The 135,130-nt window shown below is 46.4% G+C and overlaps 1 protein-coding gene across 1 annotated transcript; it reads right to left on the bottom strand.

Moving 5' to 3' along the window:
- Window positions 1-20,443: 20,443 nt before the first annotated feature.
- On the bottom strand, window positions 20,444-110,881 carry LOC146806117 (ecto-ADP-ribosyltransferase 5-like). Its single transcript, XM_085623448.1, has 5 exons — window positions 110,722-110,881; window positions 64,792-64,883; window positions 44,351-45,089; window positions 33,132-33,164; window positions 20,444-22,235 (listed from the first exon to the last, which is right to left on the bottom strand). Exons 2-5 carry the CDS (start codon window positions 64,852-64,854, stop codon window positions 22,138-22,140), a joined length of 933 nt encoding a protein of 310 aa, XP_085479574.1. The 5' UTR covers window positions 64,855-64,883; window positions 110,722-110,881; the 3' UTR covers window positions 20,444-22,137.
- Between the last annotated feature and the right edge of the window lie 24,249 nt (window positions 110,882-135,130).

The following is a 135,130-nucleotide window of genomic DNA, read 5'->3' as shown; positions in this document are numbered from 1 at the left end:
GGCAATGCGCGGGAGAGGGGGCACAGAAGGCAAAAGGGGGAACCAGGGGGCACAAAGGGCAGGCAGTAGACACAGGAAACTACAAAAATACAAAAAGTTAAAACAGCACGAATACAATTACATAGGCAGTATTAGAACGGGGACAAGACCTGAGGGCACCGGGGACTCACACAGGCCAGACGGCGGCGGAGCGGGGCGGCAGCAAGAGCGGGGGAGCACACAACACAGGGAGGACCGTGTGGTGGCTAGGGGGGGGCGACCTACCTGGTGACAGGGTCAAGGGTCGCTCCCTTTACCACTGCGCGTCCTCCTTATGATGGGCTGAGGGAGGGAGGAGCAGCTGGGAGGCAAGAGTGGGGTGGCGAATAGGAACGGCGGGGGGGCGGGGCCGCAGGGAGCAGCGGCGGGAAAAGGAAGCAGAGGGCGTAAACGGTAAAGGACACCACGGCAATGCGCAGGAGAGGGGGCACAGAAGGCAAAAGGGGGAACCAGGGGGCACAAAGGGCAGGCAGTAGACACAGGAAACTACAAAAATACAAAAAGTAAAAACAGCACGAATACAATTACATCGGCAGTATTAGAACGGGGACAAGACCTGAGGGCACCGGGGACTCACACAGCCCAGACGGCGGCGGAGCAGCAGCAAGTGCGGGGGAGCACACAACACACTGAGGACCGTGTGGTGGCTAGGGGGGTGACCTACCTGGTGACAGGGTCAAGGGTCGCTCCCTTTACCACTGCGCGGCCTCCATATGAGGGGCTGAGGGAGGGAGGAGCAGCTGGGAGGCGGGAGCGGGGTGGCGAATGGGAACGGCGGGGCTGCAGGGAGCAGTGGCGGGAAAAGGAAGCAGAGGGCGAAAACGGTAAAGGACACCAAGGCAATGCGCAGGAGAGGGGGCACAGAAGGCAAAAGGGGGAACCAGGGGGCACAAAGGGCAGGCAGTAGACACAGGAAACTACAAAAATACAAAAAGTAAAAACAGCACGAATACAATTACATAGGCAGTATTAGAACGGGGACAAGACCTGAGGGCACCGGGGACTCACACAGCCCAGATGGCGGCGGAGCGGGGCGGCAGCAAGAGCGGGGGAGCACACAACACAGGGAGGACCGTGTGGTGGCTAGGGGTAGCTAGGGGGGGCGACCTACCTGGTGACCAACCCCATTCCATCAACTCTAAAATGAAATTAACCCACATCCTATCTTGTTTTCCTCTTGTCACATCTAACAAACCCTTCACACCAAACACAGTACATTTCTCCCATGACTGTAACTAAGCCTTGTAAATGGGGCAAAAAAAATCCTAAATCAACTGCAACACTTTTACCCTCCTACTTCCTAAATATCTTTCAGAGTCTCCAACTTCACATTAAATGCTGCCAGTGCCATGCATAAAATCTCTATCACTGCAAACAAGACAATTCATCTATTTTTATACATTTCCAGTATGTGTTTTGCCTTGAATATGATGTTTTGTTTTAAATACAACAGGACAAAAATATTGATGGAACAGGTAAAGCAAAATTTTGTATACCTCCTCTATTTTGCATGAAAATACTAATTACTTAATTGACTTAGATTATAATTTGAATCAACTGTTTGCTGTGTTATATTAATCAACCTTTTGTAAACACAAATTACACGCGGGACTCATTGCTATTTGCATGGCAGAATAACTCTGATAACTAATTGTGGTACGCCTATTAATAGTAGTACATGTTGTAATAGAATATTGCATGATTTATGTTGCTTTTGTGACGTTTGCGTTCCCATTTGGACCGAATGGTGAGTTTTATTGCTTTAAATGTCGCTATAAGCTAGGAAAATACTAATACATAAAGGGATTAGCGAGGGTTTAACATTAGAATCTTCATTTCCGTGTATTAATTACTTTTTTGTGTTTGTTTTGCTTAAGTTGGCATTTGGGCCTACCAAACCATGACATCCAAAATGGAGTTCAGATGTGGCCACCGTCTTGTGAGTGCAATGTCTACTGCGCAGACTCGGATGGCTCCGTAGACCTCCAGGCAACCTCAAGTCAGAGCACAGTGTTCCTGTTCAAGGATAGGAACATGGAGGACTGCCAAACTTCAGTTAGTAAAAAAACCAATACAAGAACAATGAATATCCACAACAAGGAAGTTAACATTGTTGCTCGAAGATGTCCTGGACCGAGGAAGTGACTTAACACTTCTTTAGGAACCAAAAGTATGGGAAAGAAGGACGATGTTAACATTTTCTTCAAATGGACCAATCGGATTATAGCATGGTCAAAGAAATGTTTCATGTTATCCCAAATTTTATTATAAAAAGGGTAGTAGAATAGGGAGGAGACAGACCTGCCTACGATTCCCATTTCCGCACACCCCTATCGACCCCATAGGCGATGACAGATGAGCTAGATGCTTGCACGATTCCTGGTCCTTTGGAGATCTTTGGGACTGTGACGTTCTGAGCAAAGAACTTTTTCCGGACTTTGAGCCTTGACCTGCTTTATTGGGACAATTGAGCAGAAAAATGTGGTTTATGCAGAGCCTTTTGAATTAGAAAAGCCCCGATAGCTAGAATAGGTAAATATAAAATGTCATGCGATTGTGTTTGACTAAATTTCAACTTTGATTGACTAAAATGCTAATTTTATAATTGCAAACAAAATTTAGATAAACAAAATTGGATTAACAGAATTAAGAGTTCGTGATTTTTCCAATAAGAGATTTGAGGATTCTGAAGCTTAAATGTGTTTTAGCTGGGTCTAGATCACCATCAACCAGTCCAACTAATTGGTCCGTCGACCAAGTGGTGGAGTGCCTTGATGTTAAGGTTAGGATCCTATAGGTGGTGATGCAAATGTATATTCTGTAATATAACTTTTTCTTCACTATAGGTAATAAGGTACCACCCCCCCCCCCCCACCATGTCCAGCGCATCATCATTCCTCCTGTGTGCAGACTCGTGAGAGAAATGTATGAGTGTTGGTGTTATGGGCCCCACCAATGAATGAGTGTGTGAATGAGTTAGCGTGACGACGGGTCTGCGACGCAGAGAGGATCTGTAAAATTGCCCCTTTTTCCGCGCTGGATCAATATGCAAGAGCTGAAAGACAATTTTCTTGCCTTCTACCGAGCACCAACCGTCTTTTTGCTCACTGTTCTCCATAACCTTTGCCCTTCCCAAAGAGATCAAGACTTGCACCAGCATCAGAATAAAATTCCATTCACCACTCCATCTCCTCAAACAATGAGCATTTAACAGGTCATCCTTGTAAACCTCCTCTAATATGCTGCCCACACTAACAAATTGGCCCTCATGCCCACCTTATGCCTAATGCAATGGTGTGGCGAAACAGCTCCATACATTGCAAAGCCAATGCTTCTTTAAGATCTCTTCCTGACTGTAATTAATACCTCCTAATACCTAAGAGACTCAGAGTGTGTCTGGTAGAGGCCACACAGCTGGGTCCAGTCTAGGTCCAATGGAAAATGCATCAAGGTCCAACACTCCTATCCTGTAGACGAATATCCAATTGTGGGGGGCAGTCCACCCTTGAGGTTTGGACCTACTATAATAATTTCCAGTCAAATAAGAGAACGAAGATTGAATGTATCTACCCATTGAGTTAAAGAGAAACACAAATTAGTTGTTTTGTTTTTATTCGTTCACCTTTCCATAGTGTGATTATATACTTCATTGTGTGCTTTGCATCATATAGCTTTTCAGAAAAGTCCCATTCCATTATGCATTTTACACACACGTCACATCGACTGGCGGGAGGTATTAAAACCGTGCCGGAGAACTTTGTCAGGATTTTGATAGGACTTGTATACTTTCTTTCCTTGAATTTTACAGAACAAACTATTGTAGGAACTAACCAGTGTTTTATGAGCCTGAAAAATCCCCAGGCAATACTGACATGCAGGGGGTGGAACACGTCATCTGATTTCACTATACCAACAATGTCAAAATGCATAGTGGAATGTGACTTTTCTGCAAAGCTATATGATGCAAAGCACATAATGAAGTATATAATTACTAAGGAAAATTGAAAGAATACAAACAAGACAATGACTAATCTGTTTTTCTCTTCCATTCAATGGGTAAACACTCAATCCTTCAGTCTAGGTCAAGTTGCCACTGAACAGCTGGGCAGTTGCAGGAAAGGCCTCTTGTTGTATCCCTGTAGCTTGAACAGGAGGTCAGCCTTATGATCCTTGGAGTCCACGTCTTTGTCCTGGGTACAAAAGACAGCAGGTCCAGTCCCTCAGGGCTCTTCTATGGATGCAGACAGCAGGTTGAGCCCTCTTCTGATCCTCATCAGGCCCAGGAGTGTTCTGAAGTGGGTGTCTGGAGCTGCCACATTTATGCCTGGCATGAGCTAGTGGGTGGAATGATTCCTGGGCTTACCCTAACCAATGAGGTAAAATTTTCCATGGCCAATGCTCTCCCTTTTGGCATTTTTAAGACAGTGGAATCCTTTGGCCATAATAAAAACAGGGCTCTCAGGATGTGTGTTTGGGGAGTGTTGTTCGGTAATCCTATTGTCCTCCCAGACCTAACACTAAAATCCACTTTGGGGTAGTCTCTGTACCCACAATAAACCCATAGAGAGATGTCTGGTAGAACAAAAGTAAGGGTTTCCAGCAACCAGACAGTGGATTCACAAGAATTGCTTTGGCATCCTGTTTTATTGCCTTTTTGAGTGCACCCCAGTGTTGTATGTAAAACCCAGCAGACCCGTGAAGCAGGGTGTTTGACATTCAAGCAGAAATTGACACTGTAATGTCAAAAAAGGCCCACTGTGATTGGAGCCTGCCTGGCTGAGGGGGAAAAAGGAAGGGCCCTGTCCAGGTGCTAGCTAACATTTGCCTGTGACATAGAAGGCCACTTTGAAATTAATCCACCACACTGATCACCTTGTCAAGGAAACAAGAACACCTCCCCATAATGAAGCATTTGTTCTGTTCTCTGGGAGCAGTTTCACACCTCTTCAAATGCAAACTTTGGTCTCCAAAAAATGGGATAAGGCAAATTTAGCCTCCAGGAACTTCGGGTAATAAGAGGGAAACTTTCTAAAAATTACTCTCCCTTAATATTTAATAAATATTCAACTTCACAATTGAATTAGATTTGTAATAACTATTACAAATAGTTGTTTAAATATTTTTCCAGCTCATCCCATTCCTGAGGTACAGTATTAGGATTGTTATTCTGTACTCTGCCACTGTGAAATAGCTTTTGTGGCTGCCTATCACTGTATTACACGTTTACATATTCTACTTTTAAATACCTTGCACTCTGTTTAATGCACTACAAGGCCTACATAGGGGTGACATTAATATTTAAAAGGGAGGTATTGACCTGTCAAAAGGATTTATTTTGACAGGTCGAAGTGCAGTTATTAAACTGACCCAGTCAGGCTACAATGATATACCTGAATCAATGTTTTACACTGTTAATGTAGTGGATGGCACAAGAGGTACTGTACTTCATTAGTGACATTTAACTTACCGGCCTTGGATACATTTTCCACCATATCCTAGGGGCTTATGGGTAGGTTATATATGCCAATTAACAGTATTCCAATTTCATCCTGTTGAAAGGAGAAGCTCAGGCACTTTACCACTGGTTAGCAGAGGTGAAGTGCATAGAGTTATGAAGCCAGCAAAAATATGAGGCACAGCAAAAGGCAAAAAATATGGGGTAATCACACACAAAAGGCATTCTTCTTACACTGCCCAAACATCTCAGAAGCTAACTTAAAGGGACGCAATAAAACCTGAATTGTGCTCAACTCCAAAATGCTCGCTGTCACTGCTATCTCCATCATGCTATAGTAACCTCCAGCCTGGTCTTCATTCTGTTTGCGTTTCAAGTCAACCCCTAGAAATATCAACATTAAACCTTGGCCCTTGTTGTGGTTTATTAACTTGGCCCTTAAAGTGTATGCAAGGGCAGCTCATGCCAGGAACGTTGTGATCTCCAAGTCAGAGGGGTCCATGGTGGTCATTTGTAGACTGTAGACTGAGAGGCTGGCATCATTGTCTGTGGTGTTTCATCATATGCTAATAAAGACATCCTGAAATGACATCGGCTCAATGTCTTAACACTGGTGACACGTATTGCTGGATTGGGAACCAGCAGCACCACTAATTCCCCTGATAGGTTGGATGAGATTGAGGTGGGTGCCAGGGTCAGGTCTTATCTGCAAAATACAAGCAAAGGTGTGATGAACAATATTCAGTAAAGAGCAGGAAGTGGAATGTTGGGGCTCAGGTCTTGGTAAAGAAACCAAAGTTGGATAAAAAGGGGGTGACAGAGTATATGGGCCCTTTCACCATTGTTGCCATCAAGAAAAATGTTAAAACAGTGCACACAGGAAGAAAATGGAGGATGCCCAGGCTTGCAAGGTTCCCAAGCGGTGAACCACCTCTCAGTGGTCTGGTTGACAACTTTAGGGGGAGGGGTCATGCCATAAGGGATAGGAGAATTAATATTCCGTTTAGGGATTTTGTAATTGTAATTGTAACTGGGTTTTGTATCGCGCAAACTCACCGACAGGTCTCAAAGCGCTACTGATCAAGTACAACACCACAGATGAAATAAGAATATAGAGGTGTCTAATCTGATGACCGACTATTGGATGGGAAATGCGTCTTTAAAGAGTAAAGTTTTCAAGGACTTCCTAAAATGGAGAAGATTGGGTTCTCTGCGAAGTGCCTCCGGTAGCTTATTCCAGATGGTAGGAGCCCGAACTGAAAAAGATCTGTCTCCTTTAGTTATTAACTTGAAGCGTGGACAGGATAGCAAGAAAGATCCGGACGATCGCAGGGCGCGCTTAGGTTCATATATTTCGAGCCTTTCTCTTATATAGGCTGGCGCCTGTCCGTGAATTGCTTTGTGGCAGATACACATACTCTTAAATTCGACTCTCTGCACCACAGGCAGCCAATGTAGCTCGTGGAGCAGAGGGGAGGCATGAGTCCTCCTCGGCATTCCAAAAATCAGACGTGCTGCGTCATTCAAGATGGTCTGAAGACGATTGATGGAGTTCTTTGGAAGGCCGAGGTACAACGCATTGCCATAGTCTATTCTAGACACTATTGTGGCTGAGACAATGGTTCGCAGCATATTCCTCGAGAGCAAGGGGGCGAGTTTACGTAGTTGCCTAATCAGATTGGTGCAGGAACCAAGTACAGCGGATACTTGGTTGGCCATCGAGAGTTCCTGATCGATTTTCATCCCAAGACTCTTGACACTAGGGCATGGTTTTGGAGTAGGTCCTAGTTCTTGTGGCCAAAACAAATCGTTCCAGGGGGAAGTAGAGGTTGTAATTACAAGGACTTCCGTTTTGTCTGGATTGATTTTCAGCAGATTGGACGACATCCAGTTCACTGTAAATCGTAGTATGTCTTGGGCCATTGGCTGAGCCGATGGTGTATTTTCGATACTCAGCAACAGCTGAGTATCGTCGGCGTAGTTAAAAACTTTACAATTCATGTTTGCCAGGGACTCTATCAAAGGTTGTAAATAAAGATTAAATAGGAGCGGAGAAAGCGCTGATCCCTGCGGGACTCCACAGGCTAACATGCCCACATCTGAGACCTGGTCTGCCAACTGGATCTTCTGCGTCCTTCCTGTTAACCCCTTCGCTGCTGCGGACATTCCGCTGCAGCGCTGGGGGGGGGCAGGGGGGCAGCGCGGCGGGCCTGTGCTCATGACGGAGCCGCTCCGTCATGAGCCACAGTTGAGCTGTGCTCATGACGGAACGGTTCCGTCATGACTCCGCCCATTTGCGTTGTCGCCCCGCACAGGCGGGGAAACAGCGCCGCGCAGGCGGAGCGGCCGCCGACAGGATTGTCATGACGGAACCGTTCCGTCATGAGCACACGGCAACCGTGGCTCATGACGGAACGGTTCCGTCATGAGCAGGGAAGGGGTTAAGAAGGCTGTTAACCATTTGAGGGCTTGCTCTCCTATCCCAAACCTAGCCAGTCTGTCCAGGAGCAGTGCATGGCTGACAGTATCAAACGCCGCTGAGAGGTCTAATAATATCAGGGCGCTTGGCTTTTTACTGTCAGCCATGCATCTTAGCTCGTCCAGTACCGACAGCATTACTAGTTCTGTGCTATGGTGGGCACGAAAACCAGCTTGCCGCTCCTGGAGAAGATGGTGAGATTCCAGGAGGGATGACAGATTTTAGTACGTGCTGTTCTAGTACCTTTGACAGAAATGGCAGCTGGGAGATTGGCCTGTAGTTCTTCAGGCTAGTTGGATCAGCTCCAGGCTTTTTATCAAAGGTCTGACGCGTGCCTCTTTGAAGGTAGATGGTAGTGATCCAGTGGCTAGTGAGGTGTTTAAAAGGTCTAAGATCTGGTCTTCTAGAATCGGTATTGCTAGCCGAAGGATGTCGGGCGGGCATGGATCAGCGGGGGAACCTGATTTGGTGGATACTACAAGTTGTCTCAGAATGATGGAATCAATTTCGGGGAAGCTGGTAAAGACAGGGATTAAAGAGTTTGAGAGAGGCAGTTGTTCGATGTAGGGGACTGGATTATCCTTCTTGATATCAGACAAGATGGCCACTACTTTTTCAAGGAAATATCCTTGAAAGGTATCACAGTCAATCAGGATATCTGCCTTTTCCTCCTTCTTACTCAGCTCTTTCAGAACTTGGAAGGTCTCTCTCTGAATGTTAGTGGCGTTGTTAATGCGTGTCTCATAATAATCCTTCTTAGCTGATATAAGCTTTTTGTATAATTGAAACGATGTTCTATAAGATTCCCTGTCGGTATCCTTTTTGGATTTCCTCCAGCATCGTTCGAAATAGCGAAGCTTTCTTTTTTGTTCACGTAGACCTTCGGTGAACCAGGGGGCTCCTTTCTCTACACCTTTTATTTTTTGTATCTTTTCAGGAGCTAGCTCATCGATTGATTGCCTGAGGGTGGTTATTATCATATTATACTTTAAGTCTAGATCAGTACTGTTAGAAGAAGTTGTAAAGTTCTGTTTGTATTTGGGCAGGGTTTTTGCTAGGGTCTCAGAGTTCACTTTTTTCCATTGGCGCACTTTTTTTGTTATGAACGGTAGTTTGGCCTGGTAGATATTTTGCGGTAAGTCATACGAGATAAGATGGTGGTCCGACCAAAGACAAGGTGAGATACTTGTGATGACCGCTTTTGGTGTCGAAGACCAAATGAGATCTAAAATATGGCCTTTTATGTGGGTTGGAGCTTCCACAAGTTGTGTCAAACCAAGGGCGGTCATGGTGGTCTGTAATTTCTGGACTGACGGATCTTGATCACTTTTATCCCAGTGGACGTTGAAATCGCCAGTTACCAGGATATTTTTATAACGTGTGCATAGGTCTGATATAATTGGAAAAAAGAGATCATTGAACATGGGGGTACTTTGGGGTGGGCAATATACTGTTAAGATGGTAAGACAGGAATTGTTCATAGTAATTTTTATCCCCAGTAGGTCAACGGTATTTGTGGTCTCTGATAAGATTTTGGTTACCATATATTGCCTTTTGAAGATCGTTGCTACACCCCCACCTCGGGCCCCCTCTGGTCGATTATGCCAGATCATATCATACCCACTGGGAAGGGCGGCGATGATATCCGGGGAAGAGGCATCACTCAGCCAGGTGTCGGTGAGTGTCAGGATATAGATAGTCTCGTCCTGTAGAAGGGTGAAGATTTCCAAGTGATGTTTCTGCAGTGAGCTGGTATTGAGGGTAGCTAGCTTTAAAGGGGTTGAGCGGCTTAAGTTCTTACAGCTAGAGATGTGCAAGATGTGATTTTCCTTAAGAGTGGCACATACAATAGGGGATAGGGTATACCTGTCAGAGTTCAGTGCTAAGAGATCCGCTGAGGTATAGCAGGTGCGTGTGCCAGAGTCCCTGAGCCCTGAGCCCGGTCGTGCGCAGACGGGCGCACGACTCTGGCACGACTCTGGCACGACTCCGGCGCGTCCGCTGGTCGCGTCCGCTGCGCGGAGCCATCACCGTCTGTTTTTATAGCGCTGTCGATGGCCTCACTAACCCAGCCCGACCCAAGATGGCCGCCAAAACCGGCGCCCAGCGCTCTCGGCGTCAATACTCTGCCGAGAGCGGGACCGGAGCTGCAGGGGAGGGGTGAGAGTAAGTTCTAGGTGCTGCAGAGCGCTGGGGGGTCTCAAACACACCTAGTTAGATCAGGTGCGAAATTTACAGGTAACGAATACCAAAACTGTTAAAACCACGATTAGAATGCAAGGAAAGACAGGAGACCTCCCGGCTTCCGCCTCAGGAGGGAAAAGGTGCGTGCAATGTCAGGATTACCAATTACCTGGTCCTGGCGCCTTTTATAGCGCTGTCGATGGCCTCACTAACCCAGCCCGACCCAAGATGGCCGCCAAAACCGGCGCCCAGCGCTCTCGGCGTCAATACTCTGCCGAGAGCGGGACCGGAGCTGCAGGGGAGGGGTGAGAGTAAGTTCTAGGTGCTGCAGAGCGCTGGGGGGTCTCAAACACACCTAGTTAGATCAGGTGCGAAATTTACAGGTAACGAATACCAAAACTGTTAAAACCACGATTAGAATGCAAGGAAAGACAGGAGACCTCCCGGCTTCCGCCTCAGGAGGGAAAAGGTGCGTGCAATGTCAGGATTAATTAACGGTAACTATTTTTATAGTGCATTACTGTTCCCGGTTTAATGTTTTTTCTTCTTCTTTCTTTCCCCATCCTATATTTCATAGCATTAGTATATGCATTTTTATGGTTTATTTTATAGGTGACATTTCATTGTGCTCTTAATTGCTTTTGCATTCTTATGTAAGGAGGATGCGTTGCGGTGTTTTATTAACATAGCCCTTTAAGTGCATGCAAGGGCAGCTCATGCCTGGAATGTTGTGGTCTCCATGTCAGAAGGTTCCATGTTGGTCAGTTGTAGACTGGAGACCGATTGGCTGGCAGCTTCGTTGGTGATGTGTCATCTTAACCTAAAAAAGACATCCTGCAATGCCATCAGTCTCTTAACAGCCCTCCAATTCAGCAGGCACCGAAGGCACCGACAAGCCACTAATCAAAATCTGAAACCGTGCAAAGCTCTTTTGCAAGGATTCTCCTCCTGTTCAGACACAAAGATGCAAAACTTTATCCATCAGTGCTGCTGCTGAGAAAACCTCCTGCAAGCATCTGTTAAACACCTCAGACAAAGAACATTACATGGAGAAGAGCAATGCTAAATCCACAAAAAATCTGGAAAATGATCAGGGTGCAGAGGCAGTAACCTAAATGGAAACTATGGGGCAGATTTATAATAACTGGCGCATCCCTGCATATCAGCAGGGATGCGCCAGTTATTTTGTGTCACGGCAGACACCTCTTACGCCACCATGGATGCGCCGCATTTACAATGCGGCAAGAATAGACAGATGCATGACGCATCTGCTGCCTTAAAGGTGACGCATTGCTGGAGTCGCATCGCAAGCGCGATGCAGCTCCAGCAAGGCTCGGGTTGCCCCTATGTCCAACATGCTGCATCAATCCTTACGCCTGCTTCAAGCAGGCGCAGGGTTTTGACACAGCATGGCTGTAAAAGTGATGCGTGACGTTGTAAATACCCCGCAGCATGGCGTTGGCTTTGCACCGCCGCTGGGTAACAAAAGTAACGCAACGGCGGCACATATGTGGCGTACGGGGCTTGTAAATCTGCCCCTTGATATTTATTACATTTGACCCTTCCTGCCCCTTTCACACACTGCCTTTTCACCATCTCATAATAGCATCATGTACGTACCATATTGAGCTAAACTATTTTCTTCTGGAATTAAATCAGAAATGATTGTCCCCCGGACAACTATACATGATAGCTCAACTGAGCCCCACCCGCCTTTTTATGTACTACTTCTAAAGGAGAGAAATTCTTCGCTTTTATCTTGTTTGCTCTCAGTTTCTTCCATTAACTTGGGACTTTGCTACCTTGGATTTCAAACACTTCACCCATCACCCTAGAACTCCTGCATCCAAAAGTGACACCTATTGAAATCTCTAGCCCAAAACCTCAGCTCCTTTCCCATCCGGACAAAATGCTATTTAACATTTCATTCTTCCACAGTAACAGGCATATCAACCTTTTCCCAAGCCCATTGGAACCATCTGTTGTTTTATTATTGCTATTCTTGGCTGTTTTCTTCCCATTATCACCTACACCACGTGCCGCTTCCTCGGTCCCTACTCCCTTATTTACTGACCCCTGATTTCTCCTGAGCCTCTTTCTCCGTAAGCCTGCTCCTTCATCTACACCCACAGACAACACCCTCATTCCTACTTTACCTTACCCCAAATACATTCCAAGTTTTAAAACCTATTATTTTACCTGATGTAGAAATGTCGCCCTTTCCTCTTATAGTTCTTCTTTCTACCTGCTACACCAGTTCTCCTTCTGCACCTTATTCTTGCTCCACTTTTCTTGGGCTCTTACTTCTTTCCCAACTTTGTTAAACACCAAGCTCCTTTATGACACTATAGGGCTGATTATGATGTCAGATGTCTCAAGGACCCGTCGGTGCGTCGGAATACACCATAATCTTCTAATGAGGTCGGTGCCAGGACTTGCTCCACCGTCGAGATTATGATGGCAGTTTCTGACAGCCATTTCATGTTAACCTTTCCGACATGAAAAAGTTGTCGGAAAGTGTTTTGGGGGCCCCTAGCAGGGCCCCCTTTGCAATGGGGTCTGAGGGGAACCTATGGTGCCTCCCGCAACATCCCTGTACCATGTGGAAGGCATCACATGGTGCCTGTCATACGGTGCAGGGATGTTTGCAAACCTCCATTCTACAATGGAAGCTTTGCAGAGGGCCCATTCTGCTCACCGCACAAGCTTCTATTGTAGAATGGATGTTTTCGACACATCCAAATAAGGTGGACAAAACCACCGACCAAGGGTCAGGCAGTTCCAGACCGATACACATCCCCCGGCATCGTAATTAGGCCCTCAGTTGTGTTTTGCCACATTCCAATTTTGCATCACACGCCCACAAATAACAATTTCCTTCTTTGCTGGTTTCGGTCTCCTCCACATAACCTCCTGTGTTTCGCTCACCTCCCCCTTCCTCCACATCCTTCTCTTCCTCCTCAGATATTCCAGCTCTTCCAGGCATCAATCACCAGTAATGTGTCCTTATACCCTCTGCTAGTTCCCAGCTACTCCCCATCTCCTACACTGAAATCAGATACAACCATATGTCTAGTTATGATTGTAGTTGTCAGTAGGGTCTCAGAGCTTCTCTTCAGGCTAGAGGTACACCCACCTTGAACTCTACCCAGTAGTGGCTGGCAGGCAATGAGGGGGTAGGGTGGGGGTGACGGGGGGAGCACGGGACAATATAAAGTAGGAAGAAAAAAACACTTGCTTCTTTCCCAGTCTGTGTTTTTCCTCTGCGTCTGTGGGAGTCCTGGAACCAGGAAGCACCCAGGCTTCCCACAGCCAATCACAGCACTGCATTGCATGCCTTTGCATGTTCTCCACCAGGCTGTGTAATGCAGCCTGGTGCACGGGCGTAACACAGGCCCCCACAGTGCAGGGGGCCCCCCCAAGCTCCAAGGGACCCCCTCAGGACAGCACTCTGGCTGCAGAGCTCCTGTTCAAGCCCGGAGGGGACCCCTCCACCTGCATTGCAGAGAGGCCCCCTCCAGTTTCGTTATGCCAGTGGCCTGGTGGGGAGCATACAAAGTGCGCCTGACTGTTTTGCCAGGCCAAGACGGACGGCTAAACAGTCATGCACACCTGGAGTGTGCAAACCACTTCTCCCTCTGTGCCTCCAACCCTGTACCGCCCCAACCCAGCCCCGAACCTGAAGAAAAATAAAACGATAATAACTATGTTATTATCGTTTTATTTTTCCTGCTCAAAGAGCAGTGGGGCGACGCTCCTCTGCCTTAGTGTAGGAGCCTCCCCTGACTCTACCAGAGGCTGGAATGTCTCAGTGGCCCCTCGTGCCAGCATTGTAGGCATCCTCACATTCTTGCCACCTGAACATGTAGGTAGGTGCAATTGCAATCTTTACTGGCTTGGTCATGATCTTCCTTCTGTACCCAAACCGCTTTTGCGCATAGCTGACTCAGCACGTGCACCTTCTTGCTTACCCGTAACCCTATATTTTTACTTGCCAAAGCCATCCATCAGTTTGCACTGCTATGCTGTCCTGGGGGAAAAAAATCATTTCTTTCCCTATTTATCAACCCTCTGTGACATACCTCATACCTCATCATGTGCTCTCCACATTTCCAGTACATTCAGCACCATCTCCATTTTCCCTTTGACAACTGGTTCTCCTTCCTCCGCCCTCTGGAGCTGCCCTTCTGCGATCTTTCCTTAGATCGCTCTCTGGTGCCACCTACTGGGCTTGATGAGTCACTGTGTCAGGAGCTGCTCTAACTCCCCGGGACCACGCCATGTCTCATCCTGTGCTAGCCATGGCCCGCTCCTCATTGCCCGTGCAGATCCTGTTCATGATCCTCAACTCTACCCTCCACCGGTCTGTGTGTTCACCATGCAATCCTGCTTAATTTCCACTGCAGCGGTTTTCACCACCCAGCCCTCTCCTGGTTGTCAGATGTGGGGCACCTTCTCCACTGCGGTGCCATCTTGTCACTACCACTGCTCCTTGTTCATTTGGACCGGTCACTGGTACTGAACCTGCCCCTGGTCCCATCTGGCTTAATCCCTCTGATATTTTCTGCACAATAGCAGCAGCTATTACCGCCATCTGCATCCCCTCCACTATGCACCCGTTAGGCTTAGCCCTAAACTCCACCAAAAGTGCAAAAAGGTTCTCCCTCCTCACATCAAAGCCACTAGTCACCTCTAACCATCTGACTAAACCTCCTGTCACTACCCCCTGCCACCAATCACTGACCCTCCTTCAGCAACACCACTGTAACTTTGTCACTTTACCTGTCCCTGCAAGGCCTAAAAAAGAGCTACTGTACAGCCTCAGAGGGCCCAGGAAGAAAACCCTAAGGTTACTCCTGGAACCTAAACCTAACCTATCCTTATCTCCTACATCAGGCAGGCGGTGCCAAGTTTTTCAAACCTCCACAAGGTGCCACCTCTGAGACCTTGTCTCCCCCAACCTCGCACCCTTTTCAAAAAAGGCATCATCGCTGTCAGCCTGTGACGTGCACACTTTTCCCCCTACATTGGCGCCCAATGGCTGCCATGTGCCAACGCAGGCACCCTTGCGCCATGGTGCAAGGGTGCATGCGTTGCATAGCTGATTGATGTTGTGCAGGAATGGACACCTTCCTGCACAAAAATCAATCAATCCAGGCAATTTCCTCTTTCTATGTGTGCTGCAGAATGCTGCACACATAAGAAAAGGAAAAAAAGAGAACTGGCGATTTTTATCCTCGTTGCACCTCCCAAACGCCACCCTTGGGGTGGTGTTGTATTCTGATGCATTTCCAGGTTCTCGTAAATCTGGGAATGCTTCAGATTCCATGGGTTTTGTGTGGGAATGACCACAGCAACACCCATTGAATGCGCCTTTCATGCAGTTTTAACCGTGAAATGGGCACATATTTACAAGGCCATGAAAATCCACATAGAGTGGCTTTACGTGGTCTTGTAAATATGCTGCTGCACATGACGCCATGAACCTTCTGCCATTGCAGCTAGGAGCACCAAGGAGAACATCACCACTACCCCTGTCATGCGTCACTCACCTGAACAACTGCTCCATTCCCTTTGGGTGACAACTGGACCTGATCCCCTCTAAGTGCTGACCTCGGTAGATCCGAACATTAGCAACAGGAAGCTGGAGACTGGGAACTGCAGAAAGCCAGACATTCTCCGGAGCCATAGGGAACCGTGGAAGGAGAGACGCACAACCAGTCAACCTCAAATTAGGTCATCTACAGTCTTAGGAGTCACATCCGGGGACCACCCGAACTCTGCACCGGATGGCCACATCGCAGTGGAGACATCGTCGCTGGGGGGAGGTTAAGGGGAAGTATAGGGATCCTGGCTCTGAGTGCAATTGCGCATCATCACCGCCGTATGCTGCACCTTCTGCCCCTCTTGTATAACCTGCTTCGGATTGGCAGTGGCTTGTAGTTGTGGCAGGGGATGCCTGCTTCTCCTATGCCTCCCACTACAACTGGCGCTGTGAATGACAGCTTGTTGTGCAGACCCTTCACTCCCTGTCCACAGCACCTGGTGACCAGTAGATTACAGCCAGGTCACAGAATCGTGTTTTACCATCTGAGACCACCAGCAGCCTTGCCGGGAAAAGGAGGGATTATTTGATGCCGAACTCTCGCAGGTGTTTCTGAACCACAAGAAACACCTTCCTCTGCCTCTGCACACCCGTGGCGTAGTCAGGGAAGAAAAGTACTGTGGTGTTATCCACTTTCACATCCCCCAGCTTGTGCACCTCCCTCAAGAAAAGCATCACGATCCCTGTAGGAGGGGGAAGAGAAAGAGTCTAGGACCTGTCCCCAGTGGCGGATGGCTCACTCACACTCAATGGGCCGCTCCACAACAAAGAATGGGGAGGGTGTACCTGCTGGCAGTAGGTCACGCAACCATGCCTCAGTATATGCCACTGCTTAAGCTCCTTCTGCTCCCTTGGGCAGACCCACCACCTGCATGTTGTTCCACCGGAAGCAGCGCTCCACATCCTCCGCTCTTCTTTCTAGTGACTTCACACTTGCCATTAGCTGCTGTACCTCCAATGCTGTGGTCCAGGTAATACGGTGGACTTTGGCCAGTTCTTGGTCAATGTCGTGTACCTTGTCAGTCAGCTTGTGATGATCCACATGCTCCAGAGTGAAGTCGGCTGTGATTTTGTTGATGTGGCCCTCAAGGGAAGTGTGCGTTTGTTTGCGGGTGCTAGGCCTGGGCTGTACACAACCCCTGGGCCTCCTCCACTCCCGGTCCCAACTTCCCCTCACCTGGACATCAACATCGGGGCTCAATCCTCCGCGCTCTCTCTGAATCTGTGACTCAGACAGCAGGAGCCTCAGCCAGGCTGGATTTCACAAGCCTGGATACAACTGTCACCGCCGAATCCGCTGGAGAACCTCCCGATGCAGGTGATGCAACAGAGCCCTCTTAAGCACGAAGTCACGGCACTACTATCACATAAGTTCGGCGCAGCTCAGGGGCCTCACCCTCCACAGCGTCTGGGCAGAACCACCTCCTCCGGCCTATGATGCAGAGGAGGCACAGCCTTCTATCGGCAATCTCCTCCTTGCACCCCGGTGTAATGGTGGCGTGTGTTATACAATGCTGACCCCTCCAAGTCTGTGTTCAGGAGCGCCTCTACTGATCACAGCCCCTAGGGGCACCCGGCGGTCTTCTCACACAGGTCAGCAATGTGTCTCTATGCCACCTGCCAGATTTTGCCACCAGGAAAGGGGGATTACTGACGCCTCAATGTATAACGCCACAGCACATACTCGGGCCGGACATGGCCCGTCTACACCGTCAGGCCGCAGTAACTCCACAGCACCAGCGCCTCCCACTCAGAGTCTCAGACACAGGCCCTGCGAGGCATCCAGGCACCGGGGACTGTCCACGCTTCCTGGTACCGGCCATCATTGTGTTGCAAGGATGGTGCACTGAAAAGTGCTACATCACTGTTTTCATAAATGAGGTCCCGATTCTGCATTTCCTCTTCCCCTTGGACTCTGGCTTGTCATCCTGGCTGTTGGGGTGCTTGGGGGGTTGTTGACCTGAACTGACCTTGGTCCTGGCTGTTCCATTCCGGTGTTTTTTTCTTCCTCAGAGGTGTATTTGTAAGCTATTTTTGCCTCTCGATGCTGAAAAGTGACTGTGGTCTGATTAACGTGAATGTTTTTGCTGCTAATTGGCCGGTCATCACTTTTTTAATGCTAACGTGTATTTTTCTATCACCTTGACGCTAGCGTTTGCGAAAATTTTCTGAGCCGCTAGTTAATCCTAACACCATGTAGTGACGTCTTGTAAATACATCGCAAACATAGTATTAAGATTTGGTGATTGGCAGCGTTAAAAACATTGCCGCTAAGCAACATCAAAACTGTTTAGCAGCAACACTTGTAAATATCCCTCTTAATGTTGTATCTGGAAGCAAATGCAACACTGAAAACTGATTGAAAATCACTTGCAGCTCATTATTGGGATGTCAATAAATACATCTCAGTCTTTTTACCTGCCGAGAGGGCGTGATTCAATTCTTATAATACACAGTGCCAGTAGTCCCCCACCCTATTCAATGTTTGCTGTCATGGCCCTTCCGATGCAAAAGCAGATATCAAATTGCAGTGTTATATCTGGTCTGTTCAAATAAAAAGAATTTCAATATCGCATGGAATTTTTTACAGTAAATGTGTATAGCCCTGTAGGTCGCTTTTATACCGTGCTTTAGTCTGTGTTTTAAAGTGCATGAAGTTTCCTACTGAAGAACATATTCTTATTGGCTAATGACTATGACCTGTCAGAGCAATAAAGCTCACATGAAGGAACATGTTGAAGTGGACTTTGATATTGTGCTCAGAGTTGCTTTTGATATTCTCCGTGCTAAAGGAGTGGCACTAAGAACAGAGCTGAAATAAATTATTATAGACACTGGTGGTGTAATTTTCTTAGGGCAGATGAGTAGTGATGTAACACCTACATTGTAATAAGAAAATTAGACATTGGTTTTAATTGGGTATTTCACGTTTCCCCTCTTGCACTGTAACATTGCTCCTTCCTAGATTCCATCTCCATCAAATCTGAAAATCAGCAACACGGAAGACTGGTGCAACACTATGTAAAATTTGTAAACATTGCTCATCGGCCAGCTGTGTGCAGAGTTCACGCTGTGCACCAAAGAGTCTTTCTTCAGTGTCACTAGGATAGAAATAGAAGTTAAATGGAGGACTGGGATACCCGCTTTGGCATCTCTTTCACTGTTGCATGGAATCTGTTATCATTTCAGAATCCTTAGCTCACAATGCGTGAAGACACTCCATGCCGAATAGATTGAGGGGCGTATTTTTTAATTTACAAAAGAAGAGAAAGATCTGGGAGTAGAAGACATGACAATGCTCAATGGCAAATAGTTAACACGTAGAACTAAAGCTGGTCTTTTCAATTGCAGTATATTGCTTCTGTCTAAAGCGAGAGAGCCGTGGCAAGTGGTCTTAGCCCAAACCTCCCCGAAAGTCAGCGGGCAGGGTTGAAGGCAGAATTACAATCAGAGAGTAACTATGGGTGATGGGAGCTGGGTTCTCAGAGGGGATTTGGACTATGTGCTGTGTCTCAATGTAGTGATCTTTAAAGAGGTGGGTGCAGTATTTTACAGCTCTAGACTCAGGAAGGCACATAGAGAAATTGTTACTTTATTTACTTTACTTTATTTACAGGTTGCACCTTACATATCTTACGCTATAAGAATACTCCATATACCCCCACCTCTGCTAGCTCACACAATCCCCCAGATAAGAGTGGGTACCACACGGTGGGAGACAACATGAGCTAGAAGCTCCTGCACAGAATGTGTTTGCAGCTCCTGTGTGGAGGGTGCACACAGCCGATGTCCATCAGAGGGTTTATAGCCTCACCAAGATATTAGAAGCAGCCTCAGAAGCTTATGTTTGTTTTTTTGGGGTGGAGCTGTAGAAGATTGGCTGAGATCTCCACCTACTCACAATCGATTCGCGCTTGAGAAGCTCTCTCTTTGCTGGTGAGAGTCATGCATTCAAGACCCTGCTGCCTCCTCAGACCTCACTCCCTCATCTCATGCAATGAGATTTTTTTCAAAGTTGGCAGGTTTGAGCCCCATGAGAAACATATATTTAACAGTTTTCCAAATCACGTCTGCACCAATTGGATATTAGCATGTTTTACATAAAATAAAAGTACAAAAGGCAATACAAAACCAAATTCAAGTCATAATGAGAGATTCAGAAACATCAGCATTTGGAATCAATTGAAGTGGACGTGCAAAAGATGGATCTTCCAGAGCGAGAGATCAAGTTGAGTTTGCCATCAGACAATCAATGATTTATAACTTTTTTTTGCAGCACCTGCAAATTTGTGACTTACCATTATTGACTTTTTAAGTCTTAGCGTTTCCAGGTGTGGTGAATTTTTATTACTGATTTCTTGTTGTCTGACCAAGGTGGTTAACAATTTGGCTAAATATAATGCTTTGTCTTTGATACTTGGCTGAATGGGAAGCCAATGTAGGGCTCTCCGTTTTGTTTGTGGAAAACAAATGTTTTGCAATGAAGTGTATTACTGCTTTGAGTTATCACAGCTTTGAGGGTACCATTGCCAGTATAGCTTCCAATTGACATCAACTTCCAGAGGCTGGACCTTAGAGCAACCAAATAACACACAGTAAATCTTTACCATAACATCAATCATCACATACTGAGAGGCCTCTCACTAGCCATAACCTTCACAAACTACATATCACACAAAGGGACCCTTCAATGTGTTTTATTGCATTACTTAATTAGAAGTTTAAATCACATTTTTTAGCAAACACACACCTTATATATGTTTCACAATCCTCAATATGTACATTGAACAGTAACAAAATGTAAAAAATTGAACATTGATTTAGATTTTATAAACATCTTATCAGCCCTTTTCCTAAAAGCTAGGCAATCCTAGGTACAGCTCATGTGGTCCCTTTGTTGAGGGCAGCAGTCATTGCAAAGTTCCCAAAGCATATGAGTCCATAAGGGCTTTTTTTTTTTTTTTTAAAAGAGGGAATTCTAAACAATTGGATCACCTTCCTCAAAGTAACAGTATGTGGCAACATGTTTCGACCTTTGTAGTATGGGATATGACTTGAAATTGAGATCTTTCTCAGGTTGATACCCAGCTTTCACACGTGGACACTAAATGAAAACAATGCAGTAAATCAATATTGATAATCCATACCTTGGGTGCGATAAATAGGAATCAGGAGCCAGGACATCACCAGATTAAAGAGGAAAAAATTTAAGAAGGAAATAGTCTAAATATGTGGAACAATATTCCTTTAACATCACAATGACTAACCATCAATCAATGGAAAAAGGAATTGAAGACCCATCTCTTGGGAGGGTACTACCTCCTCACGCAGTAGGAACTCATATGTAACCTACTTCATATAAGAAATCAGGAAATGTATGCTTGGACTGCAACCCGATGTTCATTGCTCCATTGCTCTCCAGCTAGTTTCATGCTATACTAGGACCAATACATACATACATTGATACATATATAAACAAGAACCATTCAGTGCATTTGCAGGCATCTGGGCAGTAGCTGATCACCCCTGCCTGTTCTCATGTATTCCTGTACATGGATCTGTCCTGTATTCGGAAGGGAATATGTGCTTAGGTGCACCATGAAGCACTTCACCTCCATACTAACTTTGGAGTTTCAGAATGCTTTTGGCTTATTCTGGGTTATGTCAGTACTTGAGATCTCCAAGTCTGTAAAGTTCTACACCGCCTTGAAAGGTGAGGTCCCTGAGTACTAAGACCCAAAGCCAACCAACAATGCTTGGCTCGGACCATAGGTAGGCACGGTACCTGGCTTGCCACTGCTGTGTGGCAAAAACAAGACCTTGACCTTTTCTCAGACCAACTTAGTGAAGTCTCAAAGTACCACAGTCCCCTACATCAGTTTCTGGCTACAAACAGCACCTAGACAACAGTTATGTGAGATGGGTTTACACCATGTGCTCACCCATTTCAGATCATCATCACATGCCGGAAAATGACATCCAAAAATATTGCAATTGTACATCCGGGAGATGAGCAGCACAAGCTGCACCTCATTAGTGGCACCTCCAAGCAACTCCCTTCTATTTATGCCTCGGTTTTGGTGCACATTTGAAGTATTGTCGCTTAACTAAAGGAAGTATCCCAAGGGATTCAGCTGATTCTCTACTGCTGGGATCAGGTGCATTAGAGACAAAGTACATGCTGTCCGAATATAAAAGAGCGCCGTAAATCCACTAGCTTTCTGAACCTATGCACTAGAGTGAATGCCTCCCTACCAGGCACAATCCTGTGATGCTCTGACTACAACATATGCAGGATTTGTAAATCGGTTTACATCATTAATGCCCAGCCAATAATCATGGTCCACGCTAAAGAGTCATACTATCTACAAGCAGTCACAGGTTGACAAAGAGCCCCAGAACAGCAGCGCTGATCACAAATTCTCGAAAAAGGCGAACATGCCGGGTGCTGGAAATAGTTGCAATGCTTGAAGCTGTTGATACACAATAACAAACAAATGCTGTGAGTAGCTGTACAACACAAAGTAAGGCACATGCAGTCACATGAACAGCATATCTTTAAAACAGAGCTCTTATTAATTGGTGAAACATATCATAGAAGATTGGCAGCTGTCAACAAGGGTGTTTGAAGTGTCACAATTGAGAACAGGGACACAGACTGAGCTGAGTATGATGTTATTCAAAATACTCATGTGCAATTGAAGCTCCCATGTAGACCGCAATCTATCAACAAATGTATGATGTTTATGACTCCCATGCACAGTTATTATCAACAACAGTTTGATAAATGCCAGGTGTCACATTTGTAATGGTGCCAACTTGTATAGGAGGGGGCTAGAATCCCAGAGTCCACTGACCCAAATAACTGAGATAATTTTGATGTGTGCCTCCTCGGGGTTCATTCTCCTCTCCCCAACATATACACATAATGAATATGCTACTTACCAGTATGCATCTGTTCTTGGCATGTAGGGCTGCTGACATTCATATCTGTGCATAGATCGCCGCCTAGAGTTGGGTCCGGATGTTTGCACGTTGTTGTCCTGGAAGAGTCTTCGAAGTATCACGAGATAGGTGACTCCTCCCCTGGACCACAGTGCACATGGGCATCCTCTCCATCCTTAGATTGTTTTTCGCCATTGTGGCAGTGATGGAGTAGATACAGTAGGTGATGACCATGCTATCCAGTAATTCTGAGAGCTGCAGCTGCTACAGGCGCCGGGGAGGAGGGTGGGCGATATGAATGTCAGCAGCCCTACATGCCAAGAACAGATGCATACTGGTAAGTAGCATATTCAGTTCGAGGCATGTGGGCTGCTGAATTCATATCTGTGCATAGAATACATAGCAGTACCACCTATTAGCGGCGGCTACCCGTGCCAGCTGCAGCAGTCTGAAAAAGAGTTTTTAAAACAGCCTGTCCTACAGCTGCCTGCTGTTTTGAGTGTACATCTACACAGTAGTGTTTGGTAAATGTATGTATAGTGGACCATGTGGCTGCTCTACATATTTCCTGTAAAGGAATGTTTCCCAGGAAAGCCATGGATGCCCCTAACTTTCGTGTTGAGTGGGCTCGTGGGGGAATCGTTAATGTGCGTTTAGCTTTGTGATAGCATATCTGAATACATTTAACGATCCATCTGGCTATACCTGCTTTGGAAATGGCGTTGCCTTTGTGTTGTGGAGAAAAGGCAACGAAATGTTGTTTTGTCTTCCTAAAGACCTTAGTTCTGTCTATATAGTACATGAGGGCTCTTTTTACATCTAGTGTATGGAGTATTCTCTCTGCGACATTTTGTGGATTTTGGAAGAAAACAGGCAGTTCAATAGTTTGATTCATGTGGAACTGCGATATCACCTTGGGCATGAATTTGGGGTTGGTACGTAGTACAACCCTGTTTGCGTGAACCTGTATGAATGGCTCTTGAATGGTTAGTGCCTGGAGTTCACTAACTCTTCTTAACGAAGTGATTGCCACTAAGAAGGCTACTTTCCAGGTGAGGAATTGAATCTCACATGAATGGAGAGGTTCGAAGGGTGGACCCATCAGTCTGGTGAGGACCAAATTGAGGTTCCACACCGGTGCCGGTGGGTGTCTTGGGGGAATTACTCGTTTGAGTCCCTCCAAGAAGGCTTTGATGGCAGGCACTCTGAATAAAGAGAGGTGCTGCCTGTTTTGGAGATAGGCTGCTATTGCGGTTAAATGGATACGTATTGAGGTGTATGCCAGATTGCATCGGTATAGGTGTAAGAGGTAACAGATGATGTTTTGAATGGATGCGTCCAGCGGGTTAATGTTATTTTTGTTACAATACATGACAAACCTTTTCCATTTGGCCGCATAGCAAGCTCTAGTAGTGGGTCTTCTGGCCTCCTTGATGATATCCATACAGTCAGGTGGCAGGTTTAGGTAGCCAAACTCGAAGACTTCAGGAGCCAGATTGCCAGGTTCAGCTGTTGCGGATCTGGGTGCTGAATTTCGCCATGGTTCTGCGTTAAAAGTGCGGGTTTGATCCGCAGCCTCTGATGCGGCACCACGGAGAGTTCTAGAAAGGTGGTGTGCCATGGTTGGCGCGCCCATGTGGGAGCAACTAGGATGAGTGTTATAGAGTGTTGTCGCAGTTTGCGTGCCACTAGCGGTATCAGTGGCGCTGGGGGAAAAGCGTACGCAAATCTGCCGGACCAGTTCATCCATATCGCATTGCCCTGTGACTGAGGATGTGGGAACCTGGCGGCAAAGCTTTGGCATTTTGCGTTTTCGTTTGTGGCGAATAGGTCTATCTCTGGATGACCCCACTGTTGGAAGTACGGTTGGAGTACTGATGGGTGTAGCTCCCACTCGTGCATCTGGTGGCTGTGTCTGCTGAGCAGGTCCGCCATCTGGTTGTCCTTGCCGGGGAGGTGTTCCGCCATGAGGAATATGTTCCTCTGAATGGCCCACTTCCACATGCTCTGAGCCAGATGAGACAACTGTGGAGAGTGTGTTCCTCCCTGCTTTTGTATGTAGTACATGGCAGTCATGTTGTCCGTTTGGATCAACACGACTTTGTTGCACAAGTGTACCTTGAATGCCTACAGGGCTAGGAAGATTGCCATCAGTTCCAGAACGTTGATGTGCATCTTCTTTTGTTGTGGCGACCATAGTCCCTGCACTGTGAACGAGAGTACATGAGCTCCCCAACCCTGGAGAGAGGCGTCCGCTGTCAGTATTATTTGTGGAACAGGCTCTTGGAACGGTCGGCCCTTGCAAAGGTTTTGTGGATTCCACCAATGCAGAGAGTTGTATGCCCGACCGCTCACCAACACTAGGTCTTTTAATTGCCCGTGAGCCTGATTCCATTGACGTGCTAAGCACTCTTGAAGTGGGCGCATATGTAGCCTCGCATGTGGGACTATGAAAATGCAGGAGGCCATCATGCCTATCAACTGCATGAACACTCGCGCAGGAAGGGAGTGTTGAGGTTTGAACTTTGAGATCAGCAGTTGCATGCTGTTGATTCTCACTAAATTTGGCTGAGCTGTGGCTGCCAGAGTGTTTATGGTTGTGCCCAGGTACTGTTGTACGTGTGCGGGTTGGAGATGTGATTTTGTGTAATTTAGTGAGAATCCCAGACTGTGAAGAAGGTGAATGGTGTGGGACATGTGACTGGCACATTGCTGGGCTGACTTTGCTTGAACAAGCCAGTCGTCCAGGTAAGGGTAGATGTGAATGTGTTGTCTCCGTAAATGTGCAGCCACCGTAGCTAGACACTTGGTGAAAACTCTGGGTGCTGTGGTCACTCCGAAGGGAAGAACTTTGAATTGATAGTGATGCCCTTGAATGGTGAACCATAGATATTTCCTGTGTGACGGGTGTATGGGTATGTGAAAATACGCATCTTTGAGGTCCAGTGTGGCTAGGAAGTCTCCCTGGCTGAGCAGCGGGAGAACCTGCTGTAGGGTGAGCATATGGAAATGCTCTGAGAGAATGTATTGGTTTAGGGGTCTCAGGTCTAGTATAGGTCTGAGCGACCCGTCCTTTTTTGGGGTTAAGAAGTACAGAGAGTACACCCCTGTCCCCTGCTGGTCGGTGGGCACGACCTCTATCGCACCTTTTTGCAGCATACTTAGCACTTCCTGCTGCAATAATGCCAAGTGCTCTACGGACATAGGACGGTGCTTTGGCGGTATGTTGGGTGGAGTGGAGGTTAATTCGAGGCAGTAGCCGTGCTGAATAATGTCCCTGACCCACCTGTCTGTGGTGATGTTTTTACACGTGGACAGGAACCGCTGGAGTCTCGCCCCGACACGTGTTATGTGGTCGGGGGGAAGGGAGAGGGCGTCACTGTTTATTTTTGGGTGAGGACCTGGTGTTGCTGTTACCACGTCCTCTGCCCTTGGTGCTGGAGCCACGGTAGCCACCTCTGTTGGTTTTATTGAAGGTACTTTGTGTGCCTCCTTTAGTGTATTGCTGCTGTGACCACTGGCCTCTATTCCCGGGGCGACGAAAGGAGCCACTACGAAATTGCTGCGTTTGCAGAGCCCCCATTGATCTCGCAGTGTCAGTGTCTTTTTTGATTTTCTCGAGGGTAGTGTCAACTTCTGGGCCGAATAAGTAGTCAGGGTTGACTGGTTGATTCAAGATGTTGCTCTGAATCTCCGGCTTAAAGCCTGAGATTCTCAACCATGCGTGTCGTCTTAACATAACGCTTGTGTTGATTGCCCTTGCTGCCGTGTCTGCTGCATCCAGTGCGCATTTGATGGATGCGTTGGTAAGGAGTTGTCCCTCTCTGATGAGGAGCTCCGCCGCCTCTTTGTATTCGTCTGGCAAATGTTGGAGTTATGACTCTAGTGTATCATAGTGGGAACGGTCTAAGAATGCCTGTGTGTTTGCAATGCGCCAGATATTTGCTGCTTGCGCTGCAACCCTTTTGCCAGATGTTTCCAGGACTCTGGACTCTTGGTCTGGGGGAGGAGCATTCCCTGTTTGCGAATGGGCTCGTTTGCGAGCGTTCGCGACTACCATGGAGTCTAAAGGTAATTGACCCCTAATGTACATAGGGTCTCCGGGTGCAGGCTTGTATTTTTTTTCAATCCTGGGGTTGAGCACCCGTGCCCTGGTTGTTTCTTTGAAAATGTCTTTGGCAGGTTTGAGAACTCCTTTCAACATTGGCAGAGTTTTGACAGTTCTTTCGGAAGAGACGAAAGTGTCCACCAAGAAGTCTTCTTCGACAGTGTCCGAATGGAGTTCTACTCCATGGTTGGCAGCAGCCCGTTCTATGAGGGCATTGAAGGCAGCAGTGTCCTCTGTGGGAGACGTTTTTGTGCTGTAAAGTTGCGTGTCCTGGGTATCTGGAGCGGTACCCTGGTCTGTAGGGTCATCCCATGCCTGATCTGGGTCTTGGAGATGCTCATCAGGATCGACATCTCCAGGGTAGATGGTATCATCTCCCATAAAGTCCTCTACTGCGTCTGTGTCTGAAGGCGTAGGAGAAAAGGACTGGGGATGCTGGTGGGAGGGTTGTAAGCGTTCATGAAGAATTGGTTCCGACCCTGCTGGCAATTTGTGCTCGAGAGGTATTCTGTAGGAGTCCAATCCTCTCTCTGGCGTGATTTTACGCTTGCGGATAATCAGTTTGCCAGTGTTGGCGTCGATGAAGTGTGGCTGTGAAGGCTCTGAATCTGTGTGTCCAGTAGACAGGGACTGTGTCTGTCGGACACATATTCGGATCTCGAACATCTTCGGCGCCTTGGACGGCGGCAAGCCAAAAGTGATGTTGGTCGGCGCCGAGGGCGTCTTTTGTGCCTTGTGCGTTTCGGGGCCCGGCGTGGATTGGAGGTCTGCCCGCTCCCTGATGCGTTGCAACGATGCTGCGACTTGTTGCACTGCGAACGCCGAAGGCTCTTTGGAACCGCTCGGCACCTTGGAGGTAGGCGTCGACTGTTTCGGAGCCGTGGGGTCATCGATCCGAAGAGAGGTATCGACAGTCGTTGGAGTGGACGACTTCGCGTGCGCCGCCGTCTTCGACGCCGACGCAGATGTGGCGGCCATTTTTACTTTAGTGGTCGGGGCCGACGGCTTTGGTGCCAGAGGCCGAGGTGCTTTGTGGGGCCAGAGGGCCTTTTTCTTCGGCTCGGCACCGATATCCGCTGCCGTGAGTTCGGCGCCGAAGTCCCTTTTACTGCGTTCGGGCCCGACGGCCTTTGCTGGCGTCGAAGGAGTGGAGGGCTTCGAGGCCTTCGAGCCGATTACATCCAGTTTCACTTTCAGTTTCGGTGGAACTGGTGCGACGATTGGTTTCGGTTTCTGGGATTGAAAGCCAGTCGTTTTCGGCAATAATGGCTCGTGCAGAATGTTCGATGCCAGGCCTGAAGGCGGGGCCGAAGAACTTTGAGTTTGATCTTGGGTAAGGCCCGAAGGCGATCCCTCGACCCGAGCCTTATGATGACGCACTTTGTCGGCCTCCGTATCGACGGGTAGGCCTAGCTCCTCGCTAGAGCTATCCTCTTCGGCCCCAAGGGCCTCACCGTAGTCTCCTACCTCGTCGATGACTTCTTCCCCTTGGAAAAGCACATAGTCATCGTCTTCCAATCGGGGAACCGTGTTCGGAAGCTGGTGTGGAGTCTACTTCTTCCACGCTCTCGGCGTCCTCGTCTTCGGTGCTGAAGATGTTGGCCGGGGCAGGCGCCGATTGCTGCGCTTCCAATCTCGCCGCCCGTCGATTTCGGAGAGTCTTCTTCGATCGGAATCGGGCACAGGCCATAAATTTCGACTCGTCGTGATCCGGTGAGAGACATTTGTTGCAGACCGGGTGGACGTCGATGTGTGGGTATTTTGCGTTGCATAATGGACACCGTTTAAATGGGGTCCTCGATTCCATCGTCGATGGAAGTGCGATGTTCGGACCGAACGGATCCGAAAAGCTGTAAGAAAGTTCTAAAGAAGCTACTCGATACCGAACGGGAACAGTACCGACGAAAACTAAAGGCATTTTGGCCTTAAACTGAACTATCCTAACTTGAGCTAAGATAGGCACATCCGAACCCAATGGCGGAAAAAAACAATCTAAGGATGGAGAGGATGCCCATGCGCACTGTGGTCCAGGGGAGGAGTCACCTATCTCGTGATACTTCGAAGACTCTTCCAGGACAACAACGTGCAAACATCCGGACCCAACACTAGGCGGCGATCTATGCACAGATATGAATTCAGCAGCCCACATGCCTCGAACTGTCTTAACCCATTCCCTCAGCCTAAGAACATTACACTGTATTACAATGCAACTGGAAAGACTAGTAGAGATAGTCACAGAGAGAGAAGGGGAGAAACTGGTTGTTCTGCTAGATGCAGCGAACTTAACATATTATAGAGCATGTATAGTATAGCCATCAGGAGAGCTATTTCAGGGACCACAGAATTCACTCACATCGGGTGCATCACTCCAATCATGTGCAAGTCATGTTTTACTCGATTTACCCTTGAATGGAGCACCTTCACTACCCCTCTAAATCCCAAGGGCATCTCTTGCATTCCCTACTGCCAGGCAAGTAAGTAAATGAAGCATGATCAGCCTGTGGACCTGGTGACTAACTTTCTACCACTCTTCAACTGTGATATTCCGACCTTCCAAGGCTTCCTGTTGCATACTAGGGACAATGATTCGCCCATTTACGACTTCAACCACATGCTGTGTTATCAGGAGCCGACATGGAAGGGACTTATTTGACCGGGTCAATTATTATCCCTATCTTTAAGAAGGGGAATCGCCAAGACCCCAGTTGTTTCAGACCGATTTCCCTCCTTGATTCAATGGTGAAGGTGGCAGGACGAGTTGTCTTGGAACAGTTGCAGGATTGGGCGGAAGAAAACCAGGCACTGTCAGACTTACAGTATGGTTTCTGGGAAGTGCTTGGCACTATAGAACAGAGCTTAAACCTAGCTATCATTCTAGGGAAATATACTAGAGCCAAAAAGGGTAGACTGAATTTAGTCTTCGTTGACCTTACGGCGGCTTTTGACTCTGTAATACATGTTAGGCTATGGGAGATTCTTGCAGGCTTAGGGGGTGGACCCTAACATCATTGCTTTTTTGCAGTGCCTGTATGATGGAACTTCTGCCAGTGTTCGCTATGGGGTAGATGGACAGTGCACGGAAGCTTTCCCCTTAAGGAGGGGGGTCAGGCAGGGTTGTGTCCTGGCCCCATTCCTTTTTAATCTGTACATTAATGGGATGGTGATGCACTGCTAAAGAGTGGTCAAGATTTTCCCCAAGCGGGTGGGCGGCCTATACTCGCTCTTCTCTATGCGGACGATGCAGTTTTAATGGCGCGCACTCAAAACGGCTTGCAAAGGGTCTTACATAGTTTTAATGCTTTTATGCTTGATCTGGGTTTAAGTATTAACATCTCACAGACCTTTGTCATGACCTGTGGCCTAGGGGCTCAGAGGGAGATGTGCAGGGACATACATCTGGATGGAAGGAATCTAGCTTTAACTAGGACTTTTACTTATCTTGGTATCCTTTTTAACCAGAATGATACTTGGACACACACTATAGCCATGAAAACACTTATATTCAGTAGATCAACTAGTGCCCTTGCTACCTTCAAGAAGAAGTTGGGCAGGAAGATCCCTGGGGACCTTTTGCAAATCTATAAGGCACAATGTATCACAGCCGCAATGTATGGGGCAGGGGTGGGGGTTTTGCCAACACCCTCCCCCTACAATTAGTGGAAAATACTTTCCTGCGGTACATCCTTTCAGTACCCCGCGGCACATCCTCCTTTGTGTGCCATGAGGAGCTAGGTCTTCCTTATATAGCCGACCTCATTAAATTGGAGCCAATACTTCTTTGGCACAGGATATAGGCCAATGAACAGACCCACCTAAATAGAAAGATCCTGCACAATAGCCTTAGTCTGGAGGGGGCTCTAAAGATCCCCTGGGTCAGGTTCGTTCGCCGTTTTATGAATGACCTTGGACACCCAGACTATTTTACAAACCCAGCTCCATGTCTCAGATTTCTAGAAAAACATTGAAGAAAGAGGGCCTTGAACTGTTAGGCTCATTAAGAGCAGCAGGTGAAGTCTCTAAACCCACTGTTATGCAACATCAGATAAGGCTCACCTGCTTGGGCATGGAACCATAGCTACAATTTGTACATAGTGGCTCTGATAGGCTGCTCCTGATAAGATTTAGATTGAGCACCATTCACAGATTAGTGACCATACCCAAAATGAATGACTGGTCAAGACCCCTTCCTTTATGTCCCTGTGATACCTATTTCGAGCAGTCTACTATCCATTTAACTCTTTTCTGTAAGCTGTATTCGGAGTTAAGTAAAGTTTGGTTACTGCCACTTTTAAAACAAGGTCTTAGGCAATGCCGTCCAGCCCTTATTCGCCTACAACTATTAGAGAATGAACATGTGGCCTGGAGGGTAGCAATGTTTTTGAAAAAGGTCCTCCACCAAAGGAAATGTATGACATTTGAGGTTCCGTAGGGTATTCTCAATGAGGGGGAAGTGGGATTTTAACTCTGTATATATTCTCTTAACGTTGTAATATTTTAATGTTTTGTGGACTTGCAATTTTAGTGCTGTATCAATTTCTGAATTTTATCATGAAATTTTATTGTACATTTCTGTGCTTTTATGACTATTATCATGGTCGATTAAAGCCGATTGATTGATTGACTGGGTACTACCAACAGCTTGTGCTTTCTAGGTGTAGAGAAAGGTTATATGTAATTTCACAGAAAAACAATTTCATGGAATACCTTAACTAAAGGAACTATTTCATCTGAACTATTTAATGGAAACTTTCAGAATTAAAGTCAATTACCTTTTGGTGGAAATTAATTCATAGTATGTCTTTGAATGTATATTTTATAAGTGTAAATGCAAAGGTTGCAGGTCCTACTTTCAGAAACAGTTTTGTAGGTGACATTTATTTCATTGCTTTACTTTAGGGACATCAATTCATATTTCTATCTTTTATATTGTTAAACACTTGACCAACCCAGCCGCTAACCATAAATTAACTTTAAAACCCCTCACCAGCCCTAAACCCCACCCATCTTACTTATGCCTCCTACACCTTCTGGGGTACAGGCCATTAACCAGAACTGTCCAGTCATCTCTGTCCTGGAGCTTTCTTTCAGTCTGACTCCAGGTGTAACCCATTTCCTTGCAGTCAGCCCCGAGGCCTTGACTCCAGGTGTTTCGTGGCCTTCCTCTTTTCCTTTTCCCTTCAGCGTTCCAGATGAGAACTTACCTGGTTGTGTTTGATACAGGTTTGCGGAGGGTGTGACCCTAAAATCTTTTAACATCCCTTACACTCCACCCATCCCTTAAACCTAAAAGCAACTCACACACCTAACACCACTCATCCTGAACCATAAAAAGCCCGTACCGCCCCTACACTACCACATCTCTTAACCCTAAAAACATCTTTCTATGCCCAAACTCATGGTATTCCTGACCCCTAGAAGCCCCTCATCACCCTAAACATTACCCATCCCTGAACCCTCCCACAGTAATCCTAAACTCCACCTAAGTTTGATGTCATTTTGGATTTTTCTTAAAATTATCTTCCCTTTAAAATGTTTCCTTTAATTCTCGATTTTTTTTCTATTTCCTTAATATTGTCTTTCCTTAAAATTGGGTTTCAATGTGGTTTCTCAGTTTTCGTTTCCCATTAATTCACAAACTTCAGTCAAGAAAGCCAAAGTGCCAGGGTTGTCAGAATAATCAGCCTACCAGAGACTTGCACTGCAGGATGTTAAACCAACAACTCTATCACTAGAATGTTCTAATTTCAGACATACCAAGTTGGCACTCAAAATCTGGATCTGATTCTATCTTTGTGGGCAACCCATTCTAGCCCCACTGAAAGATTGCAAAAATACAGACACATACACACCACACACAGACACACACACATAGAGAGGTCATTACATGGACCATGTTTATTTTGAGTGTTATGATTTATAGAGTTTTATTTTTTCACTTAAAAAAACCAAGTATGTTCCTTTAAGTGTGTACTCTTTTGGTTGTAAGTCACTTTTGTTTCTATGAAGCACAGGTTTGTGTAGGGGTTTTCATTGGGACTTTTGTGACATTGCAGCAGTGAGTAACTACATTTTAAAAGTGCATTGTTGAGAGTGACCATGAATAGGACAACCCACTTAACAGAATTAATCCCAAAAATAGATTGAAAGTTTATGCATGACAACTACACTGCCTTAATAAATGCAATCTTGTGACAAGTAAGTGAATTTGCAAGTATATGTGTCACTGTCTTCTCCATTGCAGTATCAAGTGACACTATATCTGCTCCGACATCTCATAACATGACATAGAAGTAAACAAAAGTAAAGTCATTCTTACCAGAGCTGTAGATGCACGTTTGGGATTTTTCCCCTAGAAAGAGAAAGATAGCATGTTTATTAGATAGATATGGTTCTTTTTTTATTTGATTGGCATTTGAATTCTGAAAGAGTGGTTTGGACGTATTGGTATATTCATAGAACTACAGCTCATTGTTGCTTTCTCTCAGTCTCACTTAGAGCTGGGAAAATATGTTCTGTATTCCACAGTAAAACCCAAAATGGAAAAAGCAAGCATATTTCATAGCAGTCCATGAACCACAGGATAACTATCAAGCCTCCTTTGAACTCTCTGTCATGCATTAGTCCATGATGATATGGAACGCATATACAGGACAATTGGTGAATGGGCTTCCATTAGCCAAGCAGAAAGGTCTAATCACAGACTCCTTTCTCCCAACCCTTTTTACCTGGGTCACAGCATTTGCAGGTGGAATATCATAAGATAGGCCCCTGATGGCTAAATCTGACTTTCCTTTTCGTATCATATTCTTGTTTTCCTTATTCCGTTCAGTTTTTTTTCTTCTCTATTATTGTTCCTCCCCATTCTTCTCTCCCCATTCGTAATTTTATCTACTCTGCATATCCTCTCTCCGCCCCCATTCTTCTCTTTCCCCCATTTCCCCTCATCTCTCCCTTCCCATGCTCATATCTGTAGATTAGCCCATCTTTGCATCTTTCCACCTCCCCACCTTTCCGATCTCCTAAGCTGCCCCTTGCCTTCAAGGGAAGGGAGCTCCCTTCCAATTCCTAGCTCCAATTTCTCTCACTCCCTTGTCCTTAAACATGATGTCCCTTGTGTAGTGAGAAAAAACAAGGACAATAAAGACAGAATCAATCTGAGGTTCAGAGCTCCAAAATATTCAATCAAAAGTTCTTCTTGGATCATGCTCCTCCGTGTTCCAAGGGAGTGCACATTTCTCCTGCTGGAGGGAGGAATGCACTTATCGATCCTCCTCAATGGCTCTCGATCAACACCCAGCTTCTCTGGTACTCCTCACTTATTTCCTTCAAAGACGACCACAAAGCGAGTACAAACTCCTTCTCACAATTAAGAATTTTAGGCCAGATGTACAAAACATTTTAGCTGTGACAAACCCTACGATTAGCTACATTTGTGGGCTTGCAATTGCTAAAATGTTTTTCCATGCATACTAAATCCATTTTAGGAGTCAGTAAAGTTTTACCGGCTCCTAAAATGGGTTTAGAAAAGCTTGACATATTGCTATCAGGAAAGGGTGTGTTGCAGGTATCCCTTCTAAACATCCAAAAAGACAAAAATCCAATTTGTGGAACTGAAGACATTGAATTGCTAAGTTTTTAGGTAAAATAGCCAAGAAGCAAAAAGTGCTATTGGGAGATATCTGGTTGCGCTGGACCGGGAAAAAGTCACAAATTCAAGCCGACGGCAATGCGACCCAGTTAAGTCAGCTGAACAATGTACCGTAAATTCTGGTTGCTGAGCATTGCGGGGATCTGCGTCCAAGATGCATCCCACAACAGAGACGATGCAGCGGTTCCGAGATGTGGCGAGGCTGTAGTGCAAGGTCCTGATGTGTCGACGTGGAGGATGCTGATGGGGCTTGCGATGCAAAGTCCTTTTCAAGGATACTAATCGCAGCACAGGCAATGCAACGATTCCGATGAGCGGTGGAGCTGCAATGCGGAATTTCGTCAACGCCATCAATGCTGCCGTCAACGAGGGATCGGAGTAGCTTGCGCCAGGAAAAGCATGATGCAGTGGCAGTTCAGAAGGCGATGCATCAGTCCCATATGCGGGAGGCTGCGGCGATGCGAGCATTTTTTGGCGAGGAGTCCAATCCAGGCAACAGCAGTGATGCATCAGTTCGGCTTTGGGATGCCCCACTCCGCCGAAGAGATGCATCGGTTCTGCTCAGGGATCCATCGCTAAGCAGAGAAGATGCATTGGTTCTGCTGGTAAGCACCTTAGGCCCACTTCCAAGGGTCCAGGACTTGGGTGGCAACACTTTGCAGGGTAGCTCATGGATGGCAGAGTCCAGATGCAGGGGTTGGAAGTCTTTTATGTCCTTGAGACTTCAGATCAGGAGGTCTGCCGGCTAGCCCTTGGAGTCACTCTGGGTTCTCGGGTCAAGTGATGCAGGTCCAGTCCTTCTTACCCAGGCAGAAGGGCAGCAGGGCACCACATCAAAGCCGTAGTCCAGCAGAGTGGCCGTTCTTCAGCAGCACAGCAGTCCTTCTTCCTGGCAGAGTATCCACAGGTCCAGAAGAGTACTGATGTGGTGGGGTCTAAAATCCAGTACTTATACCCAGTGGTGCCTTTGAAGTGGGGGAGACTTTGTAGACAGGCCTTTGAAGTGCACAGAGGCCCTCCCTTCTTGCCTTGGATTCAGACTCACTACAGGGCCTTATGCAGCAATTTCTGTGGGGACAGGAAACCGCCTATTCAGGTGAAAGTGAGGCTGGATTCAGCTTCTCCCTCCCATTCTGCCAGGAATGCCCGTCAAGTCCCACCACTGCTCCCACTGTGTGTTGCTGTCCATGGGAAATGCAGAAAGCCCAGCTGTCCCCCACACCAGACATGTGATTAGAGAAAAGCAGCAGGAACAAAGGGCCAGATGTACGACACATTTTAACATTTGCAAACGACCCATCTGGCGTCTGTGACCCGTAAAATGTATTTTCCCAACCCTATTTTGCAAGTAGGTAACCTATTAACAACTCGCAAAATAGGGTTTGCGAGTCGCTATTAGGAAGGGGAGTGCAAAGGGCATCCTTCTAATAGCGAGTCGCATTAGTATGAATAAATGTTTTGCAACTGACTGCGGTTGCAAAACATTTGCAGATTACCACCACTGCCAAATTGGTGGTAAGTCAATTGCAAACAGGAGGTGGTCCCAAGGGACCACTTCCCAACATTTTTTCAGAGCAGGCAGTGGTCCCACGGACAAGTCCCAACTCTATAAAAATGAAAAGAAAACTTTTCATTTTTATTTTTGAAATACAGTCCATTTCCCTTAAGGGAAAACGGGCTGCATTTAATAAAAAAATAACTGCTTTATTTAACCCTTAGGGTGCTCATGAAAAAATGGATCGGTCATGTGCATCAGTGCTCCTGTACTCATAACGGAACCATTCCATCATGAGTACAGGCGCAGAAAATCCCTCTGTAGCAGACAGCAGAGGGTTTTCCTTTTTTTTTGTCCTCACGAGGTGGGGAAGAGCTTCCCTAACCTCCTAATGCCATTTTTTTATATTCAATGCAGGACCATTGCACGCATGGCGCACTGACGAAATTGCATTGAAAATTAAACTGAAGCTTAGTTTTAGTTTCATTGTGTCGGTGCATGTGGGGATATCTCAGCCCCCTGAGCACCGAAACACTTGGAAGAGGTATCGCTGGAAAGGGGAAAATCTCCACTTTCCAATGGTACCCATCACTAGTGGATCCCTGCTTTGGTATTGCCCCAAGAGGGTGATCCCCAAGCATGGATCCACCCACTAGCAACCAGGGAGGGAGGAGAGACCCCTTGGGCAAGGGCCTTTGCCCCTTTTTTAAGTTTGCCACAGCTAGTCTTTCTGCCCCCCTGTGGGGGCAGAAAGCACGCTAGATGCCAGGAATGATTTTTTTATAGGCCAGGGGTGGGGGCTGCCCAGAATGTGCATGCCAATGCCCCCCACCTTACCCTCCTAAAAAAGGCAAAAGACTTTCTGCCTCCCCAGGAGGTAGATAGGGGCAGAAAAACCCACTAGCCAACAGGGATTCTTTTTATTATATGTCGGGGTGGGAGCTGCCCAGAATGGGCATGCCAATGCCCCCACCCCAAAAGAAATGCTATAGTCTTTCTCCCCTTCCAGTGGGGCAGATGGGGCAATAGCTCACTAGGCACCAGGGATTTTTCCCCCAAAGTTCGGGGTGGGGGCTGCCCAGAATGGGCATGCCAATGACCCCACCAACCCTAGAAAAGGCCAAAGTCTTTCTGCCCCCCCCCCCCCCCCCCAAGAGGCATATGGGGGCAGTAACCCCTGATCGCCCCGGGGAGGGGGGGGGGGGGGGCAGAAAGCCCACTAGACATCAGGGATTATTATTATTTTTTTATAGTAGGGGTGGGGGCTGCTCAGAATGGGCATACCAATGGCCAAACCCCCCAAAAATTGCCAGTCCCCGGGAGGCTGATGGGGGCAATAGCCCCTTATCTGCAACCCAGGGCGGCAGAAAGCCCACTAGGCACCAGGGATTCGTTTTTTTCCAACGTTCAGGGGTGGGGGGCTGCCCAGAATGGGCAAGCCAATTACCCCAACCCCCCAAAAAATTGCCACAGCCTTTCTGCCCCACCCCCACGAGGCAGATGGGGGCAATAGCCCCTGATCTGCTCAGAGAGTCCACTTGGGGCCAGGTCTTAAGCTGGCTTTTTTATACATAGAGGTGGGGGCTGCCCCTACCCCCCAAAAATAGCCAGTCTTTCTGCCCCCCTTGGGGGCATATCGGGACAATAGCCCCTGATCGCCCCCCTCCCCAGGATGGCAAAAAGCCCACTAGGCACTGGCCTTTTTTTCGCAAGGTGCCTAGATGTGGATTTGTGGGCCCTAGCGCAGCCGGTACCTAGGGAAACCTAGCAAACCTGTACCTTTTTTTAAAACTAGACACCAAGGGAAATCAAGGATGGGGAGCCATAGTTCTGGAATCTAAGGGGAGCAATAAACTTCCACCAACCCAGCATTTCCCTAAGTCTCCGGATAAAAATGGTACTTCACTTGTGTGGGTAGGCCTAGTGCCAGCGACAGAAAACGCCCCAAAATGCTTCATGGACACATCACATTTTTTCCACTGAAAACTGACCCTTTCTTGGCAATGTGCCTAGCTGTGGATTTTGGAACCTAGCTCACCCGGCACCTAAGGAAACCTAGCAAACCTATACATTTTTTAAAACTAGACACCCAGGGGAATTTAGGATGTGGTGACTTGTATGACTCTCACCAGGTTCTTTTACCCAGAATCCCTTGCAAACCTCAAACTTTGTAAAAAGAAATATTTTCCTCAAATTTCTCTGATGGAAAGTTCTGGAATCTGCGCGGATCCAATAACTTCCACCCACCCAGCATTCCCTGAAGTCACCCGATTAAAATGTTACCACACTTGTATGGGTATGCCTATTGCCAACAACAGGAAATGGCCCAAAACGCAACATGGACACATCACATTTTCCAAGTGAAAACTGATCCTTTTTTGCATTCTGCCTAGTTGTGGATTTTGGACCCTAGCTCTGCCGGCAACTAAGGAAACCTAGCAAACCTATACATTTTTTAAAACCGTACACCCAGGGAAATTCAGAATGTGGTGACTTGTGTGGCTCGCACAAGGTTCTGTTACCCAGAATCCCTTGCAAACTTCAAACATTATTAAAAAAAAACTAATTTTTCTCACATTTCTGTGATGGAAAGTTCTGGAATCTGCGTGGAGCCACAAACTTCCACACACCCAGCATTCCCCAAAGTCTCCCAATAAAAATGGTTGCTCCCTTGTGTGAGTAGGCCTAGTACCCAGCAGCAGGGAAGGGCCCAAAACTTATGGTGGAGGCATGAAAATAATCTATCACAAATTGACCTGGTTTTGCAAGGGGGGCACCTGTGTTTTTGCCCCGGGCTTGGCGGCCATCTAGTGAAACCTATCAAACCCACACATTTCTGAAAACTAAGAACCCAAAGGAGTCCCGAGAGGTATGGCTTGTGTAAATCCCTCAATGCATTACTACCCAGAATCCCCTGCAAACCTCAAATTTGCTGAAAAAAATCTAATATTTCTCCCGTTTGTGTGATAAAGTTGTGGGATCACTGGGCCGACACAAATTCCCTACCATCCAGCTTTCCCCCATGTCTCCCGATAAAAACTGTACCTCACTCGTGTGGATGGGCCAAGCGCCCGTGACAGGCAAGGGCCCAGAACATAATTTCGAGACATCAACATACCTATCACAAAACAGCCTGGTTTTTCAAGGGGGTCACCTGGGTTTTTGGCCCGTGCTCGGCAGCCATCTAGGGTAAGAAAACGTTGGGGGATCCATGTAAGCTATACGTCACTGGACTCCCCAGGGCGTCTAGTTTCATAACTGTGTGTGTTTGGTAGGTTTCCCTGGATGGCCGCGAGCCCGGGGCCCAAAACAATGGTGCCCCTCTCCTGCAAAACGAAGTTGTTTTATGATAGGTAATTTTGAAGTCTCCATAGTACGATTTGGGCCATTTCCTGTTGCGGCCACTTTGCCTACCCGCACAAGTGAGGTACCATTTCTATCAGGACACCTAGGGGAACGCTGGGTGGTAGAACGTTTGTGTCAGCCCGGTGATCCGACAACTTTCCCACACAGAGAGAAAAATGTGATTTTTTTGCAGCTAAATTTGAGGTTTACAGGGGATTCTGGGTAGAAAAACGTTGGGAGATCCATGGAAGCCATACCTCCCTGCACTTCCCCAGGTCTCTAGTTTTCAGAAATGTGTGGGTTTGGTATGTTTCACTAAATGGCCGCCGGTCTGGGACCAAAAACGCAGGTGCCCCCCTTGCAAAACCAGTTAGTAGTGTGAGAGATCATTTTTGATGTCTCCAAAATACATTTTGGGCCCTTCCCTGCCACAGGTATTTGGCCCACCCACACAAGTGAAGTACCATTTTTATTGGAAGACCTGGGGGAATGCTGGGTGGCAGGAAATTTGTGTCAGCCTAGTGATCCCACAAATTTCCCACACAGAAAATTGAGGAAAATGTGATTTTTACAGCTAAATTTGAGATTTGCAGGGAATTCTGGGTAGGAAAATGTTGGGGGATCCACGCAAGCAATTCCTCCCTGGACCACCCCCCCCCCTCCCCCCGGGTCTCTAGTTTTCAGAAATGTGCCGGCAGAGCAAGGGTTCAAATTCCACAGCTAGACACTTTTTTAAAAAACGGTCCATTTTCACTGTAAAAATGTGGTGCGTCCACGTTGCGTTTTGGGCCGTTTCCTCTCACAGGCACTAGGCCTAACCACACAAGTGAGATACCATTTTTATTGAAAGACTTTGGGAAATGCGAAGTGGGTGGAGTTTTGAGCACCCATGTAGATTTCAGACCTTTCCATCACATAAATGTGAGGAAAATGTGTTTATTTCTACAAAGTTTGAGGTTGGCAAGGGATTCTGGGCAACAGAATCTTGTGAGAGACACACACATCACTCTATCCTGGATTCCTATGGGTGTATATTTTTTCAAAAATGTATAGTTTTTCTAGGTTTCCACAGCTGCCGACTGAGCTAGGGTTCAAAATCCACACCTAGGTGCTTTGCAAAAAAAGGGTCCGTTTTCACAGTAAAAATGTGGTGTGTCCACGTTGTGTTTTGGGCTGTTTCCTGTCACAAGCACAAGCCTACCCATACAACTGAGGTACCAATTTTATTGGAAGGCTTGGGAAATGTGGGGTGGGTGGAATTTTTGTGGATACACGCATATTCCAGAACTTTCCATCACAGAAATGTGAGAAAAATGTTTTTTGTTTTTTTTACAAAGTTTGAGGTTTGCAGGGGATTCTGGGTAACAGAACCTGGTGCGAGCCAGACAAATCACCTGCTCCTGAATTCCTCGGGGTGTCTCGTTTTAAAAAATGTATAGGTTTGCTAGGTTTCACAAGGTTCCGGCAGAGCTAGGGTTCAAAATCCACAGCTGGGCCCTTTGCACAAAAGGGTACGTTTTCACTGTAAAAATGTGGTGTGTCCACGTTGCGTTTTGGGCCATTTCCTGTCGCAGGCACAAGGCCTACCCACAAAAGTGAGGTACCATTTTAATTGAAAGAGTTTGGAGAATGTGGTGTGGGTGGACGTTTGTGGATCCAATCCGATTCTAGAACTTTCTATCACAGAAATGTGAGGAAATTTTGTTTTTTGGTCAAGGTTTGAGGTTTGCAAGGGATTCTGGGTAACAGAACCTGGTGATAGCCACACAGATAACCCCATCCTGGATTCCCCTGGATGTCTAGTTTTCATAAATGTATAGGTTTGCTAGGTTTCCCTAGGTGCCGGCAGAACCAGGGTTCAAAGTCCATTGATCGGCCCTTTGCAAAAAAAGGGTCAGTTTTCACTGTAAAAATGTGGTGTCTCCACATTGCGTTTTGGGCCATTTCCTGTCGTGGGCACCAGGCCTAACCACACAAGTGAGATACCATTTGTATTGAAAGACTTTGGGAAATGCGGGGTGGGTGGAGTTTTGTGGACCCATGCAGATGCAAGAACTTTCCATCACAGAAATGTGAGAAAAATGTGTTTATTTTTACAAAGTTTGAGGTTTGCAAGGGATTCTGGGCAACAGAACCTGGTGAGAGACACACAAGTCTCCCCATCCTGAGTTCCTTTGGGTGTCTAGTTTTCAAAAATGTATAGTTTTTCTAGGTTTCCATAGCTGCTGCCTGAACTAGGGTTCAAAATCCACACCTAGGCGCTTTGCACAAAAGGGTCTGTTTAGACTGTAAAAGTGTGGAGTGTCCACGTTGCGTTTTGGGCCGTTTCCTGTGACGCGCACTAGGCCTACCCACACAAGTGAGGTACCATTTTTATTGGCAGATTTAGGGAAACACAGAATTGTAGTGCAACTGTTTTTACCTATTGACTTTTGATGCATTTCTGCCTTCCAGATGTAAGACAATCTGTAAACAAAGTCACTTTGAAAAATGTCCCATAATTCACATGCTTATATGGTTACCCACAATTTCGGATATGTGCAAATAGCTACTCTTTCTAAACTCTATATTTTGTTCCCATTTCGGAAACACGTAGGGCCAGATTCCGATTTTGGCTGGAAAACGTTGTTCCCGACACGGACCAGTCATATTTTCTGACCGGACCGTACACACTCCTTTCAAATGGCTGAGTACGATGCGATGCTTGAAATTCACAACCGACTCGGACGAAAAAAAAAAAAATTCGGCCGAGTCGGCCGGAAAGGAGCCGAATATGATAGACTTAAACGCAGAAGATTCGAGATAGCCAAGCGTCAACCAGACGCGACCGACACGTACGTGAACGACTCCATGTAGCCAAGAATCAACACGAAATGACAGACTCGGACGCGATCAATGCCACATACTCCAGCATTAACACAACCCAGTAGACACGTACGCAAACTATTCTACACAGCCAAGCAGATACACGACGCAACAGACTCATACGCGAATGATGCCACATAGCCTAGTATGAATGGAACAGACTTGGACAAAACAAATAACACAAGAACAAGCATCCCCATTTCTACCACTAACTGGAAGGAGGTTGAAAGAACAACAAAATAGCAACAATAGGCTATGCCAGTAAAATGCCAAAATTGTGTAAAACATTTAGGTTTTCTGACAAAAGTCTGTCAGTCCCTGAAAGATGGGAAGATGGTGATTTCAGAAACACAACCCCTTTGTTGATACCATTTGCAGGGAAAAAAGCAGACGCTTTCTTCTGCAGCACTATTTTCCCCATTTCCCCCCAAAAAAAAATGTAGCTGTATTTTGGCTAATTTCTGGGTCCCCTCCAGGGGAATAAACAAACCCTGGGTACCTTTAAAATTCCCATGATCTTAGAAGAAAAGGATGCAAATTTGGCATGGATACCGTATGTGGTCAGCATGTTACAGGAGCCTACGCTCGATTTACCCCAAATAGCCAACAAAAGGCTTAGCACGGGGGGGAAGGGGGTGAGGGGTGAGGCATAGCAGCGAAGGGGTTAAAAAGCTGTCACAGACATGGTGGTTTGCTGACCCCAGCAGACCACCATCCCTGTGAGTGTCGGCCATTCCAAATTGCAAACTGCCTCATGAATATTTATGAGGCAATTCCCTTGCGATCCATTTGGGTATCGCAAACAGTGTCTGAGACAATGTTGTACATCAGGTTTTGTTACTTGCAAATTGTAAGTCTCTAAATATTGCAATTTGCTAGTCAAAAAAAACCTGATGGTCGTACATCGGGCCTCAAATAGCTAAAGTAAGAAAATGCCTACTTTCTATAAGTGCCATTTTCAGAACTGTAGTTTAAAATTTAATTTCACCATAAGTTTGGATTTTAAATTGTGATTTCAGAGTCACCAGACCTGAATCGTTTATTTCTCCCCAATTGGAATTTACAGTAAAAAAAAATATAATAATAAGGTAATCACAATGTAATCCTATGGAAGAGATAGGCCTTGCAGTAATTTGGAAGTTTTTTCACTACTAGGGTATGCAGAACTCAAAAGTGCATGTCTTGCTTTTTAAATACATTGCACACTGCCTGTCTAAGGCCTACCATAGGGGTGTCATATGTATGAAAAAGTAAGATTTGGGCCTGCCCAAAGGTTTATATTTTTAGGTCAAAATGGCAGTTCACATTGCACACACAGGCTCAGCAATGGCGGGCCTGTGACATGTTTAAAGTGCTACTTAAGTGGGTGGCACAACCAGTCCTGCAGGCCCACTAGTAGCATTTAATTCACCTAGCCTGAGCACATGTAAGGCAATTTACTAGGGATTTAAAAGTAAATTTAATAACTCTGTGTTTGATTTTATTCTCACACAAGACACAGCATCTTCTTTATTAATCTCTGCACAGGGGCATACAACAAAGATATTATTAGTTAAATGTACCACAAATGACATCTGCTCCTGATTCTGTTGTTTGAGAGTCGTTTCATTTAAGGCCAAGTAAATGCCTTTGGGATCCTCTACCCATTTGTTTATTAGTATGGCCTAAAAACCTGCAATTTCCTTTCAAATAGATTACTAGTCTCAAGATTTTAAGTTGACCTTTTGTCTTTTAACCATTTGCATGCTTAGTGCCATACCCTTTTATATTAACTTATTTCTAGAGTGAATGCAAGACTACAATCTTAATACTTAACAAAATCTCTCAAATCCTACTAAAGACAAAACATTGCCTGGAGGAAAACCAAAGCATCTGAAGACCAATCAAAAGAGATCCTACTGAACTGACCCAAATCCATAGTTGGAAACATGGTTGATCTACTCAAAATGCTCAAACAGAGCTTGTTGATATTGAGTAATTGATAAGTAGCCACAAGAATATTTGCATTCGGTTGAAAATCAGATCACAGATTTAGACGTATGGATACAGGCATGCATGGATGAAAAGATATAGAAGTATTAACATGAGCAGATGAACCCCCCCCCCCCCCCAAGTGCACCAAGGGCATCACACTGCCACTAAATCACTCAATGTCCAAAGGCAAATAAAGCCTAATACCTACCCCCGATGTATGCACAGTTGTGATAGTAACATCTCCTCTTTGTGCTTTGTAGGACAAACCGGTGTCCCTCTTTTGCAAAACTGGTCACGTTGAATACTTCATTGGTTGGAATCAATACTTCTTTCTCACTGGGATCATACGAGAACCCCTCAATGTTCACTCCGTAGCAAGTCCTTATATTGAGGTAGGAATCTTGCCCGAAACGCTCTGCGGCTGCTGGGCTGACAGAGGAAGAGGTGAACTGCCCAAATCTCATGCCCTTATAAGATCCACTGGGCGGCACAAAGTGTACACCACTGATCCCCCTGTGCACATCTATGCAGCTTGTCTTGAAGAGCTGTAATCCTGTTGTAAGATAGAAATGTAGAGACTTGAAATTAAAGTTGCTCATGTAACTGTCTCGAGAGGTGACAGACTTTCTAACAGCCTCATTAAACCTGCTGGGCAGAGAATTAGATCTGGATGGGTAGTTTTTGTCGGTATAGACTAGGATGGCAATTGCATGGTTATCTTGGAAGCCACGGGGCAGAGGTGGGAGACGTTTCTTTTTCTTCCTCTCTTCCCATTCTAGTGCAGCTTTATCCCATGCTCCTCCAAAGTCCTTATCCTTAATTTTTTCTTCCTCTAGTAGTTTTGTAGAAGTGATATTTCCTTCCATTTCTTTAATACAGTTGATGTACTGATCATCGTAAGCCATCGGTGTCATGTCTAACATCATGTCAGACATCTGCAATGCTCCCTGAAAAATAAGCATACAACTCCTATTAGTTTAAATAATGCTACAAATAGGGTCAATAAGGCTTCTTTGTTCATCACACCGAAATGGGAGAACATCCCAATTAAAGTTCAAGTGCAAATTATTTTTTAAATGAGCTGGTCCCTTGATGGGTCAGAGGTATTTTCGAGTGGTTTACATATTAGTTAAACATCCAGTAGGTTGCTACAGCACTAGATAATCCAGTAGAACTTTGATGAATCAGATAGGTTTACCTACATCAATGCCTACTAGAGTGCCTGGGTCACATGCGTTCAGGGCAAGTGTGACCAGAACAACGGAAGTGACTTATTCAAAGATTAATGTTTAGTCCCTTCGTGTCAGAAATATTGCATGGGTTAGCTATAAGGTTCGGGATACTGAGTACATTAATTAAAAATGGAGTTGTAGTATTCCCACACAAATAAAAAACAAGACTGCTGCAGAGCAGAACATTTATTTAGTAGTTCAAATCTGGTAAATATTGGTTGTTAGAAATGGGATTTCTGGTTGGCTAGGGCTTGCGCCAAAGCCAGGCAGAAACCACCACTCTAAGTCAGGGCTGGGGAGTTACACGCCAAAGATAACCCCTGCTCACCCCCTTGGTAGCTTGGCACGAGCAGTCAGGCTTATCCCGGAGGCAATGTGTCAAGCGTTTGTGCGCGCGCACCCAGCAACAACACCCAAGGCCCACCACAAGGATATATATAAAAATAGCCTTTGTATTATAATAAACACATTAGATAATATGCACACAATTTACACTGTGTCAACTGGCACTGGCAGAATTTACAGGGGACTATTTACACAAGACAGGGCCACATAGACCACTGTCAGAATTAGCACAAATCACCAATTGTAAATGTAGACATGTAGGACAAATAATAAATGTGGCGCACAACCAGTAACCACTGGTAAAAGGTAAGTAAACCCTACGCAATCCTAAACACCTTAGGCATATATCACGCAAGGAATCATGAACTCACTAGCATAATTTCTACTAGAAAAACAATCTCCTATGCATAGACACAGCTAGGAACAAATAACATAAAGGCAATGCGCATTGCGCAAAAGTACACACGTAAAAATAACCATACACCCTAGGTGAGGGCACAACACAGGAAAACTGCCCCCAGGCCAACTTGGCCTCTCAGGGGCTCAAACGCCCTTTGTCCCAAATGTCAGGGCTGGGCTGCGCAGGCAGCGGAAGCCAAAGCGCACAGGGGCACAACCTAAACGTTGCAGCTGCCCACTAAGTGCTGGGCAGCTGGGGAAATACGCCTGGGCACTAGCGTGCCTCCTGAGCCCTTCTCTGGGACTCTTACTGACCAATGCCCCCAAGTCCCACTCAGGGACTGCTAACTATCAAATGGCCCCCTCGTTGCAGCTGCCTGCGCTCTCACAAGGCAGCTGGGGAACATGCGCCAAGGAAGTCTGGCACTCCTGGTGCCTCGTGGGCGCCCTTCGGTGGAGCCCCTCTGGGCTCTAAAAGAATAATGCCCCCAACGCTGGAGCACAGGATGTGCTTGCACTCGAGATCACCTTCCTCTCCAGTGCGCGGCCGGCAACAGCGCGTCAGTGCCCACAACTCCCCCAGTACCGGCTTCGGTCCCAGATCGGAGTCGGTTTACCTTTTTTTGATGTGAAGGGGGGCTTGACAGTCCAGGCTGGTCACAGCGTCTTCGTTGAAGAGCCAGGAGACGCCCCACGCTTCTTCCAATCCTAGCGCGGCTTCGGCCTGACGAGCCCTTCGGTTGTTAGGCGATGCACCGCGCTGAGTCCAATCTCAGCGCGGCTTTCCCCTGACTTCAGCACTGCCTGGGAACGGTGCTGGCGCGGCCCCCGGGCAGGCAGCGGTGATCTCTTGGCCCAGCGCTTCGCTTTTCTTTTCTTTCTGTACCGGGCTGGCGGCGGTGATTCCTTCTCAGCGGCAAGAGGGGTAGGCACCCTCGTTTGTTTAAATCAAGAGCGGGGTGGGCACCCGCGTCAATTACAGACGAAGTCGTGGGGTGGGCTCCCGCTTACAAACAAGATAATTAAATAAGCGGGGTGGGCACCCGTGATGAGGCGAAATAAGCGGGGCGAGCTCCCGCTGGCCGGTAGCACGGGGGGGATCCCTACGCTCGGGATTCCCTCCGCATCGATCGCGCTGCAGGCCCAACGACGGCAGTGCTCCTCAGGACAGCTCAGGGCAGGGACAAAGCGCTCTTCCCCCTTAAAAATAAAGCGCTCTTCAGGGTAGGAGCAGAACGCACTAGAGGAGAAGTCCAAAGTCCAGGATCAATAAGTGGAGAGCTTCTCCAAATCAAAGGCCAGGTCCAGGGGAAGTTTTTCAGGAGGCAGGGGAGCAAGGGCTGGGCCCAGGGGCCAGCTCACAGGGCCCTCCAGGCAGGGAGGCAGTGCCCAGTGGCGGTCTCTCCTGGCGCCCAACAGCAGCAGCCTCCCCTCCAATTAGGATCCGAAGAAGAACCTTTTACATGGGGTCACAGCCCCTTTTTATACACAGGTTGCCTTTGTCTCAAGGTGCAGGGAAGGGGCGAACCAGATGCAACTGGTTCCTGAGCACTTTGTTTTGCTCAGCCCCTCTCCCTATTCACAGAACAGGCCAGGGTCATCAGTCGCACCACAAGGGGCGGAGCCAGCATTGTGTGGGGAAAGCCCAGCCCTATTCAGGTCCCAGGTGTACTCCTCCCCGCCATCAGCATGCAGATCTCTCCACCCACCACTGGGGCAGACCCATCCTGACTCCTGGAGCCAGGCACACCAGCCAATCACAAGCCAGACAGTCACTTCACATTTATTCCACAGACGTGCCAGCTTCTAGAAGTGGCACTTCTACACTAGACACACTAACGCCGCACACATCATCGCGCAGCATTCAATCTCACGAGTTCGCACATACCAAACTCGACCTTGTACTCCTCACGCCTCAGGAACTATCAGGAACACCCACATTCCCCATGCATTCCTATGGGAGGGCAGGTCAGTCTCACTAAAGACATACACAGCGAACGCACTTTCCACTGGGACACAGTGTAAAAGCGCCTAGAGGCCTAAAACTCCTTACACAACAGAGGGAAAAAGCTAGGATAATTGAAAAAAGTTTTGGGGGTGAACCCGCCAGAAGGGCCAAGTCCAACATTGGTGCTAATCAAATAATAATTGGAGCACTCAATAAATCCATATTTGCATTGATTTCACTTAAATCCAAAGGAAAGTGCAGGAAGAAGAGCATGGGGGCAGGGCATGTAGAGAGGACACGCCTTACCACATGCAATTAAAAAAAACATTAGGTCAATAAACACTTGCAAATAAGACAGAGGTATGACAAAAGATCATATCTTTCAAAAAACAATCATTCCATTACACATTTGTGGGATTTTTAAATTTCCATATAGAATAAAGATACTATCTGATTGTGCAGCATTATTGTGAGAGGTTCTTGTATTCCTATTTTGCATTACCTAGTTAATTACCCCATCCTATCATTAATAACCAAACAGAAGTAACACTGATTTAGTGGCAGAAACCTGGTCAATGGAAAAAAGCCAATGACCATTCATGAGCCTTCTAAGGCATATGAAGTACAGCAAGTAATTTTGGTACAGAAATAAAACAAGGTTCGTGCTGCTGATTATAACCCAGAAGATCAGTACAATTCAAATTATCAAATATGTTCATTGTCTACTTGCTTAATGCATTGGGATTCCCTGCTCCAGAATCACAACATGAAACCTTAAGAATCCCATTTTATGGTTAAGGCAACCGTAACAGCCACACATCCTACTCTTTTATATGTTTGCTTGATGACAGCTCTAAAATCCTTGGTAGAAACCTACTCGTCAGACTCTAATCCCAGTTGGTTGACATTAGCATTATCCGTAACCTCCAAGTGGGATTTAGAGGAGGCACCAGAACAACTAATTAAATGGTGAACTGTGGCTAACAAACAGAATATAGTTCAAAGTATCAGGGTCTATATGACCTTCAAAGATATGTCAGATGCATCCGATACCATAAACATGGCAAACCCTGACAAGACTGGGTTTGGATTCACTGTTACCTAAACTAAGTGTGGACATCTACTCAACCAGTTGTGAACAAAGTCAGGTAAAGAAGAAGAGGAGCATCGGTGGATTCCTTTGATGCAATAGAGTGGGGAGCGGCGCATTAGAGATGCTCTACAGATGGGTTGTGCATACAAATACCCCTTTAAATGTCAGGCATAAAGTGGAATATATTGTTGTATAGTGGAGTGGCAAAGAGTTGAGTGGTGGCTTGTGGAGTAGAGGGGAGTGGCGTGTCATAGGGTGGCATGTTGTACACTGTTACAGAAGAGTGTTGCAGAATTGAATGGAGTAGTGTACTCTGTCATACAGTACAGTGCAGTAAAGTAACATGTAGAGGCATAGAGGGAGTTGTGTAGAGTGTTGTACACTGGAGTACAGTATCGTACAATGGCACAGAGTGTAGTAGAGTTTTGTAGTCGTAGAGTGTAGTAGAGTAGAGTGACAGAGTAGAGTGGGGTGCCGTAAAGTTGAGTGTTGTATAGTTGCGCGTCGTGCAGTGAAGGGTTGTAGAGTGGGGTATAACTGAGTACAGTGTAGTAGAGTGGCATAGAGTGTAGTAAAGTATTGTATAGTGAAGTTGCATAGAGTGTAGTACACTGTTGTAGAATGGAGCAGCACAGAGAGGAGTAAAGTGTCATAGAGTGGAGTGGCATGTCGTAGAGTAGAGTAGCTTGGCATGGAGTAGATTGTACTGGCATACCATAGATTTGAGCAAAGTGTCAGAAATTGGAGTGGTATGTCATACAGTGGAGTGGAGTGGCATGTCGTAGAATAATGGAAAGTGTCCTAGAGTGGAGTGGCATAGAGTGGACTAGTGTGCTGTAGAGTGGAGTGGCGTAGAATACAGTGTCGTAGAGTATGGTATAGTGGAGTGGCATAGAGTGTCATAGAATTGTGTTGCATAGTGTGGCACAAAGCGGAATAGAGTGGTGTAGAGCGGAGTACTGCATGATAGAGTGGAGTAAAGTGAGGTGGAGTGGTGAGGAGGGAGTTACGTTGAGTGGAGTAGAGTGTCAGAGTGGAGTGTAGGGGCACAGAGTGGAGTAGAGTGTTTTACAATGGCACTGAGTTTTGTAGAGTGGCGCAGAGTAGAGTGGCGTAGAGTAGAGTGGCATAGAGTAGAGTGGCATAGAGTAGAGTGGCATAGAGTAGAGTGGCATAGAGTAGAGTGGCATAGAGTAGAGTGGCATAGAGTAGAGTGGCATGGGGTAAGATGTCGTACAGTAGAATAGAATGCAGTGGATTTAACTGGAGTGGCATAGCATAGAGTGGAGTAAAGAGTCAGAGTGGAGTGGCATGTCGTAAAGTGGAGTGCCGTGGCGTGTCATACTGTTGGAAAGTGGCGTAGAGTGGAGTACAATTTTGTGGAGTGCCAGAGTAGAATAGAGTGGAGTGTGGTAGAGGGGGTACAGTGGAGTGACAGAGTGTTGTAGAGTCGATTGGCACAGAGTGGAGTAGTAGAGTAGAGTGGAGCATAGTGAAGTAAATTGGGGTGGAGTGTTGTCCAGTGGCACAGATTGGAGTACCATAGAGTGGAGTAGACTTTGGTAGATTGGAGGGGCGTAGAGTGTCATAGAGTGGAGTAGACTGCAATGGCACAGAGTGGAGTGGCATATAGTGCAGTGTCGGACAGTGTTGTGTCGTAGAATGACGTATCATAGACCATTGTGGTGTACAGTGTCATAGTGCAGAGTATTGTGGCGTACAGTCGAGGAGTACGGTGTTGTGATACAGAGTGTCATGTTGTAAAGTGTTGTGGCATGCAGTGTTCTGGCACAGAGTGGTGTGGCATAGAGTGTAATAGCATACAGTAGAGTGGTATAGAGAGGAGTGGCATGTGGTAGAGTACCGTGGAGTGGTATAGAGTGGAGTGGTGTAGAGTGGAAAAGCGTAGAGTCGAATGACAGAGTGGAGTGGCATAAAGTGGAGTGGCATAAAGTGGAGTGCCGTAGAGTGGAGTGCCGTAGAGTGGAGTGCCGTAGAGTGGAGTGCCGTAGAGTGGAGTGCCGTAGAGTGGAATAGCATAGAGTAGAGTTCCGTAGAGTGGAATAGCATAGAGTGGGGTAGAGTGGAGTAGTGTACAGTGAAGTGGCATGTAATAGAGTTGATTGAAGTGGTATTGAGTGTAGTGGCATGCCATAGAGCAGTGTGTCGTTGAGTGTCTTAGAGTGGAGGGGCATATAGTGCAATGTGTAGAGTGTGTAGAATGGAGTGGTGTGTCATACAGTGGAGTAGCTTGTTGCACAGACCACTGGTGTGTAGTGTCATACAGTGGAGTGACATACAGTGCAGTGCATATGGTACAGTGGAGTTATATGACATGTGATAGGGTGAAGTGGTCTGTCGTCCAAAGGAATACAGTGGAGTGGTGTAGACTGGAGTGTTGTACAGTGTTGTCTTTGAGTGTCTGGTGCAGAGAGTCATTGTGTAGAATGGAGTAGCGCAGAGTGGAGTGGTGTAAACTGCAGTGGCATACAATGGAGTGATGTTCAGTTGCGTGTCATAGAGTGGAGTGGCTTGTCGTATAATGCATGGTGTGGAGTGTAATAGAATGGAGTTTCGTACAGTGGAGTTGTGGGTCGTGGAGTGAAGTGGACAGGAGTGGGCAGGACACGTCCGAGCCAGCATCCGAGGTAGGACGTGCTCTGGTGCCAAGAGGAGGTGCGGGGACGAACCAGGACAACTGGATAACCAGGAAGGGCTGCCCGCTGGCAGGGCAAAGGGGCGGCTGGACCTCCTGTGATTGACAGCGGAGGGCAGCAGCCTGGCCTGGCTGCGACGAGATGGTGCCATACTCACAGGCCCCCATGGAGTAGAGGTGAGATGCTGCGGGGCCCCAGTTGTGGGGCCTGCCAACATGATTTATCCAGCAGGTGCACCACACGAGACGCGCCCATTCTTTAAATTGAGGCCTTCAGGCCTGCCTGTGCAACACTCGCACTGTGTATCCTGTCATAGCTGGGGCTCTGTGGCTACCCCCCGTTGGGCTCATGTGAAGAGGCCGAGGGAAGAAGAGCGCTGGTTGCTAGATGAGAGGTACAGCGTGGATTGGGACACTCCTGTTGCTGGAAGTAATATGCTCTACCACTGGCGAACAGTGACTGTATACTGTGGTGATGCACACTCCATGTGAGCTGCAGTCAACCTCCACCTGTTCCTTACTGGAAATTGAGGTATCAAGCACTTAGGGGGAGAGTTGCCCACTCATGGACCTGGTGTAGTAACTGCACCTACCTGTTGGTTATCAATGATGCCTCCTCCAGCGGATGCCCACTGATGTAGAGAGTTATTAGCAACTGTAGATGGCGTCCTACTCCCATCAAGAACACGGAGATCCCCTGACTGACCTCCCCACATTTCTGGGTGCTTGGGCCCTTGTGAGGTGGGGCCTGGCTATACCCCTCCCAGCCCTGAGTATTAGAAGAAACAGTCATGGGGAAAGACAGACCAAAGACGGGGTGCAACAAACTAAGATGGACAAGTATACGAAGCAGGGTGGTGCACCGTGCCCGGATCCGCCACGTGACCACCCCGCCTGTGGCAGTGGATGCACATGTGGACTCACTGGTACCCAGATCCTTGCTGCCATTGAAGCCTCCATGCTGCAGGTGAAAATAGACACGGTCTCTCTTGATCTTGGACTATTGAGAGTGGACCAGTGTGCAGTGGCGGAGAGATCCCTGGCTACCGAACAGAATGTTTCCACCCTGAAAACGGCCCTTACTGACCTAGCGGCAAAAACAGTTGCAGTCTACGTTTCGTGGGCTTCCTGGAGGGTGGCGAAGGAAATACCCCTGAGCATTTCCTTAAAAATTGTATCAAAATGGCACTGCCTTCAGCCCCCCTCTCTTCATTCTTTGTGATTGAACAGGCGCATCGTGCACTGGGCCCAAACCCGGTTGGCACCTCCCCTCGCTCTCTCATTGCCAAGATCCTCAATTACAGGAATCAAGACTGTATACGTAGGGAGGCACGACGGGGAGAGGACCCCGTTTCTGAAAACCATACCATCCGCCGGACTATACACGCCTGGTACAGCAACAGAGGATGTCCTTTGGCGGCATGAAGCAAAAGCAGAGGGCAATGAATTTACAGTATTTCCTTCTTAGGTCATACATGGGGGGGGGGGGGTCACACCTATTATTTTACTACGCCTTAGACTGCTTGGGACTGGCTGGAGGTGAGAGGGGAGGGCCGGACCTTAGCCTCGAAGGGTTCCAATGGATGATCTTCAGAGACATGGATCTCTCAGTGGACGAACGAGCGTAGGCATACGTTGAGATCTACACAACGAGTGGTAGTGCGGCAGGATGGCTTCTTAGACTTGGAGCGATTGTGTTCAGACAGCGAACGGGTGCAGGCTGAACGTGAGGAAGCTACAGCACTGGTAGAGGTGGTGACCGATGTGAGTCACAAAGCACGTATGGGGTATGTTGTGAAGGATACCCCCGAAACCACCAACACTCGGCAAGCAGCGGGGACAGAGTGAGCTTACGGTACAAATGGAAATGGGAGTGCTGGTGATTGAGGAGTTGGGAGGAATGGAGGTATGACCTCAGCCCCCTAAGGATGCTTGATGTTTGCTCGCTAGCCTAGATCCCACACTGGCAAGATGGGCGCAGGAGCAGTATTTTGCTGGCAAACCCCCCCCCCTTCACTCCTTCCTTTTCTCTTCTTGGCTTTGTGCTTTCTTCCTTTTCCCTTTTTCTTGCTTCTGATTTTCCTTGTTGTGTTAGACTTGGATGAGACTGCAGTGGTTGAGTGGGTGTAATTGAGCATGTGGTGAGGCTGGTGGTGGATGGGTGCACCCATAGCTCACTGACCGTGTGGCGGGCGGGGCGCCTCCTCATCCCAGCAGATTGATTACAGTGGAATAGTGCTGGTGTGGTTGAATGTGTGGATGAGGGATTGGTTTATAAGGTGAAAGTATACGTGCTTATATTCTAGGTAGAAGTTTCTCTTGCAATTGGGTAGCTGGGTGACCTTTTGTTTTGATTCACTCCAGTCCTTAGGGTGGGATTTGTGGGTTGGGCTATGATTTGGGAGGCACAGCTTGTTTTTAATGTGTTTACCCGGTGGGTGGGTAGGGATGTTTCTGATTATGATGTTTTGTTAAGATGGCAGCATTGGCGAGGTGTGTATAGTGGAATTTTACAAGAACTTAGATAAATAGATGACTTGTTTTAACTCAATTCATTTGTGAAGAGATATTGGGTATAAACCTATTTTCGCAGGCATGGGACTCACATAGCCATGTTGCAGGAAAAGCATTTGTCAGACTCAGAGAATCAAAGGCTGCATAAAAAGTGGAGAGGTCAGACGTTCTCCGCCACATATTCCACTTATGCTCGAGGGGTGGTAATCTGGGTAGCCCAGCAGATTCCCTTTCAGGCCCTTTGTTGTATAGCAGATATAGTGGGGTGATATGTCCTGGTACACGGAGTGTTAGATGGCACTGAAATGCCTGCTGAATGTCTACGTCCCAAATGTAGATGGTGATGATTTTGATCTTGATCTGTAGAAATAACTATTGCCATATGCTGGGATTCCAATTTTGTGGGCAGGTGGTTTTAACTGAGTTTTGGATGGCACATTGGATAGGCACTCCCCAAAGGCACACAAGAAACTCAATAGGTCGACTGCTCTCCTGGAGGTCATGAACCGCCTAGGTTGTGTGGACCTGTGGTGCACAACACATCCAGATGAACAGGTCTACACGTGTTACACCCCAGCGCGTTCAGTCTTTAGCCACTTAGATTGTTTCTTGCTTACTGGAGATGCGGCTGCGCCGGCCCTACAGACACAGGTATTAGGGAGATACCTTTCAGACCACTCCACTGTATTATTGAGATGGGGAAAAAGTAGCGGCCGGCCGAAGGTTCCTCTTTGGTGTCTGCAACATGAAGCCCTGAAAGATTACATCTTTTGAGAGGTACTCAGAGAGGTAACCTGCGGCTATTTTCGCACCAACTGGTTGGCCACTGCTGCCAGGGGGACAGAGTGGAGTGCATGAGGCCAAACGAGTAGGAATTCTCCCTTCCTCCATGCGGGAGGCCCAGATAGTCATGCTCCCCAAACCAGGCAAGGATCCAACCCTTCCCGGCTCATACCGACCCATGCCCTTGTTCGGGGTAGATGCTAAAATACTGGCTAAAGGACTAGCAATGCGCCTACGTAGGGTGGTTAAGCAGCTGCTGCACGAAGATCGATGTGGGTTTATGCCTGGCAGGGGGACTCACCTTAATTTGCGCAGATTCTCTCATATATTGCACTCTAAGGCCGACATGGATATGCAGGCTGCTCCTCTCACCTTGGATATCAAGAAAGCCTTTGATACCCTACGGTGGGACGCTCTATGGGAGGTTTTGGCTAGAATGGGTCTCGGACCAGATTTTATCCCTTGGGTTCATCTACTGTATTGTCACCCAACTGCTAGAGTTCGCAGTGACGGAGTGGTACTGCACTCATCACTATAGAGAGGGGTACGAGACAAGGATGCCCATTGTCCCTGCTCCTTTTCGCACTGGTGATGGGAGCCGCTGGCGATCCGGCTGAGGCGGGACATGGGCCGTTGGGCGCAGTTGTAGGGGAGCGTACCCATGTCATATCATTGTATGCAGTTGATGAACTGCTTTGTATTCGTCACCCAACAGTGGCAGTGCCGGCCCTCCTGGCTGTATTGTCAGAGTTTGGGATAGTGTCAGGTTTGGTTATCGATAGCCAGAAATCAGTTATGTTCCCCCATGTTGGCTCTAGTTGGGAGAGAAATCACCCTGCCTCTGCATTTACACGGGAATGTGATCATTTCTGTTATTTAGGTATCCAAGTTGCTCATACAGCCGAAGCCCAATACGCCTTGAATGCAGGATAAGTCCTCACAGGCCTAGAGCCATCGATACATTTCTGGAATCACCTCCCACTGTCTATTATGGGGCATGTAGCCCTGGCGAAAATGGTCTTACTGCAGCACTGCCTCTATGTGCCGCAGAACATCCTTTGCAGAATCCCCAATGCCACATTTACCACCCTGAACAGCCTTTTCGTTTCCTTAGTGCTGGCTGGGAAATGCAGTAGTTTGAAGCTGGAAATATTAAAGCTGGATATGGACCAAGGTGGCCTAGGCCTTCCAGACCTTCATCTTTATTACTCTGCCGGACTACTCCAATATGCAGCACAGTGGTGTGCTGAGGGGACAAATACAGAGAAGAAACTATTGGCGGGCTGGAGCACAGAGGCAGACCTTCCACAATATTTTATGATGGGCTTGCAGACCCCCCCCCCCCCCCCACCCCACGATTGTCCATTTGTGGTCCATCAGGTTGCCTGAGCATGGGAACGTGCGGTCACTCTTGTACTGCAAAGGGCCCCATATGCCCGGTCAATGCCCTCAAAATGGCTTCACGGCTTCCGCCACATACAGACGGTGATGGATCTGACTAGATGATTTGATGGCGGCTGCGTAACAGCAGGGGACCTATAATTTGATGGAACGTTTCTCTCCTTTACCGACATGAGAGAATGTTATCATGTCCCGGAGAGTCACTTTCTATAGTGCGCTAAACTAACACGCACTGTGTGTGAAATATGGACCACATTCCCTGGGGAACCTGTGGAGTCCCACACCCTGATGACGATCATGGACCCGGGCTCCTTCATGGGACTGATCTCACGGCTGTATAAAGCTTTGAACGTGGACTGTAGGGTAGATGTATCAAGGTTCCAGAGTAGATGGTTGGAGGACTTGCCGACACCTCTAATGGAGGGAGAGTGAAAAAGGGCGTTCGTGCAGATACAGGAAGTGGCCAGCAACGCTCGTTTTAAACTCACCCAATTTTATTACCTGCACCGTGCCTAGCTGACCCCCCTCCAATTATCGCGCGCATCGACATGTCCCTGATGCGGAGCAGAGCCAGCCCCTTTCACGCATATGACTTGGGACTGTCCTCACCGCTGCCCTTACTGGACGGAGGTCCTGGAATTGTTGCGAGACATGACAAGACTCCCCATCGAGATGTCGATCAAGCACTGCCTTTTAGGAGTTTTACAGTCCTCCAAATCAAAGACCTGAATGCAGTGCAAATTTGCTTCACTGGTGTTGGTGTTGGTGAGGCAACGTATCACTATACACTGGACACAGTCTGCGGCTCCTTGTTTGGTTAAATAGAAGGCCGACCTGTGTGAAAGGTGAGTAGCAGAGGAACGCCACCTGCGTTCTGTTCGCACAGATGAAAATGCTGATAGAGACTTGGAGAAAAATGCTAGAGAGACTGCAGGTGACTGATCAGCCGAGTGGAGACACAGTAGACCTGCAACGGAAGTGACCCCCTTCCCAGCAAGTGCAGTCATCGGAGACTACCCCATTGTCTGATGATGACCGTGGCTAATGAATGAGCAGATTGAATGTTGGAGTGGGTGGTGGGGACCCCAGGAGTAAAGCCTCATACTCCGGCTGCATTCCCATCTTGTGGGTTCTCGGTGGGACAAAGTTGGTGTGCCCTTTGTTTCCATGCCTAATCAATTGGGTTATATCAGATCTATGTTGCCTGATAATGGATATTTAATAGAGACCCTTCCGACATCCCCCCCTACTCAGAAACTAGTGGAACCACGTCTATCTGGATGCGGATATGGGGGACAGATGTTACCAATTGCACGGGTCCGTCTAAATGTTGAAATGCTATTGTATCGTACCGCTACCACCAATGGCTGCCGAAGTTTCTGTATAATTCTGTTATTGTTAAAATAGTTGAGCCATGAGTCAACGCAATATGTCTGGGAAATAGTAATGTCTACTTTGGTAGTGACCAAGGACATATTTGCGGTTATGGGCACGATCATTCATGGCAATTTGCGATCTGTAATATGCATTATAAGTGATGTATCGATCTGACACACTTGAAATGAAACCTCTATGTAAATGCGCAGAAAGCGATGGCATGTACAATAAATTTGCTATCTTCCCCAGGAAATGTCCAGGATACCACCTGTATATGTACTTGCATAAGTGTCCTTAAGATCAAATGCTAATAAAAAAAATGGTAAAAAAAAAAAAAAGATTGGAAGTGCTACCTTGCTGTGTAAATGTCTTGTGCATATTCTGCACTACAGCTGCGTAAAGGACCACAGGGTAATGTCTCCAGTGACCTTGTGTGCATGTCATTTTGATAATGTGATTTTTCCTCAAGCGTCTTCATCCATAAACCTGTGATAACGTGAATCCTTGTCAAGAGAAATCGATGAGACTACAAAGAGGTGGATCTCCACCAAACAGGTGTAATTTCTCTTGACTAAATGAAGTAAATGTTTCTTTATTTGGTGGAGATTTCCTCGTATTCCTCTGCATCAATAACGCGTCACCAAAATCGGCTGGACACGCGCTCAGGGGCCTTTTGTTAAGCTGTCTATCAAGGTGGGAAGAGGACCTTTCCATACTACTAAAGAAAATGGGGGGCGGGGCAAGGGATGACCTATCCCCTGGGCCCAGCCACTAATCAATGGGGGAGGGAGCCACACGGCTCCTCTACCTGGGCCTATTTTGGCACCCACGTCTCCCTGGGCCCCACCCAGAGCACCCAGTGTGCAAGTGGTTGGGGCTCAAGGCCCCCGTGGTCCCAGCCGGCTCCCTGCGTTGCTCTTGCACACAGGGAGCAGCTGGAAATGCAGCTACTTGTGTGTGAGAGCAATACTTTTATCTCCACTCTGCTTCCAGCAAGTGGGAGTGGTTTGACAGCTCCTGATTTCTGGAAGTGAAGTGTTTGCTTTTGTTTGCCGGGAGCTGTTATTTTTTGCTTACAGCCTCGGGGATGTGGTTTTCCCCAGGGCCTGGAGGGACCTGCGTGGCCACCTGTGTAAGACTGCCATAGCCCCAGTAGGTTGTTGTCCCCGGGGTATTATTAAGTCCTTGGAGGGGAGCCCCAAGCACCCCCGTATTTTTTACACAAACTCTGCATGCCCCGGGGACCTGTCCCACCCGGGGGCTACAATTATCTCCTGGGAGACCATGCTTGCTTTTTTTAAAAAAAAAATCATGACGATATTCGCGAATATTTGCAAAATTTGCAGTGAATTTTTTAAAAAAATGCTTTTTTGCCCAGGCGGGGTCCCTGTGGAACCCCAAGACCAAAGCTAGGTGGTTAGTGTCTTTATACCCTGTCCCCTTTTCTTATTTGCGTTTTGTTTTGCGACTTGGCTGAAAACGAGTCCAAGAAGGCTGCCAACACTTCCTGGTTGAAGTGTTGGCAGCCAGTCAGAGCTTGGCAGATCTCTGCCTGAGCTCGTCATTATTTGAGAAGGCTTCACAATAGTAGACATACAAATTTGGATTGAGTGGAAACATTAGTGGTACCACTGCTCTGCTCCTTAGGGTTATTGGCAATGTATTATTGTTGCCTCATAGATGACCAGGTTTAGAATTTTGCCGTAAAACAGAGCAGGGGCCATATATGCTTTGTAAAAATTTAAATGATTGAGGCCATTGCATGTGCCACTCCACACGTGTCAGTAGGGATGTGATGCAGCATAAAAGCAAATCATGCATTACACGACACAAACCAATCTTGACAATGAAAACACAAATGTGCACTTTGCTCACATCTAGAACAAGCATTTGCAATGCAATAGGTCTCGCATTATAAAAGTGTGAGCAGTTGGCATTGTTAATAATAATGCAACACTAGCTATTGGCATTGTAAATGATAATGCCATTTATTTATGTGTTGTTTTATAAAATAGATTAAAAAGGCATTGTCATGAACAATGTCAATAGCTGAAACTTTTGCAAAAGCAAGACCTATTGCATTGCAAATGCTTGTTTCAGTACAACAGGCTTTTTTAAAAGTTTTAGTCACTACTCAAAATGAAATCCATTTTATCAGCATTGCCAGTGCTCCTTTATGTTTAATGCCCTAAATGAAACACAATGTTCTAAGCAGATTGCTAAACAGCATCTCCAGCCCCGATCACAATGTCTCACTTCAAGTTGGACAATGGGCACCCTGTTTTTATGCAGCGCCAAGACGGGGTGAACTAATGCAGACTGAGGTCTGTCAGCCTCCGAAGCTCAAAGCATTCCTTGCAACAGTCCGCTGTGTCAAGGTATTGCCATGTGTACAGCACACACTCTGCAACAACGAGGGGTTTCAAAGTTGGGGGTGACTTCACAAACTTTCCCAAGGTGTTCATCGTGTTTGGGGACAGCGTATTTATGCTGACAGCCAGAAAACTGTTTGTGGTTGTGTGTGTGGCTGTGTGTGGGTGTGAGTGTTGTTGTGATTGTGTGTGTAGTTGTGTGTGTGTGTTGTTGTGGTTGCGTGTGTAGTTGTGGTTGTGTGTGTGGATGTGCGTTTCTGTTATGGTGTGTGCTTGTGTGTGGTTGTGTGTGTTAGGTTAGGTCTGTTAGATGAAACTGGGGGGTTAATGGCTCACCTATCTGCAAAGTAATAGGGATGATCGATGTCTGGACGTCAAAATCCTTTTTGTTGTCCTTCGTAATGAAGTGCAAATCAAGGGTGGGGCTAAATGGTAGTTGGTTGAAAGTTGCCAAAGAAACCGCCCGAAATGTGGTTTCTGTTAAGGTGAGTTTGAAAAGAAAATAATAATAATAAACGGTTTGTCTGTCAAGCATGAATGCACATGAAAAATATCAAAATAATCTATGAAGTCGGAATGCAAGCAGTGTAACCAAAGGCAGATAGTCTAGGAACGTCGCGCTTGTAATTGAATCCAAGTTACTTAGAGCAATGCATGCTGTAAAGAAAGCATAAGCTTTAGCAAAGCTTGGTAACCGATTAATTAAGGAACATCGTCCTACTAAGCTCAAAGTTCTCTGAGAGGATTGTAACACTCCATATGGAAATAAAGTTTCAAAACCGTCATGCGACGCATCTGCGGGGTACATTTCGTCATAATAGATTTTACATTTTAAAGTCAGTATGTGGCATCAGATACTGAGATATTGGTTGCCGGTAAGGTGCCGTTAGGTGGTATCTCAAATGTATAGGAATAACCGGAAAAAAAAACAGTATACTAATCGGCAAGAAATCGAGGTCAGACACATACCTCATGCACGGAATGCATAGGGTGGGGTCCTCCCAGGCAAAGAATCTGGCCTTAATGGGATTCTTAAGTAACTGACAACTCGCAATAGTGGAGGCGGTAAAAACCGGAATGTAATAGCTGGAAATAACGAAATGAAAAGGGTTTAGGAATCTTAAAATCAATTTACAATTAAAACCGCGTGATGCTAATAGGTTAGGGCGAGAGGTACGTCAATCTGGTAGTAGCGTAGCGACGAGGCGTCCTGTTCCAAAATGTCGGGTGATGTGGTGGAACCGAAGAGCTGGCTACAGCGTTTAAATAGGCCAATGGCCGCATTCGTCAGAACAAATTCAATTGAGTGATACGTCGGGGAATGGATGACGATTCGTAAGGGCGTGACTTTAAAATAAAGCTTTCCTAAAAGTAAAACGACTGTGTATTCAATGAAGCTGTTTTAATAAAGGTATCAAAATTCGAATGACAGAGTTAGGTCACATCTTTAGGTGGGGACTGCCATCAATGAAACCCGAGCAGAGCTAAAAGAGAATTCACAATGAAAGGGTCATGATATTGTGTCGTTCACATGGAAACAATGTATCAAGAATTACCGTCTCAATTGTGTTGAAACATGAGTTTCCTATATAAAAAACATTGAAAATCTAAATACATTAGCACTGAGTATAACTATAAATAGGGCAAATTTAAGTGACAGAGGGGTAGTATAAATAAATACAACAAGAACAAGCGGCCGCGAAACTGAAAATGATCGCAATCGCGATCAAACATCAAAGCGGCCATGCGGCCGCGAAACTGAAAGAAAACGAATGCTTTCAGGCTGCCAAATGGTGCGCGCGCCCGGAGCACATGCACTGTAGTTGGCGGCCTGAAATGCACTCGTTTCCACTTCCAAAAGTCGCTTACTATAAGTCTCGCCAGAGCAGCGCTAAAGCGCTCTCTCAGGCGAGACCTAAAAACTACACTGAAACTGAGAAAAGTTTAAGTAATAGCACCGTAAAAGTGTGCTTGAATAGGTAGAAACAGTAGGATTAGTAAAGTAATTAATTTAACATGTTTAATTAACCGATTACCTTATATCTTAATAAAATCGTCATGAAAAACTAAGGATGAAACTTAGCACTTCTATTAACTTCATTGTAAAGTGCATTAACAAAATAGAAAATGGTGCAATTCACGTATGCAATGTTTATATGACTGAAACTTTCAGAAAATGTGTTTAACATTATAAAGATCATATTACCATAGAAAAATGTTATTTCAATGATTTTTAGAAATAGTGTACATGTAGCTACTTTTTGAAATTGTGGTAGTAGGCCTTAATAGAAGATGAACTTTTTTTGTGTAATGATCACTGACATCACTACAAATATGCTCATATCTATTATATGTTTGATTTATTTTGTTACGCTTGAACTGAATTGGGAGTTTATTTTACTACATAAGACATACATTTGAATTACTTTTCCGTAGGCTTCATTATTTCATAGTCTGATGTAATGGACCTTCGATACGCTTCCTCAAGTGTTGCTTTATTTGTTCTGTACATGCTACATTCTTTAAGTGACAAGAGACACTTTCAGTATTTTTCTTTGTATGTGAATTGATGGGAACCTGACCTTTGGATTATATCCATGAAGAGCAAGAAAGTAAATAAGCTCTTTGTCAACCAACCTGTGAGAACATAATGGACAGTCGTTTCTCATGATAAGCAAGGGAAAGTATGCTGGAGTATCAATTTGTACCAGGAGAATGGAAGAATGGTCACATGATGTTCAGACCATCGTATGATAACTACTGATGTCAAAATAAACAATATGGAGTTCAAAAAGTGACTTTCCAAGGAGGAGGGCGGCGACGCCTTCACTTTCCTTGCCTCCAGCATGCCTGCCGGAATTTCTCTTCCATGCCCCTTGCTTTTTCCCCCTTGCTGATGAACTTGCCTGCTGGACGATTTGGAGCTGTCAGGTGAGAGAGAAGACTTGAACTTCCCTTGACTTTGCCCTAATGGACTTGAACTTGATCCCTTTGCCCATGCCAAGAGAACGCTTGTGAACCATCCTCCAGACTTTGTTGGTGGTTGAAATTAATAATCCTAAACCATCCCCTTTATGTATTCTTGTTATTAGAAATAGGCTTACTGTGACTAAATGTGGGCTTTTATACTACGAGCTGTTAGATTCATGACAGAGCTTCTTAAAATGTTACTTATATGCATGGATTTTGGATCTTTAATACAATAACCAAATTGTTTCAATTTGTCTGAGTCTTTTATTGTAACTTAATATTCTTTTTACAGAAATTGTGCTTACCATTATCTGATTTCTAAATACATGATAGAGAAAGTCATAGATTATTTTCAGAAAATAAGGTTCTTTTGCTCTTGTTTTGTGTGGCCACCGCAGAGCTATTGGTTTGTATGAGTCTTGTCAGACGGAACTTCTTTAGGAGCTGGGGTCCTCCAGTTGCAATGCTCTATTTTTATAGCATGGTTTTGAGTGTAATATATTTGAACCTGATCTCCAATTTGTGAGTTGGCTGCCAATGATTGGTGCTCAGTGTGTGGCTGACCGTGGGAAACCCTGATTTCTCATCCCTCACTACGACGAAGAAAGATCCATCGGAGGACCATCGCCTCTGTGGGTGAAGTATAGAATCTGAGAATAACTACAGTTACTCGTATGGGCCCACTGCTAGAAGAGAAATCCTCAGTTTATTGCTAGTGCTGCAACAGATGTTCCAGTTGACATTAAAGCCCCCTTAGTACACATTTTGGAAATGTGACAACTGTTTTGCTGGGTATTCAGTAAGCTCTCTGATGAAGGTTGTATGGGCTCTGTGATTATGGGATTGAAATGAATCACACAGTCATATATGTGTTTCCGAGTAAACAGCAGAGATTTAAAGAAAGTGTACTTAACTGGTTCATCCTTTAGCCAATTATTTTTTTTCTGGTGAATTAAGGCCACCGCATCCCACGCGGTTTTTACCATGAGCTCTTTGATGATCTTGTTAACTGACGGGATTAGTAAATAAACACCAGCTTGGGAATGTGAACTAAGCCAGAAGTAAATAAAGCAAAACAATTTAAGTAAAAGTCCATGATGGCATCTGCACTAAATGTGTTTGGCTGATCAACAATTAACAGGCCAGTATGTACGCAAGTGTGCCTGATGGATGTGGACTGCTGGGGACATATTGTGAATTTTTCAGGAGGAGCTTCAAGCTTGAATGGTTCCTCTCTCCACGAGGTACGCATGAGTGACAGCAGGCCCATTTTGTGCTAAGTGGCCATCCTCCCTATCCTAGAAGCCTGCTATGACACATTTACTCCACTTGTTTTAATTATAAAGCATGCGCTTTGCTTATTTTTTCGTAACACTGAGGAAGGGGAGAGCAAGACGGACCTGGGATTGAGAACGGACACTTGGACGCGAGAGACGTTCACCAGGACTCCCTTGTGGACAACGTGGTGAATGATTGTGGCCAGATTTACATTTTGAATGATTAGTTTATTCACAAATAATCACTGTGTGAAGGAATAAAATGAAAGAATAACACCTTACCACAGGATTTCTTAGATCGCTGAAAACATACAGGTAAGCGCAGGTGAGGATCAGGTGTCTCATCTTCAGTGTAAATCCAGAACCAGCTTGCACTAAAAAGATAAACAGAACTTCTTTAAGAAGACAGATCATAATCCCCAGGTTTCAGTCTTATGCCTTTGATAGATAATTGTATAGATTATACAGGAAAACCCGCAATCCCAGTACAAAAACGTGTGTCTAATTATCTTGTTGTTGTGTATGGCGTCAGTCACATGCTATTATCCAGAACACCATATTTGAAACTTGACTTTTCACTGTACTGATGACAAAACAGTAAAACCCGCTCTGATGGGAGTGAAGTGAAAACCTAGATTCTAAAGCTGGTGCTGAGGCAGCAGATAGTGGTTGGAAGATGAGGGTGGCATTTGTACTGTGTAAATTAGGCACATTCTCTGGTCTGTGCTACACTTACTTGGATGGACTTTGGTCTCAAACGGAAGTTTACAATCATTAATTTCAACATTTCAATCACAGTGAAGCATGTCTTGCCCCACAGCAAAGACAGAGAGGAGTATATTTGGGAACCATAAAGATTAATTTCAAATTAGTAAAGTTACAATCTCAAATCAGTAAATTCAATCAATAATCACCTGATTGCAAAATATTAGTAAATCAACAAGGCAAGTAAGCAAAACAATGTTCAGTATTTAAAGTAGAAGTTAAATACATGAAGATTCAGCTCCTCTTATGGAAAATATTGTAGATAATTTACAATTGCAATTAAAGATGGGGAATTCATAAGCAACAGGCGTCAGAAGGCATGGAATCTGAAATAGAACCAAATGAAGGTTCCAATCAAAAAAGGAGAAATGCACTTGCTCTAGAAAGTAAGTCTCTGGGCAGAGATATAGGAAGCATTGGGTCTCAAGAGAAGGAAAAGACATGTCTACCTGCAAAGGTGGATGGGGCAAGTGTTCTGACTAACAAAGTTTGCATAGTTAAAACTTCAAATTAAGCCAAACAGATACATACTACAGGTTCCCACGGAGTAAGAACTAATCAAAATCAGTGTTCTCGCTGTACTCAGACTCTTTCCCATGGATAACACAATGCCAGCTACTTCCATCATTGTGGCCTTTGTTAGATCTCACAAAGGAGTATCTACCTCCTCTGCTTTTCATACTGTGCTGGTGCTGAGAATCATCATCCAAACTAGTTAATTCCTACCCTACAGCATTCAAGCTGTAAGCTAACAAAGAATAAGACAATTTAATGGGAATATGGTGATTCCGGTACCTCAAGCAGAAATAAACGTATGCAAAGCAAGCAAAAGTACAATGTTTATTTAAAAAAAGAGTAAGGCACCTAGGCGTGAAATAATGTGAGTAAAAATGTGTACAATAACATATGCCCACATGTAAGCAATAGTCATGTGGATTACAGATTAAGCTATCATTAAGCGCAAATAAATGATGGCGACTGCGTCACCACAGGTCTTGTTCCCATTAGTCCTAGGAATGTAGGGATGCTAGGCACGTTGTGAAATGGCGAATGCCCTACCATCACCTGGAGCATTTTTTTTTTTAAATATTGGGATGGAATGGTGTGGGGAAGGTGTTTCCAGGAGTGATGAAGGATAGAGACAAGAAGCCAATTATCTTTTAGGTCTGGCATTAGCCAATACCTTTTGATTTTACTAAAGTTATATGTAAAATATACTTACTTACAGGGGTTTTCAGCTTTCTCTCTTCATCCATTGATTTAATGTTTTGTCATCCACATTTTGCTTCCACCCCCTTACAGTATATATTTTGGGGCAGTGGGTCCGCCTACTTCAGCCACTGACTATGTTCATTTTGAGTGACTGCATTTAGCCCTTTCACAAGGAGAACATCCACATACAAGGTATTACCCTTCAGTACCGCTGTTTTTGTTTTTACTTTATTATTACATTAGAGTTGCTTTTGCTTGTAGAGTCTGATGGGAAAGCAGGACACTCCTTTTCAGATGTGAACAATTGACACATTCCAGCTTTATCAGTTTCTGTCTCCTGCCAATGCTGTTAAACATTTGTTTTAGAGTGGCAGTTGTTTTCTGGACTACTGCTTTTTACACACCATACCAGTGTGTCCATTTGAAAGTGTTTACTATTAAGTTAGGCAACCATTGTCCATCTGGTGTATTCTAGTGAATGGTCTGCGTTCTGTGTGTCATAATGTATCTGTGAAATAAACAGCCCATATGAAAATTGACACACTGCAATAACAATAGTGCACCAACTCTGGGAATAGTCAAAAAATGTTGTGGAGAACCGACCCTTTTCAAAGACAAGAGTAATAAAAACAGCAGCTCAAAAAAACTCAGAATATAAGCGCATGAGCGTTCTTTATCTTTACAACCCGGTCTGTCTTTCCTTCTTTTCTTTTTTCTTTCCTTCCTTCCTTGTTTACTATTTATTTTCTTTCCTTTTTGTTCTTTTTCCTTCTTTCCTCTTTTGTTTTTTGTTTCTTTATTGCCTCCCTCTTTCTTTCTCTTCTTCCTTCTTTGCTCTTTCTTTCTTGCCTTTTTTAGAGACCAAAACAACACTTTTGGCTTAAGCCATTTTTTTTTAGATTGATGAGGGCCCGGCAGCTTCCTGAACAATAAAAGTTTTTAAAAACCATTAAACGAAACAAGAATTGCCATAAGGCTAGCGGTCAACGCAGGACCTATTGACTTTGCTAATATTTGTTTGTATTTAGACGAGTAAGAAGTGGGTAATGCTGAGCCAATAAAGAGGAGTTTATGGTTGCATGCTTATTTATTGGACTGTTGGTGTTCACTAAATAAAGTAGGAATCTATTTATAGGTTACCAGACATTCTGACAGCATCCTGTTTTGGGAGTCAATAAAGTCAAACTGATTAGCTTGAGTTTATACAACAAATTGCATACTGAAAATTGGCCTCCCTATTTTCACTATACGGATTTTGTGCAGTGCTGACTTCACACATCTCCAACCATAAGGTGCCTTTAATAATAATAAGAAAACGATCAAAACTTTAAAAAAATATTACAGGGGTGGTGATGCTGTGATTGTGTGTGTAACATTTCATTAGATACACTTTACCACACGAAAAAGAGCCTTGCAAGTCACTTTATAAAGAATCAGTCTTTAGCCTCTTTCTACTGCATAGTGAAGAAACTCCGCGGTGTCTTGCAATATCCTTATAATTCATGGAGGCGATACTTTATTCTATATATCTTGTTTAATCTATCACAATGATCAGTAGACTGTTCTTCTTGAATATTGATTTGTATAAAATACAAGTCCACTGACTTTATGAAGACATCAAGTGCAGAATCCATACATTTCATACTGCAATGAAGCAGTTTACCCAAACATTGTCTTTTCTTCATATCTGATGATAAATCCAATGATAAATCTTGGTCCCTTTAATCTCTTCAGTGCTCTGTTTAGCACTGTCTGCTATATCTTTCTCTTATTCATAGCATGTATGGCAGGGAACACTTAAGGAATTATTTAATTGATTTGTATTCAAGGTACATCTGATCACTCAGAGAAAACTAGAAAAAAACATGGGACCACCACAGATTGTGGAACATCTGAATTCTCAGATAAGGACTTAAGGCCTCATAAATGAAACTGTAGCTTTGGAATTTAGAAATAGCGATAGTTAATAAAATTGCAATTTAAGAGTTGCAAACAGTATGTACTAAGCCTGACATTACTAAATAGCAATTGCATAATAATCGCTCTCCTTTATCACCAATTTCCAATTTGTAATTTGTAATTCATTTTGTTTCACAAATTGCAAATCATGGGTTCAAATTGCAAAGTTGCAAAAGCGAATGATGGCATCACAGACTACGGAGGTTTCTCAGCCTGGAAGAGGAGGACAACTTTGCCTTTCTTCTACTGAAGATTAAAAGGCCACAAATGTTCAGCAAAGAACCACAGGAGGAAGTTTGGAAGAAAAGGAAAAGAAAATTCAGCGTGCAAAACATTTTGGAAGAGAAATGTGTGGCTGAAAATGGTCAATTGTTTGCAAAGACCTCACAATAACTTGACTTGGAGGCTTACTGAAGAAACAGAGTAATGCTGTTGAGAGAGGGGTCACTAACAGAAGGATACAAGAAACAATTTGTATGACCTTAGGACTTGGACCAAAGACAAAAAGTGGCAGCAGGAGGCAGAGGGCTGCAGCAATAGTAGGACCCCGCACTGAAGCAATACCATCTGCAATGGAACCATTTTTAATCAAATCCACTACACAGCCACTGGCTCTGTAAGGAGGTTCAGCAATTGACACATCATATCCAAATCAAAACTTTTATTTTTCAATATGCAAAAATTTATCTTTTAATTTTTTTAAACATTAATTATAATGTAAGCTAATAATTAGTTATTTTGTTATAAATTGAAATGACATTCCATGTACACTGCCAGATAAAGCACAACCAGTGCATCATGGGAAATTTAGTCCTTGTACATAGATTCTTATTTGCAAAATGACCAATAAAGAAGACATCTATAGAGTTAAATTGAAAACTATCTTTGTTAGACCTGTGAGCTTTAGGGTGGTCTTCCCACAAACGTTTTGCCTACTCCTCTCATATTTGTTTGATGAATTAGTTTTTGGTGGCCTTAAAAGCTACTAGTTGGCCTGCAGCACTTACGGTGCCACCCACTTAAGTAGCCCCCTAAAACATGTCTCAGGCCTGCCACTGCAGCCAGTGAACAGTATTAACAGCCAATTCAACCTGGCAAAATAACCCCCTGCCAAGCCTAAAACACCCTTTTCAATACATATAGGTCAGCCTTTAGGTAGGTCCTAAACAAGGCAGGGTGCATTATGATTAAAATGTTTGAAGTGTATTTGTAAGTTTGTCATGTCCTAGTAGTGAAAAATTACATTTAATAAGTGATAACTTTTGTTTGGGAGCAGGTAGAAATATAATGTTTGGTATCTAGGGAATTACAATTTAAAATTATCTTCGTGCCCTCAGACGACTGATCAGCTGCTTGAGACCTGCTTTTCTGCTTGAGCCCAGGAGTTTCAGAGTGATTCCAATGGATAGTTGGCTGGCCTCCTGATTAGAGTCTCAGGGAAAGAAAATGCTCCAACTATCTTGAACTCACAACTGGACCCAGCCTGAACCTCTAAGTGGTGCCTTTCCAGTCCTGGACCCTTGGAGGTGGTGCTAAATGTAACCAGATAGCCCTAATCCAAAAATGTGTTGGCAGAGGTTTGCACCCTGTCCAAGTAGGGACCCTTATTCTAGTCAGGGTAAGAGAGTCACAAAGCTAAGATAATCCCCGCTCACCCCCTTGGTAGCTTGGCACAAGCAGTCAGGCTTATCTCAGAAGCAATGTGTAAAGCATTTGTGAATACACACACAGTGAAAATACTACAAATGGGCACCACACCAGTTTAGAAAAATAATCAATTTTTATCTGAATAAAACAAGACAAAAAAGACGAAAATCCAACATGTATAGGTAAAGATATCACTTTTAAAAGTTGAAAACTGTTCAGTTGATAGAAATGCATGGATGCATTACTTTTAGCACAAAGTACCTGTGATGCATCAAAATCAAAGCCAAAAACAGGCGCTGGGGAGGTGAAGCATCGAAAAAGCAAAGTGGTGCATCGGTTCCTAACTCCCAAGGGAGGTGAGGCATCAGTTCCTTACTGTTCGGGAAGGTGATGCTTTGGTTCCTTATTGCAGCGCAGGGAAGGTGATGCGTCAGTTCCTTACTGTCAGGGGAGGTGATGCATCGCTATCCGGACACGTGGCCTCGTTTCCTTTCTATGAGGCAAAGTCGATGAAGAACTTGGCACCCAGGGACGTTGCGTCAAAAATCCAGACACGCTGTGTTAATGCGGCTGAACAGGCGCTAAGTCAGTTTCACAGGTGATGCATTGATCTCTTCAGCCGCACATCAAGGCATGGGTCAGAGTCGGAACATGCGCCACGGACGTCTGTGATGCAGTGCTCGGGACTCGGGTTGCGGTGATCTTTCAAACGCACTGCAGGCCCCACGTCGATTCTTTGGCTGCACAGCAGTGATGCATTGATTTTTCAACCCCATGACAGTGCTGCGTCGAAAAATGGATTATATTGGTTCTTAGCAGCCAAGCCACCTCCAAGGGCCGAGGAAATGGAATTAGCACCACTTGCCAAGTCAGAAATCCCAACAGAGCAGTTCAGGGGCTGCAGATGAATTCTTTGATGGCCCTGAGACTTCTTAACAGGAGGCAAGCACACAAGCCCTTGGAGAACCTTGGCAGCAGGATACAGAAAGCAAAGTCAAGTACTTTCACTGCCCAAGACAGAAGCAGCAAGCAGCAAGCCACCAAAACAAAGCAATCAGTAGAGTGTCAGTTCCTCCTACAGCATCCATCTATTCTTTTTGGCAGAATTTCTGGATATGATTTAGTCCTGAAGGACTCTGAAGTTATGGTGTCACAGCTTCAGTATGTATACCAGTTTTTGCCTTTGAAGTAAGCAAACTTCAAAGGAAAGTCTCTGTAGTGCACAACACCCTGCCATTCCCTGACCTGGCTCCAGATACACTACAGGTGGTGGAGACAGCTTTGTGTGAGTGTCGAGAGTGAATGCACAAACAGCTCAACTGTCAACCAACCCCAGACATGGATTCCACAGGCAGGAAGAGTCACAGAAAGGTAAAGCAAGAAAATGCCTACTTTATAAAAGCGGTATTTTCAAACATGCAAATTAAAAAACTAACTTCACTAAAAGATGTATCTTTAAATTAAACTCAAAATCTCGGTCTCTTCCCAATTGGAAGTTACACTTGTAAGATCTTACAAGCCAGCTCCAATGAGAACCTATGGGAGAGACAGTCCTTGCAATAGTGAAAAACAGAAACAGTATTTCACTTTCAGGACATGTAAAACACACCAGTACATGTCCTAACATTCACATACACATACACATACACTGCACCCTGCCCATGTGGCTACCTTGGGCCTACCTTATGGGTGCCTTACATGTAGTAAAAGGGAGGGTTAGGGCCTGGCAAGTGGTTGCACTTGCCAGGTTGACATGGCAGTTTGAAACTGCCCACTCAGACACTGCAGTGGCAGGTCTGAGACATGTTTGCAGGGGTTCTCATGTGGGAGGCACAATCAGTGCTGCAGGCTCAAAATTAGCATTTGATTTACAGGCCCTGGGCACACCTGGTGCACTTTACTAGGGACTTACTGGTGAATCAAATATACCAATCATGGATAAACCAATTACAGATACATTTTACACAGGGAGCACTTGCACTTTAGCACTTGTCAGCAGTAGTAAAGTGCCCAGAATCCTAAAACCAGCAAAAATGAAATGCAGCACACAGTCAAAAACAGGAGGTCAGAAGCAAAAAAAGACAGGGGAAACACATGCCAAAGATGCCAGGTCTAACATAGCAAAACCAAAGGGGATGATGGACGGAGCACTTGAACATTGCAAACACTCACCCCCTGTCAACTGATCTGGGTTTAATCCATCATCATTCTTTAGCTCACTCCGCCACCCCAATTCAGACATGGCCATATGCAAATCAGTCTGACCCTGTGCCTCATGGGAACAGTCCAGCCCAAACTACCAAGACATGTCTTCCCTGGACCGGAAACAAGCATCCAACATTGGGACCTATACATTTTTTGACTAACAGATGCTCTGACAACAGAGGTGAGACCAGGAACTCCCTATTCATTGATCCACCCAAGGTGCTTTGTCAGTCACCCTGATTTCGCAGACTCTCTCACTATGTTCTTCTCCCCAGCAGCAATCCTATGCGGCGGCTCCTCGCAGAAGGGGTATCCGACCTCTTGGAGCCCTCATCAGCTACAGCCAGCAGCTTTGTCCCACTGGAGATTTTCGATTTCCAAAAAAGAGACTAAGCCCGAACGTATAAATCTTCACCGCAACTTCGTCCAGCGAATCCCTGACAACACCTGCTCCTCGAACACTGCCAGCTGCCTTGCCACACTGCACTTTACCTTCTCAGAAAATTTTCTTCAAAAATTCTTCTGAGTCCAAAGGTAAGCGGAAACCAGACACACTCCACTTCATGTGCCTGATCTGGGGTCCATCGTGGTTGGCAATTAATTTACCCCGTTATCTATGCCCCGCTCCACAGTTGGCACTTCGATCTTTTAAGCGTAAATTTGCACTTACATCTTTAAGAATTCAGAAGTCTGGTTCTTCTGATTGGATTTTTTTCATTTTGGTGCCAAATAAGGTTTTAAAATGTACTATATTTTTGTAAATGAGTGTGGGATTTTTCCTGTCTCATGTTTTCACTTTATTACTGTTTAAGTGCTACATAAATACATTAGACAACAGTGACTCTAAGTTAAGCCTGACTGCTTTTGTGCCAAGCTACCAGAGGGTTAAGCGCAAGTTAATTTAGTGACTGTGTGGTTCACCCTGACAGCGATTGTAGCTGTTGCAGGAGTAGGGTTTAACACCCCTTAACCAAAAACCCAATTTCTCACAATCTTTATATATGGAATGAACAAAATGTCATTATAACAATTATGCAAGTATTATGCAAGTACAATGTATAAACTTTTGAATATATTTATTGATGTGTTCATTTATCAGATTTATATATTGGTGGGCACCGGGGGTATGAGAGTACTTTACATGCAACACTAATGACTCAGAGGTCTTACGAGTAACACAACCTGGAGTAAAATGTCAAACGGATAGAATAATAGGAGAAACATAGTCAATCTCAGGAAAAGAGAGAGAATCAAAGAGAATATGTCAGGGAGTAGGAGGAGTTGGGGAGAAGGTAGGAGGGGGAAATAGACATAGGGAAAGAAGAAGAAACAAACAGATTGGTTGAGGAAGGGGGGCAAAAAGTGGGAGAGGGACAAAAAGGGCAGAGGAAGACCATGGAAAGAGAGTAGATTGCAGAAAGTGCATGGGCAGAGAGATTATCGGAGGTGGAGGAGGAAGAAGGAGGAAGGGTGGGAAATGGGAAGAGGAAGAGTAAGGCAGGGAAAGAGAGTAGACAAAGCAAAAAGAATTGCAAGAACAGAGATGGCAGGAGAGAAGGGAAGGTCGAGGGAGGTAATGGGTAGGAGAATTTGAGAAAGAGGTATGGAAGGGTAACCAGAACATAGAGGAAAGAGGACAGGAGTAGAACACAAATATTGTTGGAGAGCAACGGAGGGGAGATGTACAACATTCCAAACCCAAAATGTGGCCGCATTTATGGTGTCCTTTATTGCAGAGAGCATACAAATTAGATCTGAAAGTGTGGGGCTCACGTTTGAAAAACTTAAATGCTTAAACCATCTTGTTTCTAAGATTTTAAGATTTCTTCTCTTTTTAAGTTGAATAAAGGCTTCTCTGTTGGATGTTGAGTGTGTTATGTATGTGCCAATTTTGTTTAATGATTTCCTTGATCTTGTCTGACTAAGGGACAAACACAGGATCAGGCCATTGGACACATCTATCCATTTTAATGTTTTTCAAAGAACATTTGTCTGGCGATAAACCATGGACATTTTAATTTCTGTTTTTTTGGGGTACTTATCACCAATTGGCTTGCCACATAAGTTGCCAGACGGGTAAAGTAGTTATGCTTTCTATAACAGTTTCTACACATTTTTAGGAATTATCCAAAAGAGAGTGTTGGTGCTGGTTCCGGTGTATGAAAACTCCTGTGGTGGAGTAATCTATTGGGATCCATATCATTAGAGTTCAGTTAGGTAATAAGTCTATCATTGTTCTGTATGACCAATAAATCCAATAACTGATTAGAGTTTTATTTCTGTCCTCTGGGAACTTTGTGTCCTTGTGAGGGTGTTGAACCAGTCCCTAAATTGTACCTGGGTCTCTTTTGAGCCATTGCAAATACAAAAAGCTGTCAATATTCTGGGCCCATAATTTGATGTGGTATCAAATTATTTTAGGCATTGATCCATCTGTGGTTACCTATTTATTAAGGTGTTTCATAAAGTGCCACATGTCGCCTCACAAGGTACTTAAAAACCATTTGATAGAAGGAAAAATAGCTTACTGACGGGCAGAGCAGGGGACGTTTGAGACCTATCGACATGGTGAAAACCATATCTGATATTCTTCAAATGTGAGGTCCTTCTCTATATTGACTTAAAAGCAAGTCCGAATAGCTTTGATTTCAAAAGCTACCAGAACCTTTTGTGGTTGTGTTCAGATCTCAAGTTACAGGCTGTATTTGCCTCCATGTTTTATTCTTTTGCACAAAGGTTGCATGATCAGGTGGAAAATTGTTTAGCGGAGGGCTCAGTTTGGAATGTTTTGCAGAAGAAACTCATAAATAAGTTCGGGGCAAAATGCAGCCCATGCAAATCATTTCCTTGGTCTTCAGATAAAATGGTTCATAGGACAGAAAGAAATTGTGGTTCAGTGATATTTGTCAAAGTTGTAATTGCAGCTAACTGGACTATAGCGGTCATATGGCATTAGTCAAGAAACATCGCAATTTCCTTCAGTGCCAGGTCCTGTGGATCTATATGTATTCAGTGACGCTACATTGAAGACTAACTTAATTAGAATGAAAGGCAACATCTTCTAAAATCTGTATCCTGTGTTTGGAGTTCCTTATATCAATTAGTGTACAAATGTTTGGGAGAAAATATCAACAAACACAGACTGACATTCTATCATTGAACCACCACCTAAAATTACAGGCCGAGCAGGTGGATAAACCAGGCGTGTGTGTTCTTTGACGATGGAGGGATGAAGGCCAGGGTTCATGGAGCAGACTGCTCACAATTAATAATTCATGCTCTTTTAAACTGATCCACCCCAGTCATTTCCTTACGTGTGAGATCTGTAATCATCCATTGCAATTTCATTGTGGAGGTAAATCTCAATTGTTCTGTGGTGGGTTCTGCTCTTAAATTGTCTCTTGGCCCATGTGTCATATTCCTCCACCCTTTTTTCAGCAGGGTTTATGATCAGTGTATTCTGGGCCAGAAGATTCAGTACTGTGAAAGTTTAAAATGAACATCTTTCTAGGGTGTGTTTGCTTTCCATTTGTAAACATTGAGCCTTGCCTGAAACTCTCCAGGTTCAGGTAAAATTTCAGTTGCAGAGACACCTGCATAAGATGAGAGGATTTTCAATGAAAAACAAAGTCCTCAAATAAATAGGTCCTCCATGTTTTAACCTCTTAAAACACAGATTGACCATAGACGAAACCTTGGAACTAAGCATGAACTTAGTACCTACACCAAGGAATGACAGCGTGCAATAAATATTGGAAATTCAGTCATTCCTAAGGAAATTGAGGTTAAGAAATATATAGCTTCACAGGGCTTAGAAATCCATCTAGGTTCAATCAACCTGGCCCTGCTTAACCTGTTCAAGTAATGTAACTTTTTAGAATAGCTGGCCTTGAGCTAAATTCTACAAGATAGCAGGTTAACTTAACCTTTCACCGGCTGAATTTGTAGCCATAAACATTATTGCATTCAACAATATACTGAACATAAAGCCGGCTGTTAAACTACATCAGAGTGTTTAAAGATTTTGAAGCAGGCATGTATCCCTCCCATTTAAACAGGCCTTCATAGAGAAAGCAATGTGTGAACTTTCGTTTGTGTATGTGCTAAGACACAAACAAATGCCCCTTCACTGATGCTGCTTGGTAGCCAGGAGTAGCAGTGGAGCTTCAACAATAATCTTTAATAAAGGGTCTTTCTTGCTGTAAAGAGAAAAGTTGAGGGTTGGGAATCTTCCCATGCTACCCTGGCACACTATAATCACCACCTGTGTGGCACACCTGCTCACGTGTCAAGGTTGTGCTAACCTGCACAGGAGTAGGCAAACGTTTTTGTCCTTATCTCAAGTTTACTATAGGGCCTATGTTTTTAGAATGCTTCCATTTTGGTTTGCAGGTCTGAACATATCCTCCATCATGCTTTAAGAAACCGTCACACAAGCTGACTGAGTGACACAGAAAAGGCTAGGGGCCCGATTCACAGAACTAACTTAAGACAAAATCCTAAACTTACTACTTTTGGTATTCACAGAAGGCATTTAGTAGTAGTAGTAAAGTTAGGATTTTGTCTTCAGTCTGTCTTCAGTCAAATTTAAGACAAAATCCTAACTTTACTACTACTAAATGCCTTCTGGGAATACCAAAAGTAGTAAGTTTAGGATTTTGTCTTAAGTTAGTTCTGTGAATCGGGCCCTAGATTATTTGAGTGGTCTGTATATAGCATTATTTCTTACTTGCAACACAACTAGAGAGAAAGATGGCAAAGGATGTGCTAAGAACATTAGGACTCTAGCCTCTATACTGGAAGTTAGTGCTAGAACACTTGGGAGTTAAGGAAGAATTTGGCAGGTGAGTGGCACAGGGGTCAGATACCAGACTTAAACTGCAGTGTTCAAGTTGAGAACTACAGGAGCGATTTATTTACTGGGGGACGGAGTATTCTCCCTTGGCCTGGTGGACGGAATTACGGACGTCAGGAAGAGACTACTCTGCGAAGCAGATTTATAAATTACCACTTAGTTGTTGGTCATTTACAAAGGAATTAGCAGGAAGTGCCGTCATAGCAGGTCCTGTCAATGCATTTTACTGTTTGAAGAAATAAAGCCCTGTAGCAAACAGTATTATTTTTTCTTTACAAAAAGAAAATCCAGAAACTGGATTTTCTTTTCAAAATGAACAAAGTAATGCTCCCCTTCCCATGGGAGGTTTCTCCCATGGTAGGGGAGCATTATAATGACTTTACTGTTCCTTACCAGCAGGTAAGGAACAGTAAACATTACTACATGTCTGCTCATCTAAATTCCTCCAACTGCCCTGACTCCTCAGGGCTGTCACGGCTGAGACAAAGTAGTCTCCACATTGATTAACCCTATGGTCCACCCGCATGTAATTGTGGCGGATCAAACACATTCTTGGCAGTAACGATACTCCATCACCGTACAGACTATTCTTACTGCCAAGAAATAAATCGGGCCCCAAGTGTTGATTATTTCCAATACTGATAACTCCAACATGATCTCTTAAGTGCAGCTCTGATGAGGGAGAAAATGGCAGAGGAACATCAACCTTAATTTTCAGGTTTGATCATCACAGTGCGCTGAGCTGTCAGTGTCAAGATAATGTAAATCTTTCCAAAAAACGTCTTCTGGCAGAACAAACAGCTGATTCAGGCTGTTATCAATGAAAAACTAAGACCCTTTATCATGCATGGGAAAAAGCAACCCTTCACCTGAATTTTCACTCCCTAATGCTGCTGTCCCTCCTTCTCCTCAATCTGACTGAGTAGATATTTTAAGTGGACAAGTCCATAGCCTACAAGGCAAGAGGACTCTTATGAAAGTTTTTCTTACAGCCAGAGGGGGAGAGCTTAGTCGCTTTGATGTTGTGGAGGCCAGTGATAGATGGTATCGTGTATGAGGTGTTGGTTCACTGAGGCCTCATGTTAGGTCTGAGGGTTTGGTGCTTATGTAGCATATGAAGAGTAAAATAATGTGTGGTCCACCCACATAAGACACTTTTCTTCTAACTGTACACATACAGCCTCAGATTCCTCTGCTTCAGCTTTTCCTACTTGCACAAGTCTCCAGGTGCCTGTTGGTGTTTAGGTCCTACCTATAAAAAGGGCATCATGCCTAGGGGTTGTCCCACCTTCTTTAAAAATAACTAAAACACCCTGTGCACCTTCCACGCTCTACTAGTTCCTACCGCGTTTCAAATAGTACAGCAATTCACCCAGCTCCTCTGCTAATGTGCCTTTTTTGCCGCACAATTTACTCAACCCAGTCACATAATTTTCTCCTTTATAATGACAATGACATGTCATTTGTCAAGCAGTAACATAATCTACTATTCTAATCTATGGCAGTCTATAAAGAAATATACAAGGGCACTTGTTCTTGACCAACCACTGTCCTGGCAAGATGCAAATTGAATTTATAGGTCCCTGAAGAAAATCACATGGCGTCTGTTATCACATAGGAGGTTCTGACTGTTGACCAAGGTATATCAGCTGTCAGAACTGAAACAACAGTGCGATGGGATAAAATTCAAGAGTAATCTATTGTCATGTTATTTACATCAATACACGTATGCCGGCTAGATATTTATTATGTTGTTATTTGCTATGTTAGTTATCTTATTTGCTATGAGTTATGTTGTTATATGTTATGTTATGAAATCTCATGTTATTTATTGTTAGGTCTCGCGAGCCAAAGGCTCGAAGAGACATTTTATATCTGGGCTTTACAAAGTGCTGCCGTGGCCTAAAGCTACAGTGCATGTGCGCGGGCGTGCGCGCCGCACTTACTTTCACGGCCGCACGGCCGCTTTGATCACGATCACTTTCAATTTCGCGGCCGCAGACCCAGCCTCCTCTGCCAGCACACCCACAACTGGCAACATTATTAGTTTTGTTTCACAGTGCAGTGTTCTCGTGGCTCAGCATGGCACCCACTTCATGGATGCCGCACTTATACTTTCACATCTCAGCAGCACACGCTTCACGGACACGGGACGCCGAGCTTCAAGCGCAGTTAGTAAAAGTTTATTAACTCTGTGTCGCCGCTTGTTGATCATTCCCTCTCTCCCACATCAGTCGCGCTGGTTGTGAGCACTGTGCATGGCAGACCAAGGTGCACGTACGCCTACAGTGAGGGCGCCAGCGAACTGTAAATACATGCCGCTTCTCTGCTGTCTTCTCAGCTTTGCACTTTTAGGTGCATCATGACGGAAATGCAGCTGAGCCCAGAATGGGGGCAGCAATTTAAAGCATAACAGCTCAGCCCTGGGGTGTTGTGAGCAGGGGGTATGCTAGGCGAAGGGCCCCATGCACATAACCGCTTACGAGCAGCCAGCCCAGCTGACAACATGGCCAAAGGTAATTATTCATTCTCCCCCCACACCTTGTTTCACAGTGCAGAGTTTTCTTGGCTCAGCACGACGTCCATGAGCGCCATGCTTTCACTTTTTCTACTCTACAGCACATGCTTCATGGAAGGTGCGATTCAAACATAGTTAATACAATGTAATTAACTCTGAGTTTAACGGGTGCTTCTGCTGTGTTTCCCAGGAACCAGTTAAAGCTGTGCTTTTTATCTAACCAGCATTCTTTGAAATGGCTGTCCATTTACAGGAATCACTAGTAACAGTGTGAGGCAAGTTCTAGCAGTCTACTCCTGTTCGCTCTCCGCTCTCCCCCTTCAGAAGCCAAGGTGTTGTTTCATCTCAGCTCTCTTCGCTCCCTTCCCCCGCATGCAAGCTCTTGGGGAAAAAATGGATAAAAGAAAATATCGAGGCTAACTGAGAAAATAAAAAAATCCTTAGAAAACGCAGATGCTGCTTCAGATAAAAACACTTCAGACTTGTTAATTTATTCTTCCTGCTGTAAGCTTCATCAAGATCTTTATTTTAAATGTATTATTACAAACTATTGCATCTTTGTAATTTCATTAAATAGCTTTTCACACGAGTAATCACTTTAATCTATCCCAGGCCTTAGATTTACAGATAGCCCCTCCCCATTTGCTACAGATACTATGACCCTTGTGGATTGAACACTTGCTGACAGACATTCCTCCCCTCTCTGGCAGTTTGTTGTCTTTCCGCCATTACCCCACAGCAGGCTTTAGCAGCCCCCACGTGTGTCACAGCCCAGACCGATGCAGTTTCCAGGACAGCCCCTCCCCTCCCATTTGCTTCAGTCAATATGGCCTGTGCCAGAAGGCTGATAATTAAGATACATGATGTACCCCCTAGCAACTTGTAGCACTTCGTGAACAACAAAGTACTCACTTTCCTTTCTGCAACACAACAAGGAGGCTGTTTTGTACGTGGTAACATGAAAAAAACAGTTTTAGGTCTCGCCTGAGCCAGCGCTTTAGCGCTGCTCTGGCGAGAGCTATAGAAAACGGTGATTTGGAAGTGCAAACGAGTGCTTTTCAGGCCCCCAACTACAGTGCATGTGCGCCGGGCGCGCGCACCAGTTGGCAGCCTGCATGTACATTTCGCGGGCGCTTTGATGTTCTCAGTGAGCCGCGCGGCCACTGCGAACATCAAAGCACCCGCGAAATGATTACTTTCACTTTAACGTTCGCACCTACTTGGCAGACTGGTTCTCTGTTACTCTTTCCTCCTCTGCTCTCTCTCCTCAGAGTCCGTCCCTCCCCCTGTTGCAGCAGCTGGCATTACACGGGGGAGGGTGGCTCTTCATGCCTACCAGGCCAGTGGCGCTCTTCGTAGTCGCATTAGTGGCACGAAGCGCTTTATAAATTCTATATTGCAGTAGTAATCGGAGTTACACGCCTCAAAGCGCTTCAGCGCCTCGTCAGAGGCAATAAGCGCTATATAAATCCAGTTACAGTACAATATTTCCACAGAAGCCCCTTATAACGCAACCAAACCTTCTTCGGGGCCCAACTCGTGCAGAAGGCATGAATGGTGTGCTCAGGTGTGGGCCCCAGGGGCCCATACTGATGCTTGAAGGCCTCACCGGCACCAGCACGCTCCAGGGGCAGGCCTTCCCGTGCAGCCGTCTCTGCACCTCCGTGTCTCTTTGCTTAAACCGAAGCCCCGCTCCCCCCCCCACCCTCCCCCACTTGTCTGTTATCTCTGGCTTAGGGCTAGTACCATATAACTCTCTCCGCTCTGATAAGGCAGATCTCTGGTTTGAGTTCTCGAAGAACAAACAATACGTTTTTTTATTCTTTCCTTTCTGAAATATTTTACAGCCCTGTTTATGAGGGAATTACCAGACACTATTTATATCAGGGAACGTAAGATGCTTTTCTTAGTCTGCGGTAAAAGACTTCAAAAAGAAAACACCGTTTGCCTGCTATCGAAAAGTACATCTAAAGGAAATTGTGTTGGCTTATCACTTGCAGATGGAATATTGTAATTTTTATTTTTGTAAAGTGCTGCACAGTGACACATGGTCTTTACTACACGTGATTAGCTTTCATAAGTGGATACATGCAATGTTTAGATTATACTAACATTTACCTAAATAAAGCATCTATCGCCTTAAATTAGACATATATAACAATAGAGTGATAACACAGCCATGTTATACGGTTCCGCTGCTTTTTGGCCCTGTAAAAAGCGGGTGTTACAATAACCTAGTTAAACAAGCATTTGCAATGCAATAGGTCTCGCAGTTATACGAGTTTGAGCTATTGGCATTATAAATGACAGTGCCTTTTATTTATGTTTTAAAAAAACCAAACTTAAATAAAAAGCATTGTCATTTACAATGCCAATAGCTCAAACTCCTATAAATGCGAGACCTATTGCATAGCAAATGCTTGTGTTATTTGTTACTCTACCAACTTTATGCCTGTAATTCAAGTCAGCAAGAAGCCATTGGTCAGAAGAAGGCCTTGCGATATTGGAAAATAACCTTTAGAATGGACTGTCTGGCTGGCCAGGCGGTTCATTTTCCCAACAGAATCTGAAGACAAGCAGCATAGCAGAAATGACAGAAGGAATCCCCGCTGCTTGCCCAATGTGGGAAAGAGGCCAAATAGCAGGGTGAGTCTTGGAGCGACCAACCAATGAGCCCAGAAAATATCATCACACTTAAATAAGGTCAGCAAAATGCTGTTCAAGTTCTCAGGACCTTTGCTATTTTCTTGTCCCAGCACTGGTATCTCCAATACAATCACAGCTCCGGCAGAGAAAGAAAGGAGGCTGATTTGTATTGGGTCAGTCCCCCATGCAAAAGATTCTCCCATCACTGCAGATCACGGACATGCTGTGTGTGCAGGTGGCAGGGAATTTCTGTCTGCTGCTTGAAACACCCACCAGTGGCCACATTTTTGGTCTGGCCCAGAGACAGCGCCAGCTGTTCGTCAGTCTTATGTTTTCTAAACAAACCAAATACAGCCATAATATACATACATAGAATAACTTTTGGTCAGTACTCCTTATCCATTGGTCAGTCCAGTTGCCATTCTCGTTTTGTTGGTTTCCGCCAGAGCATGCAGCATAAGGCAATGGTTCATTCCACTTCATCCATTGGCTGTCTTGTACTCTGAGTGTGGAATTTTGCCCGATCACTTGTGCAGAGCTGCCCGAGAAGAAGTGCAATTCAACTCCATTGTTTGTGTGCCTGGGATGCTGGGCTACTTCTTTATTTCTACATATTTCCTATATGTTTGTCAAATTTCTATTCACACTACATGAGTTTGCAAAACAACTGCACACTTAGGAAGGCCAACACAATGAGCGTACAATAATCTGACTGTAAGGCCTTCACACTGAGTGTACAATAATCTGACTATCAGGCCTACATGCTGAGAGTACAATAATCTCACTCTCTGGCCTACATACTGTGCGTAAGTAAACGGACCCATTGGTTCTTAACTCGGGTTCCATAATGCCTACTCAGGGAGTGGAGACTGGTTAAATAAGCATTTGTAATGAAATAGGTCCGCATTCACGCGAGTTTGAGCTATTGGCATTGTAAATGACAATGCCTTTTATTTATGCTTTGGGTTTTATTTTATTTAAATAAATTGTATTTGTCAACCAGAGGATATCACAGTTATTCACGGATTTAAAGCATATAAAAGGACAAAATGAAACAAGAAGGGATGTCGATAAGTAGCAAAGGGCTTCACAATAACAGTATTTCGAGGTTAAAATATCACTGCCTTAAATAATACAACATTACAAATATAAAGAAGAAAGCAATCATCAATTTTTAGCCTCATTGATATCACAAAAAGTAATCATTAGAATAAGAGCCCCCATATAGCATTTAACTTTGTCATAGAGTGAGAACCCCTAGAATTTGCCAATGCAGCTTCCATCTCATACGTTTCCCTGACTAGCGTCCACCAATCACTTACTCAAGGAGGACAGGGACTAATCCATAGACGGGCAATTACCAGCCTGGCAGCAACAAGTAGAATCAGAAATAGACAAAAAAGTCTGTGACTCATATTCTCTGGGCCAATCATAATTTCCCTAGTCGAGAAAGATGGATTTATCCCCAGCCTCCGAGAGCATTCTTGGCCCACCTGCTGCCAAAATGTACCCAATGTTGGACATGTTACGAGCATTTTGTCCGAGCACTAGCTGAGCCTGGCGAAGCCCATTTTGATATTTTCTCTGGCGTGTAGTACAGCAGGCAAACAGTGCGAAACTGTTGTAAACGTAAATTAATAGAATGAACTGAATCACAAATGGCACTTAAAGCTTGTTCAATAGCGCTTTCAGTAACAGCTGTAACAAGTGTCTTACTCCCTCTTTCCGCCAGTCTTTCCCCATCGCCTTGTTTAAAGCTGATAAAGCATTAATACATGTAGCTTATTATAGATTTTGCCTTTTCCTTATGCAAACAATCCCAGATCTCTGAATTAGATGTTTGTCAGATTTAGGTGTCTCAGCAAATAGTCCCTGATTTGAAGATATTTAAAAAACTTATATTCAGGTAGATTAAACTGTAGCGGTAAATTCTCAGAAGATGCTAAACAGCTAGGATCATAAAGATCCCCAAGAGTGGTAACCCCAAAGGTCGCACACCGTTTACTAAGAGCATCTTGAAATGCTTCTGGAAAGATTGGATTACCCCATAAGGGGAGTCTATCATAATAGAATGAGAGATTACAACTGGAAGAGATGGCGCGCCATATGAATATAGTGTGTCTTATCGTCTTAAACTTAACTCCTTTGTAGAAATTCAGATCATTGATTCAGTATGGATACATGCCACTGTCCTCTGCCAGCATAAATTTATGAAAGAAGGTGGTATACAAAGGGTTAAAAAAAACTACGAAAAACGACCAGCAAAGGCTGACCAGAAATACATTTTGAAATCGGGGAAGTCAACCCCTCTCTGCTTATATGGGAATTTTAACAAATCAATACCTCTCCGAGCTGTTTTGTAGCTCCAAATGAAACTACTTAAAGCCTGCATAGGCAATAACTTTCACAGGAGTTACACCAGACAACAAAGTCATAATTTGAGAGTTGAACTGCAGAGCATAAATAAATGATTTTATATAAAGAGCAAACAACAGGGGTGAGTGGACAGCCCTGCCGTGTACCCCGAAGAATTGAGAAAGTTGATGATTGTAAGCCTAAATATGTTAATTTGGCTTGGGTTTAGCATATGAAGCCTGAATCCATTGTTTATATAGAGTCATTTTACCACAACTATTGAAAGTATAGACCATAAAAATTCCCACCCCACCCTGTCGAAAGCTTTTTCAGCATCTAGGAGTATCATACCTAGAGGGATTGATTGCTTTTCTGCCATAACAAAGGCAGAAACTGCCATGCTTTGGGTTATAAAACATAAATAAAAAGGGATTGTCATTTACAATACTAATTGCTTAAACTCTCGCAAATGTGAGACCTATTGCATTGCAATAAAGGGCCTTCTTGAACGCTGGTTAGATTGTAAATACCAGAGGAAGAGACCGGCGTGCGACGTCTTCAAATTAGTGATAAATAGTGCAGTGAAGAAGATGAATAAGTGTTCTAAATTACACAGACAGAAAGTGCGAAGTGAGAGTTATATATGATCCAAGCTATAAACACTAACAAAGCGCCCCAACACCTTTCGCTCTTTGACTACACTGTCACAGCTCAGGAGGAAGAGCGGGGGGGGGGGTCTATATACTGCCCTGTCTGCGATTTGAGTGTGCAGTATGGCATTGCATAATGCCATTGCTACCCATGGCTTAATAAAAAATATCCAGCTATAGTAGGGCCCTGGCTTCACCTCCTGGTGCAGGGCGGGCTGTGCTTTATGGCAGGCAAAGAGGGATGGTCTTGGCTGCAGCTCTGGCCTCTTACAGTGCCCCTGCTATTACTAGTGAACAAGAGGAGCTGAGGTGGTGGCATTGGTGGTGGTGGTGCTGGTAGTGGTGGTGCTGGTAGTGGTGGTGGTAATGGTGGCGCTGGTATTGGTGGTGCTGGTATTGGTGGTAGTGTTGGTGGTGGTATTGATGGTGATGGTGTCATTGGTGGTGGTGGTGGTATTGATGGTGGTGGTATTGGTGGAGGTGATGGTATTTGTGGTGGTAGCGGTAGTTTTAGTGGTGGTGTTGGCGGTGGCATTGATTGTGGTATTGGTGGTGTTGGTTCTGGTAGTGGTATTGGTGGTGGTGGTATTGGTGGTGGTATTGCTGGTGATATTGGCAGTAATATTGGCGGTGGTGGTATTGGTGGAGGTGGTGGTGGTATTCCTGGTGGAGGTGGTATTGTTGGTGTTGGTATTGGTGGAGGTGGTGGTGGTATTGGTGGTGGTGGTATTGGTATTGCTATTGGTGGTGGTTTTATTGCTGGTGCTATTGGTGGTGGAAGTGGTATTGGTTTTAATGGTGGTAGTGATATTGGCAATGGTGGTAGTATTGGTGGAGGTTGTAGTATTGATGGTGGTTTTGATGGTGGTGGTGGTGGTGGTGGTGGTGGTGGCATTGGTTGTGGTAGTACTGGTGGTGGTGGTATTGGTGGCGTTGGTGGTACTGGGGGTGCTTGTATTGGTGGTGGTGGTGGTATTGTTGGTGGTGCTGTCAGTACTATTGATGGCAGTGGTATTGATGGTGGTATTGGTGGCGGTAGTTGTATTAATGGTGGTGGTAATATTGGTGGTGGTGGTATTGGTGGTGGTGTTGGTAGTATTGGTGGTGATGGAGTTGGTGGTATTGGTATTTGAGGTGGTGGTATTGGTGATGGTAGTGGTGGTGGTATTGGTTTTAATGGTGGTGGTGGTGGTATTGGTGGAGGTGGTGGTATTGGTGGTGGTATTGGTGTTGATGGTTGTCGTATTGGTGGTGATGGAGGTGGTGGAATTGGTGGTGGTATTAGTGTTGATACTGGTGGTACTGGTAGTATTGCTATTGGTGGTATTGGTGGCGGTGGTGGTAGTAGTATTGGTGGCAGTGGTATTGGTAGTGGTGATATTGGTGGTGGTGGTGGTAATGGTGGTGGCATTGGTTGTGATGGTAATATTGGTGGTGGTGGTACTGATGGAGGTGGTATTGGTGGTGGTGGTATTGGTATTGGTGGTGGTGGTGGTATTGGTGGCGTTGGTAGTATTGGTACTGGTGGTATTAGATTAGTGGTGGTAGTATTGGTGATGGCGGTATTGGTTATGGTGGTTTCAATGGTGGTGGTGGTATTGGTGAAGTTGTTGGTAGAATTGGTGGTGGTGGTATTGGTGATGGTGGTATTGGTGATATTGGTAGTGGTATTGGTGGTGCTGGTATTGGTACTGTTATTGGTGGTGGTAGTATTGCTATTGGTGGTGGTGCTGCTGGTATTGGTGGTGATGGTGGTATTGGCGGTGGTAGTGGTATAGGCTCTGGTGGTGGTATTGGTGATGGTATTGGAGGTGGTCTTAGTGATGGCGTTGGTGGTCGTGGAGGTGGTGGTTTTGGTAGTCATATTGGTTGTGGTGGTATTGGCAGTGGTGGTGGTATTGATTGTGATGGGATTGGTGGTGGTGGTGGTATTGGTGGTGGTGGGGTATTGGTGGTGGTGGGGTATTGGCGGTGGTATAGGTACTGGTGGTACTGGTATTGGTGGTGGTATTGTAGGTGGTATTGGCGGTGGTGGTATTGTAGGTGGTATTGGTGGTAGTATCGGTGGTTGTGGTATTGGTGGTGGCATTGGTGGTTGTGGTAGTATTGGTGGTGGTGGTATTGGTAGTGGTGGTGATATTAGTTGTGGTATTCGCAGTGGTGGTGGTATTGGCGGTGGTGGTTTTGGTGGTGGTGGTATTGGTGGTGGTGGTATTGGTGGTGGTATTAGTGGTGGTGGTGGTGGTATTGGTTGTGGTGGTGGTAGTGCTGGTGATGGTGGTATTTGTGGTAGTATTGGTGGTGGGGTGTTGATGTTAGTGGTATTGGTAGTGGCAGTATTGGTGGTGGTGGTGGTATTGCTGGTGTACGTGGTGGTGATGGCATTGGCGTGGTGGTGGTGGTATTAGCAGTGGTGGTGGTATTAGTGGTGGTGGTGGTATTGCTGGTGGTGGTATCAGTGGTGGCATTGGTTGTGGTGGTATTGCTGGTAGTACTGGTTTTTATGGTGGTAGTGTTGGTGGAAGTAGTCTTGGTGGTGGTATTGGTGGCATTGGTGGTGGTGGTATTGGTGGTGGTATTGGCCTTGATGGTGATGGTGGTAGTATTTGTAGTGGTGGTATTGGAGGTGGTGGTATTGGCAGTAGTATTGGTAGTAGTGGTATTGGTGGCAGTGGTGGTATTAGTGATGGTTGTGGTATTGGTGGCAGTGGTGGTATTAGTGATGGTGGTGGTATTGGTAGTGATGGTGGTGGTGGTAGCCTGGATGGTGGTATTGGTGGTGGTGGTGGTGGTAGTAGTATTTGTAGTGGCGGTATTAGTGGTATTGGAGGTGGTGGTATTCGTGGTGGTGGTATTGGTGGCAGTGGTGGTATTGGTGGTGGTGGTATTAGTGATGGTGGTGGTATTGGTAGCGGTGGTATTGAGGGTGGTGGTGGTGGCCTTGATGGTGATGGTGGTATTGGTGGTAGTATTTGTAGTGGTGGTATTAGTGGCATTGGTGGTGGTGGTGGTGGTAGTGGTGGTATTGGAGGTGGTGGTATTGGTATTGGAGGTGGTGGTATTCGTGGTGGTATTGGCAGAAGTATTGGTAGTGGGGGAATTGGATTGGTGGTGGTGGTATTGGTGGCAGTGGTGGTATTAGTGATGGTATTGGTGGCAGTGGTGGCATTAGTGATGGTGGTGGTATTGGTAGTGGTGGTATTGAGGGTGGTAGTCTTGATGATGGTGGTATTGGTAGTGTTGGTGGCACTGGTGGTTGTGGTATTGGTGGTAGTGGTATTGGCAGTGGTGGTGGTATTGGTGGTGGTGGTATTGTTGGTGGTATTGGTGACAGTGGTGGTGAAGGTGGTATTGGTGGTGACAGTGGTGGTGAAGGTGGTATTGGTGGTGGCATTTTTCGTGGTGGTGGTAGTGCTGGTGGTATTGGTGATGGTGGTAGTGATGGCATTGGCCTGGTGGTGGTATTGGTGGTTGTATTAGCAGTGGTGGTAGTGATGGTGGTTGTATTGGTGGGAGTGGTACTGGTGGTGGTATTGGTAGTGGTGGTGGTATCAGTGGTAACAATTCCCATTCCGCAACTGAAATAAATCAGAACTCCCAGATGACCCTACCCACCACAACTTTATCTTTAGATCCCAACGATGATCCACCCAACAACACTTTCCACCTTACAACCACCCCACTTCATAACATCGCCAATTCACTCCCCATCCCCCACACCCTGCACTTTCTCTCCCCCCCCTTCACTGCTATGCCCAACACCTCCCTTCAAGGCAACAACCCCAACAATACCCCTTCGGACCCCAGCACTGACACCCCACAAACCACTCCTACCGCTTTCCTTATATCACCCTCCCCCCTAAAATCTTCTCCCTGCGCCTCTCATCAGCTTATCAGCCCCATTATCACTCACTTGGACCCCAGTAAGGACTCCCCGCACCCCCCCGAACCACTCACCTGGCTCTCCATATCTCACCCCCCGCTCCACTTCTTCTTACAGCTCTTCCCCTGGACACATCAACCCTACACTTAACCCCACGGCTCTTGACACAGCCATATCTAATGAAACTAGTTCACCGTACACTCCCTTGGTCCACCCATCCAATAACGAATCCATTTTGCCTGAAAACAGACTTGACCTGATATTATCAACCCTTCAACAAGTCAAATCAGACATCCGAGCCCTTCAAGACCTTATCTTACAACAAACCAAGTCCACTTGTACTAAACAAAAATACAGCCCGTCCCCACACCCTAAGATCTTTAACCACATCCAACATCGTCCTGCAAGCTCCCAAACACATGGATCTCCACGTTGGTCACAGTCCCACACCCTAATGCCACATCCCGCCCTATCAGGGGGTTAAACCCCCTATCTGACTTAGACCTTATGGCCCTCCTCCAATCCTACGATCTACCTTACCCTCTTCTCGACACGGGACTTTCAGTTAGCCCACAATCTGAATCCCGAATTCATTCCATTCCGATCAACATACACAGAGCCCCTAGACTCAATTCCAGAGGCATTGTTGAAAATAACCTCACTAGAATCCCCATCACAGTTGAACCTACCACGGTAAGCACCCAGCCACGTCGAAGATGTATCCTCCTCAACTGCAGGTCCGCCTCCAGACATGCAGCTGATATTGCCGACTTACTTATCACGAACGAACCAGACATTATGATCCTGACAGAAACATGGCTAAATGAAACTTCTACTCTCATCCTGGACATCTTGTTACCTCCTAACTATGACATCACCAGACTTGACAGAACTGACAGGCCAGATCAGCCTAACTGTGACCAATTCCAAAGCCCCTGCTATATCATCCTGCGAATACCTATGCTTAAACATCGCCAACAACAACAAACAAATCTGCTCTCTCCACACCTTCTACCATCCTCCGGGAGATAACCTCACTTTCATAGAACACTTCATGGACATATTAGATTCAAATGACAATCAAGATATTAAGCAAATTTTCTTAGGGGACTTTAACCTTCACTGGGACGACCAGAATGACCCTGGGGTTAACAGCCTCAAAGCCTTCATCACAGACCTCAATCCCATTCAAATTTGCAACACCCCTACACGCGACAAGGGTGCAACGCTCGACCTAATTATCTCCAAAGCGGACTCCACACAGCTTGATTCGATACTCCCATGCGACTGATCTGACCATCATATCATTACTTTCCAAATCCTTGAATCCTTTAAACGACTCCCGACACAACCCCTTGAGAACTAAGATCTGGAAGAGAAACCTGAAAAACATCTGATTTGACCTCTGATCCTTAGCTAACGCAAACCCTCTCCGTCCCCCAGAAGACATGACTGATGTACAGGGGCTGACCAATCACTACTGGCCCCATTGCAACTGAAAAGAACTTCCTCAAAAGACTCTAAACCATGGTACAATGGGAGGCTAAATGACAGACGCTCGCTTAGATTAAATTGAACGCCGCTGGAGAGATACTCCCTCAACGGACCTCCTCCAAACTCTAAGAACATTCAAAATTCCTATTTTAGAAAGATCAGAAAATCCAAAACACATTTCTTCAGGTCTCAACTAGACCTTGCCAAGAACTGCCTGTTAGACCGTGTCAGCCCTTTGGGTGGTCCCTCCTCATCATTAATTATTTTGTCCCACTTTTGCCTCAAACCCTGTTAGTATTTTTTCCTTTTTGGGAACCACCAGACTTTTTAGTATTGATGCAGATTCAGGGAGCCATTTTATCTACCCCTGGAACTTCTGTCTGAGGGCCTGAAACACAAAATGGTGGCCACCCATTGTCACCTGTGACATCTCTGGAACCTACTAGAACCTTCTGCAACATTCTGGAACCCTGTGACAGTTGGAGGCGGTTTGGAATGTTGGGAAGCTAAGCCAGAGTTGACAGTTGGCACCTGACTGGTGAAGAGAGAGCAGCAGAAACCTGAAGGAGGAAGGAGTGAGGCAGCAGGGGTGGTAACTTGTGCCTGGAGTGGGGTCCATAAACCCACCCTTGATACTAGTCCCTACTGACTGAGCCCAGCCTGGAGCCCTGTGTGGGAGAAAGCAAGAAAAACCATCTTAAGGACCTGGACAGCAGGAACAGGCCTTAAAAATAAAGAACAGCAAGTACCTGACCTGGTTACTGGTAACTACCTGAAGTCCGACGTCGAGAAGCCTAGAGACCTGGAGCCCGAGGTGGAGAAGCGGCGCTGACTGGGAAGCAGACGTCGTACCCGGAGCCGCCAGAGGTCGAGAGAGGGCGCCGACGGAGGTCGTGGAGAGTACCAGAGGTCGAGGAGGAAGTCACCCGAGGTCGAGTGTGCGGCGTCGACGGGGGAGTGAAGTCCGCCCTCCGGAGTCGCCGGAACCTGAAGAGAATCGTGCCGGAGGTCGGGAGTGGAGGTCGCACTCCGGAGTCGCCGGAACCTGAGTTAAGGAGCACCGGGGGTCGGGAGTGGAGACCGCACTCCGGAGCCGCCGGAAGTCGACATCGAGCCATGGCCGCCCGACGTCATCGAACCGGAGCCGACATCGAATCGAGGCCGCCGACATCGAACCGTAACTGCATACCGGCGTCGACAAGAACTGTCATTGAGCCGAGGCCGCCGACATCGAACCGGAATCGCCTCACGGCGTCGACACGACTCCAGCGGCGTCGGAGCTTCATAGAAAGGGCAGTAAGTGGAATAGAGGGCGCCTAAGGCCCTGTGGAGCCCTGAGAGACTATCCTAGGGGCTAGAGAGGTGCTGGAACCAGCTTGATTGTGCCAGGGGTGAGCTGAGACTAATACAGAGGGGTTGTGTAGTGTGGGAGAGCCAGATCTCTAGATTCCCCCTTGATCTACCTCAGTTTAGGCCTCAGCCTTGTCCAAGCCAGGGAGTATACCCATCAGGCCATCCATCTAACCACAAGCTGTGACTGGGCCAAATCAGCCCATAGTATTTTAAATGTGATCTGATTTTACAAATGTCATTGTTGGCTGATATTATTTATTGAGGGTACTGTATTTATTGTATTTATCTACGTTATTCCCGTGATGTATTTATTGTCCTGAGCTAACTTATTCCTGCACAGTATTTATTGCCTCACAGTATTTATTTGACCTGATCCTATTTATTACACCTGTAAAGTGTTATTATTTATTTGACCTGCACTTTGTAAGAAAAAGCCTTGTGTACTGTGATTGTATTATTATTTATTTAATCAGCAACTAAGAGAAAAGAAGATAAAGAGATATATTTTCAGTATAGTTTTTAAGGTGTAGTGTCGTTTTTGGAACGGATGCACGCATGGTTATTGTGTGGGTATGACGTATGCTTAGCACGGTGCCTGACCCCTGACCACTCGAGCCAAGCTACCACAGTGTATGTCCGGGAAGACCCCAGTACCACCCTTCCGGTGTGGGAGTGGGGTTTTTCTAACATAATTGGTGTTCAGTGGTGGGGTAGAGCTGTGCCTACGTATACTCGACAATAACTGTGGGTAGTCCATAGGCCTACACCTGGAGTTTTCTCAAAGCGGCCTTCCTAATTGTGAGTTTTTGTTTTTCCAAATTTACTCTGGTGGTGGGAGGAGGTATTATATAAGGTACCCCCCTGCATAGCTTCTGCAAATAGCTGTCCTCTGACCTGAGTGGGCAAAATGGAGTTTGTGCTAGAAGACCTGGAAACCTATACTGTGGCCCAACTCAGGGAGTTTTGTCAGCGGGAGGGGGTGTATTGTCCCCCAGGAGCAAAGAAGGGTGCACTCCAAACAAGCTTAAGGGCTTGGGGGGAGGCACGACGAGAAAGCAAGGCTGAGGAGGAGGACAGGGATAGAGAGCCCGACAGTGAGGGAGCTGGTTTGTACCAACCTGAGGTGGGGAACCTGTTAGCGGGGCCCAGGACACTTTCTAGGAAGGGCAGCAGTGCCTCTAGCGGTGGCTTGTCTGAAGTGGAGTTAACAGACCGGAAGGAGAAAAGACCGCTCACATGGGACTTAGCAAGGCTGGAGAAAGAGAAGGAGGAACAGAGGATGGCTCATGAGCTAAGGCTGAAAGAGATAGATCTTCAGATCCTAAGAGTCAGGGCACACCCTGTTCCTAATGGTGGCAGCGAAGAAAGAGAGTTTACTAGGGAACCCAAACCCTATTTGCCGAAAGACATAGTGGCTAGCTATGGTGTGGGCGACGATATTGCCAAGTGGCTAGCGGCCTATGAGGTCTCATTAAGGGCCCATGGGGTTCCAGAGAAGTACTGGGGAGGGGGATTGTACAGGTACATGCCTCCAGCTGGTAGGGATGCATTATTGGCCCTAGAGCAGGATGAGCAGACCCACTACCCCACCATGAAAGTGGCGCTCGTAAGAAAGTTTGGACTAACACCCGAGAAATACAGACAGAAGTTCCGGGGTAGCCACAAACTGGGCACACAGAATTGGGTGGATTTCCTGGATTATGCGAAGAAGGCATTAGAGGGTTGGATTCAAGGCAGTGAGGTGAGGGACTACGAGGGGTTGTTTGATTTAATGTTGAAGGAACACCTGCTCGAAAAATGTTTCCCTGAACTGCGTCAACACCTGGTGGATAGCAAGCTGACCAGTCCCCGGAAGCTTGCTGAGGAGGCGGACATTTGGGCTAGTACCCGGGTGTCCACAAGGGGGACTGGAGGGGATACTCAAAAGGCCGGACAGGGCGCTCCCCAGAAGAAAGAGGGAGGGGAAAAGAAAAAGGAGTTCTCCAAAGGCCCCCAAAATAATTTCCAAGGAAAGGGAACAGGATTCACCCCTAGGGCTAACCCACCCAGAAACCCTAATCCTGGCCAGAGTCAGCAGCCAAGGGTTGTCCATTGCTTCGAGTGCGGTGGCGTTGGACACTATAAGGGAGATGCGAAGTGCCCAAAACGACCACCCCCTCCAATTGGAGGAAAGACCCCCGGAGTAGCTAGTGCAGTGCTCGGGGAGGAGATGCACTTAACTAAGGGAAGGGAGTGGGCGGGTGTCACTTTAGTGTCCCTGGGAGAACGGGAGATGGTTCCTAAGATCCAGGTGCCCGCAAATACCGTAAAGTATGGGCAGTGGGTCACCATCAACGGCCGAAGAGGAGAGGCTCTGAGAGACACAGGAGCCAGTATGACTATGGTGCGTAGCCAACTGGTGTCTCCAGAGCAGGTAATTCCCGATGTACTCCACCCAGCCGCGATGGCTGACGGCAGAACAGGCCACTATCCGGTGGCCGAGGTTCCCTTTGAATGGGAGCGGGTTGCAGGTTCACTTCGAGTTGCCGTAAGCCCTGCCGTGTCAGTCGATTGTCTACTGGGGAATGACATGGAGCACAATGCTTGGAAGGAGGTGGAATACCGGACTCATACTGAGATGCTGGGTACACCTGACTGGGCCTGTGTGAGCACAAGGTCCGCGACTACCCGGAGAGGAAGTTCGTTTCGGCTGGAGCCTGGAACAAAGGCCCAGCCAGCTGCCAGTCAAGGGAAGAACCGAGGACAGGAGGAGCCTGCCTCGGCGTCCGCCCCCCGTAGGACGGATAGGCCACCGGAGGTGGTGGACCAGGAGTCCGCGGTGGGGGATGTTACCAAACTGGAGGACCTACCCATCCCGGCCGAGTGGCACGTGGAGGGAGGCCCGTCCAGGGAGGAATTCTGCCAGGGCCAGAAGGAGTGCCCTACCCTTGAGGGACTGAGGCGACAGGCCGAAGCCCAGGCAGCAGGGAACGTTGAAGGGAACTACAGTGTTTACTGGGAGGATGGCCTCCTCTACAGTGAACCCAAGGCACCCCTACATGGATCGTCACGAGTCTTGGTAGTCCCTCAACGTTATCGAGCCTTCCTTCTGGAGTTGGCTCACGAGATCCCATTGGCAGGACACCTGGGGCAAGACAAGACCTTCGCCCGTCTTGTCCCACACTTTTATTGGCCTCAAATGAAAGTGTCGTCCGATACCTACTGCCGGACATGTGTGTCTTGCCAAGCCAGTGGGAAAACAGGGGTGAAGCTGAAAGCTCCCCTGGAACCACTTCCTGTCGTTAGCACCCCCTTTGAAAGGGTGGGCATCGACATTGTGGGTCCGTTAGATCCGCCTACGTCAGCTGGTCACAGGTTTATCCTGGTTCTGGTGGATCATGCCACACGGTATCCAGAGGCAATACCTCTGAGGACCATAACAGCACCTGTTGTGGCTAGGGCCCTGATGGGAATCTTTACCCGAGTGGGTTTTCCCAAGGAAGTTGTGTCCGACAGGGGGACCAACTTCATGTCAGCGTACATGCGGGCCATGTGGAAGGAGTGTGGAGTGACCTACCGGTTCACAACTCCTTACCGCCCCCAGACCAATGGTCTGGTGGAGAGGTTTAACAAAACCTTGAAAGGCATGATCAGAAGTCTGCCTGAAAGCCTGCGGAGGAAATGGGACGTCCTCCTACCCTGTATACTGTTTTCTTACAGGGAAGTGCCACAGAAGGGAGTGGGCTTCAGCCCCTTCGAGCTTTTGTACGGGCACCCTGTACGTGGACCTCTCAACCTGGTGAGAGACGGATGGGAGAGAACTCCCAGGAAGCTTCCCCAGGACGTGGTGAGCTACATGCTGGCCTTCCGGAGCCAAATGGCTAAGTTGTGGAAGCAAGCTTCTGACAACTTGGAAGCCAGCCAAGCAGTAATGAAGGCGTGGTATGACCACAACGCTCACCCGGTGGAGTTGGAGCCTGGCCAGAAGGTGTGGGTGATCGAACCAGGAGAGCTTAGCGCCCTCCAGGATCGCTGGTCAGGACCCTTTGAGGTATTGGAGAAGAAGGGTAAGGCTACCTACTTGGTGGATCTTAAGACCCCTCGTCAGCCCCTACGGGTGCTGCATGCCAATCGCCTCAAACCCCACCACGAGAGGCCCGAAGTCATTTTGATGATGGTGACTGACGGAGGAGAGGACGTGGAAAGCGAGCCTCTCCCCGATTTGTTTGCGTCTCAAGAGAAGGATGGGTCGGTGGAGGGAGTGATTCTCTCCCCATCTCTAACTCCTGAACAGCAGGAGGACTGCCGCCAGGTCCTGGGGCAGTACTCTTCGTTGTTCTCCCTTGTCCCGGGTAGGACTCACCTGTGCGTCCATGACGTGGACACAGGAGACAGCCCACCTGTGAAGTCCAAGATCTACCGGATGTCAGACAAGGTGAAGGCCAGCATTCATAGTGAAGTCACTAAGATGCTGGAGCTAGGAGTGATCGAACCTTCTAGCAGCCCCTGGTCCAGTCCGGTGGTACTAGTACCAAAAGCCGCACCACCGGGTGCCCAACCGGAACTGAGGTTCTGTGTGGACTACCGGGGACTGAATTCAGTAACCAAAACTGATCCTCATCCGATCCCTAGGGCGGATGAATTGATTGACCGGCTGGGAGCTGCCCAATATCTAAGTACCTTTGACCTTACTTCTGGGTACTGGCAGGTCTCTTTGTCTGATGGAGCAAGGGAAAGGTCAGCCTTCTCCACGCCCAATGGCCACTACCAGTTCTGTGTGATGCCCTTTGGGCTCAAGAACGCACCTGCCACGTTTCAGCGCCTGGTAAACCAGATCCTCACCGGAATGGAGAGTTTCTCTGCTGCTTATCTGGATGACATAGCCGTCTTCAGTAACAGCTGGGAGGATCACTTGCGTCACCTGCAAGCTGTTCTCCAGGCCCTGAGACAAGCTGGATTAACGATCAAGGCCAGCAAGTGCCAGATCGGGCAGGGGTCGGTAGTGTACCTTGGACACTTGGTGGGTAGGGGAGCGGTGCAACCCCTCCAGGCGAAGATCGAGGCCATCATGGCCTGGGAACCCCCCAAGACTCAGACTGAGGTCCGAGCTTTTCTGGGCCTCACGGGATACTACCGCCGCTTCGTGAAGGGGTACGGAACCATCGTAGCCCCCCTCACGGAGCTCACGTCCAAGAAGCAACCTCGACGGGTAGTCTGGACGGAGGCTTGTCAGCAGGCCTTCGTGAAGCTGAAGAAAGCCATGTGCGAGGCCCCGGTCTTAAGGGCCCCAGACTTTTCCAAGGAGTTCATTGTCCAGACAGATGCATCAGAACATGGCATTGGGGCAGTATTATCGCAACTCAATTAAGAGGGTCTGGATCAACCCGTGGTCTTCCTATCCCGGAGACTACTTCCCAGGGAACAGAAGTGGAGTGCAATAGAGCGTGAAGCCTTTGCAGTGGTATGGGCTCTGAAGAAGTTGCGGCCATACTTGTTTGGCTCGCACTTCCTGGTTCAGACCGACCACAGACCCCTTCGTTGGCTGATGCAGATGAAGGGGGAGAATCCCAAGTTGTTGAGGTGGTCTATCTCCCTACAGGGAATGGACTTTCAGGTGGAACATCGGCCTGGAGTGGACCACGCCCATGCAGACGGTCTCTCAAGGTATTTCCGCCTTAGTGATGAGAACTCCCAAGGGGTTGGGTAGCTCTCCCCACTTTCAGCTGGGGGGGGGACGCGTGTTAGACCTGTCAGCCCTTTGGGTGGTCCCTCCTCATCATTATTTATTTTGTCCCACTTTTGCCTCAAACCCTGTTAGTATTTTTTCCTTTTTGGGAACCACCAGACTTTTTAGTATTGATGCAGATTCAGGGAGCCATTTTATCTACCCCTGGAACTTCTGTCTGAGGGCCTGAAACACAAAATGGTGGCCACCCATTGTCACCTGTGACATCACTGGAACCTACTAGAACCTTCTGCAACATTCTGGAACCCTGTGACAGTTGGAGGCGGTTTGGAATGTTGGGAAGCTAAGCCAGAGTTGACAGTTGGAGTTGGCAGTTGGCACCTGACTGGTGAAGAGAGAGCAGCAGAAACCTGAAGGAGGAAGGAGTGAGGCAGCAGGGGTGGAAACTTGTGCCTGGAGTGGGGTCCATAAACCCACCCTTGATACTAGTCCCTACTGACTGAGCCCAGCCTGGAGCCCTGTGTGGGAGAAAGCAAGAAAAACCATCTTAAGGACCTGGACAGCAGGAACAGGCCTTAAAAATAAAGAACAGCAAGTACCTGACCTGGTTACTGGTAACTACCTGAAGTCCGACGTCGAGAAGCCTAGAGACCTGGAGCCCGAGGTGGAGAAGCGGCGCTGACTGGGAAGCAGACGTCGTACCCGGAGCCGCCAGAGGTCGAGAGAGGGCGCCGACGGAGGTCGTGGAGAGTACCAGAGGTCGAGGAGGAAGTCACCCGAGGTCGAGTGTGCGGCGTCGACGGGGGAGTGAAGTCCGCCCTCCGGAGTCGCCGGAGACCGAGGTGAAGCGTGCCGGAGGTCGGGAGTGGAGATCGCACTCCGGAGTCGCCGGAACCTGAAGAGAAGCGTGCCGGAGGTCGGGAGTGGAGATCGCACTCCGGAGTCGCCGGAACCTGAAGAGAATCGTGCCGGAGGTCGGGAGTGGAGATCGCACTCCGGAGTCGCCGGAACCTGAAGAGAATCGTGCCGGAGGTCGGGAGTGGAGATCGCACTCCGGAGTCGCCGGAACCTGAAGAGAATCGTGCCGGAGGTCGGGAGTGGAGATCGCACTCCGGAGTCGCCGGAACCTGAAGAGAATCGTGCCGGAGGTCAGGAGTGGAGGTCGCACTCCGGAGTCGCCGGAACCTGAGGAAAGGAGCACCGGGGGTCGGGAGTGGAGACCGCACTCCGGAGCCGCCGGATGTCGACATCGAGCCATGGCCGCCCGACGTCATCGAACCGGAGCCGCCCGAAGTCGACACCGAGCCAAGACTGCCCGACGTCATTGAACCGGAGCCGTCATCGAATCGAGGCCGCCGACATCGAACCGGAATCGCCTCACGGCGTCGACACGACTCCAGCGGCGTCGGAGCTTCATAGAAAGGGCAGTAAGTGGAATAGAGGGCGCCTAAGGCCCTGTGGAGCCCTGAGAGACTATCCTAGGGGCTAGAGAGGTGCTGGAACCAGCTTGATTGTGCCAGGGGTGAGCTGAGACTAATACAGAGGGGTTGTGTAGTGTGGGAGAGCCAGATCTCTAGATTCCCCCTTGATCTACCTCAGTTTAGGCCTCAGCCTTGTCCAAGCCAGGGAGTATACCCCATAGGCCATCCATCTAACCACAAGCTGTGACTGGGCCAAATCAGCTCATAGTATTTTAAATGTGATCTGATTTTACAAATGTCATTGTTGGCTGATATTATTTATTGAGGGTACTGTATTTATTGTATTTATCTAAGTTATTCCCGTGATGTATTTATTGTCCTGAGCTAACTTATTCCTGCACAGTATTTATTGCCTCACAGTATTTATTTGACCTGATCCTATTTATTACACCTGTAAAGTGTTATTATTTATTTGACCTGCACTTTGTAAGAAAAAGCCTTGTGTACTGTGATTGTATTATTATTTATTTAATCAGCAACTAAGAGAAAAGAAGATAAAGAGATATATTTTCAGTATAGTTTTTAAGGTGTAGTGTCGTTTTTGGAATGGATGCACGCATGGTTATTGTGTGGGTATGACGTATGCTTAGCACGGTGCCTGACCCCTGACCACTCGAGCCAAGCTACCACAGTGTATGTCCGGGAAGACCCCAGTACCACCCTTCTGGTGTGGGAGTGGGGTTTTTCTAACACTGCCCCAAAAAGCTTTTCAACCTTATCAAAACCCAAACTAAAAGCCTACCTATTGACCCCAACGCCAGCCCACTCTCTCTACCCAACTGTGAGGAGTTTGCTTCCTTCTTCGTCTCTAACACAGATTCCATTAAATCCGACCTACTCAAGGACCTTAAATCCATATCAGAATTGACTAAGAGCCCTTCACTCCCCCTGGATGGTGCCCTAGCTAATATCCGCTCATTATTTAAACTAAAAAACAATGCATTTTGGTCCCATTCTGACATTTTCTCTGAAGACTCCATATTAAGATAACTTAACACACTGAAGCCTTCCAATCACTTTCCTGACCCGCTCCCTGCGAACTACCTAAAAGACTTCATTCCTCTCCTACTACCCAGCTGGACCAAGATCATTAACACTTCCCTCCTTCAAGGCTCCATCCCTGACATCCTGAAAATTTGGCAGGTCTCACCTATCCTTAAGAAAACCACGGCGGACCCCTCGGACCCCAACAACTATCGTCCAATATCTAATATCCCTATGTTAGCCAAACTCCTGGAAAAATGTGTTAACATACAGCTGAACAGTCACATTGATCGATACAACTTCAATCAGGCTTCAGAGCAGGTCACAGCATCGAATCAGCCATGACATGTAGTAGACGACGTGCTCAAAATCCTAGACCAAAATGAAGCTTGTCTACTAATCCTACTCGACCTGTCATCAGCTTTCGACACTGTCAAACATGACAACCTGCTTTATCTCCTAAAACACAGAATGAGAATATCTGGAAAAGTATTTAACTGGTTCGCCTCCTTCCTCCAAAATAGATCCCAAAGATTCAAGGTCAACCAATCCTTGTCCAACCCCATGCCAGTCTCATTAGGAGTCCCACAAGGCTCCTCCCTCTCACCCACCTTGTTCAACCTTTTCATGGAACATCTTACTGATCTCCTCAGCCTCACCAGGATACACTTCCACATGTACGCAGACGACACCCAAATATACATCAAGATACACTGACTAGAGGACATCAAATCGCTCAACACCACACTACAAAAAACCCAAACGTGGTTGGCAGAAAACCATCTGAAACTTACTTCCCTCAAAACTGAATTCCTTTTAATCGCCCCACCCCCGAACAAAACCCACACTATCCTGGACTGGATGAAGCACCTAACAGCTCTCAATAGACAACCGCTCATAGTCGACTCAGCGAAATCTCTGGGGATAACGCTAGACAGTAACTTAAAGATGCAGAAACACATTAGCACCTCAACTAAAGGAGCTAACTTCCAACTAAAGACTCTGCGAAAACTGAAACCCTTTCTGCCTGCACACGATTTCAAACAAGCAGTTCAAGCCCTAGTAATCCCCGAGTGGAATATGGAGCAGTTACCCTATGCGGCCTCCCAAGATCATCAACAGCACCGTTAGGAGCCACGATCAATTCAGCCACGAGATTCATCACAGGATCTAAAAGAAACGCTCACATTTCCCCTGACTTGAGAGCCATCAACTGGCTTCCGTTTGAAGCCAGAATTCACCTAAAAATCGCCTGCATGACGCACAAGGCCCTCTACCACAAAACCCCACAATACCTAGCTCAGAAACTGGTTATCTCTGCGGGCAACAGAGCCTCTAGGAGCGCCAAGACCCTTCTTCTACAACCTCAACGATTTGCCAAGAAAAAAAACTTTTAACCATTCCTTCTCTGGGATGGCTCCTAAGATATGGAACGCTTTGCCCAGTGAAACAAGAATGAACCCCTCCACCTCCTCCTTCAAAAGAGAAGTGAAAGCTATCCTCATGGCCAAATTCACTTCAATTCTATGTCTACTCATTGTATTTTTGTATTGACTGTTGTCTTTGTATACTATACTTTGCCTTCTTATAACCTGTAAAGCGCTCTGATACTCGCAAGAGTCTTGTTCGCGCTATATACAACCTTCAAAATAAATAAATAAAAATAAGTGGTGGCAGTATTGGTGGTGGCATTGGTGGAGGTAGTGGTTTTTAGGTCTCGGCTAGCGAAGGCTGCGCTTGCGCAGTCTCGCTCGCAAGAGATAATGACTTGGAGAAGAGGGGCTTGAACCCGCCCCTCTTCTCCCCTGTTCTCCATTGGCTGGCCTCGTAAATGCTGGCCAGCCACTGGAGAAGAGGTCAGTCACTCCAATTAGGCCCCGTCCTTTTCGGATCGGGGGGCGTGTTTTTTGCGAAAAGTCTCAGGGAGGAGACAACAGCAAAACACGCCCCCGAATCCGAAAAGGACGCTGCCTTTCTCCGAGGCATTTCTGCTCTGCCTCGGAGAAAGGCGGTGGTGTCCCGGCGTTGCTCCCTTACCTGATCTCCTTGTTCAAGAGGCCTGTGGCTTCTCTACCGAGGCATGTAGAGTCTCCAATCACCGGAAAAACCCCAGTCGCTGCGGAACCCGTATTTTTCCCGCCGAGGCTGCGAGAGTAGATGTTTTTCTTTCCTCAGAGTGGCCCCGGAGGAAGAGTCCTTTATACTCCGCTTTGGCGCCACGTGTCTTTTCTATCTCACAAAGGCACCTGTGGGAGAGCGGCATCAAGGAATAATGTTTCCTGCAGATAACCAAAGCAAGAGCTGATAATCACCCTGCAGACCCACCGCTTGATCACTTTTAGAAAGGCCAAAGCATGGTGCTGAATTTCCAATCGGGTAGGGAGAGAGAGAGGGAAGAAACACTCGGCGCCAAATCCTGCTGCGCGGGTTTGCTTTTGAACAAAAGTGTTGTTAATTACCCGATTGACGTTTATGAATGGCGGCCATGTTGCGGGATTTTCACATGTGTCTGACTGAGCCTTGTTTTGCTGCGGCGGCCGCTCGGCTGATTGTCGCGCTTGGTTTGGCCAAATCTTTCACCTTCTCCTCCTTCTCCTGCTCTTTCATTCCCTCCCCATTCACTTCTCCCTCCTCTCTCTTGTCTCCTTATCGCAGTCTCTCTTTTTCTCTTGCTTCCCTTGCTCGATCCATTTGATTCTTTTCCTCCTCTCCTTTTCTCTCCCTCTCCTCCTCTATTTCCCTTCTCTTTCTCTGTCTCTCTCCCCCCTCCTCCCAGCGAGCCTGTTATTTTCATTATTGTTTTTTTAGCTCTGTGAAGTCGCACCGATTAATGAGCGATTTTATACCCTCCGTATCTCCAGTGAAACCGAGCGCGCGCGGCGTTGTGCTTTCTCGTCCCTCTCGTTCAGCCGTGTCATCGTTTTTCAATACTAACAGCCGTAATGAGTCTGCCCGGGACATAAAAAGGCAGCGTAAGCTTTATTCACCCGGTTATCGAAAGTGAATGGCATGGTTCAAACAGCCGTGGGCACCAGGGATTATAAATAAACAAGTCTCACGCATCTTTCGAGAGCATTTGCTCTGGGCGTGAGCGTACTTATAGAACTAATAGCCCTTTACTTGCTTCAGGTATTTCATATAAAGATGACAGGCCTCGAGGGGCAGCGCGGGGCTGCAGAGAGAACATTTTTATTGCAGCAGGAGCAGGATGGTGTGTGGGGGTACCCCGGGAGACCGGTTTAGTCGGGACACAGAAGAGACGAGGAGCTGAAACACTACTAGACAGCACATTGTCGTTTTTCACATTTAGAATTTCAAGCAGGGCACAGAGTGATGTGCCCCAGATCACACGACTGGTTGGTCTAGTGCCGGAGCTGGGATTGTTACGCAGGGCGCCAGATTGAAACTGAGGTCCGGGCAGTAGTTTTGCCTGAGAACACATGTTTTCCCTGGGAAGGAGATTCTCAGTGACACATTGTTAAATCCCTTATCACATCACCAATCTTCACGTTTCCCTCTTTTAATATGTTCCTCAGAACGTGTTCCCTTTTTGTGGCGAGGGCTCATTGCGTGCTTCAGGGCGCCTCGTCGCGTTACCCCAATCCAGCAATCCTGTAATGTCTGGCATTGTACTCGAAGCTGCCACCAGGAAGCCATTTAACCCTCACTTCTTATGCGTGTCTCGCAGGCGCGCAACACCCATTGGACTCAAAGGGCTGCAGCCCCCCCGTCGTGTGTGGCAGCCCGGGAGGAGACAGATTCCCGGCGCACACACAGCCGCACCCGAGCACTTCACAGGTCTTTAAAAGACCATTTGGATGTTAATGAGGCCTCGCTGTTGTTTCACCCCTTCTAAGAGCCCCTGCAGCTCCATTCTGACTATTGCTTAAGGATTCAGCCCCCCCCCCCCCGAAATTTTTTCTTAGCCCCCCCCTCTAGTTGGCTCTAGTTGCACCTCTGGTGTCTCGTGTATATGTTTACTAAGAAGTCTTGTATAGCGCTGAGTTCAGGTATGCAGTCATTTTAGAGCGCTAAATTCGGCCACACATGCGCTAAGCAGTCCTCCCACCCGCCAAACAGACTAGTAAACACACAGCCGTGTAACATGGCTACGTTTATTGAACACACATATGCTTGTTAAAGATAAAAATGGAGTTGATATTATCATTAAGAACTTAATTTACAATGCAACGGTCTCGGCATTGGTTAAGTTAGAGCTATTGGCATTGCTCATGACAAGGCCGTTTCTTTAAATGTTTTAAAAACAAAAAACATAAGCAAACATAATGTCATGAGCAATGCCAATAGCTCTAACTTAACCAATGCCGAGACCATTGCATTGTAAATGCTTGTTATTGTGGTGGTAGTAGTATTGGTGGTGGTTTTGGTGGTATTCATGTTGGTATTGGTGGTGGTGGTATTGGCAGTGGTAGAGGTGGTATTGGTGGAAGTGGTGGTGGCATTTTTTGTGGTGGTGGTATTCGTATTGGTGGTGGTGGTAGTGGTAGTGGTGTTGATGGTGGTGGGGGTATCGGTGGTACTGGTGGTGGTATTGGTGGTGGTGGTATTGGTGGTGGTGGTATTGGCGGTGGTGGTATCAGTGGTGGCAGTATTGGTGGTAGTGGTTTTTATGGTGGTGTTATTGGTGATAGTTTTGGTGATATTGGTGGTGATGTTGGTGATATTGGTGGTGGTGGCATTGATGGTGGTATTGGTGGTGGTATTAGAGGAGTTGGTATTGGTATTGGTGGTAGTATTGGATTGGTGGTGGTGGTGGTATTGGTGATGGTGGTGGTGGTATTGATGTTGGTGGCACTGGTGGTATTATTGTGGTAGTGGTGGTATTATTCCTGTTGGTTGTGGTATTGGTGGTGGTGGTGGTGGTATTGGGGAATGTGGTGGTATTGATGGTGGTATTGGTGGCGGTGGTATTGGTTATGGTAGTGGTGTTGGTGGTATTGGTGGTATTTGTGGTAGTATTGGTGTTGATGTTAATGTTATAGGTGGTATTGGTGGAGGTGGTGGTGGTACTGTTGGTATTGGTGGTACTAGTGGTGTTGGTATTGGTGGTGATAGTGGTAGTGGTGTTGATGGTTGTGGTATTGGTGGTGGTTGTTTTGGTGGTGTTGGTAGAGGTATTGGTGGTGGTAATGGTGGTGGTGGTAGTAGTGGTAATGGTGGTAGTAGTGGTATTGGCGATGGTGGTATTGGTGGTGGTGGTAGTAGTGGTATTGGTGTTGATGGTGGTGGTATTGGTGGAGGTATTGGGGGTGGCAGTATTGGTGGTCGTATTGGTGGTGGTAGTGGTATTGGTGGTGGTAGTGGTGTTGATGATGTGGTAGTGGCGGTGGTGGTATTGGTAATGGTGTTGTGGTATTGGTGGTGGTGGTATTGGTGGTGGTATTGGCAGTGGGGTTGGTGATATTGGTGGTGGTATTGGTGGTGGCGGTATTGCTGGGTGTTAGTATTGATGGTGGTGCTATTGGTGGTGGTAGTAGAGGTGTTGGTGGTATTTGTGGTGGTATTGATTATGGTGGTATTGGTGGTGGTGTTGGTATAAGTTGTGATATTAGTATTGGTGGTGGTGGTATTGGTGGTGGTGGTATTGGTGATGGTATTTGGTTGGAGATAGGGGTGGTATTGGTTATGGTATTTGTGGTGGTGGTATTGCTGGTGGTGATGGTAGTGGTATTGGTAATGGTATTGGTGTTGGTGTTGGTATTGGTGGTGGTGGTATTAGTGGTGTTGATGGTAGTGGTGGTGGTGGTATTGGTGGTGGTGGTATTGGTGCTGTCGGTATTGGTGGTTGTGTTGGTGGTGGTGGTATTGGTGCTGTCGCTATTGGTGGTTGTGTTGGTGGTGGTGGTAATGGTGGAATAGGTGGAGGTGGTGGTATTGATGTTGGTGATGGTATTGGTGGTGGTGGTGGTATTGGTGGTGGTGGTGGTATTGGTGTTAATACAATAGGCTTTTGAAAACAACCCGTCAGGTGGCTTGAGTACAGATGAAATGTAACATAGATGTGCTGTTGTCAGCTTCAGCCCATTAGCACAGGATTATGTGCTACCTGGAATTTACATGACTTAATTCGCTAATCATTTCTAAATCCATTTTACTTGGGGGGGTTGAAACAGACACGAGATAATGCCGGGTTAAAGTGATTGAAAGCAGGCACCCATGTTACAGGGGCAGCAGTGCTGCTTAAAAGTACACAAGCGGTTTCAGCTGTAGCAGCTCATGTCCGGCCTGCAGTGAGAGAAACTCAATAAAATAAATAGTGCTTATAGACTAAATAGCAGGTCCCGTGTAACAACCAAAGTAAAAGGGCCAGTCACCATGGGAGGGTACAAATGAAGACAAGGCCGTACTAAGGAGGGACTAACAAGCCTATTAACGAATCCGAAGGCAGCATTTACGAAAGACAATAATGCAAGCCTATGAAAAATATTGGAGGCGAGTGGGGACGGCTTCTCTTCCATACTCTACTACAGTAGTCTCGCAAAGCAAGAAGCGCATGAGTGCTGCTGCTAGGCTCGACCTAAAAACGAAATATTATCAGATTAATAAAGTAAATATACTTAAAAAGGCAAAATGTAAAACTGAACATTTTAAAACACTCTGTAAATATGAAGGCATTTCAAAATTGGAGGCTAAACTTTAAGGGCCAGATTTACTATTACTTCACACAATACAGCGCAGCAAGGGAACTTGCTGTGCTGCGTCTCGTGAAAGGGAGAGAGCAGAAATCCTTTATATTTGCAAAGATATGGAGCATTTATTCCCCCGCCTTGTACTGGTGCACCATGCTCAAGAACAACACAAAGGCCCAGATTCTCAAAGATGTCACGGAATGCAGCGCAGCAGCCAAACATGCTACACTGCTTTGCATGACAGGGAGAGAGCAGGAGAGAACCATATGCATAGAGATATGGCCCTTTCCTTCCCTCTCCCTAGCACTGGCGCTGATTTCAGCTGCCGTATCCCAGGCTGTAGCGCTAGGGTGAAGTCCTGAGTTCACCATAGGTTTTGTACAGGAAGAGTACCCTACCTGTATTAAATATGGCCAGACAAGTGCAAAACTTTTTCCTGCTTTGTATGCGTGCTGCACAGTGGAGGACACATGCAAAGTGGGAAAAGCAAGGAGAAATGAGAAATGAAAATGTTTCTCCTTTTAACGCCTGCTTTCCAGCGTTGTTCATTTTTGGTGCTAAACCTGTGTACTATTGTTAGTTGATATGGTTTAGAATCAAAAAGCATGGGAGGTTGCGTGGGAACGTCCATGTACCAGCAATGTAAGGCCCCCTTGATGCACAGTAATACAAAGCAGCGTTTCATGCTGTTTTGCGTTACTTTCGGGAACTTTCCAGCACAAACCAAGTTTTGCACTGGAAAGTGAATCAGGAAAATAACAGTTTGTTCTGGTTAGCGTTACTTTAGTGACGCTAATCCAGAGCAAAATGTTCGTGAATCTACCCAAAGTTTTCCTAAATCTGGGCCAACATTTAGCATCCTTAGTATGTTTCATAGGAGCACTTCAAATACAGCAATCGAAATCTAGTCAAGATAATTGGTGACCCCTCCCCCCCAGGCCCGGTTCTAGCGGAGTCTTGGCCCTCGCAGTGAGGGCTTGAAGGCAGGCGCGCAACAGCATTGGGCTCAAAGGGCTGTCAGTGTGTGTGCGCGCCCGGGCTGAGACAGCTTCCCGGGCACACACACACAGTTTTTGAGATTATCGCAGCCGCACCTGAGTACTTCACAGGTCTTTAAAAGACCATTTACATGTTAACGAGGCTTTGTTTATTTTTTCACCCCTTCATCTCCACATGGCGAAATCCTTTCTTTGACAAGGGTAACCTTTGCCTACTGTTCTGCTGCGTGGATATTTATTTTCCTATGCAGCACAGGAGAAAAGAAGTTTGTTTATTTCTATTCACCTTTCCTGACCCCTGCAGCCGCTTATCACATCAGGCTGTGACACAAAGTTTGACTAATGGAGTAGTAGGTAAGAGAATGTGTTACTATTTGTTTTTCTTTTAAAAATCTGCAAAGGCCCAGCAGGACACATACTTCCTGTGCGCTTCCTTTAAACAGTTGTTATCCTTATCATGGCGGATGCAGGACAACAATAAGACAATACAAAATGCCCAGATAACGATGGTGATAAATGATCCTGCTGGATAGCAATCATTTGTCTGTTAGTAGTTTTTTAATGCAGATAAACTGTATTTTATGTGGAAGCTCAGTGGATTACTGCCTTTGTCAGAGATCCTTGCGCTACTTGCAGTTCAGAAGTTACAATCCTAACATAGCACAGTGACCAATGAATTGTCATCAAAGAGCTGCACACAAACATGAATGGTATAGTTAGAACTTTGCTTTCTTTTTTGTGATATAGTTAGAACTTCCACAGTCTTTCATTATTCTAATGTTGCTAAAATAAGCATGTTTGGGCAGATAAACATTTTTTATCGGTAAAGCTGACCCCCACGGAATACTCTTTAAATCCCAAGGTTGTGTTTCCCTAGACTAAACCCTTTTAAAATATCCGGCCCACCAGTATGGATGAAATGTGATTCCTACACCTTGTAATCCTCATTGGCTAATGTGACATTCCCTGTAGACTGATTTACATACTTGTATGATTCATTGTCTCTGTATAATGTGTGCGTGGTGTAAAGTACTGACACATACTACACTGATATGAGTAGCGCTGTACAACAAATGAAATGCATATGAGAGAGGGGCTACGTAAAGATGAGGGGCACTGTTGGAGGGTGGCAGTGAGGGAGTCTGAGGAGGAGGTCATGAGGGGGGAGGGCCTACAGAGAGATGAGGGGCACTAGTGGAGGGTGGCAGTGAGGTAATCCAAGGAGGAGGTCATAAGGGGGCGGGTCTATGGGGAGATGAGGGGCACTTGTGGCATGTGTCAGTGAGGGAATCCGCAGAGGAGGTCAATAGGGGGGGGGGCATGGAGGGATGAGGGGCACTGTTGAAAGGTGGTAGTAAAGGTATTTACGGATGTTATTGGTGCGGCGCCAAAAAATACTTTCACATCAGCGCTGAAGCCGGCCCTGTCATGGCCTTTCTGTTTTTGTTTATTTAATTAGCAGTCGGGTCATAAGGGCAACTGTGGAATATACTTTAAAGTGCGTGCTAATTACATTTACTGCTATATTCAATGTTTTAAGTTTGAAGGTGATTTTACTAATGTTTTTAACGGGAAAAATGAAAGTGGAGCCCGATGGTACCTGATATGGGGATGGGGCCCAAGGTCAGCTGTGAGATAAGGTGCACTGGAGAGGCGTAGTGGATAATCAAGCCTGCAAGGGAGTGCGTTGCAGAGTCTGGGGTCAGGTGGAGGTAGTAATGAAGAGGGATCCTCCATGAAGGCTCGCACAGAGGGAGCCTGTAAGGGAGTGCGTTGCAGAGTCAGGGGTCAGGTGAAGGTAGTAATGAAGAGGGATTCTCCATGAAGGCTCGCACAGAGGGAGCATGTAAGGGAGCGTGCTGCAGGGTCAGGTGGAGGTAGTAATGAAGAGGGATTCTCCATGAAGGCTCGCACAGAGGGAGCCTGTAAGGGAGTGCGTTGCAGAGTCTGGGGTCAGGTGGAGGTAGTAATGAAGAGAGTTTCTCCATGAAGGCTAGCACAGAGGGAGCCCGAGAAGTGTCACTTGCCTGATACTCCCACCTCAGAAACCTCCTCTTCCCATCAAAGGAACATTACATGGAAAAAACACTTTTTGAGAGGGATAATATTTAGAAAGAGATTTGGAAAAGAGTGCGTTTTACTGGGCTTAGTAAGACTAAGAATAGATAAAGGAGGGCCCTGAAGCAGGCCTGCCTAGACATATATGCGACAAATCGAGCCCGCAGTGGCCTACCCAAATGCACACTTGGCCCACCCAAATAAAAATTCCTGGAGCTGGGCTTGCTCCCCCCACTGAAGCACTGGTATGTGCCGTCAAAATGAGACCATGCACTGCGCACAAACAGGACAAAGAAATATGGTATAATCTACAGTACTGCTTCCTCTTTAAGAAATAAAAGTACATTCTGAGCCGCTTCAAACACCCCATTAAAATGTTTTTTTTTGGGGGTGGAGGGTGTTTGTGAATTAAATACATTATTTAATAATCTGTATATCTGTTTGAGCATAAGTGGTGTTTTAAATATTGTTTTGAAGTTCAAATTGTAGAGAATGCTGAAGACAGGATCCCCAACTACCAATAGTAATTCAGCGGGGGTGAAAAAAAAAGTTCTGAACAATTGATGTATTCTTTTCAGACTACAGACGGAGACAACAACAACAACGTTTAGGGCAGGTTTTCACTGACCTCGCTGACAGTATAAAATGGCTCAGATGCAGGCCAAACTCATTCGCCATGTTATAAGTAAATCCATGCATGCTTTTAGGACAGAGGCAGGGCATCAATCACGTGACTGGTCAGAGCGTAAACATGTGGTGAAAAGGCGCGCTAAAATCAGGGCACTGGCGCTATCTGAGGGGTATGCCCCGACCAAGTGGGGAGATGGCTCTTACCCTGCTCGTGTGACGTGAGCCGCCTGGGGGTCGTGTGCTGGCCCTCACGCAGCTCTCCTTTCGTGTAACGGGCTCGGAGGCAGCCGGGCGTTAACAGTCCGGGGAGCTCTCTGCCGGCTGCTCGCGCTCGTGCAGTGTAAGCAGAAGCCTTGTAGTCACTGGTTCACGGCCCCGCCCTCTTCTGTAGATCAAGCGGACGTTGGGGGCGGCCTCTGGGGAGGGGTCTGTTCCGCTATTTTGTTAATGAAGAAGCAATATTGAGGACATCCTGTTCTTGTGATTTATTAGAGAATGTGTACATGCCACTGAAGTCGACTTACCTTACTCTGACCTTAGTACAGACAACCATCACTGCTATTATTAGAAACCTGACGCCCTGTTGGTGGTGGTGTTTTAACTTGGCTTGTGCGGACTGACACCAAAAGTCAACACGCAAAAACCTCACTCAAACTGACCTTGAAATGTCTGGACCCTGTGATGGAGCTTAGATTTCACCTATAAAATGTATGCATTATTATATGACAAAAAAGCAGCAGACATGATTTTTATAATGGCACGCAGATTGTGGAAAAGCATGATTGAAAACATAGGGCTTCAGTTAGGAGGTGTTTTTATGTGAAAACATGCTTAATTAATTGAACAGCCATGCTTATATGTGATTAATCCATATGTAATCTCACTATAGAATGCTCATTAATTTCGAAAATGTATTCGTACCTTTAAAATGGCATCATGTATTTTTGCAAGAGTCGAAATGTGCTGAATTGTGTTTCACAGTGTAGAAAAACATTAGTTTGCCTTAGTGGACTAAGACTGAAACAGCAGCAGGAAATGTACCTGCATCACGCCACGCCACGCCATTTCTTCCGCCGCCACCGCCAAGAGTCAGGGGCAGTCCTCGCTACACCAGGGAGCTCCAACTTCCGCGTCGCCGCCCCGGGTCCACAACTTCCGGCAGCACCAGCGGCGGCGCGTGGCTCTGACGCGGCGCAAGCGCCAGGAGGCGGGTTTAAAGCTCGCAGAGGCCGGCGGAGCGGGGGGAAAGCAGCCAGCAGCAGGAAATTTACCTGCATCACGCCACGCCACGCCATTTCTTCCGCCGCCACCGCCAAGAGTCAGGGGCAGTCCTCGCTACACCAGGGAGCTCCAACTTCCGCGTCGCCGCCCCGGGTCCACAACTTCCGGCAGCACCAGCGGCGGCGCGTGGCTCTGACGCGGCGCAAGCGCCAGGAGGCGGGTTTAAAGCTCGCAGAGGCCGGCGGAGCGGGGGGAAAGCAGCCAGCAGCAGGAAATTTACCTGCATCACGCCACGCCACGCCATTTCTTCCGCCGCCACCGCCAAGAGTCAGGGGCAGTCCTCGCTACACCAGGGAGCTCCAACTTCCGCGTCGCCGCCCCGGGTCCACAACTTCCGGCAGCACCAGCGGCGGCGCGTGGCTCTGACGCGGCGCAAGCGCCAGGAGGCGGGTTTAAAGCTCGCAGAGGCCGGCGGAGCGGGGGGAAAGCAGCCAGCAGCAGGAAATTTACCTGCATCACGCCACGCCACGCCATTTCTTCCGCCGCCACCGCCAAGAGTCAGGGGCAGTCCTCGCTACACCAGGGAGCTCCAACTTCCGCGTCGCCGCCCCGGGTCCACAACTCCCGGCAGCACCAGCGGCGGCGCGTGGCTCTGACGCGGCGCAAGCGCCAGGAGGCGGGTTTAAAGCTCGCAGAGGCCGGCGGAGCGGGGGGAAAGCAGCCAGCAGCAGGAAATTTACCTGCATCACGCCACGCCACGCCATTTCTTCCGCCGCCACCGCCAAGAGTCAGGGGCAGTCCTCGCTACACCAGGGAGCTCCAACTTCCGCGTCGCCGCCCCGGGTCCACAACTCCCGGCAGCACCAGCGGCGGCGCGTGGCTCTGACGCGGCGCAAGCGCCAGGAGGCGGGTTTAAAGCTCGCAGAGGCCGGCGGAGCGGGGGGAAAGCAGCCAGCAGCAGGAAATTTACCTGCATCACGCCACGCCACGCCATTTCTTCCGCCGCCACCGCCAAGAGTCAGGGGCAGTCCTCGCTACACCAGGGAGCTCCAACTTCCGCGTCGCCGGGAGGCGGGTTTAAAGCTCGCAGAGGCCCGCTTCGCGGGACGCGTGCGGGACGCGCCGGGCTAAGCCCGGGCAAAGGGCGGGCCCTCTGTGGCCCTCAGAGGCCAGAAAAGACTGGGCTGGGCCAGAGACGCTGCTCATGAACATACATGGTACATAAAGCACCGGGTGTGGCATACATTAGTAGGTTGCCAGGACTTGGCTATTGTTTTAAAGTGTTTTCTAATATAATACAAATAGTAGACGGTGTAAACGTTATAACAATTCAGTAAGCTTTAGAGGGGGCTGTGCCTGTTGATAATATGTCGAAATCTAAGCCCCCTTCTGGGCCACGCACTTTGGATAATGACTTGGTCCAGAAGGTCAGCAAGATAAATTCTGAAAGGCGACAGTCGCTAGGGAAAATTAGTTCCCCGCAATCAGAGAGCCCTGTAAGGGGTTCATCAGCTTTTAGTTTAAAGGATGCGAACAATCATTCTAACATTATTATTCCGGATGTTGTAGAGATGGGACAGCTCGATTCTGAACAAACCACCCCCAATGAGTTAGAAATAGGAGATTGCCCTGATATGGTAGAACAATGTTTACCGACCCCCGTAGCTCGGGCAGTTAGAACATGTAGGAAATTTCCTATCAAGAACGGGGGATTGCGTAGTGTACGGAAACGAGCAGCCTCACCAGTTAAAGTTCTTGAAGCAAATGTAATGAGTAAATCTAACAAGGTTGGTGTAGATGATGATATAGTAACTAACCTAGAGGAGATTATTGACTTAATGATTAGAGGCATTATAGACCCGCTGGTATCAAAAATTGAGGAACTAACAAAAGAGGTTGCAAGATTGGGTGGATTGCTTAGCAAGGCCTTGGACAATCCAGGAGAGGTGACCACTGTCACAACTGCTGCAACTGACACAACTAGCAATCAATGTAAGCACTATGTACAGGGAGACCCTTCTAAGGAGGCCATAGGAAATAAAGGGAATGGTAGTGTTAACCCCATAATACCTCAAGGGAGCATGCACTTAGGCAGTCAGGCTATGCCTGCCATAGGAAATATAAATGGATGGGAAGAAACTAACAAAAAGCATGCTATTAATCTCCCACCTGAGTGTGCTCCTTATGTGGTGGTACTAACAAATGTACCGCCGCTTGATAATAGGGGTCATCAAGAAACACACGATTCCTTAAAAAATAAATGTCTATCTTGGCTAAATAGACAGTGTGGTTTCCCATTCAATTTCTCTGATAATGTTTTGACTACCAGGAGAGTTAATTGGATAGGGAGTGCTAGGAAAAGCTCAAAGGGGGACTGTGTAATCATAAATTTTAAACATCCACAGCATGTTACTACAGTCCTCCTAAGAGCTGCATCTCTCCCAATTTCCGATGGGAATGTATGTGCCCGAGCACTAGGTTACTTTTATAATCATCTTAATGCCAACCGAAGGGACAATACTAGAATCTCAACTTACCCTCCCACCTCTAAACCTTATTTTGATATTCCCACACAGAACATATTTCATGCACTTAGTTCCCTGGACTCTAATGATTGACGCATACAAGAGACGGAGATATGTTTAGTAAGGGAGGAGGGACCCGATGGGGATGAACATATGCATGACTGTGCACCTGAAATAATATCTAGGGACTCAGGATATGCGCCTAATCAGAATGAGGCAGAGAATATTCACGAGGGAATTGTGAATATATGCAATATGGGCCAAACAAGTGGGGTTGGCAACGCTGAGGGAAATGTCCGAGGTTCTGCCATTGGGACTACCGCCAGAATAGGTACATGTTCCAGACTGGCGTGCTGGAATGTAGCTGGTCTGAAATCTAAGAGCAGAGACCCTGGTTGGGAAACTTTTATTAATAGGTACGATATTTTATGTTTCCAGGAAACCTGGTGCAAAAGTAATATTGACTACGAAGGATTTGTTTCATATAATTTACCAGCATATGGAGAGGGCCCGGGAAGAGCTAAGGGGGGCTTACTCACCCTTGTATCGGTCCACCGACAAATACTGGTGATAAAATATGTACCGGTGGGTGATCTAGTCCAGATGCTCTGGATTCGTGAAGGCAAAAGCCGTAATATCCTTCTGATCAATTATTATAACAATATTTTTGATAGCACCAGGGGCAGAATAATAACCGATTTGGCCAATGCTATTGATACCCTGAGTTTGGATTCCAATGTTGTATTTGATATTATTTGGTGTGGGGATTTTAATACCTCATTATGCGAATTATTATCTACAAAGGCCTGTGGGGTTACTAATAATGCTGGATGGGAGGTTCCACACTTTGGTCACGATATGTATGGGGAAAATGTGAATACATTAATGGGGTGCCTTGACTTGGAAATTTTGGATTGCTGTAGGGACAGTAATGGTTTACCTGTCCCCACATTCAGGAATTGGCGCTCTAATTCTGTGATTGACCATGTGTTGGTATCTTCTAGTATTGTCGACTGTTTTGCCCCACTGGAAATGGAAATAATGGATACTAGTGACCACAACTGTATTATTGTGACCATGACTCTGTGGGAGGAGAATGATAGAGAGGCAGGGACCACAGTTGAAAATATAGAAGCCCACCGGGCTAATGGGGTAAGTCTTAGGTGGATAGGCGCAAAAGCATCCGAATTGACTGCATCCATCACAATGATGAATTTAGTAGACATTGTTTTTATTTTAGAAAATAGATTGGATCATGAGCGGGTCTTATCTAGTTTTATAGGAATCAACAATGCCATTAACGCAAAGTTCACAGGTGGTAACAGGGGTGGTACAAAACCTGGATTTGTTTGGTTTGACCAAACCTGTTCTGCTGCTCTGACTAACCTTAAGCAGGCCCTAGTAATAAGGCCTAGGGATAAAAAATTAGTAATAATACTGAGGTTAGAGTATAAAAATGCCATTAAAGCTAGGAAGATGGTTCTTCAGCATCAGGCCTGGGATTCTCTTAACCAAGCGGCGGAACTCTCTAATGGCACGTTATTTTGGGCAACAGTCAATTCTCCATTCCTTAAGGAGACAAACACACCTGAGTTAACAGCAAATGTCTCCTGTGAAGGTTGGATTACCCATTTGTCAACTATCTTTGATTCAGGTAAAAATATTAATGTTGGCTCATATAGATGGCCTATATTACCACTTGAAATCTCTGTGGAAGAAGTTGAAAGGGGGATTAGGGCAAGTAAGGGAGGAAAGGCCCAAGGCCCGGATGGGGTTCCAAGTGATGTGTACAAGGAAGCACCGGAAGTATGGGGCCCCTTGTTGGCTGCTGTTTTCAATGCCGCGGTTTGTACAGAACCTCCGCCGACCTGGGAGGAGTCTATTATTGTGCCAATATACAAAAAAGGATCCAGGTCTGATGCTAAAAACTACCGACCAGTTTCATTACTGGATTCTTCCGTAAAAGTTATGAGCAGGATTATGCTGGTAAGATTGGAAGAATGGGCAGAACAGGATGGTATTTTGGCAGATAGCCAATATGGTTTTAGGAAAGGCAGGGGTACGCTCGATCAATGCATTAATTTAGAATTATTGATCGGGAAGTATAGTGAAGCCAAACCTGGCCTTATATATTTGTGCTTTGCTGATTTAAGCAGCGCTTTCGACATGGTTGACCACTCAATTTTGTGGTCAACCCTGTTGAAATTGGGTGCGCCAGAGGGCATAATTTATTTTCTTGCCAGGATGTATGAGAGATTAAAAACATGTGTACGTTTCGGTAGGAAGGGAGAATGTACCCCGAACTTTAGCGTAAAACGAGGTATAAGGCAGGGTTGTGTTTTAGCTCCTCTTTTATTTATTTTATTTATTAATGGAATTGATGCTATTTTAAAGGAAGTTCATGCAGATGCTCCCATGATCAATGGTGTTTCAGTACCGGTGTTATTATACGCCGATGATGCTGTGTTGTTGTCAAGAACTCCGATAGGGTTGCAACGACTGATGGATAGTTTTGCCTCCTTTATTGACGACAAAAAATTAGTTATTAACAAAAGCAAAACGTACACTATGATCTGTGGCCCAAAGAAATCTAAACATACAATGAAAGGGTTTTTTATTGACAACACAAAAGTACAGCAAGTGGACAAAATCTGTTATCTAGGTATAACTTTTTCTAGTGACAAAAAGTGGACACATGAATTTAATAACATACGCAATAAAATGGCTAGAAATGCACACGGAATTTTTAGATTTGCTCAGAAAATTGGGGATCGTAGGACCAGAGACATGATAAAAATTTATCAGGCGAGATGCGTATCAATTGCATTGTATGGGGCAGGAATTTGGGGTTATTGCTGCGCATATAAATTGCAACTGGAAGAGAATTCTTTCCTTAAAAAACTTTTATGTTTACCCACATCGGCCTCTAATGCTCTGAGCCATCAGGAACTATCTGTGAATTATCTACTTGACCTTTTGTCACTTAGACCTCTGATGATTTGGCGGTCTATTTGGTTGAATGAGGAGAAGTCCTTTACTAGGTCTATTATCCAGGACTGTTTGCGATTAGACAAAGCCATAGCAATATCCTGGATTAAATACATTATTGTGTGTTTCTCAGATATTTTTAACCTGAATATTGTAACTGATCCGAACGCTGTTTTATTGATCCCCAAGGTTGAGTTAAAAAGGGTCTTCCTAGCTTATGCTGAGAGGAAGAGAACTGTTATTGCTGGTACTCTGTTCACTGTTATGTTTTATAACAGATATTTATCTATGGATGGATTTCCTGTCTACTTAACCCTTGTCACCAGGCCGACACACAAATTTGTGCTAACCAGACTCAGATTTGGAATAGTGCACTACTTGGTGGCCCATCCGATAATGAAAAAACATCCATTAGGGCCTTGTAGATGTGACGGGATTTCCAAGCAGAGCACAATGCACTTTTTACTATTTTGAAAGCTGTACTCTAATTTTCGTATTGTCTTGCTTAAACCCATGTTTGTTAAATACGGAACACGTACGGTTGAGCACGCAATGAAATTGATTTTTAACTTACAATCTGCGGATGTCTGTTTTTATACCGCCACTTTTTTAAACAAATGCATCAATTCTAGGAAAAGCATGTGTTTTTAGCTGTTGAAATGTAATTTTAGTGTGTAAATGAGATCATTGTTTTAACTAATCATAGTGTTCTAAATGTATTATTATGTCTGCTACAAGTCGTTCATATTTTGTATATTTTGATTTTGTGATTGTGTATGCTTTTATGGTCATTAATTTGTACCGAATAAAGCTGAATTGAATTGAATTGACTGAAACAGTTTGAAATGTGCTACTTTTTCCCCTAGCAACTTTCAATGAACGGGCTCTGAGCTTCCTCCGACCTTCAAAATGTTGCATATTTTTGTAGCCTGTTTAAACGTGGAGAGAAGAACACATTTTTTTTCATAAATCACAAGACTGAAATTTGAACAGGAACAAGCCTGATAAATGACGTATCCAGCCAGCCCATGGGGAGATGATATGTCTTGAAGTCTGATTGGACCAGCTATTAGGACTGAGCACGTGAACTTTTCCTTGAAATATGGCTTACAAGTGGGAGGAGTGCCTCCTCTTTGCCTTGCTTTTCGTCTCTCTTCAGGCCCAGTTTCTGTGCTGGACACAGAGAAAGGGAGGGGCTGCATTCTGTGGGGGCTATGGTGCAGCTTGAGACAGAGACACTGACTAGCACAGTGAAGCAGAGGGAAAAAGCTGAAATGATCAGGACAGATTTAGATTTTAGGTGCTAAACTGAATTTATTTCTCTTTATGGGATATTTTTGCCATTATTAATTATTGATTAACCTTGTAAGACTTACTCTTTTTCTTAGAAACTCTTTAAGAGTTTTGACTGACAATTTGCGCCACATTTCCCTTCCTATATGTGATGCTTATATGCAGACTGTAATATGTTCTGTATTAATGCTATTTTTCCTATTTTTCAATTCTGTAACCTGATTGATATTTGACTAATGAATAAAGAGTCAGAGAACCCTAACTTTTGACTTAAATAAAACCCTTTAAAATAACTCACCACTCTCATTATTGCCTCTAATATTGTTTGCATTTTATTTTTATATATATGTAAAGTCTCCTGTTTGGTGACACACGGTCATCAAAAGATCCATCATTTTTCACCCTTTACAGCGGCAAACCATAGGTGATGTGGTTTTGAATAGGGAAATTACCAGGTAATTACCGCTGGATCACCTGCACCCTTTCGCTCTTTTATTTTTAAACACATATGGATTTTTCCCATTATAAATTCACAGTATCTTCTGCTAAGATCACTCATGGGCAGGTCTTGGCTTGGAGTAGCCGCTGTCTGTCCACTGCTGTACAGGTGTGTAACGGTCTAGTTGTTCTTCGGACAGCTAGCAGCCGGAAGAGCACGCACACTATGTATCACTCTCTGGCCAGGCGTGGCCAGAGAGAGTATAAATAAAAGGGCAGAGGTCGCTCGTGACCTTCCGGCCTGTACCTGTACAACTGCCTCATGTGTCTCTGATTACCGTCTTAGTCCCCCACGTGGTCCCCGTCACTTAGGCGCTTACACTGGCGACGAGGGTGTGACCCGAGCCCTCGACTTCATGCCCCACGGAGCGAGGACGCGCTCCCAACACTTACACGGTGCACCGGAGGCTGAAGAGGCCCGTTGCAGTGGAGCAGCCCGTCTGCTGTGTCCGGATCGCGTCGCAACGCGAACTGAAGCCGCCCAGACCCAGCGTTTACTGAAGCGTGTGCGGCTGGGAGGAACATCTGAAAAGCAGTGCGTGCGAGCGTCCAGCGCGTGTCTCGTCTTCCCGACGAAGTGCCGGTAAGCCGGGTGAAAGCCACGTGCGCGAAGGAGCTCTGCAGCCGCCAACCTCAGGGGGAAGAGCTCTGTGAGCCAATCATTGGACACGGCCTACCAATAAACTGTGGGACATACACGGCAGTCACCTTTATACATGCAGTCCCGTGGTGTTATGTGCCTGAATGAAAATAAACTGCAGATGTAATCAAGCATTGGCAAATACAAGGGGGACCTCAGTACAAATCACCCCAGGGCACCCCAGTAGCAGGGAGAAGAAGCATACCCAAAAGCCACACCCGGGGCAGCAGTGAAGACAGCAGCTGGCTGGCTAGAAAAAAACAAGCATTGGTAGGAGCAAAACAAGCATTAGCGACTGCAACTGACAAGAGAAATGCTAACACAGCTGGTGGCAAAGCACGCACATGAGACCAAACGAGACAGCAAAGCCCGCGCTACCTCACGCTAGTGCAAACCTGTAGAGGCACAGGTGATCTGGAACAACGTCGATTAAGCACTCAACATGGTTGACCAAGCGACGGCAGGAACAAGCCAACAACCAGTGGCACCAGTATCACCAGCGGCTCCCATACACTCACAAGTAAGCGCGCTACCCCCTTTCAGTGAACTGATTGACCCTGCAACGGCATCACCCAGATGGAAGGTATGGCTGGGCCGTCTCGACAACTATTTCATAGCAATGAGGGAAACCGACGACAAGGTCAAGAGGTCACTCCTGTTGCATTTTGCGGGGGACAAAATATACAAACTGTTTGCACACCTGCCGAACCCAGGGCCAGCAACAGACTATGACGCAGCAGTCAGGGCATTAAATTCGCACTTTGATCCACAGCTCAACCCAGATTATGAGCGATTCAAACTGCGACAAGCGCGCCAGCGGGACGGCCAATCCATGGATGCATTTCATGCCCGCCTGCGAGAACTAGCCAGCACATGTACGGAGGACGACCCAGTCAAGGAAGCCCGTGCACAGTTAATTCAAGGATGCCGCAACAAAACTCTGAGAACACTCATCCTCCGTCAACCTCGCATCTCACTGGAAGACATCTTAATCTTGGCAAGATCACACGAACTTTCAGACGTCCGTACGTCAGCGATGGAAGCGGCCCTGCACACGGCAACCGAACAGACAGTGACCGTTAAGACGGAGCGAGCTGATGGGGTGCGCACAATGCCACGTGGAACTCGAGGGAGGTGGCCCACCAGGACAACACGAAGGTCGCGATGTGGGTACTGTGGCAAAGAGGAACACCCACAAGAAAACTGCCCGGCGAGAGGCAAGACATGTACCAAGTGTGGCATCCCCAATCACTTTGCAAGTGTGTGCAGAGGCGGCGCAAGGCCGAGAGGAGCGTCAGGGAGAAAAGCACCGTACAGACAGGTGAAACAGCTGTCGCTAGACGAACCAGCACTGTCAAGAACACCCAACTCAGGGCCTGTGAGGCGGCAATATCTGGAGGACTCGTCTACAGAGGAAGAGGAGGAATGCCACTTCGTGTCATTCGTGAATGACTTAAAACGGAGACGTCGCCCACAACCAACCTGCGATATCAGGATAGCCGGAACGCCAGTCACTGCCCTGATAGACACATGAGCGTCCGTCAACGTCATGGGATACCAACACTACCAGGCGCTCACAGTCAAACCGCAGCTAGCAACATCCAAAGTGAAGATCCTCACGTACGGGAGCCAGGTACCACTCCAGTTGAAGGGGAAAATGGAAGTGGCCGTTCAATCAGAAGACCATGAAGTCACCACGACATTCCATGTCGTAGACAAGGAAGCTGACATTCTACTTGGGAGCCACACAGCTGAAGATCTCATCCTAGTCACGTTTGCCAATACAGTGAAAACCATGCAGACGGAAGACATCCTAGAGTCATTCCCGCAACTGTTTCAAGGACTAGGGAGCATAAAAAGGCCTCCCGTAAAGCTACACATTGACACAGCGGTAACGCCAGTGGCATTACAGCACAGACGGATACCATTTCACCTCAGACCGCTAGTGGAACAAGAACTACTGAAACTCGAACAACAAGGCGTCATTGAAAAAGTATCAGGGCCAACCCCGTGGGTGTCCCTGATGGTGATTGCCGAAAAACCCCGCCAACCAGGGAAAATCCGGATATGTATCGACATGAGGATGCCCAACCAAGCAATCAAGAGAGAAGGGCATCTGACGCCTACCGTTGATGACATCCTAGCAGATCTGAACGGATCACAATGGTTTTCCAAGTTAGATTTGAACGCGGGATATCACCAACTGAAGCTGGATAAAGACAGTAGATACATCACAACCTTCTCAACACACCTGGGTCTGCGAAGGTACAAGCGTCTGAATTTTGGGATATCCTCGGCCGCCGAGATATTCCAGAATGCGGTAAAGGAAGTGTTGACAGGACTACAAGGAGTGATAAACGTAAGTGATGATATCCTGATACACTTGGCGACGCTGGAAGAACATCACCGCCGGCTCAAGGCAACTTTGAAACGACTGGTCGAACATGGAGTGACACTCCATAAAGAAAAATGCCAGTTCTTTCGGAGCTCAATTGAATTTTTCGGATACGTGTTCAGTCCTGACGGAGTGAAGGTTGATCCTAAGAAGTCGAAGGCGATCCAACTGGCACCTGCACCCAACACGGCCTCAGAGGTCAGGAGTTTCATGGGTATGGCAATGTACTGTGGGCGGTTCATTCCGAACTTGGCCACCATTGCAGAACCCCTGCGCCAATTGACAAAAAAAGACGCCGCGTGGCAATGGACCCAAAAAGAGGAAGAAGCATTCCAGAAAGTAAAGTCAGTTTTACTGGCCAGCACGACGATGGCGTACTTTGACACCAACGGCCAGACAGAACTGATAGTGATGCCAGTCCCGTAGGACTCCGGCTGTATTGACCCAAGAAACGGAACCAGGGACCTGGGCGTCATTGGCATTTGCCAGCAAGGCGCTGATGGCAACAGAAGCTCGATATTCCCAGATAGAGCGAGAAGCACTTGCTATCAAGTGGGCCTGCAGCCACTTCCACCTATATGTCAGTGGGCATCCATTCCGAGTAGTGACAGATCACCAACCACTACTGCCTCTGTGCCGGGGGTCGGTGCCACATCCCCCACCTAGAATTGAACGGTGGACAATACAACTCCAGCACTACCAAATGGAACTGGTGTATCGTCCTGGTGCCAAAAACCCGGCGGATTTCCTGTCACGACATCCGGCGCAACAAGAAGAATCAGATGCGGGCCAAGAACGGAAAACCGAGGAGTTCGTCAACATGGTATCTCAATGGGCATGCCCACCGACACTCTCCAAAGAAGAAATAACAGCCCACATGGAGTCAGACATGGTCCTCAGGAGAACGACGGACGCGATATGAAGAGGATCATGGGATGGTTTCCTTCACAACATCCAAGGGTGGAATGAAACAGAAAGAGCACGACTAGGGAAAATGTGGAGAGTCCGAGATGAGCTAAGCACTGCAGAGTGCAGCATCCTACTAAGAGGATCACGAATCGTCATCCCTCAGAGTCTGCAAGATCGAATAATTGCTCTAGCACATGAAGGTCACCAAGGCGCTGGAAGAATGAAATCCCGGATAAGGGAAAAACTGTGGTTTGCAGGGCTGGAAGAAGCAGCAGAGAGGGCAGTCAAAAACTGTTGAGCGTGTCAACTAACAGGGAGTGCCGAGTCACCAGCCCCAGTGATAACTGAAGACCATGCCCCAACACCCTGGTCGTGGGTGAGCCTGGACTTTGGGAGTTTCCTCGACGGGAGAGTAACAGCAGTGCTAGTAGACAGCTACACACGATACCCCTGTGTCGAGATTTTACCATCTACGGCCTTCAATCATTTGGCCCCGGCACTCATGAAAATATTTGAACTCTTTGGTTTGCCACACGCCATTAAGACTGATAATGGACCTCCGTTCCAGGGGAGCGAGTTTAAGGAGTTCCTATCGAGGCTAGGGATAAGGCATAACCGCATTACGCCACAATGGCTGCAAGCTAACGGCGAAATAGAAAGGTTTATGCGAACCATCAACAAGATTCTACCCATAGCAGTAGCGGAACAGACAGATCCTGAAATAGAACTGCAAACGTTTCTGCGTGAATACCTCAGCACCCCACACTGCACTACTCAGACATCACCATGGTCACTAATGCTAGCTGGCCCTAGGCGTGACCAGTTCCCGGTAGCGGACATCTGGGAACCAGAACCATATGACGCATCAGCGACACAGCGCAGACGAACAACAACCAATGAAAAAGCAAGCCAACGCAGGCGAGCCAGAGTCTGCTCACCCAGGCCAGGATGTAGAGTACTAATACGGAACAGACGAAGTGGAGGAAATTCCGAACACCCTATGAAGATGGTCCATGGTTGGTACGGAAGGTCCGGGGAACAGCAATAACGGTGGAGCGGAATGGAGAGGTGATAACCAGAAACATCTCATGGTTTAAAGAAATTCCTGGGTCTGGAAACGGGCCTCAGAACTTTGGGGAAAACACATGCCCAGACTTGACCCTCCCGGAATCGAGACCTGTTCACACCGATGGGCCACAACAGAATCCGACACCAGCAAGAGAGGAAGCAGAGTCTGAGTCGCCAGAGAGAAACTGCGAAGCAGGAACTGCCAGTCCCACCAGAGGATCAAACATAGGGCGACATTAATACAACCTGCATCCAAACCCGCGACCAAATAGCCAACTGACTGAATTCGCATGGGGAGCGCAAGTTGGACAGAGAAAAGAAAAAGAACTGATTTGAAATGGGATGTAACGGTCTAGTTGTTCTTCGGACAGCTAGCAGCCGGAAGAGCACGCACACTATGTATCACTCTCTGGCCAGGCGTGGCCAGAGAGAGTATAAATAAAAGGGCGGAGGTCGCTCGTGACCTTCCGGCCCGTACCTCTACAACTGCCTCATGTGTCTCTGATTACCGTCTTAGTCCCCCACGTGGTCCCCGTCACTTAGGCCCTTACAAGGTGCAAGGTACGAAGCATGCTTCATGGTGGCCCGTTCTGTGGGTCTGTAGTGGTATATCACTTCCACACTACAGATTCCTGGCCATCAAGGAAGCTAAGAAGTGGACTTTGTGAAGGCAAAAATCCTTCACAGGCTTTGAAAGGTGACCTTCCTAGCCCAGTCTGACATTTTTTGGCCACCCCTTCATTAGTCTCCTGGAGCGGGCAATCTGCCACTAGGCATGAGGTACACTCGAAGTCTGCCCCCAGCCACCTCACCAGATCGATCTACACATTGAGTTGATTTACTCCCTATGGTTGAACAGAAGAAAGTGGAGAGAAATGGATACATAGACCTCTAGTGAAGCGTCCATCCACACAACCCTAGTAATACGTCTAGATCAGGGGATATCAGGAACGCTGAAATCATGGCTTGCGTTTGATTCTCCTATCAGTGGCCCGCTTCTCTAGCAGTAGAGAGGGAAATGTGCTGCTAGCAGAGAACTGGTGGTGTACAGGAAGTGGACACTGCTAAAGAACCCACCTGCTAGCGGAGACACCAAGATCACGACACTCTGAAACACTGGTTTGACAGTGGATTGGCTGAAGGCGGACAAGTGTTGTGGAGCAGCAGAGGACCCAGTAGCATGCCAGAGGGATATGTGTAGCTGTCTAATACCGGGCTGAGAGGAACAATGTCAGTGCAGAAGCAACCAAAGGAAGCATGGTGATCCCCGCGCCTTCGTATGTGCCACTTGGGCTTGGTGAATGTGTGAGCTCCAGGCGCAGTGACATGGTGGCTAGTAGGTGCCATCCAAGCTGTGATCAGGGAATGAAGGGACCCAGAGGCATCGCTCCCAGGTTGGTATGTGAACAGTAGGTGAGACACTTGGAGACAGATTTTCTAAGCCCTAGCATTGTCATTGCATCACGCATGGGCTTAAGTTAGCTTTGCTAAACCATACAAAGTCACCTTGCGTAGCACTGTGTTGTTTAGAAAATCAGTAGTAACGCAAGGCAGCGTTGGGAAGGCGTTCCATGCATCAACCCATGGTTTTTGGTGCTGGAAGAAATCGGGTTGTTGGTTGACTGGGGTGTGAGCCCTGGTCAAGCAGCAACCACAATACTTGTCAGCGTGAGGCACAAGCCAACCCTAAACTAGCTTGGCAGAGAGCAGTCAGGCTTAACATAAAGGGTATGTGTGAAGTATTTGTGCAACACTGCAAACAGAAGTGAAAAACATCACAGCAAGTTAGAATAATAGAGTGATTATTCCAGACTAAAATGACAAAATTCCAAATAATAGGACCGGAGATTTGCAATTTCAAAGATTTTCGTGAAAATAGCATCAAAAAACACAAAGCGCCAACTGTGGATATCTGGTCTCACCAGACTGGGACACAACCTTACAGTCATCAATAAAGACAACCTCAAGAGAGGGAACGTCATCCAGATTCCTTCCCCCCTTAACCTGGTACGACTTAAATGTGTACTACTCAATTGCAGTTCAGCCAGTAAACATGCCTCCGATATCTTCGATCTCATCCAACACAACAACTCAGACATTATCATCCTCACTGAAACTTGGCTAAATCCAGCCTCCACTCCTATCCTAGACCTCCTAGTACTCCTACACACGACATAATTAGGCTACACAGAGCTTGGAAGCTGGGTGGTGGCCTTGCCTGTATTCACAGGAACACACACCCGATTTCTCACTTTGAATCCTCAACGCCTTCCTCTTGTGAATACCTTTGTCTCAGCATTTCAAGTAATAACCTGCCGGGGTGCAAACTTCACACTTTTTATCGCCCCCCCGGGAGACACTCTCCCCTTCATTGAGCAACTGATGAAAATCATTGCTGGCAATGTCGACTCCGCGGTGTCCCAAATCTTCCTTGGTGATTTCAACCTTCACTGGTCTAACCCCAATGACCACGCTGTAAATTGCCTTAAATCATTCTTAAATTATCAAAAATTGATTCAGCACTGTGACCAACCAACTCATAATAAAGGAGAAATGCTAGACCTTATCACCTCGAAAGGACAGTCCATCACATTGGATACCATTACCCCTTGCGATTGGTCTGACCACTGCATCATCCTCTTTTATATTAACAGGGAGGTGTCTATGAGAAAGGCTCAACCAACGAAATCAAAGATCTGGAAAAGGGACCTCAGATCAATAAATTCAGATGAACTAGCAGCCCACTGTAAATCTGCCCTCTCCTCCCAAGCTGACCTGGTTGAGGTTCAGGTACTCACCGACTCTTGCAACTCGACCTTCTCAAACATCTTCGATGACATTGCACCACTCCAACAAAAAAATGCCTCAACAAAAATATCCAAACCGTGGTACAACGACAATCTAAACACGGAACGCCGCAACCTTAGGGCAGTTGAACGTTCCTGGAGATCCAAACCCTCCTCGGACCAACTAAATCTCCTTAGAGATGTTAGGAGCTTCTACAACAAACAAATCAAGAGCGCTAAGGCTGACTACGTCAGACACCAACTTGATCAAGCTGCCAACCGACCCAAGAAACTTTTCGAATTGGTTAAACAGCAATCAGTGGTAGTTCCAAACCAGTCAGATTCTGGAGGCAGCCCACCCTCATGCGACAAACTGGATGCTTTCTTCACTGAGATATCAAGACTCATCACCATTGAGCTTGCCTCCAAGAAGGTGCTACTGCCATCCTCCGGGTACGCATCCCCCCTTGACCTATTAGAAAAGTGCAAACCTATCAGCCTGAACACCAAGAGCAATGCATCATGGGGCTCCTTTACCACATTCAGTGAAAAAGACATTCAACAAGATTCTCCAGAATATCAACACATCTAACCACTTCAATGACCCGCTGCCCCCAGCCATCTTCAAAGAAATCAAGAATGTCCTCATCCCCACCCGGACAAGGATTGTAAATGCTTCACTGTCAAAAGACACAATCCCAGACTGCCTAAAAGCAGCTCAGGTATCACCTATACTAAAAAAATGTAACACAGACAGAGCCGACCTCAATAACTTCTGCCCTATTTCCAACATCCCCACCTTAGCCAAACTCCTAGAAAACTGCGTACAATACCAACTTTGTGCACACATAGAGAATTTCCAACTCCTAGACCAGCATCAATCTGGCTTTCGGAAGGGACACAGTACTGAATCGGCTTTCACTCCCGTTATGGATGACATTTTAAAAATGCTTGACCAAAACAAATCCTGTCTCCTAATCCTCCTTGACCTTTCCTTCGCATTCAACATGGTCAATCACAACAACCTCCTATCCATTTTGAAGAACAGGATGGGCTTCTCTGGTCGGGTGTTACAACGGTTCTCATCTTCCTTCACCACAGATCACAAAGAGTCAAGGCAAACTACTCTCTCTCCCAGCCCTCTCCAGTACTCATGGGGGTCCCCCAAGGGTCCGCCCTATCTCCTATACTCTTCAACATTAGCGAATTCACTAAATTCCACGAACATTCTCTTCCATATGTATGCAGACGATACGCCACTTTATTTGAAAATCTCCTCCCCGGATAACATCATCTGACTCAACACTACCCTAACGTCTACTCAAAATTGGTTAACTGAGAACCATTTCCTGCTCAACACCTCCAAAACTGAATTCTTCCTCATCTCTCCCCCGAACCACATCCCCAAGCTAGACCTTTGGTTGAATCACCTCACTGCTTTCAACTGCGCCCCCTCATTATAGACTCATCCAAATCTCTTGGAATCACCTTGGACAAGCACCTCAACATGAAGAATCATATCAGCAACGTGTGCAAGGGAACTAATCACTTGATAAGGACACTTAGGAATCAAACCTTTCCTTCCACAAACTGATTTCAAGCAGGTGGTCCAAGTGCTTTTTTTACCGAGGCTTGACTATGGCAGTGCTACGCTCTGTGGCTTTCCCAAATACACCCTGGTTCCACTAAGGGCATCACTGAACGCGGCAGCTCAACTGGTTACAGGTACCAAATGAAATGCACACATATCCCCAGTCCTAAAATCTCTTAAATGGTTGTCCTACGAAGCTCGAATTCAGTTAAAGATTGCCGTTCTGGCGCACAAAGCCCTCCATTTCAAAACTCCCAGGCACCTAGTGCAAAAGCTTGAACTATTCTGTGGCGGTAGAGCCTCAAGAAGCGCTAACACTTTCCTCTTGAAACCATACATATTTAGCAAAAAGAGAACTTGCCACCGAGCCTTCTCCGGCGCTGCCCCAAAGATATGGAACTCTCTTCCACCGGAAGTATGCAGAATCTCCTCAACAATTGCTTTAAAACTGGAAGCCAAAAGATTCCTAATGAACAAATTCTTACCTTAATTGGATTAGGTTCATCTGCTCAAAGTCATTGATCCTACAACCATTGGACCGTCAGTGGGTGCGGCTCTTCTTTACCTCATATTGGGCCCCCCTTGTAGCCCGCTAAGTATCTGTTTGTTGTATGACTCTCCTTTGACCCATCTGTCTTGTAATAATGTGATTCTTTTTTTTTTTTTATTCTTAATTTTGATGTCGATATTGCATTCCTTCTGTAAAGCGCTCTGAAATCCTTCGGTATCTTGTTCGCGCTATATGAAAATTTATAAATAAAATTTAAATAAAGTCACAAGTTCAGGATTACCGTGATGGTTCGGGCCTAGCTACAGGGACCCAGGTAAGCTCGCTGAACAAAATACCTTAAATCCTGGTTTGTAGAGGGTTGCTAGGATCTGCATGTAATATGTGTTGCGCAGCCAAAGCAATCAATCAATCAACATTTGTATAGCACAGCGCTAACACCCCCAAGGGTATCTGGGAGCTAATGGTGTCGGGTCTTCGTCAAAAAGCCAGGTCTTTAGTTTCTTTCAGAAGTCCACTAGGGAGGGTGCTGTTCGGAGGTGGAGGGGCAGGTCGATTCAGGTTTTTGGCAGCGATGTAGGGGAAGGAGCAGCCCCTGCTGCGGGTGTGATGGATGCAAGTGTGTGCATGAGGGCAAGAGAGGAGGAGTGCTAGTGCTTTGTAGGTGGATGGAAGTTCCGTCGATCATTGATGTAGGATGGTCCTTGATTGTGTAGAGGTTTGTAGACTTGCATGAGGATCTTGAACTGGCATCTCTTCTGGATGGGGAGCCAGTGAAAGTTTCTGAGGTGGGGGTGACGTGGGTCTGTTTGCGGAGGTCCAGGATGAGTCGAGCTGCATTCTATATGGTCTGGAGTCTTTTGAGGAGCTGGGAGAAGATTTCTGCGTAGAGAGCATTGCCTTAGTAGAGGCAGCTGGTATCAAGGTCCTGGGTGACAGATTTTCTGGTGTTGACTGGGATCCATTTGAAGATTCTGCAGAGCAAATGAAGTGTGTGGAAGCAGGAGGAGGTGACTGCGTTGACTTGTCATTTCACGGGCAGTTTGCTGTCAAGGATGATGCCTAGGTTGCGTGCATGGTCTATAGGTGTGGGTGCTGGTCCAAGTTCTGCTGGCCACCAGCTATGGTCCCAAAGATCAGTACTTCTATCTTGTCAGAGTTGAGTTTGAGGCAGTTGTCTTTCATCCAGTTGTCTACATTGGTCATGGCATGGCAGAAGTTGTTTTTTGCGTTATTGGGTCCTCTGTGAGAGAGAGGATTAGTTGAGTGACGTCAGCATAGTTGACTATGTTGAGTCCATGAAATCTGCCAATGCCTGAGGGGGGAGGGTCAATCAGGTGTTGAACAGGATGGGGCTGAAGGAAGATCCTTGGGATATTCCGCATATGATGTCCTTGGGTTCGGAGGTGAAGGGAGGTAGCCGGATGCGACCTGTAAGGAAAGAGGTGATCCACTTGAAGGCGTTTTGTTGGATGCCGACGTTGTACAGTCTGACAATCAGGGTGTGATGGGAGATGGTGTTGAACGCAGCAGAAAGACTGAGGAGGCTCAGGGCCACCGTTTCACTGTGGTCGAGGAGAAATCTGATGTCGTCCGTGGCAGCGATCAGCGCGGCCTCAGTGCCATGGTTGCCACAGAATCCTGATTGTGAGGTGTCAAGTAGGTGGTTTTGTTCCAGGTTTTCGGTGAGTTGTTGGTTGATGTCTTTCTCGAGTACTTAGGCCGGGTAGGGGAGTAGGGAAATAGGTCGATAATTTTTTAGATCGCTGGGGCCGGCGGAGGATTTCCTTTGGAGGGGCCTGACCTCTGCGTGTTTCCAACTGTCCAGGAAGGCTGCAGTAGAGATGGAGGTGTTGGTGATGCTGGTGAGTTCAGTGCTAATTGGGATGGTTCCGAGGACGAAGAGTCGGTGGGACAGGGGTTGGTGGGCGCCCCGGGTGCGGCTGGAAGACATGATGGCTGTGATGGTCTGAGTGGTGAGCAGAGACTAGGTGATGATAATTCAGCTGGTGTGCATTGGTTGGTTGAGGTTGTTGAGGTTGAGAGCCATGGGTTGGGGGTCTAAATTGCTGTAGATGGAGGCAATCTTGGTGTGGCAGTATTTGGAGAAGGTGCCGCAGAGTTCTTGGGAGGGCGGATGGTGTTCTCTGTGGCTGTCGTGTTGGAGAATTCCTTGACTATTTTGAAGAGTTCCTTTATGTGGTTGGTCGCTATGTTGATGCGGGCTGTAATGGTTGCTCTTTTGATACGTAGGTGGTAGTTGCTGAGGGCTGCTTTTTAAGTGACTCTGTCGAAGGGGTTCCTTGTTGTGTGCCATCGTTTTTCGAGATGTTAGCAGTTGCGCTTGATGGTTTTGAGCTCTGGTGCATTGTTTCTGAGTTGTGGTGAGGCTGCTGTGTGAGGTCTTGCATCGTCAGTGAGGATCCCATTGATGAGGGGTTACGATGCAAAGTCTGGGGTCGAGGATGCATCGCACAGTCGAGTTGATACATTGGTCCGAGGAGCTTTGAGGCTGTGATGCGAAGTCTGGCCTCGTCATCAAGGTTGCCGCTGCCTAGGGATGCGAGGACTTTTGCCAAAGATGCGTCGTGCAGCAGCAGGTTTCGGAGAGCTGCAGAGGCGATGTGGGTCTTTGTGGCGATGTGTCAGTTCTGGTCGAGGTTGCACGAGGCAGCAGAGGAGATACATTAGTTCTGCTTGATCCACAGAAGCTCGCAAAGTACTTTAGGCCTCTTCCAAGGGGCCAAAAGTGATCAGGAGCACAACTTCCTGTTGTGCTCCTGAAGCTTCAGATCAGGGGGGCAGCCAACTAGCCCTTGGAGGTACTCTAGGGTTCTGGGGTCAGGAGATGCAGGTCAAGTCCTTCTCACCCAGGAATGAGGGCAGCAGGCAGTAGGTCATCATAGTGGGCAGCAGTCCTTCAGAGCAGCAGTCCAATACTGTGTCAGTCCTTTAAGCAGCACATCAGTTCTTCCTGGCAGAGTATCCACAGGTCCAGAAGTGCATAGAAGAGTTGGTATCAGAGGTCCAGAATCGATGCCCAGTTGTGCCTTTAAAGTTGGGAGAAGCTTCTAGAGGCAGGCCTCTGAAGTGCACAAGTGCCCTGCTTTCCTGGCCCCGGCTCTAGACTATCTACAGGGGGTATGCAGCTGTTTGGTTGGAGGCAGGACACAGCCTAGTCAAGTGTTAGAGGGGCTGTGCTCAGATCCTCCCTTCCTGCCAATGATGACCCATGCAGGCCCCCCTACGCTCCCTATTGTGTGTGAGTGACTAGGAGTAATACACAAAGTCAAACTGTCAACTACACCTAGTCATGTGACCCAGAGACAGGCTGTAGGAATCAAATGGCTAAGGCAGGAAAAACTTTCTAAAAGTGGCATTTTTCAAAATTGTAATTTAAAATCCGACTTTACCATAATGTAGAGATTTTCATTACATTTCTTAAGACACCTAACATGAGCTGGGCACATATTCCAATGTGGAAATTACAGCTTAATAAATGTAATAAGATAACTCCAATGATATCCTATGTAGGGCTGGGCAATAAATTCCGCTCTACTAGTGAAATTTGAAGAGTTCGGGCTAAAATCTGCCATATGGCTGAGTTATTCTCGCACGCGGCTCGCCAAAGGTAAGTTGGCGAGCGCGATTGAGAATTGGATAAGATAATTTTATTGCACAGAATTGGAGTCCCCTAGCGCCATTTCACTACCGGGACATGTAAAACTTAAAAGTACATGTCCACTTTGATACACTGCACCCTGCCCTCTGAGCTATCCAGGGCCTACCCTATGTGTGACATAAGTATTGCAAAGGAAGGTTTGGGCCTTGCAAAAGGTTTACTATGCCAGCTGTTTAAAACTGCACCTTGGCAGGTCTGAAACATGTTTACAGTCTTAATTAAATGGGAGGCACAATCAGTGCTGCAGGCCAACTAGTAGCAGTTAATTTACAGGCCCTGGGCACAGGTAGTGCCACTTTACAAGGGACTTACAAGTAAATTAAATTTGCCAACTAGCTATAAGCCAATATTTCCATGCTTTAACAAGAGAGCACAAGCACTTTAGCTGTGGTAAAGTACACAGAATCTTATAAACCAACAAAGACGGGTTCAGACAAGAGGAGGGTGAAGGCAAAAAGTTTGGGGATGACCCTGCAGAGAGTGCCAAGTCCAACAGGTGCATTCCTATATTTATATTTACTAAGATTGGCATACCTGAGAATGTGTCAAAATTGTACGACATCCTAACAGAGGTGTAACAAGGAGAAATATCTTTATTTCTCCTTGTTATTTCCACTTTCTATTCTGCAGCACATACAGAAAGAGGAAAATGCCTTTTAGGATTCTTTTTGTGCAGGAAGGTATGCCTTCCTGGACAAAACAATCCTGCCTATTATGCAGGCACCCTTCCACCTTGGCGCAAGGGTGCTTGTGTGCCAGCGCAGAGAGAGAGCAGGAATGTGCCATAAATGAGTAAATATGGTGCATTCCTGCTCTCTCTATTTTACAAAGCACAGCAAGTTGGCTTGGTTTGTTGTGCCAAATCTTAGTAAATCTGGGCCTTGAAGTGAGAGGATCTTGTTTGGGGAATGATTATTGACACTTTGGAAAGCCCCCAAGACCTAGACACTGATGATAAAAACTTCAGAGACCTTAGCAGTGACCTGTCATAAAGAGGTGCTCCACTGCTTGATCTGAGGCTGGACATTAGAGCGAAAAATAGATATTTTGTTCTACATTAATTTTCAATCACAAAGAAGGTCTGGGTTACATAAATACATTTCCATTGTCTAAAATTAGAACTATGGGTCAGAAGTGCAAACATTCAAATCACAAAAAGAGATTGCAGATTGCACACCTACGTTTTGCAAATCAGTTCTTATTTTGCAAAGTGACCTATGAACTATCAGGTCAGTTTACAAAATCACCATATGGAATGGATCACAATTCAACCTACCTTTTTAGTATTCATGACGTAGGCCACAAATTGTGACTTACTCTGACTGGATTCCATCACAAGGATAATGGCCTGAAGAGGTCAGCAGACCACCATGCCTGAAAATGCATTTATATAAAAAAAATGTTTTAAGTGCAGGCCTTTTCCACTAAAGCAAGGGCTGAATTAAAAAAATCAGTTTTCAAAACAAACAAAAAAATCTGTTTGTTTAAGAGCTGGCAGTGGTCCCACTCCCAAACAAGATTTTATTTTTAGGTCTCGCCTGAGCCAGTGCTTTAGCGCTTCTCTGGCGAGAGCTATAGAAAGCGGGATTTGGACGTGCAAACTAGTGCTTTTCAGGCCGCCAACTACAGTGCATGTGCGCCGGGCGCGCGCACCATTTGTCTAACTGCTGATCACTTTCGAGGCCGCTTTGATGTTCTCAGTGAGCCCCGCAGCCACTGAGAACATCAAAGCGGCCACAAAAGTGATCACCATTTGCCACCCCCTCCCTTATCCCACTTCCTGCTTGTTTTTTTTGGCTTACACTCTCCATGCCCTCTGGCTCCGTGCTGCTTTACCCTTCCCTCTGCTTGTGCTTCCTATCTCCTCCCACTCCTGCTGTCCTTTCTTTTTTTTAAAAGTCATTTTACTAAGCGCCAACGCAAACTGAAGGTATCAGAGCGCTTTACATGAGCACCAGATGAAGCACCAGTTAATTGTACAAGGATTTAGGCCGGGTAGATTATGTAATTTGCTCAGAATCACATTCTGTTTAACGAGCGCCGGGTCTCGAACCTGGCTCCTCAGTTCCAAAAGCCAAAGGCAGCAGTTTTAGTGGTTACGCCACACCCTCACCCCTATGTACAAGTTAGCCTTGTACATGAGAAGAACGCTTACCCCATTAGGCGTCTAAACGTTCCACTTCAGCTGATTCAATCCCTATGCTCAGGTAAAAATGTGCATTTAATACAGATTCACCAACGTTTAGGAAGAAGTTGGAAATCTATCCCTCATAAATTGCAGCCCTTGATGTGCTTGCATAGATTAACAGAAATAACCGTCCATGCGATTGAAAATCTACATTAATTGGGACCCACTCTGACCAAATGTGGTTTGTGCCTTTCATCCTTCAAGTGTCTATTGTGGCTTGTGGGTCTCGGGGAGCCTGCAATCTGATGAAGAAACAGATCGTCCGTTTTTGTGTTTTTATTCAGTGCTTAAAGCCAGTGGTTTCCAAGGGCTTGCAGTTTA

Source organism: Triturus cristatus, chromosome 8, assembly GCF_964204655.1.
Source record: "Triturus cristatus chromosome 8, aTriCri1.1, whole genome shotgun sequence".
NCBI classification, from domain to species: domain Eukaryota; kingdom Metazoa; phylum Chordata; class Amphibia; order Caudata; family Salamandridae; genus Triturus; species Triturus cristatus.
Note: the sequence above shows the minus strand (reverse complement) of the source record. Positions and strands in the feature narration are given on the sequence as shown.

Coding starts and splice junctions, on each gene's coding strand:
- LOC146806117 (XM_085623448.1), bottom strand. CDS start 64,854: ATGAGACACCTGATCCTCACCTGCGCTTACCTGTATGTTTTCAGCGAT. Junction 45,090..64,791: donor GCGATCTAAGAAATCCTGTG/GTAAGGTGTTAT, acceptor CTTATTTTTCAG/GGAGCATTGCAGATGTCTGA. Junction 22,236..33,131: donor AACGTGCATCTACAGCTCTG/GTAAGAATGACT, acceptor GTGTATCAACAG/CTTCAAGCATTGCAACTATT.